The 144,179-nt window shown below is 38.3% G+C and overlaps 11 protein-coding genes, 2 long non-coding RNA genes and 2 pseudogenes across 20 annotated transcripts in view; 3 read left to right on the top strand and 12 right to left on the bottom strand.

Annotated features, from left to right (window-relative positions):
• The window catches only part of LOC121771235 (protein DOWNSTREAM OF FLC-like), a 1,930-nt gene extending 1,903 nt beyond the window's left edge, over window positions 1-27 (bottom strand). The window contains exon 1 of the mRNA XM_042168013.1: window positions 1-27. This exon is cut by the window's left edge and continues 206 nt beyond it. The gene's annotated coding sequence lies outside the window, so the exon portion shown is untranslated.
• A 2,206-nt stretch (window positions 28-2,233) lies between these two features.
• LOC121770336 lies at window positions 2,234-2,698 on the bottom strand. The gene has a single exon (XM_042167085.1). It carries the CDS (start codon window positions 2,696-2,698, stop codon window positions 2,234-2,236), a length of 465 nt encoding a protein of 154 aa, XP_042023019.1.
• An 8,511-nt stretch (window positions 2,699-11,209) lies between these two features.
• LOC121771233 (protein SOSEKI 2-like) lies at window positions 11,210-14,359 on the bottom strand. Its single transcript, XM_042168010.1, has 6 exons — window positions 14,013-14,359; window positions 13,874-13,943; window positions 13,691-13,803; window positions 13,197-13,600; window positions 12,794-12,990; window positions 11,210-11,320 (listed from the first exon to the last, which is right to left on the bottom strand). The coding sequence occupies exons 1-6, from the start codon at window positions 14,158-14,160 to the stop codon at window positions 11,215-11,217; spliced, it is 1,038 nt and encodes a 345-aa protein (XP_042023944.1). The 5' UTR covers window positions 14,161-14,359; the 3' UTR covers window positions 11,210-11,214.
• Window positions 14,360-31,413: 17,054 nt separating this feature from the next.
• On the bottom strand, window positions 31,414-32,516 carry LOC121770335 (glycine, alanine and asparagine-rich protein-like). The gene is made up of 2 exons (XM_042167084.1): window positions 32,306-32,516; window positions 31,414-31,997 (listed from the first exon to the last, which is right to left on the bottom strand). The coding sequence occupies exons 1-2, from the start codon at window positions 32,514-32,516 to the stop codon at window positions 31,414-31,416; spliced, it is 795 nt and encodes a 264-aa protein (XP_042023018.1).
• Window positions 32,517-38,738: 6,222 nt separating this feature from the next.
• LOC121771598 (bifunctional aspartate aminotransferase and glutamate/aspartate-prephenate aminotransferase-like) lies at window positions 38,739-42,550 on the bottom strand. Of its 3 annotated transcripts, none has more exons than XM_042168424.1 (11): window positions 41,956-42,550; window positions 41,715-41,878; window positions 40,818-41,058; window positions 40,631-40,724; window positions 40,445-40,548; window positions 40,077-40,325; window positions 39,857-39,970; window positions 39,680-39,763; window positions 39,421-39,591; window positions 39,168-39,281; window positions 38,739-39,055 (listed from the first exon to the last, which is right to left on the bottom strand). In XM_042168424.1, the coding sequence occupies exons 2-11, from the start codon at window positions 41,849-41,851 to the stop codon at window positions 38,915-38,917; spliced, it is 1,449 nt and encodes a 482-aa protein (XP_042024358.1). In that variant the 5' UTR covers window positions 41,852-41,878; window positions 41,956-42,550; the 3' UTR covers window positions 38,739-38,914. The 3 variants fall into 3 exon arrangements, with proteins under 3 accessions (XP_042024358.1, XP_042024359.1, XP_042024360.1); XM_042168425.1 differs by having other exon boundaries at window positions 41,715-41,775; XM_042168426.1 differs by lacking the exon at window positions 41,715-41,878.
• A 141-nt stretch (window positions 42,551-42,691) lies between these two features.
• On the bottom strand, window positions 42,692-45,135 carry LOC121771599 (trafficking protein particle complex subunit 12-like). 3 transcript variants are annotated; one of them, XM_042168428.1, is made up of 2 exons: window positions 43,923-45,134; window positions 42,692-42,922 (listed from the first exon to the last, which is right to left on the bottom strand). In XM_042168428.1, exon 1 carries the CDS (start codon window positions 45,070-45,072, stop codon window positions 43,924-43,926), a length of 1,149 nt encoding a protein of 382 aa, XP_042024362.1. In that variant the 5' UTR covers window positions 45,073-45,134; the 3' UTR covers window positions 42,692-42,922; window position 43,923. The 3 variants fall into 3 exon arrangements, with proteins under 3 accessions (XP_042024362.1, XP_042024363.1, XP_042024364.1); XM_042168429.1 differs by lacking the exon at window positions 42,692-42,922 and adding an exon at window positions 42,942-43,820 and having other exon boundaries at window positions 43,923-45,135; XM_042168430.1 differs by lacking the exon at window positions 42,692-42,922 and adding an exon at window positions 42,942-43,209 and having other exon boundaries at window positions 43,923-45,135.
• An 8,322-nt stretch (window positions 45,136-53,457) lies between these two features.
• Window positions 53,458-55,648, bottom strand: LOC121769732 (small nuclear ribonucleoprotein Sm D2-like). The gene is made up of 6 exons (XM_042166476.1): window positions 55,539-55,648; window positions 55,019-55,043; window positions 54,856-54,930; window positions 54,555-54,659; window positions 54,314-54,433; window positions 53,458-53,756 (listed from the first exon to the last, which is right to left on the bottom strand). The coding sequence occupies exons 1-5, from the start codon at window positions 55,541-55,543 to the stop codon at window positions 54,317-54,319; spliced, it is 327 nt and encodes a 108-aa protein (XP_042022410.1). The 5' UTR covers window positions 55,544-55,648; the 3' UTR covers window positions 53,458-53,756; window positions 54,314-54,316.
• A 13,392-nt stretch (window positions 55,649-69,040) lies between these two features.
• Window positions 69,041-71,116, bottom strand: LOC121770636 (heavy metal-associated isoprenylated plant protein 23-like). The gene is made up of 2 exons (XM_042167390.1): window positions 70,901-71,116; window positions 69,041-69,530 (listed from the first exon to the last, which is right to left on the bottom strand). Exons 1-2 carry the CDS (start codon window positions 71,064-71,066, stop codon window positions 69,241-69,243), a joined length of 456 nt encoding a protein of 151 aa, XP_042023324.1. The 5' UTR covers window positions 71,067-71,116; the 3' UTR covers window positions 69,041-69,240.
• Window positions 71,117-76,928: 5,812 nt separating this feature from the next.
• LOC121772752 (aspartic proteinase-like protein 1) lies at window positions 76,929-81,414 on the bottom strand. Of its 2 annotated transcripts, none has more exons than XM_042169962.1 (10): window positions 80,832-81,414; window positions 79,996-80,134; window positions 78,877-79,118; window positions 78,553-78,780; window positions 78,337-78,475; window positions 78,175-78,245; window positions 77,990-78,089; window positions 77,822-77,882; window positions 77,633-77,704; window positions 76,929-77,434 (listed from the first exon to the last, which is right to left on the bottom strand). In XM_042169962.1, exons 1-10 carry the CDS (start codon window positions 81,146-81,148, stop codon window positions 77,226-77,228), a joined length of 1,578 nt encoding a protein of 525 aa, XP_042025896.1. In that variant the 5' UTR covers window positions 81,149-81,414; the 3' UTR covers window positions 76,929-77,225. The 2 variants fall into 2 exon arrangements, with proteins under 2 accessions (XP_042025896.1, XP_042025897.1); XM_042169963.1 differs by having other exon boundaries at window positions 78,877-79,152; window positions 80,832-80,968.
• A 4,034-nt stretch (window positions 81,415-85,448) lies between these two features.
• On the bottom strand, window positions 85,449-96,391 carry LOC121771108 (annotated as a pseudogene).
• LOC121771109 lies at window positions 94,160-102,333 on the top strand. 2 transcript variants are annotated; one of them, XR_006043933.1, is made up of 2 exons: window positions 94,160-94,363; window positions 101,984-102,333. XR_006043933.1 is itself a non-coding variant. In XM_042167900.1 (2 exons), exons 1-2 carry the CDS (start codon window positions 94,336-94,338, stop codon window positions 97,365-97,367), a joined length of 945 nt encoding a protein of 314 aa, XP_042023834.1. In that variant the 5' UTR covers window positions 94,160-94,335; the 3' UTR covers window positions 97,368-97,556. The 2 variants fall into 2 exon arrangements, 1 of the variants encoding a protein (XP_042023834.1); XM_042167900.1 differs by lacking the exon at window positions 101,984-102,333 and adding an exon at window positions 96,451-97,556.
• Window positions 102,334-103,305: 972 nt separating this feature from the next.
• LOC121772528 lies at window positions 103,306-108,013 on the bottom strand (annotated as a pseudogene).
• Window positions 108,014-112,707: 4,694 nt separating this feature from the next.
• Window positions 112,708-115,156, top strand: LOC121770688. Its single transcript, XR_006043805.1, has 3 exons — window positions 112,708-112,900; window positions 114,797-114,865; window positions 114,953-115,156. It is a non-coding gene; the product is annotated as an uncharacterized LOC121770688 (long non-coding RNA).
• A 124-nt stretch (window positions 115,157-115,280) lies between these two features.
• On the bottom strand, window positions 115,281-117,185 carry LOC121770689. Of its 2 annotated transcripts, XR_006043806.1 has the most exons (5): window positions 116,574-117,185; window positions 116,248-116,496; window positions 115,978-116,094; window positions 115,721-115,847; window positions 115,281-115,644 (listed from the first exon to the last, which is right to left on the bottom strand). It is a non-coding gene; the product is annotated as an uncharacterized LOC121770689 (long non-coding RNA). The 2 variants fall into 2 exon arrangements; XR_006043807.1 differs by lacking the exon at window positions 115,978-116,094.
• Window positions 117,186-118,996: 1,811 nt separating this feature from the next.
• LOC121770334 (RING-H2 finger protein ATL72-like) lies at window positions 118,997-119,479 on the top strand. Its single transcript, XM_042167083.1, has one exon. The coding sequence runs from the start codon at window positions 118,997-118,999 to the stop codon at window positions 119,477-119,479; it is 483 nt and encodes a 160-aa protein (XP_042023017.1).
• The last annotated feature ends 24,700 nt before the right edge of the window (window positions 119,480-144,179 follow it).

Genomic DNA, 144,179 nt, shown 5'->3' with positions numbered 1-144,179 from the left:
AAGAGTGAGAGTGAGAGTGAGAGTGAGAGTGAGGATTGGATTGTGAATGTGTGTGTATTTATGTAATGTGGGGTTTCATGTGTCAGGTGGGGTTTCTAATTTTATGACTAACTAATATTTCCTCCTATCACAAAAAATAGTTTCATCTTGTGGATCGTACAAGATTTAATATGAAATTGATAAAGTTTGAGAGAAGTGCAAAAAGTAGGTAAAATGATAGGGAGAAAAAGTGGGCGAGTAAAACATGTGAGTGGAGAAAAAGTGGATAAAGTATGAAGAGAAATTTCCTATTTTTAGAAATAAAACTATTTTTTATGGACATGAAAGTTATAAAATAAGAATATTTTTTATGGACTGAGAGAGTATTACTAATAATTTTATTCCAATTGAGTAAGTTCGATTATATAATTGATGTGCATTGGTTATCGTATGTGAAGATATGTTAATTTGGTAACTCTACCATGAAGAGTAAAATGGAAGGATTAAAATTGAACAACAGTTTTAATATTCATAATGTCAAAAATCATTTTATAGTGTGTTAGTTCACATTGTGCTAGTGTGGTTAATACTCGATATACAAATTCTAGGGTTCGAACGCATAGTGATATAATCTTTAAATTTTTATTAATTTATCTATTGATAAAATATATTGAGACTCAACCTATGTAATTAAGCTCTTGTGCTTGAGAATGAGAGGCAACTCTTGAAGGAAGATTCTCTTAGTACAATATTATGAATTGTTTCTAGCTCTTGAATTGCATTATCATATACTCCATTTTCAGATATCTAAGACCTAACACATGTATAGTGAGATTAGTGCTACGTGGTTCACTCCGTCCGATTTTCTATTTCAGTCCATCTCGCTTTAGAACTTCTAGTTAGAATATTTCATAAATGGTAATAAGCTCCACATTCCACTCACATTTTATTACTCTATATATAAAAATGTGACCTACATTTCACTTTCTTTTTTTTACTAATCTTCTTTACTTTTCTTAAAATCTATGCCGGACTCAATTGTGACTCCTAAACTGGGGCGGGGGAATAACTTTTTGAAATTATTTTTACCATCACAGTCGTTATTTATAAATATAGATAACAATATTTTTAAATTAGATTTTTCAATGTTTTGTGAAATTCTAAATTTGATTCGGTATTTGGTTGCAACATTAAATTGAGATTGCATGTGATGGGAGGAAGCTAACTTAAAGGAAGAGCAAGTTTAAGAGAGTACCCATGTTAGATCTGGGTTGACTCGTTTACTGTGATTAATGATAGTAATCATTAATGAGTAATAATATTACAAGATTAGATCTTACATGGTTATCAGTGAAGTCATTAATTAGCGATTAATGACACTGTCTTTTGCTTTGGTCTTTTCTTTTTTTTATGAATAGATGAATAATGGAATATTAATTCTTCCGTCCCACAATAATTGTCATTCTTATTATGGGCACATGTTTTAAGAAAAACTAGTAGAAATTGGATAAAAATGACACTACTAGAAAATTGGCTTGTAATGGCACTTAAAATTGTCACTAGAAAATTATTGTGCTGACACTTCATCTATAATGGCACTTGATGAAGTGCAACACCGGGTACCTGTAGTAAGAGGTAGTGTGTAGATAGTACATCTATGATGGCACTTTTTATGTTGAAGTGCAGTAACAATATATTATAAAGTGCAGTAAAAAGCTAGTGTGTAGATAGTACATCTATGCTGGCACTTTTTATAAAGTGTGATAAAAAAAGTGTAGTGAGAAGCAATTTTTCTAGTAGTGTGACTTGTGGAAGGCAAGTAGTACTTTTATATAGGAGTATTAGTTTTATAGTGAAATGTAAGTAAAATAAATTGCCCGTAGGGGCGTAACGAAGTTGGCAACGGAGGGGCAGATCTTGCTGCAATGTAAGAAAAATAAAGTTTTTTTTTTAATCAAAGACGCCCTTGTGGGCGGGGGTTTAGGCAGACCCCAACCCGTAAATAAGATCAAAATATAATGTTCCAAAACATGATCATTAGCCCAAAAGTGACAAAGATCCAAAGCAAGAACATGAGAAAACAGACCGGGGTCCCACAAGCCGGGATCCTCAATGCTATCAAGGGAAAAAATAGGGCCAAATAAATAAAAGGAAGCAGTATAACTGAGATAAATCTAACTATCATGAGAACAAGATTAACCCACATCTCTACGTCGAAAACGGAAGTTAGGATATCCCAACTGGTCCATCCTAACTAGCGTCTTGAGATACCGAGGCGCAGAGATTGGGTCATAATAAGTAAGGGCAGGGGTCTGAGCCCCCTACCTGCCAGAAAGTCGGCAGCCCAGTTCCCTTCTCTGTAGATATGTGAGAACCGAACATGCCGCTGAGCAGTTATACTCCGGATCAAAGCCATGTGATGTCTAATATCCGCAGAGCCAAGTCGTCCAGATGACAACAAGGTAACCAGAGCTGCTGAGTCAAGCTCAATCCAAATGTGGGTCGAAAGCTTCATCGCCATCCCCAAACCCCGAATCAGAGCCAACAGCTCCGCCTCAAAGCTCGATGATGTGGTAATCGGAGAGCAGAAGGCCCGTAGAAGGCCTCCATCCGGGCCTCGAACCAATCCTCCCTCCCCCGCCTCCAGCGTCGATGCAGAGAAGGCACCATCAGTGTTCAGCTTCACCCACGGGGCATCAGGGGGATGCCATAAGACCATGAGTGACCGCAGAACCCTCTGTCTGGGGGAGTCAGGCATGAAATCAACCGACGGCGAGCATCCCCTCCAATGTGTCGGGGTGATCCTGCCGGCTAGAACAAGCACTTGCAGGTGATGAGTGACCTGCCAAATAACATGTGGGTGACTGAAGGGACGACCGCCATGTTTGCAGCCGTTCCTCTCCGTCCAAAGAAACCAAGTAATCAAACATGGAACAAGAAAACTAATATGCAAGGCGGGTGCCCTCTGGAAGGAGGACCTCCGCCAGTGACCTAGTCTAAGTGCAATATCAGTGCTCGTGTGAATCGGTGTGTGCGAGGAAGGAAACCAGGCATCGAAATACTCCCATGCAGAAATCACCGACTGACTCAAGAAAAAGACGTGACTGAGAGACTCGACATGAGGAGACCGACAACACTGACACCTAGATGCTAACTCAATCCCCCTCCTTTGTAACTTCTCATCCACTGGCAATCTACGAAACAATAACCTTCAAATGAACACCGAGATGGTAGGGGTCAGCCCTTGGTTCCAGATAAGGAATGTGGGGTCTATTATCAAAATTGGTTAAAAAGCAAATGAGACATTTGTTAGTGGATGGAAGAAAATAGCAAAATGGGACGATTATTGGTGGACGGAGGGAGGGAGTACATATAATGTCACAACTGCACTATATAAGGATAGAAAACCCAATTGATCGCGACCAATGACGGACCCAGAAAACCAAACTCGTGGTGTCAAAAAATAATTAATAATATAATATAATATTTAAATAATTATTATACGGGGTATATATTAATAAAATTAAAATATTGCATTATTTTTGTTAAGCACGGTAATTAAATAATGCTAGTATCCATATTTTTGCAAATATAAAAAAAACACATCATACAATAATTTAATTTTATTTGTAATTTGTACAAATATTATTGTTATTTAACTATAAATAAAAATAAAAGTCATATCAAATCAAATTAATGAATCATACTAAATGACAATTATTTTTAATATTTTACACATTTTCAATTTACTTGAACTATTAATAAAACATTAATTAAATCAAACAAACTGCAAACGCATGTTAAAAGTAATACGGAGTATTTAAGTTTACAATTAAAAGAAAGAAATAAAATAACACTGTATTAAAAAATTCCCTAGGTTTACTAAAACAAAATTACAGTGGTGCGCCGCTTTCTTCTTCGTCTTTTTTGAACTGCAATTTTTCTTCTTTATCAATTTTCTCATGAAGCTTTTTTCTTTTTGGTGAAACTATTTCACCTCTCCCCTAATCTTTTTTCTTCTAATTCTCTTCCTCATTTCTCTTCCATGGACACGAAGCAGCCAAAGCGTGAGGGCGGAGCTGATGCTGCGCTGGGTCGACGACTGATTTTGTGAGGTTCGCGGAGGTATTCACGGACCGGCGGTAGGGTCGGCTGTTTTGACAAAATAGAGCAATTGTGTAATCGACAAACGAAAGAACGTAAAGAGACACAAAATTTACATGGTTCGCCAATTGGCTACGTCCACGGGCAAGAACGGAGAACAAATTATATTATGACTGTTGTTACAGATTTAAGATGACGATCACAGAATTATGTGCTCTACTCACATATAAATAGGCACACATGAGATCATATCCTAATTAGGAAAATAAGTCTATCCCAATTAGGAAACATAATCATATCCCAATTAGGAGACAAATTCAAGGCATACTAACAAATCTCCAGACTTGAATCCTCCTTCCAAATACATCATCATAATACCAAACAAACAAACTTCTTCATCCTTGCCTCAAATTTGCCCTCCATGGGCAACTAACAGCTCATGACATTAAGCAAGTCCAAACAATGTTGAAACTTGCTCTGCGGGACCGGCTTGGTGAACATATCGGCAGGATTATCAGCAGTGTCAACTTTCTTCACCTCAATTCTTTTCTCATTCTTCAGAAAATGATACCTCACATCAATATGTTTATTCCTATCATGGTGGACTTGATCTTTGGCTAAACAAATATCACTCTGACTATCGCATAACACAACAGCTTGATCTTGATTTAAACCATGATCACCAACTAGCCCTTTCAACCATATCCCCTCTTTAGCAGCTTCTGTCAACGCCATATACTCTGCTTCAGTCGTAGACAAAGTAATAGCAGCCTGCAAAGTTGCTTTCCAACTAACAACAGAACCACCAAGAGTGAAAACATAACCGGTCATAGATCTTCTACTATCGACATCTCCAGCATAGTGATAATCAGAATAACCAATCACTGAACAATGAGTATCACCTCCATAAATGAGACCAACATCAGATGCACCTCTCAAGTAGCGAAAATCCTCTTCACGGCTTGCCAGTGCTCCTTTCCCGGATGTCCCATGAACCTGCTGACAAAACTAACAGCTTATGCTATGTCTGGTCTAGTACAGACCATAGCGTACATCAAACTCCATGCTGCATTAGAGTATGGAACTCGAGACATGTACTCCTCCTCAGCTTCAGATTTCGGTGCATGATCAGATGACAGATGAATGTTTATGGCACTTGGAGTATCAATAGCCTTTGACGTAGACATGCCAAATCTTGACAAAATCTTCTCAATATAGCTCTTCTGTGACAAAGAAAGCTTCTTCTTTTCTCTATCCCTAGAAATCTCCATACCCAAGATTTTCTTTGCAGCACCCAAATCCTTCATATCAAATTCAGTACTGAGATGAGCTTTTAACTTCTGAATTTCGGATTTTGACTTTGCAACTATAAGCATATCATCTACATACAAAATGAGATAGATCACAGAACCATCATGAGCTTTGTTATGATACACACAACAATCATACGGACTCCTGTTGTATCCTAGCTGGACAATGTAGCTGTCAAATCTCTTATACCATTGCCTCGGAGACTGCTTTAGTCCATACAAAGACTTCTTCAGCTTGCAAACATAATCCTCCTTGCCAAGAACCACGAATCCCTCTGGCTGAGTCATGTAGGTATCTTCTTCAAGCAATCCGTGTAGGAAAGTTGTCTTCACGTCTAGTTGCTCAAGCTCTAGATCATAATGTGCAACCATCGCTAGTAACACTCTGATGGAAGTATGTCTGGCCACTGGCGAGAAAATCTCATTATAGTCAACCCCCTCCCTCTGTGTGAACCCTCTTGCAACTAGCCGAGCTTTGTATCTAATACCCTCATCTACTGTGGTCCCTTCCTTCTTCTTGAAGATCCATTTGCAAGTAACAATCTTTCTCCCCTTAGGCCGTTTGACTAGCTCCCATGTCAGATTCTTCCATAGTGATTCCATCTCTTCTCCCATTGCAGCGAGCCATTTAACACGCTCACTGCTCAAAACAGCTTCCTTATAGGTGGATGGTTCTTCAGTAGATGGTTCATCTTCCACCTCACTGGCAACTTGTAGTGCATATGTCATCATGTCCTCAAAGCCATAATTCAACGGAGGCTTCACACCTGTCCTCCTAGCTCTGTCAATAGCAATGCTTCTCTGACGAGCTTCTGGATGAACATCAAAACTAGAAGTATCAGTAGTAGCTTCAGCAGTAGTGTGTTGATCTTCTCCACCTTGGATTTGTGATTCACTCTCATCGTGAGTGACTTGCAGCTCCACCTGTTTATCAACACCTTCCAAATCCTCTACAACACTAGACTTCACAGTAGAGTTAAGCATAGAATTTTCATCAAACACCACATTCCGATTGAGAATAATTCTATCCTCTGAAGGTGATCAGATTCTGTATCCCTTAACTCCATTCCCATAACCAACAAATATACCATTCTTAGCTCTCGGTTCTAGTTTACCCTCACTGACATGATAATAAACAGTACAACCAAAAACTCTAAGCGAAGAATAATCTGCAGGCATATCATTAGACCATACCTCGTAAGGTATCTTACAGTCAAAGCCAGTGTGAGGATCACGGTTGTCAGATAACACGTCGTGTTTACTGCCTCTGCCCAAAACTTCCTAGTCAAACCAACATGAAAGAGCATGCATCTTGCCCTCTCCAACAATGTCTGATTCATGCGTTCTGCCACACCATTCTGCTGTGGTGTATGTCTAACAGTGTGATATCGAACAATCCCTTCACTCCTGCAGAACTCGTTGAACTCAGACGAACAAAATTCCAGACCGTTATCTGTTCTCAATCGCTTGATTTTCTTCCCTGTCTGGTTTTCAATCAGAGTCTTCCACTCTTTGAACTTCTTGAATGCTTCACCTTTATGTTTCATCATAAACACCCAAGTCATCCTCGAGTAGTCATCAATCATCGACACAAAATACTTGTGTCCTCCAACAGATTCAACACGTGAGGGACCCCAACAATCCATATGAATGTAGTCAAGTGTCCCCTTCGTTCGATGAACACCCTTCTTTGGAAACTTGTTGCGATGAAGCTTCCTAAATACACAGTGTTCGCAGAAATCAAGTTTCTACACTTTATGGCCAGAAAGAAAATCATGATTTGACATGATTCTCATGCCACGTTCTCCCATATGACCGAGCCTCATATGCCACGGCATGGTCATATCCTTGGTTGCAACCTCGGATGATGCAATATCAGCAGAATTTGCCACGATGGAACCTCTCAGAACATACAAAGTACCTTGTTTCTGAGCTGTCAGAACCACCTTCGAACATTTCAGAATATGCATTACTCCACTTTCACCTTTGAAACTGAGACCCTTACTGTCAAGAGTACTCAGCGATATCAGATTCTTCGTCATTTGTGGAACATGCCTAACATCGTTCAAGGTGCAGAAGACCCCATCATGCGTCCTAATCTTGATTGAGTCGATGCCAACCACCTTGCAAACAACATTGTTGGCCATGGTAACATTGCCTCCATCTATCTGCTCATAAGTGGTGAAATACTCCCTGTGAGGACAGAGATGATACGATGCTCCAGAATCCAAAATCCACACATCATTACATTGTGGTTGTTCATCGGCAACCAAGGCCAGTTCTTCTTCCGAGTTTGCGTCATCAGCTTCTGCCACAGTCACAGAACCGTTAGCATCCTTTTTCTTGCCTAATTTCTTCTTTATCTGTGGACAATCAATCTTCCAATGCCCTGGTTCTGTACAATATATGCAAATGTCATCTGACTTAGGGCTTTAGGACCTTTTAAACTTTTGGAGTTCTGTTTCTTATGTCCGAATTTCTTCTGTCCCTTACCCGTAACAGATAATCCAGATGCCAGATTTTATGTGGCTGTACTCGTTGCCTGTTGACGATCCTCTCTGATGTGAAGAGCAGATCGAACATCCTCCAAAGAAAGAGTTTCTTTCCCAGTCATAAAAGACTCAACGAAATTCTCGTACGACTGGGGCAAAGAAACTAGCAGAATTAAAGCAGCATCCTCATCTTCTACTTTAACATCAACATTACGCAAATCCAGCAAAATTTTGTTCAAATTTTCCAGATGGTCCCGAAGGGGCATACCTTCCTGCATGCGTAGTCGAAACAAACATTGCTTCTGGAGCAACTTGTTGGTTAGAGACTTCGTCATGTATAGACTCTCCAACTTCGTCCAAAGGGCGGCAACAGTCTCCTGCTCAGCAACTTCGATGATAACATCGTCAGACAGGCACAACATGATGGTCGAGTGGGCCTTTTCGTCTAAGGTTGTCCACTCCTCATAATCCTCCATTGCCTTCTTTGTTTTGAGCGGCGCCCACAAACCCTGTTGTTTCAACATAGATCGCATGTTGATTTGCCATAAGCTAAAACTATTTCTATCGGTGAATTTGTCGACCTTCACGTTCAAAGCAGACATCTTGATCGATTAACACGGAAACCCTAACAGATGCGGAATTCAAAACCCTAGTCCGAAAACCAAGCTCTAGATACCAGTTTGTTGTGACAAAATAGAGTAATTGTGTAATCGACAAACGAAAGAACGTAAAGAGACACAGAATTTACGTGGTTCGCCAATTGGCTACGTCCACGGGCAAGAACGGAGAACAAATTATATTATGACTGCTGTTACAGATTTAAGATCACGATCACAGAATTATGTGCTCTACTCACATATAAATAGGCACACATGAGATCATATCCTAATTAGGAAAATAAGCCTATCCCAATTAGGAAACATAATCCTATCCCAATTGGGAGAAAAATTCAAGGCATACTAACATCGGCCGACCCCACTTAGGTCCGTCATTGATCGCGACGGATGAAAATGGCAAAATGAGACGATTATTGGTGGACGGAGGGAGTACATATAATATAATAACCGCACTTTCTAATGATAGAAAACTCGGTTGATCGCGATTAATTGGAGAAGCTAGGAAGAGAGGAAAAAATAATTATTTGGGCATGAAACAATGTGCTAAACCTGGATTTTAGGTGAAGCAAATCTGAATATCAATCTCAGTAGTTCAACAATCAGAAGAAGATAATATTCATTCACATAAAGGCATACAAGGAATAATGTCCTAGCGGAAGCATTCGAGAGTAGAATAATGTCATGTATGAAGACACGACATCTTCTGAGCATGAGCATTTGGGGATCTTCTTCACTTTTATGCTCAACACCCACTATGGTCGTCACTGCTCACAGGCAGATTACTTGATGCATTCAGTGGACTCATGCCGAAAGCACTTGCTCAGAAATATTTATCATGCCACCATTGAGTAACCTCGGGGTTTTAACTTTAGAAAAACTCGAGACACTAAAATCATTTCCATCGTTAAACTTGGTTGCGCAACCATCTATCATCATCATCAATCCATATATGAACTATACATGAAAGGGAATGTTGTGGTCACATTCCAAGTCACTAGAACAACCAACTGGAAAGATGGCTCACGATCTAATATCAGTGTACACTAGCCTGAGTAGGGCTCACCCTATACTCAGATTCGAATTCGATTAACTATATATGGCAAAAGCTACTTCAGATAGGTTCCATCAAAATCAAAACACGACATGATAAATACATACTCCATGTCACCTTTGACATAAAAAAATATGTACTTAAGACATAGTCCTTATTTAAAAAGAAAGCCAACCTTGATTGCTTACTTCATTAACTCTACTTTCCGTATTAAAATATAGTGCAAAAGAACATAACATGCTTAAAAGCACAATACTTTAGTAAAAATCTAATAAACAACACATGCATCCTATATGATATTCATTTTACCTTCCGATCTTTCCTAGGAAATTCAGAAAATTTCAGTGACTTTAAAATATCGTCTTCATCTCCCTTTCGATTTTCGCGGCCGCCCGTTCGCATCCCCAAAAGTCTATTAATAAACCACAACACGAGAAATAAATTGATTCAGCTGCAGCCCAACTATTTAAATTCCAGTCCAACCTCCTTTCCATTATTCGAATCCATCGGCCCAAACCATAAAATACATCACAAAACCATGTCTTCTCTACTTACTCTTCCAGCCCAAAGAATAAAAACAAAGACCCAACTTTAATAAACAAACAGCCCAATGATACTTTTACCTTCTTTTAACTAATCGGCCCAAACAATTAATTCCATGGTTCAACTCTTGCAAGTGAAAAGTGGGAGAATCTGAAGGGATAAAAAAGTAAAATGATCATGTGGTGGAAGAGAACATTCACGCTGGATTGAGGAAGGATTTATCTTATAGAGCTCACAAGAAATTAATTTGGGGAAAAAAAGGCTTCTCAAATCTCAACCAAATTGGGCTCAAATAAAGAAATTTAAAATTCTTTTGAATGGATAACTGATGAAGGATTTGTCTTATTGAGCTCACAAGAGAAATTAATTTGGTGAAAAAAGGCTTCTCAAATCTCAAACCAAATTGGGCTCAAATAAAGAAAATTAAATTTCTTTTGAATGGATAATTGATACGCCTAACATTGTACTACATTATATTTTTTGATCGACTGAAGAACACATAGTACTATTCATTTAATTGACGAAAAGAAACAAATGCAAGAAAAAAAATCGTCTTAAAAAAACGATGTCCTTTGAGTGACGATTAAAAAGGATAGAAAAAGTCGGGTGTTACATATAAAGTCACTAAATCGCACAAGTGTTACACTGTTAAAGTTGTATATTGAAAAGCATGTTTCGAGCAATTAGCACGAATAGAATTTTGCTTTGATAGAATAAACTCTAAAATCCACTTTTAACCCAAAGCAAAAAGAAGTGGAAGTTTTATTACATTGTGTTTCTTTATGCATTTATCAGATATTTCTCAAACATTTAAATGTATATAATAAATCTAATTCTTCTACTTAGTAGACTGGTTGTAAGCATCATTCACAGTAGGTAATATAGCCGGTTCTATGCAATAGTTTACGGAAGAGAGATCGAATTTCACAACCTATACACACTTTCGCTACCTATCGTACACTACTACACTAGTTACTTAAATAATCCAGGAAACTTTAAAATTTATGAGTTGGGTAAAAAAGCACATGACATAATCTGGGTAAATACTGACATAACTAATTGCAATAGAGTTGCAAACAACGAAATTACAAGTGAGTAATTTTGTGAGAATAAATGGTTCATTTCTTGGGCTGTCTATAGCACGACCTCTTCATTGGCATGCATCTCCCCTTCTTTTGCACTTGTTCCTCATCAGCTGCTTCTCCTAGCCCACTCATGCCACTCCTAATTATCAAATCATCCCACACAAAATTATTACTCCTACCATGATACAATTTTGATAATTTATGCATCTTCGTTTGAGATATTAAAAGCCCTATTCAACCTTAGCTGGGGCATTTTATTTGGTATAAAAATTAAGAAATGAGTTTTTAAAACTAAGTGACATGAGGACAAAAATAAGAAAGAAAAAATAAAATACTAACCAAGAGAGAGATATTCAAAATAAAATACTAACAAAGAGAGAGATATGTTTCAACTAAGATGAAACATAGAGGTGGTGTTTGGTTTTCAAGATAAAATAATACTCCTTCTGTTCCATAAAAATATGGGTTATGGATATAGTACGAGAATTAAAATAAAATTGGTAAAGTAAGGGAGATGAGGAGAATAGTAGTTAAAATAGAGTTAGATGATAGTGTGACCTACATTATTTAATTGATATAACTTTCTAAAAATGGAATGCACATATTTTTTGTGGGACGGATGAAAATGGAAAGTGTTCATATTTTTATGGGACGGATGGAGTACAAGATATAATCTATGATTGAATTGTGAGATTATTTTAGTCACAAGAGGTAAGCTATAATTAATTATCCTGTTATTATCCATCTAGGATTGAGTCGTGAGATTGAATCTATAATGAATCAAACACACTAGACATTTAATTTCGGATACAATCTTATAAACCGAACACCCCCAAAAAGTACTTTTAATACGATCTAATTCGTTTGGTTCGGGCTAGCTCTAGGGACTAGCGTTATTTTGAATTTAAGATCTGATGATTTTGCACATAACTCCTCTCTTTTTTTTGAAGCCACCTCCTACCTACGAGTAACAATTTGTGAAGAAACAAAAAACACAAATTTACCTAAAAGTAAAAAAGAATTCGTGGAAAAAGTAAACTTTTTGAAGAAAATCACATTCTCTATTTTGTCAAGAATCCAATGGGGCCTAAAAAATCAACTTCAACCTATAGCAAAAATCACAAGTTGCATGTCTTTTTCTCTTTTGATATATTTATCTTGGTATTACAAATTTGGTTTTTTCATTTGGCATTTTGCCTGCAGAAAGAGAGATTAGATAATGACCAACAACACTTAAAAGTTGACTTTAACACCTACTTAACTATACTCAAATAATTTGACACGTCGATTTCAATAATCTTTTGTTTTTAAACGTTTGTCTTGTCTTAACGATTTCAATAATCATTATGGTATCAAATTGCCTTTCTAGCACGTTTACTAAGACCCAAGTCAAACTCTAAATACCCCTCCCCTAATAATAACAAAAAAAAAACATCAAGTGTGTGTGAATTAGTCAATCAGTAAAGAGGTTAATCAGTTAATGTCTACCCAAGAGTATTATGTAGTTTTTTTTGGCTTAAATTTAAATTAATTTACCGATAAAAATATTTTTTTTAAATTAGAAAAGAAAAGCATCATAGCCATTAAAATAAGAAACATCAAACACACTCACTTTTCTTCATTATGAGATGATGATTTCTTCAATCCTTCAACTTTTTCGATGGGGATTGCCTCCACAATGCTACTGCTGAAATACTCCTTTTCCTCCGATTGCAAGTTCCCAAACCTCGGATTCTCCGACATCAAACCTATCATCTTTACATCCTCGTCCTCGTCCACGACAAGCTTAACCGCTGATTTGCATACAACCTAACCAGATAAAATCAAATTAACCATAAATGTCCCAATTTTAACGATACGAGTTTTAAGAAATTGTTGGACGGACGAAAAAGGAAAAAGTGAAATGAGACATTTATTGACGAACGAACGAAAAAGAAAAAATAGGACATTTAGTTGCGGGCGGAGGGAATAATTCTAAAAAAATAAAGCATAGGACATATCACAAGATTCACAACCCCTTTATGCAGGCCGCCGACGCCGCTCCTTCGGGCCGCTTCCGGCGGCGCAGCCTTCCTGAACGAGACAGAGCTGCCGCAAGCAATGAGGCTGAGCAGCATAGAGTTTCTGCTCAGCAATGGCTCGTGGCCAACATCTTCGAAATCCTTGCCTTTTTCGACACCTATCGCTTCATTGTTCGTCTTCTCAGAGACGGAGGATGACGTGGTCGATGGTGGCGACGAAAAGGAGTTGGTTTCCGACAATAATTCAGCCTTCGGAGCCTTGAATTCGTCGGTCGAGACCCCCCTCGAGCGTCTCGACCGCGGCGTAAAGGTGCTAGTGTATCCTTCTTCCTCCTCATCTCGATCGTATTGGTTATTGATTTGTGGAACTTTGCTAATTTGAAGATGTCGCAATTTCTCTATAGTCACAATAAACACCACAACTTAGACATCAATCGGTGCAATTTCATTAAAAAGAGAAAGAGATTAATTTAATTTAATTCAATTACCAGTGGCGCCCTCAATTAATTCAGATCCTTTTAGTACATATTCAGCTCCTTCACATGGATAAATAGCATCATTTTGTGCCAAATCATTCCACACATACCCATTCTTGTATATCCTACATACATGTAACTAGTATTACTATAAATTCCAATTTTAATATGTTCAAATTAAATTTGTGACACTACCTTTTGCAAGACCAAGAGTAGAGGGAAGGCATGGCCTTACCCCTTAGAACCGTGAGGCGATCTATAACATCTACAAACACATGAAAAAATGTGACATCAAAATCAAATTAAATAAGTAAATTTGAACCAAATAACAAACCTTTTAAACGAAGTTGTTGATGAAAAAGATGAGTGACTTCCATGTAATGAGGGTGGTCGAGATGGCCATTTCTTGAAAGATAGTAAAGAATTTGGACTTTCTTGAAAGATGGCTTCATCATTCTTGCTTCCACACACCTCACATCCATTCTCTCTTTTTTCTCTCTAGAAATGTTGAGAAGTTGTTAGAGAGAGTGTACGTGTGTTGATACCTCTTTTTACACGAGGGGGCAGAGGATAGAGTGAAAGAGACAAGGCAACAAAGAGAGAATGCCTCGATCACCGTATCTACAGCAATTTCTTTCAGAGAGGGAATGTATGTGTGAGGTAAGGTAAGGTGAGGTGAGATGAGGTGTAGTTCACTATACTATGTTGCAACCTTCACATATCATGTGAGCTAAATATACTCTATAAAATTGAGTTATAGTACTCCCTAATTCCACCGTGGTTGACAGACTTTGACTCGGCATGACTTTTAAAAAATATACTATAATGGAAATGGATTGAAAAGGTATAAATATGTGAATGTGAGTGAGTTAAGAGTGTCCACAATGGTGGCCCTTGAAGGCCACCAAAGTTGGCCCGGCCATCATTTGTGTCTCTCTTGTGGCCCTCCGCAATGGTAAATTAACAAAACTAAACAAAAACAAAGAGGGCCACGAAATGTGGCTTTCTAAAAAAAATAATTTGATTGCCTTTTTAAATGATATTTTTAATTTAAGTTCAACAAATTTTATTAGACTACAATTTATTATATTTATAATTTTAATTAAAATAAAATAATTTGGAATCAAAAAAAAATTCATAACCTAAAAAAAAATTTAACAAGAACTTCGTTGTATTATATTAAAATAGGAAAATTATACAACGAAAGTTTTCTAGTTTAAAAACAACAACCCGAAAACCCATATCACTCTGCGGCGCTCCTTCTACAGTTCCAGACCTCTTCAACCATATCAGCCTGCAGTGATGTATGCGATATTTGGCTCCGCATATCGGTGTACCGCTGGATCAAGTATTCATTCGTACGTGGTACACCCATCTGCAGGGGCTCCATGGCAGTACTCGAGCTCAACTAGCACCATCTTCCGGTGTCCATCGCTCTGCAGCAAATCCTTCGTCAGCTATTATCATATTGTGCAATATGATACGTGCAGTCATGATGTCTGATACATCATTTTCGTGCCATTGTCGAACCGGGCACCGTATGATGGCCCATCGCGCTTGGAGGACACCAAAAGCTCGCTCGCCGACGGAAAATTTCTGGCGGACAACGGGTGTTCTCGTTGAAGTAGTCTTCCATCAACCGGCGGTCAGCCCCGGCATGGTCACGGTCGATATACCGCCGATGATAGAACGGCCGAGGGACCGCCACCGCCGCCGCCGCCTCTGCCTCGTCAGCTTCACGTTGCACCGCTGCAACAAGGTTTTGGAACTCCAGATCTACCACTTCTTGGAACTGTTCATCGACGGAATCCATAATTCAAAAGTTGAATTAAAATAGATTGGAAAGAGTGGTGTTTGAATTGGGGATTGGAAGTGTAAAATGGAGTGGAAAAAAATGGAAATGGAAGTAATATTTATAAAATAATTTTCAAAAATTAAAAAAAAAATATTATATCGCGGCCCAGCCGCGAAACGTGGCCCGTTGCAGTGGAGGGCAGCGGCTCACACGGCTCAGCCGCGTGAAGGCCGCGGCCGCGGCTCTCTCTCGGCTCTCGGCCCTCAGTCGCGTCTCTCGGCTCTCTGCAGTTGGGGGCAGCGCACCGAGCCGCGGGCCGCGGCTCCCCCACTGTGGACACTCTAATAGGATGTGAGGTCCATTATCAAAAATAATAAAAGGTAAGTGTGACAAGTATTGACGGAGTGATAAAAAGGAAACTAGTAACAAATAATGGCGGACTAGAGGAGTATCTCAATTTCAGTAAAGAATAGGTAATACCTTTTTAAATTGAAAGAGTTATAATATCTTGTTAAATAGGAGTACTCCACAATTACAATTGGAGAAGGGATTTTTCCAGAAAGAAATGCTCTAATTTGATTAAGGTAATTACTCCCTTCGTTCCATAGCAGTGGAGTCATTTTGCTATTTTGATACGTTTTATAATAGTGGAATCATTTCCCTTTTTAATAAAAGTCAACACATTTCTTCTCACTTACTTTACTCTCTCTTCATCTCTTTACTTTCTTAATCTCAGTGCTAAAAAAATGTTCATATTATTATAGAATTGAAGGATGATGATTCCGCGAATTTTTGATGTTAGCAAAGGCTGGTAGAGAATGAAAATACAGACACAAAGAATTTACGTGGTTCGATTTACTGAAGTAAATCTACGTCCACGGGAAAAAGGGAGGGCAAGTTTGTATTGCTTGATCTGCCAAATACAGCTTACAACACAGACTTGCTATATGATTGTTTCTCTAGAGAGATTCTAACCTCTTCTATCAGATCTAAGTTCTATTTATATAATGAACTCAGATCATGGCTTGCATCACCACCCTAAGTCGTGGATGTCGTGTAGGTTATGGCCTAAGATCGTGGGCGAAGCGTAGGTCATGGCCTACGATCGTGGCCTGAACTGACATCACGTGGTAGTGGGTGTGTTGGACATCCTGTATGGGTCCACTAACTCCTTGTTCGGCCGAATACCGAGACCGAACTGCTTTGGTTGCCGATCTGAGAGTAGAGCTTGATGCCGACCTGAGAGCAGAGCTTGATTGGTTGGCTTTTACCGAGCTGTAGGCTGAGGCCGAACTCTTTGGTAATGCCGAACTGAACTCTTGGGCTTTGGGCTGGCCGAGCTGTCACTGCTATTGGGCTTGTTTAGTACGTACCCCATCACTACCCCCCCCGAAAAGCGAAGTGATTCACTTCGGCGAAGCGAGTCACTTCGGCATTCTGGAAAAGGGTACGGGGGAGGCTGAAGTCAGGGGACGTGCCCTGCGCGTGACTGCATTAAATGCGGCATTAAATGCGACAGTAAAATCCGGCCGTTGAATCCTGAAAAGGTGGGATATGAAACGGTGCGATGATTTGAAATCTTTTCCAAATCTGATAAATACCGTCTTTCTTCATCATTTGAACACCTTTGCTATTGGCTTCTTCTGCACTCTCTATCTTCTGCGTGAAAAATTTCCTTCCGCTTTCAAAAATTTCTTCAGACTACCTTCACCTTCAAAAAGTAAGAAAAATGTCTTCTTCTTCTTCTTCGGAGTCGGGTAGCGTTAGGAAAGGGGGTAAGGGGTCTTCTAGCCGGAAAGAATCCGGGGAGAAGACCGTAGAGTATTTTCACAGTATCTTGAGTAAGGATACTGTGATATCCCTTTACGAAAAATACTCTTTTCCTGGGGGGAAGGCGGTGGTACCTGACGGTGATCACAGGGCTGACTCCCCGCCGGAGGGTTACGTCACCGTGTATGAGGCCTGCTTAGAATGCGGGCTTCGTTTCCCCCTCCCTTCTGCCTTTATAGATTTACTAGATTTTTTTCAGCTTCCTTTAGGCCAGGTGACTCCGAACTCTTGGAGGCACTTGTCGGCCTTCGCTGCCGAACTCCGTAGGTTAGGAAGGGATTTGTCTTTGAAGGCGATCCTTAAATTCTTTCAATTTAAGAGGAAGGGGTCTTGGTTTTACTTGATCCCTTTACAGCCCTTTAGGGCCTTTTGTAAAACGAAGTGGCCGAAGTGGCAAAATCGCTTCTTCTACTATGATAGGACCGCGGCTCCTAGTTTTCCCTGGAGAGGGCCGGAGTCCGTTATCCGTCACCCTCGGCCTGAACCGTTGGACGAGCTCGATGGCGAGCTCAACAAGATTCCCATAGTTAGGAAACAATACACGGAGTCTGAGCTCGTCAAGGGCGACGTCGTGTTCGACATCTCGTCTTCGGACGAAGAGGCCGAGGGTGAGGATTTCTCTTTATCTTTATGCTCTACTGCTTTAACGAAGAAAATCTGACTTTGCTTTCTTGCTTTTTGGCAGTGTTCATGTTGAATAAGGCTATCAGAAAGTCCTCCGAGCTTGTGGAGCCGGAGAGAGAGAAGGCTACCAGCTCGGCGCCTGATGCCGAGAAGAATCCGAAGAGGCAAAAGACCTCTTCGGGTCCAAAGAAGCCGGAGTCGACTTCGGCAAGCAAGAAGGGGAATACCCAGAAGCCCCCAAGGGCGCCAGAGAAAGACGTGGTCTTGGCGCCTCCTTCGGAGCATATCTGTGAGCCATTTTTATGGCCCACGGACTTCGCCGAGGTGAATTGTCTTCTTGATTCCTTGGCTTGGCTTGTCTTGTATTTTTGGTGCCCTCTATTAACTTTTTTCCTTATCCATTTTCAGAGGAATGATATGCTCTCCAAGCTCGTCGCCGTCGAACTCTCCAAAGCGTCCAACGACTATGCCGAGATGCAGAGGAAATTGGCGGCTGCTTGTCACCGGGCCGAGCAGGCTGAGGCAAACTTTGAGAAAGCCAGGGCTGCTAGGATTTCGGCCCAGGATGAAGCTCAGTTTGCCAAAAACCAGCTCGTCATCCAGCGAGAGCAGACGAAACGGAGGGATGCTGCCGCCGTGGTTGCCCAAGGAGAGGGTCTCCGTGCCTACACGGAGAGACTCTTTTTGAGCAGCCAGTTCTCGGCCTTTGTCGGTAGTCTGGTAAGGCTAATTGCCGATAAGGGCGAGCAGGGGCCCGACGTCGTGCTGCCTCTGTACAGCCGAGAGATAGCTGCTCGGCTTCAGAATCTGCCGCTCCTTGAGGAGCTCGCTTCATCCTCGGTCCTGCTTTCTGCAGACCGAGTCCGGAGTTGTCGAGCTGATCGGGACGAGAACCTGGAGGCTATCTTTGCCTCCGTGGGACCCGTTTCACCCGCTTCGACTTACAACGGAGAGGGTGAGGCCGAGCCGCTGGAGCGGGAGGCCGAAGTCGATCAGGCCGGGCATCCGGAGAAGGAGGCCGATCAGGAGGCGGAGGCGAGGCCGGCAGGAGGTGAGGCCGAGGCTGAGGTAGCCCAGGAGAAGGAAGCTGTACCAGACCGAGGAGCCGGAGACGAAGCAGGCGGAGTATGATTTCGTCTCCCTTCTCTTAGTCTAGTTTCTTCCTTGTAAAATGGCCTTGAAGCCCTAGTGTAAAAAATTTTCCTTGTGAATGAAAAATTCTCTACATTTGTCTTCGTATAGCTTTTCGTACTCGCCTTTACTCCTGTTGTATTTTACTATCTGCTCGGTACAGCTGCCGAACTAATATAGCTGCTTTGTACTCAAGGAGATGGGGATACTTCACTGGAAACGGCTGTACTCTTCGGCTTTAGACGAAGCTGAGAGAAGAGCTATAGCCGATCAGACGAAGAATGACGAGCTTCTGGCTCGTTTAGTGAAGCTGGAGGCCGATAATAAGGACTTAGAGTCCGATAAGAAGGATCTGGAGGCCGAGCTGAATACGACCATTGCTGAGAGGACTGCGTACGAGGATTACATCCGTGTGCGCGGGGGATTGACCATCTCAGATGTTCAGAGTCGAGTTGACGAACTGTGGGAGGAATATCTTGTACTCCGGAGGAACAATGCGCTGGAGAGCTCGGCTTGCCAACAAGTTGTGAAATCATTACGGCGCTGGGCTTCTCGGTACGACATTGTTCTTTCTCGGCGCCCCTCCATAGAAAGATTCCTTCGGCATATCGTGCCAACAGATGCTCGCACTCCAGATCAAACCTCTGGTTCCCTTGTTCAAAATCCTACTCCCAGCCAACAACGAACTCCGGAACAGCCGGAAACGTCAAGACGAGAACGGGCTCAGGAGCAACCGGAATCGTCAAGACGGGGACGGACTGAAATTCGCCGAGGAGTTGTGACTATGAGCGAGCAAGATCAGCAGATGCTTATTGCCGAGACTCTTCATCGCCGAGGTGTTAGGACTTCTCGGGCTCGGGGAAGAGGCGTTGGGTCGAGGATAGCATCTCGTCGACCTGCTTATTCTTCATCTGCTCGGAACAACCGAACTCGGCTTCCAGAGGATTTTGCAGATAGGTGGCTTAACTTCAGCAACCCTGGACAGTAGAATAGTCCTTTGTAATAGCGTAACGCCATTTTGTAGGGTAGCGGAGTTGTATGCCGAACAAGATTTGATAAATGAAATTTTGTTTTCGCTTCTAACACTGTATTTACAGCTTAGCGAAAAAATTTCATCGTACTTGTCCTCGGTCTTATGAAGTAAACTTCTTTGACCGGACTTGGTCCTTGGTCTGATGAAATAAACATCTTTGACCGGACTCGTCTTTGGTCTGATGAAATAAACATCTTAGACCGGACTCGTCTTTGGTCTGATGAAATAAACATCTTTGACCGGACTCGTCTTTGGTCTGATGAAATAAACATCTTCGACCGGACTCGTCTTTGGTCTGATGAAATAAACATCTTTGACCGGACTTGGTTTGTGTTCTAATTTGGCGATTTTTGTCGCCGGGATCGAACTTTCCCTTGTCCTAATTCGGCGAGTTTTATCGCGTGGATCGGACTTTCCCAGTTAACCGAAGTGGTCTTATGCAGTAAACCTCTTTGACTAGACATGGTCGTCCCCGGTCTTATGAGGTAAACTTCTTTGACCGAACTTGGTCGTCCTAATTCGGCGAGGTTTATCGCGTGGATCGGACTTTCCCTTATTGCAGTTCGTTTCAGACGAAGTGCTTGTTAAGCTGAATTGCGGTCTTGTATCCTCCTTGGAAGCTTGGACTCACAATCGTTGGCTTATTGCAGTTCGTTTCAGACGGACTGCTTGTTAAGCTGAATTGTGGTCTTATATCCTCCTTGGAAGCTTGGACTCACAATAGTCTTTAATAATCGATCTAAAAAGGGGATCAGTCTTTAAAGAACGATATACCTTGGTACCATTTGTAAGAGACGACAAGCACATAGAGACAAAACACACAGGGAAAAAATGAAAAAGACGAAGAAAAAAAACTTTAAACCTTTTTTTTAAAACGACAAGTAAAAGGTACAAGTAAAAAACAAACAAATAAAAACACATACCCCTATGACCGAACTAGACACGAGACGGACTGACCGGACTTGTCTCTTACAAGTGGAACTTCTTGAGGTTGGAGACGTGCCATGTTCGGGGTACTTGTTCTCCTGACATGTGAGTCAATTTATAAGACCCTTTGCCGAGGACTTCTGACACCCGATATGGACCCTCCCATGTGGGTTCGAGTTTGCCCAGCTTTTCTGCTCGGCTTACTTCGTTGTTTCTCAAGACGAGATCTCCCACTTGAAATTGAAGCTTTTTCACCCTTTGGTTATAATACCGGGCTACTTGCTCCTTATACTTGGCTGCTTTTATGCACGCCAATTCTCTTCTTTCTTCGGCGAGATCTAGTTCTGCTCTCAGTCCGTCGTCATTCATTTCTGAGGAGAAATTTAGAGTTCGGGGACTGGGTACGCCGATCTCCACCGGAATTACGGCTTCAGTGCCGTACACCAGACTATACGGAGTTTCACCGTTGGAGGTTTTGGGTGTAGTTCGGTAGGACCATAGGACTTGAGGGAGATTTTCTACCCATTGTCCTTTGGCTTGTTCTAACCGAGCTTTCAACCCTTTCACCAGAATCCGGTTCGTTACTTCCGTTTGTCCGTTTGCTTGGGGATGGGAGACCGAAGTGAACCGCTGTTGAATGTTCAGCTCTTGGCACCAATTCTTGAATGTCTTGTCGGTGAACTGAGTCCCATTATCCGAAATGAGGATGTGGGGTATGCCAAATCGGCACACTATGTTCTTCCAGACGAAGTCCAATGCCTTTGAGCTCGTTATCGTAGCTAAAGGTTCAGCCTCCACCCACTTCGTGAAGTAGTCCACGGCAACGATAAGGAATTTCATTTGCCGAGGAGCTTGAGGAAGTGGTCCCACTATGTCTATGCCCCATTGCATGAAAGGCCAAGGGCTTTGCATAGTGTATAGATCGGTCTGCGGCATCCTTGGGACATTTGCATGAATTTGGCACTTCGTACACTTCTTGACGAGCTGCACTGCCTCTTGTACCATGGTTGGCCAATAATATCCCCATCTCAGAACTTTTTTAGCTAAAGCTCTGGCTCCGATGTGGCTACCGCACGATCCTTCATGAACTTCTCTGAGGATGTAGTCCGTCTCTTCTGGTCCTACGCACCGCAATAACGGCTGGAGGTAAGACTTTCTAAAGAGGACTCCTTCATGAAGTTCGTACCGAAGAGCTCGGCACGTGATCTTCCGAGCTTCTCTCTTATCCTCGGGCAATTGTCCTTGATCCAGATACTGCAAGATCGGCGTCATCCAGTTCGGCGAGCTGGATACAGAATGTACCTCGGCTTCATCAATGCTTCGATGCATTAATTCTTCCGCCTTTGAGCTCGGATCTGAGGCCAACTTACTTAAGGTATCTGCTCGGCTATTTTCCGCTCTGGGAATGCGGATTATCCGGAAATAGGAGAAACTTCGGCTGATGCTTTGCGCTTTGTCCAAATACTTCTTCATTCTCTCGTCACGGGCTTCACTTGTACCCAACATGTGATTTACTATGACTTGTGAATCACAATGGACTTTGAGAGATTTGACGAGTAGACTTTGCGCTAACTGGAGTCCGGCCAGGAGGGCTTCGTACTCGGCTTCATTATTAGTAGTGGGGAATAGGAAACGAAGTGAGTAGGTTACCTCGTGTCCGTCGGGAGCGACAAGTAAAATACCAGCTCCACTTCCCATCTTGTTTGAAGCTCCATCTACGAATCCGCTCCAGCAGTCCGGCGGCTCTACTTCGGATTCCAAGGGCTGTGCTAGTTCGGCATTGGCAGAATTCTTCTGTTCGGCAATAATAGGAATTGCTTGATCGAACTTCGCTTCTGCAAGAAAATCTGCCAAGGCTTGTCCCTTGATGGCTTTCCGAGGTAGATATTCAATTGTGTGCTCTCCCAACTCTATAGCCCACTTGGCGATTCTGCCTGATGCTTCTGGCTTGGTCAAAACTTGCCGAAGAGGTAGATCGGTTAAGACGCATACCTTGTGAGCATAGAAGTATGGCCGCAGTCTCCTTGCTGCATTTACTAACGCCAGAGCAATTTTTTCCAGAGGTTGATACCTTGTTTCTGGACCTCTTAATGCTCGGCTTGTAAAGTAGATGGGAAACTGCTTTAGGCCTTCTTCTCGTACAAGCACCGCGCTGATGGTTTGATCCGATGCCGCTAAGTATAAGAATAGTACTTCGGCTTCGGCTGGAGCAGAGAGAATAGGAAGCTCGGCTAGATAACTTTTGAGCTCGTCAAAGGCCTTTTTCTGCTCGGCTCCCCACTCGAACTTTGGTGCCTTTTTCAACACCTTGAAGAACGGCAGTTGCTTTTCGGCTGCTTGGGAAAGGAATCGACTCAGTGCGGCTAGACATCCGGTTAGCCTTTGCACGTCATGTATGGACTTCGGCATTGCCATGTTCTGAACGACTTGAACTTTTGAGGGGTTTGCCTTGAGTCCGTCTTTTGAAACCCAACAACCCAGAAACTTTCCCGAATCTACCAAAAAGGTACACTTTTGGGGATTAAGTTTGAGGTTGGCTTTCTTGAGCACGTTGAGAGTGGACTTGAGGTTGTGCTCGTACTCCGAGGTGCTTTTGCTCTTGACGACTATATCGTCAACATATACTTCGACTTCCTTTCCAATCAGGTGCCGAAAAAGCTTGTCTACCATCCTTTGATAAGTGGCTCCGGCATTCTTTAAACCGAATGGCATCTTTTTATAAGCGAAAATGCCGAAATCAGTAATGAAGGCCGTTTTTGAAGCGTCAATCTCATCCATTAAAACCTGATGGTATCCTTTGTATAGATCAAGAAAACAAAAAATTTCAAAGCCTATCAGAGCTTCTACTTTTTTATCTATGTTCGGAAGGGGATAGCAATCTTTGGGACAGTGCTTATTTAGATCGGTGAAATCTATGCACATCCGCCATCCTCCTTCCTTTTTCTTGATCATGACAGGATTGGCCACCCACGAAGGGTACTTCACTTCGAATAACACATCCGCCTTCAATAATTGACGGACTTCGTCATGGATGACTTGACTTCGTTCTGCCGCAAAGAGTCTTTGCTTCTGTTTTATCGGCCGGACCGAAGGATCAATATTTAAACGATGAGTGATTACCTCGGGGGGCACTCCGGTCATGTCCAACGGAGACCATGCAAAGACGTCTTTGTACTCCTTGAGGAGCTGGATGGTTTTTTCCCGAAGTAGAGGCGTTCCCGCGAAGCCGATCTTAACCGTTCTGGATGGGTCGTCTTCGTACAGCTGAACTGTCATCGAGTTCGGCTCATGTATGACTTCGGTCATCGCCTCTGACTCCGGCTGCTGTGATTGCTATGCTTGGTGGTGCCGATCTGACTGCTCGGCACTTCTAAGCGCAATTTGCAGACATTCCTTTGCTCTCTTTTGGTCACCTCGGATGACCGCTATCCCTCCTTTAGTAGGGATCTTGATGGTGAGGTGATAAGTGGAGCAAATGGCCCGAACTGTGTTGAGCCAGTCTCTTCCCAGGATGACGTTGTACGGGGACCGAGCTTTCACCACGAAAAACTCAATCATCGTACTGGAGCTAGTAGGCGCTTTCCCCACCGTGATCGGAAGGCTGATAATACCTTCAGGGCGGGTGTCCTCCTGGGCGAAGCTCTTCAGGGGAAGCGGAGCCGGGCTGAGCCGAGCTGGGTCCACTTCTAGTTTGTCGAAGCACTCTTTAAAAAGAATGCTGACTGACGCTCCTGTATCCACAAACACCCTGTGGATCAGTTTGTTTGCCACTCCGGCTTGGATGACAATGGCGTCTTGGTGAGGAGAGATGGCCGGGACGGGATCAGCATCCGAGAACGTAATCACTTCGTCCTGCTTCAGCCTTTTATGCGTTGGCTCCTCTCGATTGGAGCCCCTGCGCTCTGACTTCAGGGACGACTTGGTCTTCCCGGCAGGGAGAGCGTCAATAGTCAGGATTACTCCATCATATTGCGGCTCGTCATCGTCTTCGGGATCCGGCTGCCTTTTCGGATCCTGAGGAGCGCAGTTCGCCCCTCTCTGCTTCTTATTCTTCTTTGACTGCTTGCTTTGGTATTTTTTCAATGTCCCTGCCCTCACAAGAACATCGATACCTGCAGCCAAGTTTCTGCACTCCTCGGTATCGTGACCGTGGTCTTGATGGTAGGAGCAGTAGTTATCCTGGGGTCGGCGCGCGGCTGATTTCGTCATCCGCTTTGGCTTTTCGAACAGGTCAGAGTGCAGTTCGAAAATTTCCGCTCTCGGCTTGTTCAGCGGTACGAACTGAGCGGGCGGCTTCTCGGGATTGAGACGGGGTCCCAATCTGTCTTGCACCGGAGTCCTTTGAATCCTTTCAAAGGGAGTTCGGCGAGGATGTCCCTGATCGCCAAAAGGAGTCCGGCGAGGATGTCCCTGATCGCTATGATCGGGCTTCCTCCTGTCTCCTCGGGACGATGAGCTGTCTAACGACCGTTTGCGACGGTCTGCCTCATCGGCCCGGGAGTACTGGTCCGCAATGTCCCACATTTCCTGAGCTGTCTGCGGACCGCACTCAACGAGCTTCCTGTAGAGAGCTCCAGGCAGGATTCCATTTTGGAATGCCGAGATGACAAGCAGATCGTTGAGATCGTCTACTTGCAGGCATTCCTTGTGGAATCTTGTCATAAAGTCGCTGATTTTTTCGTCGCGACCTTGACGAATGGAAAGCAGCTGAGCCGAAGTGATTCGGGCTTCCGCTTTCTGAAAGAACCTCCTGTGGAAGGCATCCATTAGATCTCGGTAAGATCTGATGCTGCCCTGGGGGAGGCTATCGAACCACCTTCTCGCGTTCCCGATGAGCAGCTCGGGAAATAGCTTGCACATGTGGACCTCGTTGAGACCCTGGTTCGCCATGTTATATTGATAGCGCCCCAGGAAATCGTGAGGGTCCACGAGCCCGTCGTAAGTCATCGACGGAGTTCGGTAGTTCTGTGGTAGGGGAGTTCGGGTGATGTCGTCCGAGAACGGAGTCTTCAGTGCTCCGTACACGGCGAATCCGATATCTCGTCGGTATGGAGGAGATTGAGTTCTCCTGTGATTCCGGTACCGAGGAAGATCAGGAATATGTCGGGGTTGAGGATTCTTCTTCCTGGAAGACACGGCACTACTGCGGTAGTGACTTTCATGTCTGGATGAGGAAGGAGAATCCTCCGTTTTCGTCTTCGGCTCTTGGCTCTTTTGCAGGAAGGCTAAAAACTCATCCTGCTTCTCAGCCAAGAACAGCTTGACAGCCTCATTCAGATCAGGCTGCTGGGAAGACTCAGTGGGACGATTTTTGGAGCGGCCTGTTCCTTCGCCATGAGAACTGGAGGTGGATTTATCCCTAGGCTGTTTTCCAGACCTATGGGATGGATTGGCTTCCTCCGGGTTCTCACGGGCAGGAATGCGGGTATTCTGCGATCTGGTATGCATTTTTTGGGTGGAAAAAATGGATCAAAAATTCGCTTTATCACAAATTTTGTTCTTCGTTTCCCACAGACGGCGCCAGTGATGATTCCGCGAATTTTTGATGTTAGCAAAGGCTGGTAGAGAATGAAAATACAGACACAAAGAATTTACGTGGTTCGATTTACTGAAGTAAATCTACGTCCACGGGAAAAAGGGAGGGCAAGATTGTATTGCTTGATCTGCCAAATACAGCTTACAACACAGACTTGCTATATGATTGTTTCTCTAGAGAGATTCTAACCTCTTCTATCAGATCTAAGTTCTATTTATATAATGAACTCAGATCATGGCTTGCATCACCACCCTAAGTCGTGGATGTCGTGTAGGTTATGGCCTAAGATCGTGGGCGAAGCGTAGGTCATGGCCTACGATCGTGGCCTGAACTGACATCACGTGGTAGTGGGTGTGTTGGACATCCTGTATGGGTCCACTAACTCCTTGTTCGGCCGAATACCGAGACCGAACTGCTTTGGTTGCCGATCTGAGAGTAGAGCTTGATGCCGACCTGAGAGCAGAGCTTGATTGGTTGGCTTTTACCGAGCTGTAGGCTGAGGCCGAACTCTTTGGTAATGCCGAACTGAACTCTTGGGCTTTGGGCTGGCCGAGCTGTCACTGCTATTGGGCTTGTTTAGTACGTACCCCATCAAAGGAGTACATGTTAAATGCAATCAAATAACACTCTAATGGCATGATGTGTATTGATTATTAGATGTAAAAGTTGGGGTGGTTTGACTTTTGTGACCGATGTGAAAAGGCAAGAAATTGGTATTAGAAATTTATTACTACTATGAAACAGCTTTTGTACTTTGTACAGAATGTAAGACGTGAAAACTGAAAAGTGAGCGTATCATATATAACCACTGCTCCTCAAAACACAATTATAAATGCACTGAATTTTGCTTTTGCATATGTAGTCACTTCAATCATTTCGTCTATGTGTATACCCCCTGTCTCAATAAATAAATGTTCCAATTTGACCGGGTATAAATTTTAACCCATCCATCTCATTTGACTAGTTTCGATTTATCATTTCCTAGTGTCACATTTTAGGAGTTCCAGTTAAAATATTTCATAAATAGTTACTAATAGGCCTCATATTTCACTAATATTTTTCCACTCTCATTTTATGATAAGACTAACTTTTTTCACCAACTTTCTTTTGCATTACTTAAAATCCGTACATAACTCAAATGAGACTTCTGAAGTGGGACGGAAATAGTAGCAAGAAACATAAATGAAAATAAGTTGAAAAAAATAGTGGCACATAAGTCCTACTTTTATATACTCCCCCGTCTCATTCTTAGTGTAACAATTCTAATTTGGAATGATATTTTATGCGGTGTGGTTTTGTGGATAAAGTGGAGACAAAAAAATGGAAGAGAGAGGAAAAAAGTACATAGAGTAATGTTTCTATATTTGAGATGTGTCAATTAGAGTGATGCATTTCAAAAGGAAAATGTGTCACTTAGAGTGACACATGTTGTGTATTATTCCCTCCGTTCCAATTAAGTTGAGATAAAACTTTTGGGAACGGAGATTAAGAAATTTTGTTGAAAAATAGGAGAGAAGAATAAAGTAGGAAAGTAGATGGTAGAATAAAGTAAGAGTGATTGGATGTTTTCGAATTGTGTTGAAAAGTAGGAGAGAAGAATAAAGTAGACGGAGGGAGCATTGTATTAGTAGTATTAATAATCCTTTATCCCTCTTTATGTGTTCTCATTTCCCACTTCATTTTTACTACTTTTGGTATTTAACCTGACATTTTATTAACTCATTTCATTCACATACCATTAATTATTTGACTTTTTCAACCTACTTTTATTTTAAAATTCACTACATAAATAGTATCTGATATTTCACTTTTGCACAAAAATTGTATCTAGTCTTTGTTTTATATTCCCTTCGTCCCACTTTAGGAGTCCCGATTTACCATTTTTTAGTGTCCCACTTTAGGAGTCCCGGTTGGAATATTCCATAAATAGTTAAAGACCCTATATTCCACTAACCTTTTTCCACTCACATTTTATTATAAAACTAAGATATAAAAGTAAGACTCACATTCCACTATTTTTTTTACCAGCTTTTCTTTACATTACTTAAAAACCGTGGCGAACTCAAATGAGACTCCTAAAGTGGGACGGAGGGAGTATCGTTTTTGGTACCTAAAAAACCTATATTCAGTAGCTGATGCTAATTTTCACCCCAAAACAGCCCTTAAATATTACATTTTCACATTTTTACCATAGACAACATTTTTGGGCATACACGAAAAAAGGACTTCAAATGTTATACTCCCTCCGTTCCATGTTAATAGAGTCATTTTTCCATTTTGGGAAGTTTTAAGTTAATTAAGTCATTTCTATTTTTAGCAAAAAGTAATTCTCACTTTTACTTTATTATCTCGGCATCTCTTTTACTTTATTCTCTCTTACGTTTTCCACCATCCATTTAACAAACTATTCTTAAATTCCGTGCCGAAAAGAAATGTCTCTATTAACAAGGAACGGAGGGAGTATGTATCTCTATCTTTCCCTTCTATACTATTATTATTAATATTATTATTATGTTATAAATTAATATTTAATTTATTTTGTAATATAATTTAAATTATGATTAATTATTTAATTATAAGTATAATTTTAACTATATTTAATTGTTACTATATTTTTATAATACTAATAAATAATTGTAATATACTTATTTAAAATATAAATCATATAATACTAAATTATGTACGATAGTTATATTTGAACCATTGATCTAAGTAATTGAGTGTTTAACCTAATTTTTGTGCTTCTCTCACAATATACAACCTAATATTTGTGGAGTGGTGATTATTGCTTTGTTGTATTGTCCACAGTAGATTGGGAAAGCAATAGGTACGAGAAAGAAATTGTGGCGCTCTTCTAATGGTGATGGTATGTGTTTGGTGGGGTTTATGTTTTACTCTTTTTTTGTTTTTCTATTTTTGTTATTTTAATGTTAAGATTGTTTACAAATAGCAATTTTTTTCATAACTTACGAACAAATATTTTACTATTCCGATGTTAATTTTTAGTATTATTTATATATATATATGTGTTTTTTATTTTTTTTTAGTTCATCATTTTATCTTTTTATGCAATATCATTTTCCTTCTAATATTCTTTTTATGGCGATATCTTTTCCTCCTAATTTTTATCGATATCGTATTTTAATATTGAAGTGTGTATGTTGTTAAAGACGTTTTTTTCTTTGTTGTATTGACTTATGTAAGTGTTGTAATTAACAAATATTTCCATGTTGGTTTAATTGCAAATTTATAAAATTTTGTTTTTATAATTATTTAACATACCGTTAGTATTATTTATTTTATTGTCTTATTTAATGATATTGTTTCTTATTTTATTTAGTTTATTCACAATGTCAAATTAATAGAATGAAAATATTTTAAGTCGCGCATAGAGTATGGGTTAACACTAGTTATGCATTAAAACTCGTGTCAAACCAACAGTGCATACTCTTGTGAGATGGATAGAGTATTTTAAAATGAGACGGCACGAGCCCAATGGCGAGCTCGTCGCATGACGTGCTGACGGCACGAGCCCAGCTCTTAGCTAAGGCAGCATTGTGCATGCTCTTATCAGAAATGAGTTACTCCCTCTGTCCTCCGCTATGTGTCCCAGTTTTTCATTTTGGTTCCTCCCATATTAATTGTCTCATTTCATTTATACTCCCTCCGTCCCATAAAAATAATGATTGTTTCATTTTTCGTCCAATCGCATAAAAAATCTCATTTCAATTTATGAAAAGTTCTATTAAACTCATTACCCGTATATTGTCCTTATTTTACGTCCACTAGCCACCGTCTCGCGCCTCAGACGGCCTCGCTGCCGATTTAGCGAGGTCCAGCCGTGAAGCATGTACGACCGCTCGGGGTCTAGTTATGTAATATCTCAAAAATGGCCCTAGAGGGAATTTGCAATTCTAATTAGGAAATTGGAGAATTAGGGATTTTTGTGAATAATTTTATATCGAAAAATAGCAATAATTACTAAATATAGTTGATAGTTTTTATAAGTCTAAACATATGACGAGATGTTAGAATTTCTAAGACATTGATAAGACGTTTTCTGCGATTAATTCAATATTGCAGTGGAATTAAATCAAATAGTATTTATCTATATGAATATACAATGGTATGAGAATTAAGTGTGTGAAATTTAATGTAAGCTTGAAACTGAAGAAATTAGAAGAATTTTTTATTAAGGTGTATAAAGTTTTCATTTTAATTAAAGAGGGTTGAAATATCAGTATAATTAAGTATTACAAGCATAATGTGGGTAGAAGAAGTAAGAAGAAATTAAGGATTAGATTAGTGTTAATATAAAATTTAATGTTGACGGGAAAATGGTAAAATCAAATAAAATAAACCAATTTATCTACCTAAATTGTGAAGGGCCGAGACATTCAGCTTAAAGAGAGGGTCATTTAGCTTCTTTTTAAGTCTAGAGAATAGTAGAGGATTCTAGATTATTTTTAAACGATTAATTTTTTGCCAAATGGCACAATAATGTGGAAACAAATAAAATAATCATAAGACACCATATAAAAATAGCTAAGAGTGTCCACTATAAGGCGGACGTCCTCAATAGCCCCGTCCCCTTTTTTGTCCATAGCCCCAATTTTTTTGTCCGTGCCCAAAACAAAGGTTTCCGCCACTATAGGCGGACACTTCCAATAGACACGAAATTTTATAACCAATTTTCATTTTAATTTTTTCCTTTAGTTTCAATCAATTATAGTTAAAATCGTCGGAATTTAAATATTTAGAAAACGAGGTAATTGGGACCGAATATTCATTGTATTGGAAACGGTAAAAGTATACAACGAACATTTAAAACAAAATACAAATAAAAACGCAGCCACCGTCTAATCGGTGGCGAAGCCGGAATCCTCCTCTTCTTCTCCGTCTCCCTCACTGCCACCGGCCGCCCCTGCCCCAGGAGCCTCATCAGCCAAGCCTAGACGGTGCTGGATCCGACTTATGAGTTTCAAGTATATATCCTTGATGAACGGGTCGGTTGCGGCCTCGTATTTGCTGCAGACGTCCTGCGGTTGTTGCATCAACTGCACATCTAGGTTCTCCCTTAAGACCTCGCGGGAACCAGGGACCCTGTGCGGCGGTGCTGGGGCGGGCTGCGGGGTGGGCGATCCAAATGCGGCCGACGATCGGCGGGAAGAAATTCCAGTCTCTCTAGCGCGTCGGATAGAGGCATGTTGTCCCGGAAGGCGTGCGCGCCTAGAGTGTGTAACAGAGGGCTCTTCCGCTTGCTCGTCGTTCAGGTCGAATGATTGCGAGCCGCTGCCGCTGCTGCTGTTGTAGTCCCTGGCTATGTTGTGTCTAGTACGCTTCGGCCCAGGAGCTCCAGCCTGCTCTTGCGCACAGATAGCCTTGAATTTTGGAAGTGCTCGAGAACTTGATACTCCTCCCACATTGTGAACTTCGGCCAGCCCTTCATGTTGTATTGGCCCATAGACAGTGCCTTCACGTCGGCTTCGCCCCAGCCACTCTCAGCATTGAGCAGTTTGTTCTGGTATATGCCCACGAACCGCTTGGTGGCCGGCAAAATCGTAGACCACTTTTTGCGGAGCTATTCTCTGTCACGCGGTCTGGCGTCTTGAGGTTTGAACTCGTTGTATGCCAACAGGACGCGCTTCCAAAAGCTCCCCTCGGTCTGATCGGTGCCCACTATGGGGTCCGATGTGACGGCATCCCACGCCCTCGCCACAGCAATGGACTCCGCTTTGGTGTAGTGCGTGCCCCGTTTGTGTCCGGCTTCTGGCGCCGCTGCATCGCTGCTACCGCCGCTGCCGAAGCCGCTGCCCGAGCCGCCACTGCCTCTTCCGACGCTGCTGCCCGATCCACCACTGCGGCCGCCGCCGTCACCACCACTGCTTCCACCTACCCCTTCGGTCCCGACGAGTCTCGTCGGAACGGGCGTATCCGGTATGCCAAAACTGAGCAGACCCATCATCGTATCCAGGGCGTCTTGATCTGCATCGGTGAAAGGAGATTGGCTGGATTGGAAAGGGGTCTCCGGACGGGGATGGTTAAGCGCGTCGAGGTTGGGTCTGTAATCTTCAAACGCCGAGCGACTCAGATTCCGCTGAAAAGGTTGGGGCGTGGGAGAAGACCTCCACGGCTGAGATGGAGGAGGAGTTGGACTCGATCCCCACGGAGGGGGAGATTGACTCCAACTCAACGGCTGGGACGGAGAGCCGCCATATCCCGACGGCTGAGAAGGATATCCGCCATGTCCCGATGGCTGGGAAGGATTGCCTCCATATCCCAACGGCTGAGAAGGATAGCCGCCATATCCCGACGGCTGGGAAGGATTGCCGCCATATCTCGATTCGTCCGAGCTAAGTGAGTCGTCGTGTCCACCGTGCATTTTTAGAAAGTGTAAGTGTAGATAGTGAATGAATGGAGAGTGTGTGAAAAGGGTGTAAAATGGGGGGTGGAGGAGTGGTATTTATAGGTATAATTTTCGGGAAAAAAATTTGGAAGGGGGCGGCCGACGCGCCGATCGCCTGTGCACTATAGGCCGGCATGCCGATTGGCGCGGCAAAAGGGCACCGGCGCGTCCTCGCACAAAAAATGCCAGAGGACCTTCCGCCCCAGAAATTTCGTCCGCCTCGGGGTGGACATCCTCCACACTATAGCAAGGCGCGGCGGCGGCCGGCGCGCCGCCCCTATAGTGGACACTCTAAGAACACATTTTTTCCCCACTTTCTAGGAGACAAATCAGCAGCCACCCCTTGAACTCCTTAGGCTTTTTCTTCATTTTTCTCACTAGTTTTGTATCATTTCGTAGAAGAAATCGTTCTATCGGAGGGTTAATCAAGGTAATTCTATCTATCTAACCTATTTTTTAGGCCTGGGAAACGGTTCTCGGTTAACCGAGAACCGTTCACCGAGAACTGAACCTTATTTTTTCTGTTCTCGGTTAACCGAGAACCAAACAAATAAGGTTAAGGCTGAGAACCGAAAGGTTATAACCGAATAACCACTATTTTTATATATTTATTTTATTTTATTATTTTGGTTTTAAAAAAGTAAAAATTAGAATTGTAAAAAGGTTAAAAACCTAATTAATAGCAGCTCACAATATTCTATCACACCACGCTGTTGCTGCTCACGTTCTCTGCAACTGCTGCACCTCCACGCCGTTGTTGCTCTTCTCTCCTCTCCACGTTGTTGCTCGGATTGAAGGTATGCTCTTCTTTTCTCTTCATGCATGCTGCTCTCCGAATTTTACTACATGTCTAATAATACTTCGCAATATGCAGACATGCAACAATTTAGCAGATTAGCAATTATCTAATGTATACGTTATATTTAAACTATTTAACTTATGTTGCACATGTTAGGAATTATTGTTGGTGAGATAGATTAGTGAAGGAGGTAATTAGTGTGAGGGATTTATACGTGTGTTTTTTTATTTTTACTGAATGTATTTGTATTGCACTTGAGTTCGGTTCCTTCAGTGGAACCAAAGACCGAACCGATCGGTTCCTCGAGGAACCGAACCGGCAAAGGGTGTGGTTCCGGTTCTAGATTTTGGAGAAATGGGATTCGGTTAACCGACTAATCGGTTCGGTCGGAACCGAACCGACCGAATCCCCACCCTGGTATTTTTATATCAAAGTGATTTATGGATTCATGAGTCTTCTATTTTAGGATTTTCGAAAATATTAAGAATGATTAAGCATGTGATTTGTCTCTTGATATGAATTATATGTGATTTTAGGATATTAAAAGTATGCTTTGTGGCTGTTTTGGGAACTGAAAATGTTTTAATTAATTATATTACATGATGACCGAAAATTAATCTGTATAAAGAACTATATATTATGAATTTCATTTGATGAATTTGAATACATATACGGGATTTAGGGGAGATATAATGCTAAATGAAATTTTATTTTAGTTATTCGTAATGATTTAGTATAATTTGGAAAACTAATAAAGAATTATACCATATGTTTATGTATCGGACGGATTGAATTGTGAAAACTGACTATAAAAATTAATTCTAGACTTTCAATAATGTTTGTCATGATTTTTGTAAGGATTGATTGGATGAAAATAAGTTAAACTAGGAATTTAATTAAAATATTATTGGAAAGCACAAGTTAAATTCAGATAATAAATGAATTATTTAGATGATATGATGAAGAAAACATAATTTAGAATGAATATGAATGTCAATATAAATTGTTGAGAATTTAATTTACGAATGAACTGGAAATGAGATGGATTGACGGGTAAGCATGAGAACTTACATGATGCTCCGTGCTTACATGATTACATTATCTGTAATCACTCGTCTTCTGAATAATCGAAGCAATGATCGTTTAATATCTGATATGTTTGATTATCTGTCTGCACCCTAAATGGGTGGTCTGATTATCTATTTGTATCCTAAATGGATGGTCTGTGCAGAGTACTCTCGAGGACAAAAATCTGATTCTGTTTCTGATCTGATCCGCGTAGTCGAGTCTGTCACTAAGCATTTAATGAGGGCTATATCTGTTTTGATACGTGAGAATGTTGGTGGTCGGTATATGCGCCTTGAAATGTGATGATGTCTGATATTGTTGTGTTGTTAGGTGGAAATAAATGTGATAAAAGTTTTAAATGATTGAATGCATGACCTTGGATATGGAAATAGGACGTAAGACAGACTGTGTGAAGTATTATACTTGTTAGATAAAAATTTGTGCGAATAAATAATGATTGGTAATTGAATAAATTAGGTGACTATATGGAAATACCTATCTTGAAATTAAGTAATTAAAAAGAGTGATGACGTTTTGTGGTGCAACAGATTATTAACATGACAGGATATTGTGTAATGATAATGTGATACACATGAATAATTGTGAGGATACTATTAACTGTTGATATATATTATTCAAGATCTGCTATTGATATTTTAGCATAGTGTTGGTCTAAATGACATAAGAAATTTTTTTAAACTGGTTGCCCGTTAACATATTTGGATTATATTTTTTTTTTGGTTGGATGATCAGGGTGTTACAAGTATGGCATGTACGCCGCTCGGGATCTAGTTGCCATCTCTGCCGCCATCTGATGCCGTCGCTGGTGAGCACGTGCGAGACCCGCGTGTTTTGTTCTTGAAAATTGAGCATCAAGAATGTATTAAGGCCTAATGTAACGAAGAATTAGATTACCAGTCGTTTGATCGCCTTTGTACTTGAATTGTCGTCCTTTCTTCACCATTTTCTTGAATTCCATTCTTCTATAAGATGGTACAAGCATAGTGTAAGGGAATCTTGTAAATGATGTAGAAGACTAGCAATATTACACAAATAATATAACTAAATGATAGTTACAAAATATGACCAACAACCATAAAATGGCATACACATCATTGCAGACATTCACAATCAGCAATAATCATGGATAGTATATACGGAAATCAAGAATAGAAATACTCAAAGAAACGAAACATAACCTATTGTACTGGCATACGAAAAGAAGCTTATATAAATGTTAGAATATGAACTAAAGACAACTTTAAAACAAGACATGAGTCAAAGAAGCAAAACGTAACCCAAAACATTGTATCAATTCTATTCTAAATTCAATGTATCAAAAACTTAATGTACATCAGCAGAGGCAAAAATGAGAGAATGAATGACGTCATGTGTTAAGACACAACGCACCTAACACCAAATCTAAGGACTTCTTGAATTGACCTCAACACCTACCATAGATTTATCAAAACGTACTTGATAAACTTAGTTCACTTGGCCATGCAAAACATACATATACTTATTCGTACTTCAAAACTTAGATCTACGAACACACTTTTCGCAATCTAGCATAAACGTTCGCATTCATATACATAACACACACATGTATACACGTACGTGTACATACACACGCACACATACACACACATATTCATGCAATCAAAACGAACGTCATTCACTCGATCTATATGCAAGTGAGTCTCATATACATTATTCTCTTTCTTACTTTACTTTCCCTGTACTTTAACTATTTATTGTGATTTTCCCAAAACATGTGCAAAAAATAAATGTGTCACATGAAATGGGATAAAAGGAGTATAATTTTCTCAAAACACATGCCGAAAGTCAGTCAATCACTTGAGCTGGGACGGAGAGAGTAATGTAGACTGGAACTATGCATAATAGCTTGGTCCAATAAGAGTTTGATTTCTAATAGATTTATTAGCTCTCGTCAATTGTTTGATTTGTACACCAAGATTAGGGTCAAAATGGCTTTTGATAGAGTAGTTGTTACGTACCTTAGTCCAAATTAATTACAATACAGGAGAGTATTAAGAAACACATCACGGTACGTTGTAAAATAAAGAAACCAAATAACATCACAACTAATGATTGGTTATAAAAATAAATAATAGTAGTATTAAATAATTTATCAAATTAATTATTTAATTTCTCTCTCTTTCCATATACCCATAAATACTAGCCAGTTGTAATATTTGGTAGTTAGCCCAATCAGAAAAAAACAAAAAGATGTGTTTTAATTTACCATACACACTGAAGAAAGGGAAGTTGATAATAATTAGGAAATGTAAGAAAGAGGAGAAAGAAGATATAGGCTTACTGGTGAAGGAGATTGAGAAATGGAACAAGATCAATGCAGATTCCAAGCCTAGTGTAGTGATGATGCTACTGCATTCTCCAAATAAGTACTATTTCTTCTCATGTTTTGTCGACTTTGTTATAATTATGTGTTATAAGCATCTACTACATATTTTGATAAATATGATTGAGATATATGCACACATGTAATGCTTGATTCAACATACTAATGTGTTATGCTGTCTGATAAAATATCATATTTGATTTTATCAAACAAGTGTTAAAACTCTTAAATCTTGTCTAACATCGACTTGGTGATGATCCTAGCTCATCTATATAAGTATGGATAATCATCCCCCTTATATGGGTCTTTTAAAGGGTGATACACTCATTTCTACTATGGTGGTATCAGAGTGGACCCAAATCAATTATGGATTTATCTCTTTATCTCTTCTCTTGCTTACCCACGGGATAGATGTCTGATGTGTCATTCCGGCCCACACGTGAGGGGCCCATTTCTAATATATTTTATGTGAGCCATATTATAGCGATGAACCTTCTCGAGCATATTATTTTCTCGTAAAGTATTTGATCAGAAACTAAAACCCGTCAAGGATTTTAAACCATAACAAAACACCACTTACACAAAATTACCACAAGTTCAAAAAGATAAAGATTTGAATACGAACCTTTTTTTATAGTTGTTAACATGTCATTAAGAGAGAATGAGGTATTACACCCACTCCATGTAAAATTACACTACTATATGAAAAGAGATGAAACAAGGATTTATTCATTGCACGTATCTAATGTGTTTGAGATTGTAGAGATAATACTTTTCAGGGACGAAGAGAGTAGTGAATAAAATAAGGGCAAATTGCTTGTAAGTCATGTACTATCAAAATAGTTTGGTTTTTCCCGTGAACTTTAAATGTTACATGAAAAGTCATGAACTTTAACGGTCTGTGTAAATTTCCCATCCAACCCGACCCGATAAATTTCTAACACAATTACTTATCCTACTTGGCGTGTCGGATGAGTGACTTGGCAAAACTCTACTAATTCTGATTGTTTTCTCTTCTATCTATGCAATATCTAACCCTGGACTTAACATACAAGTAGCACAAATGAAAATATGCAAATCGAATTCAGCATACAAACCGACATAAACATACAAATTGAATTCCACAAATTGAATTCAGCATAAAAGTAGAATTAATTCCATAATTCGAATTGAACTTTAAATTTGTCATTTGTCAAGTCACACCTCCGGCACGCCACGCAAAATAAGTTTGTGTCGGAAATCTATCGAATAGGGTCGGATGGAAAATTTACACAGTCCGGTAAAGTTCATAACTTTTCGTGCAGCATTTAAAGTTCACAGAAAAGTCAAACTATTCTGAAAGTTCATGACAATTTGCCCATAAAATAACTCCACAAACCTTTTCAAATACTTTGTCTAGCATAAGGTTTAGACCTTTGATGTAGTGCAGAAGTCGCCGGAGGCGATTTTCTACTCCTATCTTCCGGTTTCCCCAAAATATACGTTTTAATTTAACCATATTCGGAATAAAATAGGAGATATTTGAGAGTTACCAATAAGGTTTTGCTTCTTTGTATTTATTTTTTAAAAACAAATCCAGTATCGAAAAACAATCACTAATCTAATGCACGTACAAAGTAATTTCTTGAAACAGAAAATTCAACAGCTAAAATTACAACACACACGTTAAAAACATCATCTCCTTCAACAAATCCTGCATCCACACTAGACGGCGACGGCCGGCTTGAGTGCAATGAGCGCGCCCTTGATCCTCTCCACGGCCGCCTGCAGAGTTGTCAGAGACTCGGCATAGGAGATGCGGATGCATGTGTCGTCTCCAAAAGCATCCCCCGGAACAAGGGCAACCTACGAGCACAACAAAACGACCGACCAAGAGTCCTCATGAGAACGAAACATTCCGGTGCATCGACCCTAATTTAACTATAATTGTGGTAAACAAACCCTAATTTAGCCTTACTTGAGCCTTGTCGAGCAAATACCGGCAGAGGGCCTCCGAGCCGTTGATGACACCGAAGCCATCGACCTCTAAGCCATAGTACAAGCTGAAATCGAGGAAAAGATAGAAAGCCCCCTGCAAAAGGATCAAACTTAGGCCTTTGATGAGAAGGGCACGATTACGAATAAAAATAACTAGCTGTCCGTCTCTTCTCCACGCCACACGTCTAGCAAGAGCTTCCACGAACACCATGAAAAATAAGTTAGGCTGTTACCTGAGGCTCTGAAATCTTGACTCTGTCTAATTCCCCGAAGCTCTTGACCAGAACATCTCTCCTCTCGCGGAATGCTTTAACCATATCTGCGACTGCTTCCCCGCCTGCATAACCCAACCCGAGAGCAGCAACAGCAGCCTTTTGAGATATGCTGCTGGCACCTGAAGTAGACTGTGATACAGAAATTTCACATTTTTACGAAATTTCATCAAATATGATAGTCGAACTAACTAAGTGATGAAGATGGATAGTGTCGAACCTGACTTTGGATCTTCCCACAAGCAGAAACAAAGTGCTTTGGACCAGCAAGATACCCGAGCCTCCAACCGGTCATGGCGAAGGCCTGAGAAGACAACGTTAGAGCCACCATGTTAGAGCCTCGTCGCCTTTTGAGATGGAAAAAAGATCTAATCTTTAAGGTATTCGAGGGATTTACCTTTGAGAAGCCGTTGACAGTCAAGGTTCGATCCCACATGCCTGGCAAGGATGCAAAGCTCGTATGTGTTGCCGGGGCATAAATGATATGTTCGTAGATTTCATCGGACATAACCTGCAGTGGTAAATCTCTAGAAAGTGAGACTGTTACGACCATACGATCAACTTTTAGTCGTCTTGGCTGCAGCCCGACTAGATGTTGAGAGGGATAGAAAGCATACAAGAAGCCTGGGATGCTTTGCTACGATCTCAGCAATCTGTTCGAGCAATTTGCGGGGGTAAACAGACCCGGTCGGGTTGGAGGGTGAGCAAAGAATCAACAGCCTCGATTTCTCAGTCAGTGAAGACTCGAGAACCTTTGGATCTATAAGAAAGTTTTCTGATATGGTAGTGGGAAGAATTACGGGATTGGCGTCGGCCAACCTTGCCATCTCCGGGTAGCTCACCCAAAACGGAGCTGGAATAATCACCTGCAGCCGGTTATGAAATCTTAGAATTGATTTATGTTTTAAGGCAAGAAACGATTCATCACTAATGCAAGTTGTTAGAGTTAAAATACGGAAAAATCTAATCTCGTGTAAGGTTTTACCTCGTCTCCAGGGGAACACACTGCGAGAACTGCTTGAAGAATACTTTGTTTCGCACCATTGCTCACCAAAATCTGATCGGGCGTGTACGATATTCCATTTTCCTCTGTTATCAAAATTCAAATAAATCATGATCTTATGCTACGAACAATAATGCTACACGAGAAAAGTGTCGTGGATATGAATACCTTTGAGCTTGTGACAAATAGCTGCCCGGAGCTCCAACGTGCCCGCATTGGGAGTATACCTAGTGAACCCTTCACGAATCGCCTTAATCCCAGCCTAAATTCGTCAAAATGGACGACAACGCAATCAAGATTATTTCATTTCCCAGTTGACATGAATTGGATTGTTGAGCAGTTTGGATGATACTACCTCAGCAATTGGTGTTGGAGTGTCGAAATCCGGCTCCCCTGCTGCTAGTCGGATAACAGGCACCCCGGCTTGTACAAGGGCAGTTGCCTGGTCAGTGATAGCCACGGTCTTCGAAGGCTTCACGGAGTTAACCCTAGGGCTCAACGATACATCGACCTGCACCGCATCCGAGCTCATCTCTGCCCTCACCAATGCACTAGCCCCTTGAAGATGCAGTTGCCTCGTTGCACCACACAACGATCTACACGAAAGAAACCGAAGGAAATCAGAATCAGAGCTACACTGAACCACAATAACCAGACTGGTAACGTATGAAAGAGTTCAGCAAAACTAGGATTGAGTCGATACGGTATACCGTGAAATAAGAAAATTCATATCGTTACCGTATCAACAACTTACGATATGGTATTGTACCGTACCGAAAAATTACGATATACCAAAAATTCGATAATTTTTCGATATTTTTCTACCGTTTTTTCCGTATTTTTACCCACCCCTGAGCAAAACGACAGATTATATTTCAATATTGTCGCAACAGAGCTCATAACACAGAAAAATTTCAGATGAAAACTTTTCCCCCAATCCAAATGTATGAAAGAATTGAACTCCCAATTAGCTTAGACATCAATATAGAATTAATTTTGTATAATTGCGGCATCCAACCATGAAATTAAAGACAATCTTAAGCATTGGAAAGTCGAAAATCACTATGAAACCTAATTCCAACAACAAATTGAATAATCAATTATCCATCAGAATCCAGAACAAGATACAGTTCACAAATCCAACAAGAAAAAGACTCAATTTTTAATTGACGAAACTGAGAGCAATAAAATTCGAACCGGTAAAGGGGAAAACAGAGGAGCCCATGAGCAAAAACAAAGAAAAGATGCGTACTTGAGGGAGAATGTCTGGAATTGGGATGTGAAAGAGAGTGATCTGGAATTCAATGAAACATCTGCAAGAGATTTGGGGTGAGGCTGGTTACCGATTCTTGAAGTGGGCTGAATAGAATAAGAGGCAGCTGCCGCCATAGTTTAGATAAGTTTGGTGGGCTTGAGCTAAACAATGATTTGGACAAACGGAATCACGAATCTTGATGATGGAGAATACTCAGGTAAAATACAAACACTATTACCTGGGTTGGTGAGAGCAAAGAGTGGCTGTGTGTGTGAGAGTGTCTGCGTTTGTGGGGTGGGATTTGGTGGGAAGGGGTTGGTGGATCTCTGCTTCTCTAACAATATTCAATTCAAATTAGAGGCAGGTCTCACTTCTTTTCTTGAAACTTAACAACACAAGTGAGAAAATGGTTGTTTGGAGTTCAAATTATATTCATTTTGAAAAAATTATAATAAATAGTTAAAGTGCGAAAAAAGTAAAGTAAAAAAAATAATATAATTAAGAGTCTTCTCTATATTAATCTTTCTTTTATTTTACATTTCTATATTTTAATTATTTATTATCATTTTTCCAAAACGGGTGCTGAAAATAAAACGCATTTACTACAGAGGAACGGAAAGAGTAGAAATTTTTGAAACGGGGTGAATTTTAATTTATAGTAATTGGTAAAGTAAGAGTATAAGGGGATAAAAAAAAGGATCGAAGTATTGTTAGTGAGGGAAAAAAATCACTATATTAGAAAATAGACAGTATAGAAAATTTAATGGCCGAAGAAAAATAATAATAGTTTCTATTTTTGAAAGATATGAAGCGTATGATTTTGGAGATTAAGTTTTTAATATAACAAACTAACAAACTTGTTTTATTCGGATTGAGCATTTTGTAATTAAAGAAATATTTGTTGAAAATTTTGCAGCGTAAAGTTGCAACTTTGTGCGTGTAAAATGTTTAAGAAAGTAAAATGGTCACAGGAATTTCTCACTTTAAACTTGTTTACTCATCTAAAATGATAGATTGTTGCCTTCAAGAATTCATTGAGTTATGTCATGGAAAAAAAAAAGAAAACTTATTAAATCAAGTAATAGACTATGTTTGGGATGAAGTGAAGATGTGTTTGGATATTTTCTCTCTCTCTCTCTCTCTCTCTCTCCAAATCAGCCTCCCTGACACTAGGACAAGGTCACCAAGCACCTTTGCAACATTGCCTGAAAAATAAGTTAACACTAAGCAAAAAATATACTCACATTTCACATTTCACATTTCACAATTAAAGTCTCATATCCTCATCCAAACAATCCCTCGGAAAATATATTACAGTTATAGGCATGTCAAGCTAAAACAAGCAAGACAAAGAAACAGCCAAAATGGAATCCTTTTAAGCAAAAGCTTACTCCGTTGCTCCATTTTAGGTGGATAATGTCAGAGAATAGAGAGAACTCGCGCCTCAAGCTGGGCACGACGGATGTATAGTATGCAATGCTAGCAACTGCGTCTACAATATACGTTGATGGACACTAGTGAATCGTGAAGGTAAAAGTACTCTTGCTACAGTATGTGATTCTACGACAAGAACAGGTAGGCACGAAAATGAATGTAGTAGCAATTACCAAATCATGCTTGTGACTGAAACAAATTGCATTGGCATATGAATACAACCGTCACACGAAATTTGTGTTCCGGAAGAATTTCCAGATTATGCATAATCCTCCACTTACATATACAGAATCATGTACAGTCACAAGCATCACAGTTCCTCCACAATCATAGACAAGAAAAACAATCGTCATCATCATGAATAAAGACTAGTGATTCGAGCAAAAAATCCATGCCACACAGAACAAAGAACAGCTACACATATCAAATGCAGAGAAAGCCAGTGCATTTCAAATTTTTCGGCACCTCAAATCTCAATTGCAACGCAGAATTTGATCATTTTCAAGCAAACAATGTTTGTGAGTTGTGACTGAAGTAACTCGCATTAGCATCTGAATACGACAATCACTTGAAATTTGTGTTCCCCAAGAATTTCCAGATTAATTATAATCATACAACTAAGCATTTTGAATTAATCTTACAACTAAGCAGACCTGTGACGAAAACCTGCTGCAGAACAATCATAAGCATCATAATCATATTCATCACAACAAAAAGAACAGCTACAGATATCGAATGCAGAAATCAATCACATTTCAAAACATTTGGTACCTCAAATCCTGGTACACGAGGTATCAAAGTCGTCAGGAGCCACTCTCGCAATCCAAGTACTAAGTGTCTTCTTTATATCAGCATGATTCACATAAGCCAGCTCATACATACTACACAGATTCACAACAAGTGTCTCATTCAACGCCACAGTCGGAACCCTCTCCAGCGCGCTCTCCAGCACCTTAATCGAGTCCGACAAATCCCTCAAATACATCAAACAAAGAGCTTTGTTGTTGATCGCCACAAAATCGGATGCATCCCTCTCCATACACGCCTCATACTCCCTCACAGCTGATACATAATCCTTCCCAACCAAATATGTCAATGCCTTATTCCTACCTACCAAATTCTTCAAATTCGAATTCGAATTCGAATTCGCATCCCCACCCTCACTCTTCTCCACCATTTTCTCAACCAATTCAAAGCTCCGTTTAGCCCCTTCCAAATCGCCGTATTGCATCTGAACGTAACCTAATTTCGACACCATGAACGGATCCTCAAGTTTACTAGTCTCCGATTTCAACAAATAGAGACACACCTTAAATTCCTTCAGAGTCAAATGGTGACTCACAATAGAATTGATCACAAACGTTTCACGCTTCCTCCACAGATCGATCGAGATTTCAGTAACCGAATCGCGATTGCGCGACAATTTCGTGTCGCGAATGAAATGCAGGAGAACGTAAAGGCGATCGAGAGATAATTGGCGATCACCTAGCGTAAACGGCAAGTGCGCGTGCAGCCAACGGAGCGCGAACGGAACCATAGATCCGGACTTGTTGTTCGGGTACTGATCCGGAAACGACTCGAACTGGTATTGCTTCGATCCGAGATCGTCATCTAGGGTTTCGAACTCCTGCTGCGCGTCGGCGAAGCGGCGGAGCTTGACCAGGGCGAGGACGTTGAAAGTGAGGTAAATTAGATGCTCGTGCGGCCGAGAAAGGAGGGAAAGCGAGCGCGAGCGCGCTACCTTGTCCAGGATCGTCCGCCACGCGCCGCGGCAGGCGAGGTCCTGCAGCGTGGAGAGGTCGTGGCAGTGAGAGTTCAGAGAGGCGTACGGACTCGAGAGAGGATCTTCGACCGCGGAGGCGGAGGCGGAGTTGATCGGAGAAGAGCTCGCCGGTAGTGATTCAGATTCAGAAGGATCCATGGCGGAGGAAAGCTATCGTGCGCCGTCGGTGACATGTGCATCAATTTGTTGTCTTGTTTTGTTGAGGAATATAATTGGGCCTTTTGAAAGGCCCAAAATCATTGGGTTTCAAAATTGAATAAACCAATAAGTCGACATACCTTTAATTTAAAGGCTTTGATTAAAAATTCTACTGGTCCAATAAATGAAACTAATAGGGCATCTGCAATGCAGCCCAAAACGGACTCAGACTCGTCCCGTCAGCTGCGGGTCTCACGATCCACTAACACTATGAGTATCATTATTCTCATTTATCTTACTTTACCAATGTTATCTTAATTATCATGACATATCATATGGTTATAATTTTATGGGACGGATGGAGTATTATTTTAATAAAATAAAAATAGTGTTTAAAGTTATCATATTTGAAAGTAAAAGATATTTCTATTGAGATCAAAAGTGTTTTTTTAGCAAATACTCCCTCCGTCCCAAAAGAAAATGCACTTTGGGTTCGGCACAGGTTTTAATGCAAAATTGGTGAAGTAAGAGAGAGATAGAGAGAAAAGGTAAATATAGTATTATTAGTGGAGAATGAGTCTCACCTCATTAGAAAGAAGAGGGTTTCCAAAATTAGAAAGTGCATATTCTTGTGGGACAGACTAAATAGGAAAGAGTGCATATTCTTGTGGGACGAAGAGAGTACTAAATAAATGACTATTGTTCATGTCAGAAAATTATTTTTTTTAAATAAATGAATTTAAATAAAACGTATCGTTCATCCAAATAAAAAAGTTATTATTCTAATTTGCAAAAGTTAATTATTAACGAAAAATGAGTGTTCTAATAAATTAAAAGTTGATGTTGTAAATATAAACATTATTTTAATAGATAAAATTTTATTACTCCTTAATTTGATTAAAAGATACTCCCTCCGTTCCATAATAGAGGTCTCATTTTTCTTTTTAGTTTGTCCCATAAAAGATGTCACATTTCCTTTTTTGAAAAAATTTCTCTCACATTAATATAAATATACTATTTTTCTATCCACCTAACACAAAACAATATTTCCTAAAATATCGTGTCATTCTCCAACTATGTCATCTATTATGGAATGAGGTAGTAGTATTCTAATAAATGAAAATTAGTACTACATTTGTCCCGCATTAACTATCAAATTTATTTTTTTTGCACTCATTTTATAAAAATGATAATAAATAGTTAAATTAGAAAAATAGTAAAATAAGAGAGAGAATAATGTAAAGAAGACTCTTCTCTACCTTATTCTTTCTTCTCTACCTTATTCTCTCTCTTATTTTACTATTTCTTTGACTTTAACTATTTATTATTTTTTTTATAAAAATAAGTGGAGAAAAGTAAATGTGACCGTTAATGCGAGACGGAGGTAGTACTATTATAAGTAGATTATCGTTCTTACAAATTAATTTTGGTGAAATTAAATCTATTCTAGAACACAACTTGACGTACATGGATCTCATACTCCTATAGACCAAAATATGCGTTATTGCATATCATCTTTTTTGTAGACAACACCTTGCAACTCCTATCACACACTACACATCACCCTTATTCAATGTTTGAATATCGCGTAGGCAATATTTTATCAAACTTTAAATCTGAGAGAAGTATCATAATATGAGAGATGAGGAGTTTTAAAAAAAATCCTAAATGAGGAATTCAATATTAAATCATCTTCTTAAAAGTTGATCAACGTTAGATTTTATGATTTTTAAGTTGTGAAAAACTCGCAACTAACAAATTAAAGTAGCTTATGATCAATATTGAACGTCCGATATTACTTGTATAGATTTAGAAATAAACAACCATCAAGATATCATACTTGGTTTAACCAAACATGAAGAACTTATCACAACGTCATTCATCTATTGGTTTTCTGGATTACAAGAAGATAAACAGTAATTGGGCGTAATACAATCCAAGAAAAAGGAACAAAGAAAAAATAAAATGAAATGAAATTACAATGAAGAAATCGAAACAATAAACTGTAAAATAGTTGAAAAAAGCCGAGTCGAGGAGGCCTCTTTCCGCAAGACGAGATACGCCCCGGTAGTGCTCTCGGATTGACATCTCGTCCCCATAGATAAAACGGCTACGTCTTTGATGAAGCAGCACCGCTATCAGCAGAGCTCCAGCGAACTAGATGGAGGAGAGGGCAAAGCTTCGACAGAAAAGACAATGCAGAGAAGAAGAGAGCTTATGTTGTGTATGCTTGTGAAATGGTGTAGAGAATGCAAGAGTGTGCTTGACTATTTATAGGTCATGTGGAGGATAAGAGTCAACTCTGCCATTAAGGCTAATTTGTAACGGTCGGCGGTTACAAACGTTATAGACGTTACAAACGTCAATCATGGAGCATGAATCTGGACGGATGTACCTAGACACCTCTCACGTAGTTGTTAGTTCCAGAAATGTATCTGGTCGTCCCGATCAATGTGCATGCATTCTACGAAGTTTCTCCGTATGCTCATTTGCCACATTGTTTTACCTACGTGTCCAAAATAAGATTAATTAATTAATTAATTACATATCTCCATATATCGTGACATACTTCAATATATTATTTCTTACTCACCGCGAATCGGTTTAGAGAAAGTGAATATACCACAATCATCCACTCGGAGCGTAGATCGATTATAAATTATTTAATTATTTCAAAATTAAATAATCCGTCACTTGTACAACCCGGTCCAATTGCGTTGACCGGACCACGATTCCAACATCATCCAGTGCTATACCGCACATCACTGGCATCAATCATCCAATATAGAAAGTGACTTTGGACCGACAATTGCAACCGTTCGTGATAGGTTGTCGATATATATATCTAGGTTGAAAATATCGTTAACTTACTTTTACAATGTAACGCCTAAATGATCTTTTGTATAAATGAGTCTATCAATAGTATATTTTTGTCATTTACTGCTCCCTCTGTTCCGGTCTACGTAAGACTTATCTATACTGGCTCAAGAATTTTGGAGAGACAATAAAGTGGAGTACGAAAGAGATAATAAAATAAAAGTAAGAATAAAGTGAGAAAGGGAAATAGATAATACAGTAAAAGAGATAATAAAGTACTTATTACTAAAAAAGGAAATGACTATATTATGAATACCCAAAATAAAAAAAATGACTCAACTACTACGGAACGGAGGGAGTACTCCCTTCGTCCCACTATAAGTGAGACGTATTATCTTTGGGTTGTCCCATTAAGTGACACTTTATTTTATGGCAAAAAAACAACACTCTATCTCTCTCTTACTTTATCATCTCTCCTATTTTTTCTCTCAACTTTTTTCTCACTCCTACTCTATTCTCTTTTTATTTAATTACTAAATACCACTCCCTAAAAATTTATGCCCAAAAGAAATGTGTCATATATGATTGGACAGAAGAGTACTAATTTTTTACTTTTTTTTGCATTTTTTGTTCTTTTTAGTTTTAAATGATATTTTAATGATAATATATCTTTCTTATCTCTACTATATCTTTTCCCATTTTCTTCTCTTTTTTACTCCATTATTTATTTAATTTCTCTTTCATTCTCCATTCTCCATTTAGTCTCAATTTATTTAGCTTAACAAAAAAATATTCAATGAACATCAAATCAAATACAATGTTAATTTGATATATATTATTTTATGAAAAAAATTAACAAAAAATAATAATTTAATATTGCTAAATACATATGTTAATATTCATTCAAACAAAAAGGGGCAAAAAAGGGTAAACATATCAGAAAATAGTGCAAAACTACATCAAATAAAATCAAATGAGAAATTACACCAGACATACAAAATGTCATTAATATATCAAATTGATACCAAAATTTTAAGTTTACGTAAATAATACAAAATGTTTAATTAGTTTTTTAAATTAATACATTTTGTTAAATTTCTATGAACATCGTTTAAAACATTGCTAATTAGGATTAGTTTTTTATATAAAAACTAAGTTTGATGCCAGTTTCTTTTTTATCGTTTAAAAGCATTGCTATTAGGGTTAGTTTTTTCATTTAAAAACTAAGTTTGATGCCCTTTCTTTAAAATCAATCAATTATACTTTTGTCATATCGAAATATACAAGATTTCCAAACAATATTGTTTGTATCTACACTAATATTTTGCAGTATACAAATATATTTATACTGTACAAAAATAATAACATAACTACTATATTTGCCTTGTTTGCTTTTTCATACTTAGTGTGACTTTTATTTGCACTAAAATAAGTCTCTAATCACAAGAGAAGAAATAATGAGAAGAAATCTCATCCCAATATCTGTAGAATTTAGTTTGGTGCTAATCCTCATTATAATTTGGCATAAGCTACAAACCATTTTCTTTTCTCAATAAATCTTCCAACAATTCATTCACAATATGACGTGTGCATATGACACGTGTCACTGTAAAATCATGGTTATTTTCTTTTAATAGAGGTACAGAATCAGTAGCATCGGATTTTCCCAATTACCTAATTATTGCAAGAGATTAGTCAAAATCCTGTTTGGCGCAAATATTTTTAACAAAAAAATAGATTTTGAAATTAAATGATTCACTACGCAACAAGATATTTTTATTGTATTTTCTGTGTTGCAATTCATATTTTACTAAACACTGTTGTTACTTTTGAAATGTTAAATTTAGAATAAAAAAAAAAGTCATCGTCGCCAAATAAGATACTGCCAAACACGACTTATTGGAAACTAGTAATTTTCAACAAGCTAATAATAAATGTAGGAGTTAGTTCACCTCTTGTTAGTTCACCTCATATTCACATTTTTTTTAATTCATATTAGTACAAAGTTTCTTAGGCCTATAAATATAGTGCTTGTGGACACAACATTTTGCCAACTTACATAGCAACACTAAACAAGATGGGTCGAAAAATTGACATGAAAAAAATAAAAGACGTAACAAAATGTCAAGTGACGTTTTCAAAGCGTCGCAGCAGCCTCATGAAGAAGGCGAATGAAATCGCGATTTGCTGCGACGTTGATGTCGCATTTGTTGCCTTTTCGCCATCTGGCCGGATTAGCAAGTTCTGCAATAAAAAACGGTGGGTGTGAAATGTAACTCAATAAAAAAAATTCTTTCTATGCCAAAATTGAAGAGAATAGAAAAAATTTATTAAACTCAATAATTTTTTTTATGCTTTTATGTTTCACCCTCGCAGAATCGAAGATGTGCTCCATCGTTATGTTGATCTACCAGCAGAGAGTAGATTGAGGTAGTCAAAATTCTCGATTATTAACTTTTATTTAAGTAATTACTACTTATTTTGTTTTGCTAATGATAATTGTGATATGCTGCTGTCTGTGGTTGGCGAAATGCAGGGAATTAGATGATGTTCAGGTATTTTTTTTAAATAAATAAATTTATTATGGTTATGTACATTTTATTTTGATTTTTTTCCAAAAGAAATATTTTTATATTTTCTATTCAATTATTTACATGAAGAGGAAACTGGAGAAGTTGAAGAATCTGGATCATATTAAAAGTGACAATAGCAAGTTGCAATATTTGGATAAACAGTAATTAACTCTCTCTCCCTCACACACACAAAATTTATACCTTCAATTTTAGTTTGTGCAATTTTAAATGTTAATTTAATTCCGTACTTTCAACAAAAATTAAGTTAATTACTATCTTTTAATCTAATTCCCTAGCTGACAATAAAATATTATATATTTGGTGCATATATATGGAATTTGATGGGTTCTTTTTTGGGGCTAACTAATTCAAGAATTGAGGTATGATTGATTTCTCACACTATCTACCTTCTAAATACATATGTATCTAAATTGTGAATTATAGTACTTATATAATTGGTCCTTATCAGAATCTTGAATTGCAAATTAAAAAGAGTGGCCTAGAGCTGCAAATATTAGAAACAAATCTCAGGTAATTATTTTAGTGTTTTAACCTAATCTAATTTCATTTCATTTCTTAATCCTTATTATGCCATGTTGATTAAATAATTATTTTAATTTTCTTAGAGATTATGAATTGGATCCGGAGCAGGAGCCTTCCTTACACCTATTGTCTTGGTGTGAGAGAAACATTAATCATTCTCTCGAAGGAGTCCAAGCTAAAAAAGTTAGTTTCTAAATTTCATCTTACTATTATTTTCTAAAATATTTTTGAGAGGATAAAGGATCCATTTTGTCTTATCATTTGAATCGTTTACTCAAAATATCACATAGTTTAGGCAATTACCAATTAGTACTCATGTTTCATTTTCAAAAATAAAATCTTCTGCGAATAAATTCAGGCGATCAATGTATTAGATATCGAGGTATAATTTTGGATTATCGATGTCTACTTTGGATAATCGATGTTTAATTTTGGTTATCATACAATAGATATTTTGATCGCCGAAGATTTTAAGCATGACATTTATTCTCAAAAACGAAACGATAGAGATATGATCAAATGGTAATTGCCTAAATGGTGGGACATATTCGAGTAAATGCCCAAACAACTAGGACAAAATGGACCATTTACAAATTTTTACATAATAAATCATAAATATATTAATTTACGTGCTAAGAGATATATTTAATTTGTAGGGCGCGTTGTTTAATCATCTGCAAACATCAAATGTCCAACCGAATTTTCAAGTATGTAAAAAATATATATATAATTTGTTAAACATGTTCATAATACTAAATATTAGTATGATTAGATGGATTCAAGGGTGTTGCAAAACCAAGATCATGAGATTTCATTTTCTTCAAATTTAATGGATAACGAGCTCAATTCAGCGATAAGTCCATTATTGAGGTAAATTTGTATACTGATAATTTTATTTACTTATGTTTTTTGTTGACCAAATGGAAAAATATACTATTGTTTTTAATTTTTTACAGTGCGAAAGTCCAAGTTCAAGGCATAGTAAATTCGGATCTAGATACACCCAACACATCGAACCTTCGTATCTCGTTTCAAAATTCTCAACAGGTAATATTTGTTTATATATAGCAAATACTCACTGCGTCCCAACTTAAGAGTCTTAATTAGTAAGGGCACAGGTTTTAAGAAATGTAAAGAAAAGTGGATAGAATAAGTTAGTGGAATACTTTTATAATAAAATGTGAGTAGAATAAGTTGGTGGAATGTGGGGCCTACTTACCATTTATGGTTAAAGTGAAATAGGACTGTTAAGTTGGGATGGACGGAAATGACAAAATAGGACTCTTAAGTTGGGACGGAGGGAGTATGTCTTTTGCAATTGATCAATAATTCTACAATATGTAAATTATTTTTAGGCAAAATTTTCAAATGCACTCTACAATTCCATCCCGAACTTGAGCAACATGCCACCTCCAAGGTAAATACTTTTTTTTAAAAGTTGAATTTATCCATTTTCATAGTGAATTTGTAATGTCACACTGAAATGTACCCTTTTAATATTTTTCACAGATCTACTCCAAGCACAATATTTACAGGTTATGGTAGCACACAATATGCAACTTGCAACTTCACTAATAAGGATGATACGATACAAACTAGCTCGCAATATGCAGCTTGCAACTTCACTGATAAGGCTGAAGAGACCAGCCAATCAAACATGTTGAATGCTTCAAAGCAAGAGGTGGATATTTACGTGTTCACATTTTTCTTTTCCTTTTATTTCTTTTTCAAAAGACACCAAGTTCTTGAAATTTCATTTTTTAATAATTATTCCTTTTTTTGCGTTGAGTATGTTGTTGTGATTTTAGGGTACTTCGGGAGACAACACTTGTTGGACATCGAAGATTCAGAAGAGCAGCTTATGGGAGTGGGAAGACTTGCTTCTCGATGACAATTTTAACGTCGGAATTTCAAAATAATTCATCTGCTTAAATATTATAGTCGAACCTTCTTTGGTGTTGTTGGAGAAAAATGAAAAAAATAAAAGGAGTACTTATAATTATATTACACAAAAAAGCAGGAAGAGGGATTTATTTAGTAAAGAATGAAGGAGAAGAGAACAGATAAACAATATAGCATTCTATTTCATATCTGTAACATTTATGTTGTCATCTACTGCAATTTTGCATCCCTATATATCAGTGGAATGATGGAGTTGAGTTTGACATATATATATATCAACTTATTTTCTTGAAATTCATGAAACAAATAAAAAGAAGATACAATAAATCAACACTAGACCCTACAAATGTTATGTTTATTAGTTGATTTTGATTCAGAAAGAGTTCGATGAGGACGTAGAGACGGAAGAAATTGAGCCATAAAGACAGGCGCGGTGCACCTCTCAAAGATATTCCGACCATATAATCTAAAAATAGAGTTTAGACCCAACTTCTCCAAGGAAAACATGTAAATGGGTACATGCACATGCAACGAGAGTGAGCATCGGAGATTATCAGGAGTGTTTGATGTTTATCATATGATATATAGAGAGGTGGTCAGTCTACAGATTGCAATGCATAAGAAAATAACTGGACAGCTCATAAATTTTTACCAAGAATCCACCACAGAGAAAGTATACACCATACTCTCGATACTAAAATTATCAAGGGTTGAGAAGACCTAATGAAGGAAAGATGAGTTCCAAAAGATTACACCTAAGAAAGATAAACCTTGTCATCATCGATAAGCTCCAGTCTGGCAACATTCACAGTACAAAATAAAGTCACATTACAGCCAAAGTAATGCAATCTGCAAGAATGTAGAGAAAATAATTAGCATGCAAAGAAGCAAATTTACTAAGATGGGCACAAAAAATAAACAGATAACTGAGAGATCATGATGCTTTGTTTGGATGTCAACTTCAGTTCCAGATCAATGGTAACGAGGAGAATATGATAATAAAATACACATTTCACAAAAGAGGTGGGTTTGATATAAGAGCAGCAACTGCAATTAAACAGCATATAATTTTCATACTTCATATATGATGTACAAAATCATCATATATAAATGCTTATCAGAAAAAAACCTCAACAAGAGGATCGCTAAACATCAAATACTCAACTCCATATAGAATTCAGGGTTGAACAAAGAAAGTGGCATGAGTAAGCCAACATATTTCATAAAGACAATAAAAATCATTGAAACAACCATGCCTTAACCAAACTTTAAATCCATATGGAACCAAAGCAGATCCATAAGAGTTATTAATTGTCAAAATTCGATAAATAAAGGCTGTCGCTGTCCCGGGACACAAAGTATAAACAGAAATATATTGCTCAGTAAACACAAGTATTGAGACATACCCATCACTTAGGATTTCTGAGGACAATGATCACGGAATCTCCTCGGAGGAACATCTTGCTAATAAAACGATCCTTGTTAACTGGAAGCGCTTTCTTTTTTCCTTTACCAGTCTTAGGTATCTATATAATGGACAGAATTTGATGAATGTTTAGAAACATATTCCAACAGCATAAACAATTTGTTAACAATTTGAAATTGGATGTATAAGCATGCCATGAACAGTAAAAAACATAAACAAACCTCAGTCCACATCTCCCGGACATTTTCAAGCACCATGTTGCAGTGGCGATCAAAAGCCCTCACATGGCCCAGAAGCTTTTTGTTGTTACGGCAATTGATGAGCACCTACCAAGCAACCGTGTCAAAAAATCAGAGATAATACACAGTTTAACTGCTTTAGGTTGATAAATACAAGACTTGTTCCTGCTGAACATTCCATAATGAAAGAGCAATGATAATACGCGAATTTGAAACTAAAATTCACATAATCATACAAACTGGCGACATATATCAGCCATTATTATCTTGAACTAATCAATACCTGTGTGTTATTCTTAACACTTAACATCAAGACCGAAAGTGGACCGGTGTTGAACTCCTCCTCCTCATTCTTCACCTGTAAAAATTGTCCAAATTAACCCAAAAAAGTCACAAAAGGTTCAAAAAAAACAACTAAAACCATGTCATAAAGGATTGCAACTTACGGGAGCATCTTCTTCCATTGGCCGACTGTAAAAGAAAAAAAAACAGCAATAATTAAAATAATTGCAACAGAAAATTTGATTGACCAGAAAGTCTCTCAAACACACATTATTGATAAAATATTGAAATGAAACATCCAGATAAAATTGGATATTTTCAACTACCACTAAGAATTGTCAAATGCGGGGCAAATCCAGAGAGAAAAGCAAAATCGAGCTAGAAACAGTAATTTACCATCACTGGAAACGAAAAGGTTCAATTTAAACCGACACAACCCATTTCGCCTCTTTGCGTTCATAAATCGAACAATATTAAATCCAATTTTCTCGCCATCAAACACGCACATAGATAGATATATAAACAAGAGCTAAAATCCAACCAAGCAGGCCCTCAAAAACTCGACCAATATCACCAAAAAAAAGAGTAATTGCAGAGTAAACAGAAAATGTACAGAATTCGACTATCAGCATCACGACGATGAGAATGAGAAATAGTAAACGTTTGACAAGGAATAATTCATACCTCATACTGGAATCTGATTCGCAGAGATAGCAAGGGAGTAGAAACCCTAGAAAACGGAGAAATGGAGAGAGAAAGATCTAAGCAGCTGCTCAGTTTTCAAAGCCTCCTTCTAAAACCCTGAAATGAAATAAAGGGGCCGGCCCACTTAGACTTTTCGTATGAAATAAATTGGGCCTTAGTTGGGCCTTTTTTATTGCTTTTGATTGTTTAAATTTTTAAATCATGCAGACGATTTAAATAATACTCTTTTTGTCCGCCATTAGAAATAGCATTTCTTGGCGACAAGGGTTTTAAGAAATGTTAAGGAAACTAGGTGAAAAAAAAGTTAGTGGAATATGAGTCCATTTGTATATATTAATTTAAATAAAATATGGTGAAAAAAGTTAGTGGAAAGTGAGACCCTATTACCATTTATAATAAAATAAATCGGGACTCTTATTTACGGACGAACTAAAATGGAAAAACGGGACTCCTATTTGCAGACGGAGGGAGGGAGTAGTATTTATAGCATAGATGGCTATTTTCATCTAAAATATATAGTAGTAATAATAAGAGATTGCATGTGTGGGTGTGATCAATAAGTATTACTAATAATTAAGTGGTCCGGATATATTGTCACGTGGTGCGTATTACTCCCTCTGTCCCACTTAAGATATCAACATTTACTTTTTTTTTTATTTTTCTTATTTAAAATATTCACTTTCTATATTTGAAGATAAATCTCACCCTCCTTTCTCCCTATTAAAATATTCAATTATTTTTTTTCTCTTTATTTACTCCACTAAACAATTTCTCTTAAAATTTTGGGTCAGTAAAAAATATGAACATCTTGAGTGGGATGGAGAAAGTAATTAATAAGAGTAATAATTATAGATAGAGAAAGAAAAAAAATGAGAATTGGCTTAGATATGTAACTGTAATTATTGGACACACAAATATGTCATGAATATCGGTTTTTTATTTGTGATGGAGTGGTTAATTGTCAAATTTTGAGTCAAACTCGGTTTCTACTATATTTCTATTGGAATCTTGTTTTAAGATGTACGGTCAATGAAGTTTGACCAATAATAAATGTGACGAGACATTTAATTTTGGAGAATTAAATGATATAGCGTCGATCTACGTTCCGCGTAGATGACCATAGTATATTCACTTTCTTAAATCCGATTCCCGGTGAGTAAGAAATAGTGGATTAAAGTTGGTCACATTGTAGCTTTTGATAAAGCTAGGAGTTGAAAGTGTAGGGAGTAATTAACTAGTGTTAATTATCCCACATAGAAGATGAGAAGAGATGGAGTTCTCAAAGAGACCAAGTATGGCAAGGTACTTGACTAAGAATCACCTATGTAAGTGCGAAGTGTGGTCGCTTCATAAAACGCACTTATGAATCCAAAGTGGTGTCCAAGACCGCAAAGGACACAAAACGTGAGAACGGATGAGGTTGAGGTGTTTAAGCGTTAACACCATTGTCTCGGTGCACGCCGTGGGGGATTAGTTCAAAGCATCGCGCTACTAAGCCGCCTGTGTATCCGATGGTGTCGACTATGAAGGGTTCAAAGCCAACAAACTACCTATCCTTATGCTTATATACCTCGTGAGGGTTGAGCTTGTGTCTGCATGCATATGCATTTGGCTATTTCCACTCATGTGGGGATTGTTGAAATCTTGTTTTAAGATGTCCGGTCAATGAAGTTAGACCAATAATAAATGTGACGAGACATTTAATTTTGGAGAATTAAATGATATAGCGTCGATCTACGTTCCACGTAGATGACCGTAGTATATTCACTTTCTTAAATCCGATTCCCGGTGAGTAAGAAATAGTTGATTAAAGTTGGTCACATTGTAGCTTTTGATAAAGCTAGGAGTTGAAAGTGTAGGGAGTAATTAACTAGTGTTAATTATCCCACATATGAGATGATACACATCTTTAACTGTGTATTTATTAAGTGACTTATTACACTTAGTAATTATCGTGGACTAAGATGGGTGAAAGAGCCCACACGCGCGCCGAGCCGAGCCGCGCCTATGACCGTACCCGAGCCCTTGCCCTTGCCCTTGCCCTTGCCCTTGGGTGGTTCTTGGGCTTGGTTCTTAGGCTTGTCCCTGGATCCAGACTTAATGTTTTGGACCACCTAAGTTTTGGGCAGCAGCCTGATCAACTTGACATGCTGCGCCTTGATCAGCAGTTTGATCAACTCGGCCTGCTGCACCTTGAGCGATGGCTTCAGTAGCCTGATCAACTCGACCCGCTGCGCCTTGAGCGATGGCTTGATCAGCGTCTTGATCAAGTCGAAGTCCACATGTGACGGTTGAACTAGGGCGTGTACATCGTCTAGATTCAAAGTCGACCACTCCAGCTTTCAAACTCATAACGGTCGGCGGTTACAGCCCCGCCATAATGAACTATGATGACAGCCATCAAGGCTGAGTTAATCCATGCAGTGGACCAAGCCTATAAATAGGCTAGTCATTCCTTGCATTAGATATAGAGCACAATCAGAACAAGCATCATCTCTCTGCATAGTCTTTCTTTCTGAAGCTCTGCCCTCTCCTCCATCCAGTTCGCCGGAGCTCTGTTGATTGCGGTGCTGCTTCACCAGAGACGTAGCCGTTTTATCTTTGGGGACGACACGCCAAACTGAGAGCACTACCGGGGCGTATCTCGTCTTGCGAAAAGAGGACTCCTCGACTCGGCTAAGTTTATTTCCAGTTTTACAGTTTCGATTTCATTGTAATTTTCAGTTTTAGTTCTTCCTTCCTTCTTGGGTTGTATTACGCCCGGTATTGTTTATCTCTTGTAATTCCAGCATTATCCCCAACAATCGCAAGTCGAGGTATACTTGCCGTTGAAGGATTCCGACGCTAACTAAACTTAAAACTTTTGAAACTTTAAATACCTTTGCTTAGAGATGTCGACCAACGCCAACACCGTCGCTGCCACCACCGCCGCCCCATCTTCATCCACCATGTCGACCACTGCACCGGTCAACACATCGTCAATTCCGACAGTGATGCCCACTCCTGGGCGCTATCCATCTTCATCAATAACCCCTTGGGAGTTTGTTAACCCCCTTGGGCCCACTGGTGGATCCAGCTCGAGTGGATCGGTTGGTTCCACTTTTAGTGGTTCCTTCGGATCCTTTAATGGGTCAAGTGTTGGGGCCTTCGGGTCTCACACGAGTGCTGGGGCCTTCGGGTCTCACACGAATGCTGGGACCTTCGGGTCTCAAGAGGGTGCTAGTTCCTTCGGGGCTGGTACGACCATGGCGGGCTCCATGCCCAACATGAATGGTGGGGGCTCTATGCCCAACCACGTTGTTGGCTCTTTCGGGGGCAACGGAATTGGTTCCTTCCATGGACCAAGTACGGTACCTTTGGCACCAAGAGTGATGCCACCTGCCGAGAAGCCACCAAAGTTTGGAGGATCCGACTTCAAAAGGTGGTACCAAAAGATGTTGTTCTACTTGACAACATTGGGCGTCGCCAACTTCCTCACGGAAAACGAGCCGCCCGCGCCAAGCGATCAAGAGACTAGGCTTGAGGTCATGGCAGACTATGAAGCTTGGAGAAAAGGAGATTGTAAAAATTTCATTCTAAGTGCTTTAGATGATAGTTTGTACAATGTATACTCCGTTGTAACCACATCAAAAGAGATGTGGGAAAGCCTAGAAAGAAAGTACAGCATAGATAATGCTACAGGCACTGAACAAGTTGTAGCATCCAAATTTTTAGACTACAAGATGGTCGACTCTCGACCCATCATGGAGCAAGTTCAAGAGCTCCAAATGATCATCCACGCACTGGTGACTGAAGGGATGACCTTGCCCGACAAATTCTTAAGGTGCACGATCATTGACAAGCTTCCTCCTAGTTGGAAGGACTTCAAGAGCTATCTCAAGCACAAGCAAAAGTAGATGACTTTTGAAGACTTGATCGTGAAATTGCGCATTAAGGCCGAGGTGCGCAAAAATGACCAAAAGGCTAAGGGCTTTGGCCCACTTGAAGCCAAAGCCAATCTGTTGGAGCGGGGCGGTCCCTCCAACAAACGCCCTCGCCCAAGTCAAAAGGATAAAAGGAAAAGGGAAGCAGCCTGCAAAGAAATTTGAAGGCGAATGCTTCAAATGTGGCAAACTGGCCACTTTGCCAAAGACTGCCGCAGCAAGAAGAAGAAGCCGGCAGCCCACATCATTGAGAAGGAGTTCAAAGACTGGGATGAAAATGACCTCATTGCTGTGGTCACTGAAGAAGCCAACTTGATTGAAAACAAGGGAGGCTGGTACATCGACACTGGAGCAACTGCTCATGTTTGTGCCGATAGGAGTAAGTTTTTAACTTACAGTCCTGTTGATGGAAGGAAGATCAACATGGGGAATCAAGCATCCTCCGAAGTCCTTGGCATCGGAAATGTGATCCTCATGTTGACGTATGGCGTCACAATAACGCTGAAGGATGTGCTGCATGTCCCGGACATCCGCAAGAACCTAGTGTCAGGATCAATACTAGTTAATAAGGGGTTTAAACTTGTATTTGAGTCTAATAGGTTTGTATTGTATAAGTTTGGAAAATCCCTCGGAAAATGTTATGTAACCGACGGGCTTTTCAAACTTAGTGTGACAACTCGCAGTGTTGCAAAGCCATTGACTAATAATAAATCATTTACTTCCTCTTACTTGACTGAATGTTCAAATTTGTGGCATTGTAGATTGGGACATGTAAATTCGAAAGCCATTAAAAGATTAGTGAATTTAGATTTACTAAAGGCTAATGAAGTGGATACCCAAGATAAATGTGAAATTTGTCTTGAAGCAAAAATGACTAAGTTGTCATTTCACTCGGTGGAACAAAGCACAAAACCCCTTGAATTAATGCACACGGACGTATGTGATTTAAAGATGGTGCAAACTAGAGGTGGTAAAAAGTACTTTATCACTTTCATAGATGATTGCACAAGGTATTGCTACATTTATCTTTTAAGAAGTAAAGATGAAGCAATAGAAGCGTTCAAAAATTATAAGAACGAAGTTGAGAATCAATTTGGTTGTAAAATCAAAACGATTCGAAGCAATAGAGAAGGCGAATATGTAGCCCTGTTTGAGGAATTATGCAACGCAAGTGGTATAATCCATCAAACGACTGCACCATATTCACCACAATCTAATGGTGTTGCAGAACGCAAGAATCAAACTCTAAAAGAGATGATGAATGCACTGCTTCTGACTTCAGGATTACCACATAACATGTGGGGGGAAGTTGTTTTGACAGCTAACTATATCTTGAATAAAATCCCTCTCAAAGGAAAAGATGTTACTCCTTATGAGTTGTGGAAGGGAAGGAAGTCATCCTACAAATACCTCAAAGTGTGGGGGTGTTTGGCAAAGGTGATGGTTCCTCCGCCCAAAGAAGTTACAATCGGACCTAAAACGGTTGATTGCATCTTCATTGGATATGCACTTAATAGTAGTCCATATCGATTTGTTGTTCACAAGTCTGAAATATCGACTATTACAGTAGGAACAACAATTAAGTCAAGGAATGATGTATTTCTCGAAAATACATTTCCTTGCAAACACAAGGAAAATGTCTTAACCAATTCTGAGACAGGAATTGAAGTAGAAGCCACTAGTTCTAAATCAGCGGACGAGGAACCTGAATCGTGCAAGCGTGCAAGACTCGATCCAAAGGATACATTACTAAGATGTGGTAGTAGGATCAGAACACCAGAAACATTTGGTCCTTACTACATTGCTTTTATGTTAGATGAAGAACCGACATCTATAAAAGTAGCCTTCGATGGCCCAGACGGGTTACATTGGAGAGAAGTTGTTCAAAGCGAAATTGATTCAATTTTGCTAAACCACACTTGGGTGTTGGTAGATCTACCTGAAGGTGCGAAACCTCTAGGTTGCAAATGGGTACTTAAAAGGAAATTTAAGGTCGATGGAACAGTGGATAAGTATAAAGCCCGACTAGTAGTAAATGATTTTAAACAAAAGGAAGGACATGACTTCTTCGATACCTATTCACATGTAACAAGGATTACATCTATCCGAGTGCTTCTCGCTATTGCTGCATTGCACAATCTTGAGATTCATCAAATGGATGTAAAGACCGCGTTTCTAAATGGTGAACTAGAAGATGAAATTTATATGGAACAACCTGAAGGGTTTGTAGTACCTGGACAAGAGAAAAAGGTATGCAAACTGGTTAAATCCCTCGATGGATTGAAACAAGCGCCATTGCAATGGCACTTGAAGTTCGATAATGTGATGTTATCAAATGGGTTTAAAATCAACGAGTGCGACAAATGTATCTACATCAAGAGCACTAATAACGGTCATGTTATAGTGTGTCTCTACATTGATGATATGTTAATCTTGGGTAGCAACACTCAAGTAATTAACGATACAAAGGCCATGTTAAAGAGAAACTTTGACATGAAAGACATGGGTCTAGCCGATGTAATTCTTGGAATGAAGATTCTAAGAACGTCTGATGGAATCATCTTAACACAATCTCATTATGTTGAGAAGATATTGAATAAATTCAAAACCTATGATGGCGCGCCAGTTAAGACTCCAATTTAACTCGACGTTCACTTGAGCAAGAACAAAGGCGAGCCCGTTGCACAAGAAGAGTATGCACGGCTCATCGGGTGCATTATGTACTTGACTAATTGCACTCGACCTGACATTGCTTGTGCCGTGAACAAGTTGAGTCGTTACACGAGCAATCCAAGCAAAGAGCATTGGAGAGCTCTTGTGAGGGTTTTGAGATATTTAAACATACTCAAGATCATGGGATACGCTTCTCGAGATACCCCCGGTACTTGAAGGGTACTGTGATGCAAATTGGATATCCGACAATAGAGACTCACTTTCAACAAGTGGATACGTCTTTACTATTGGGGGTGATGTTGTATCGTGGAAATCCACAAAACAGACATGTATAGCCCGATCAACCATGGAATCGGAGTTCATTGCCTTAGATAAGGCTGGCAAGGAAGCCGAGTGGCTTAAGAACTTCCTTGAAGATATTCCATGTTGGTCTAAGTCAGTGCCACCAGTGTTGATCCACTGCGATAGCCAAACGGCTATTGGAAGGGCAAACAATGGCTTCTATAACGGTAAGTCTCGACATATACGTCGACGACACAATACCGTGAGGCATTTGATCACAACTGGCATGATTGCAATTGACTATGTGAAGTCAATAGATAATCTAGCGGATCCGCTAACCAAAGGGTTAAACCATGATCAAATGAATAAGTTGCTAGAGGGAATGAGTTTGAAATCCACAAACTAAGGAATTATCATAGTGGTAACCCAACCATGATGACTGGAGATCCCAAGAACTTGGTTCAAAGGGACAACTAAGCTATGAGAGTTCATGAGTCATGAGAAACACTCAACTATATCTATTCCCTAGAGAGCAATAGAGTGTTGGAGAACTTGCCTAGTGGTAAAGGATAAGTCTATGACTTTTAATGGTTCTTAAGGATCTCAAAGAGATGGAGTTCTCAAAGAGACCAAGTATGACAAGGTACTTGACTAAGAATCACATATGTAAGTGCGAAGTGTGGTCGCTTCATAAAACGCACTTATGAATCCAAAGTGGTGTCCAAGACCGCAAAGGACACAAAACGTGAGAACGGATGAGGTTGAGGTGTTTAAGCGTTAACACCATTGTCTCGGTGCACGCCGTGGGGGATTAGTTCAAAGCATCGCGCTACTAAGCCGCCTGTGTATCCGATGGTGTCGACTATGAAGGGTTCAAAGCCAACAAACTACCTATCCTTATGCTTATATACCTCGTGAGGGTTGAGCTTGTGTCTGCATGCATATGCATTTGGCTATTTCCACTCATGTGGGGGATTGTTGGAATCTTGTTTTAAGATGTCCGGTCAATAAAGTTTGACAAATAATAAATGTGACGAGACATTTAATTTTGGAGAATTAAATGATATAGCGTCGATCTACGTTCCGCGTAGATGACCGTAGTATATTCACTTTCTTAAATCCGATTCCCGGTGAGTAAGAAATAGTGGATTAAAGTTGGTCACATTGTAGCTTTTGATAAAGCTTGGAGTTGAAAGTGTAGGGAGTAATTGACTAGTGTTAATTATCCCACATAGGAGATGAGACACATCTTTAAATGTGTACTTATTAAGTGACTTATTACACTTAGTAATTATCGTGGACTAAGATGGGTGAAAGAGCCCACACGCGCGCTCAGCCGAGATGCGCCCGTGACCGTACCCGATCCCGTGCCCTTGCCCTTGCCCTTGCCCTTGGACTTAGATCTTGGCAATTGGTCTTTGGGTGGTTCTTGGGCTTGGTTTTTGGGCTTGTCCCTGGATCCAGACTTAATGTTTTGGATCACCTAAGTTTTGGGCAGCAGCCTGATCAACTTGACATGCTGCGCCTTGATCAGCAGTTTGATGAACTCGGTCTGTTGCGCCTTGAGCGATGGCTTCAGTAGCCTGATCAACTAGACCTGCTGCGCCTTGAGCGATGGCTTGATCAACGTCTTGATCAAGTCGAAGTCCACATGCGACGGTTGAACTAGGGCGTGTACATCGTCTAGATTCAAAGCCGACCACTCCAGCTTTCAAACTCGTAACGGCCGGCGGTTACAGCCCCGCTATAATTAGCCATGATGACAGCCATCAAGGCTGAGTTGATCCCTGCAGTGGACCAAGCCTATAAATAGGCTAGTCATTCCTTGCATTAGATATATAGCACAATCAGAACAAGCATCATACTCTCTGCATAGTCTTTCTTTCCGAAGCTATGCCCTCTCCCCCATCCAGTTCGTCGGAGCTCTGTTGATTGTGGTGCTGCTTCACCAGAGATGTAGCTGTTTTATCTTTGGGGACGACACGCCAAACTGAGAGCACTACCGGGGCGTATCTCGTCTTGCGGAAAGAGGACTCCTCGACTCGGCTAAGTTTATTTCCAGTTTTACAGTTTCGATTTCATTGTAATTTTCAGTTTTAGTTCTTCCTTCCTTCTTGGGTTATATTACGCCCAGTATTGTTTATCTTTTGTAATTCTAGCATTATCCCCAACAATTTCTAAGTACTCAAACTAAAGCAATGACAAGAAGATTTGTTAGTTTCCACATAATTTGAAACATACTTAGCTTTGCTTATAGCATCTCCAACTATTTACACAAAAGTTAAATTCATTTTAATGTAAATCTTCCTTTAAATATGATTTTATTCTAATCATTTATACTAAATTCAAACTTAAAAAAATATTCTTTATATTATGCTTTTTTTACTCACAAAATTTGAAAAACTTTTGGATTGGGTTTAATGTAAACCTAAAAATAGATATTTTTTTTTCCAAAAACTAAAAAATAGGATTGGTTTTGGAGTACTATTAAAGTTAATACTTATCTCATTTTAGATTTTAGTATACCATTGGAGATGGTATGAATCCTAAATCACATGCAAATTTTATGGTGCTATATAGACTATTCAATTCTAGAAAGTGAGTTTGATCTAAGGTTTTTTTTAAAATTGTCATGATATTGGATACTACTGCTATTTTGTGTTGAAATTGAAAATAAAATGTAATTAGTTAGGTTGATTAGTTGGTTTTTTGTTATTTTATCAAGCCTATATATAACTCTTCTTATTGTAATTTGTAGTTAACTTCTTTCAAAATGTAGTCCATAATGAATTTTTCTTTTCTCTTCTCCACTCTCTCTATCGAAGGTTTTCTCCAATTTTAGCAGTTACTTCATCCTCCTTCAATGAAGGTTTCTCAATCCAAATGAATTCACCATTTTCAACATTTTGTCAATGCCGACAAAGTAACTGATCTATGAAAAAATAGGTAGGGGTTGTGATCAAATTGAGATTTTTTTAGCCTAATTGAGAATTGAGATGCATTATCAGCCACTCATTTTTATTAAATAAGTGGTCCAAAATTTGCCACATGAAAAATATTTTTAGATTAATTAATTATGAAAGGGTAGAATGGTAATTTAAATTTTTTTTACTTTTTTTAATTTTTTATTTTAAAATTTTTTTAATTTTAATATGTACAATCTATGTCAATTACATATATACAATGTCAATTATATGTAAAATGTTGTTATTTACATAATTTATACGTAAAATGTTGCTGTTGACATTAATTATATGTAAAACGTTGTTGTTGACATTAATTATATAGGTCGTTTGTTGACATAAATAACGTTTGTTATTGGCATCGTAGTTGACATAATGTCTTCGTAGTTGACATCGTGCAAAAATGACAATTATGCCCCCTAGTTGACATAATGTATCAGTAGTTGACATCGCATGAAAATTATGAATGAGTGGCTGAAAATGCATTTTAGTTCTCAATTTGGCCCAAAAATCTCAACCTAACAACCTCCAAAATTGGTAGCGTATATTTTCATCTAAAAAGTTATATTATTCCGTGATTGGTCAAGGAAATAACACTGGAGGAAGCGAAATTAATAGGTTCTTCTTTTTATATTAATGATAATAATGAGTGAAATTGTAATTTAACTGAATCTCAAAATGCATTATTTGACGTTTTCTTCTTCGAAAATAAATTTTGCATATTGGATTGACGTCTATGGTTTCTACCAACCCTTAGAGCACCCACAACCGTGCTCTTGCCAGCAGCACAGTTGTGGGCCCGGGCGGTACTATTCATGCCTGCTCTCTGGCAAGAGCACAACACCCACAACTGTGCTCTTCCGCAAGGACGAGCACAATTAATATAAAATTCAATTACACAAAAACATTTTCATAATACTAAAATTCATTAAAAAACCACAATAAAAATTACAAATTACAAATAAAATAAAAAGACATAATTAAAATCCTAAAAATTAAAAATTACATAATTAAAATACTAAAAATTAAAAATTACATAATTAAACTCCTAAAAATTAAAAATTACATAATTAAACGCCCGAATCTTGGGTTTGAGGAGGGGCCGAATATTCCGTATCCGGACTAGGAAACGGTTGCGAACCGAACCATTCGGGGTTCCAACCGTGGGAGCCCCTTGGGTTGTCGTCGTGACCGGACATAGTGGTGTTGTAGGGTGTGAGAGGAAGATGAAAATGGATATGAGAGATTGAAGATGAGAATGGAGATGAGAGAATGATGATGAGAATTGTGTAGTGAAAGTGTGAATTTTTTGGAGTGAAATTGGGGGTATTTATAGATGAAAGTGTGTATTTTTGGGGTAAAAAAAATTAAAAAGGTGTAAAAAACGGTTATAAACGGATATATTTTTTTGGGGAAGTGAAATTTTTTTTTTATTTTTTATCGGTTTTTTAATTAAAAAACCGATTTTTTAAAAAAAATTAAAAAAAAATTAAACTCAACGGCTATGCCGTTGACGAATGGGAGGGCGACACGTGTGCGTCCGCTGGCACGGACGTGCTCGATACATCGAGCAGCGCCGTGCCAGCGGCGCTGCTGCAGCGGCGGGGGTCCTTCGCCTTGCCAACGGCGCGGACGGCGGTGGCGACTTTCGCCACCGCTGCGGATGCTCTTAGTCATCCTTGTGATTTAGAGCGGCAATATTGTTAACTAATAAATTGAATTCAACAATAAATTTTATATTAATAACTATTTATATATTAATTAAACATAAATAGTACTCTAGTATTAATTCTAAGATAAAATGTCAAAAATATTTTTTGTTATGTAAAAGAAGTGAAAATATTTTTAAAATATGAAGACCAAAAAAGTGAAATAGAGTTGCCTCTTATATTTATTAAAAACTTTGTTGTATATAAAAAGTTTTAAGCTTTAATCACCGAATAATATGAAAATTATTTATGATGAAGAGTGTTTTAATAGTACTTCAAATTTCATATCGTACTTCGGATGACTATATTATTGGTCATTATAATCTGCATTTTTAAATAAAAATACGAAATAATGCTACATTAGAAGATGAAGAAGAAGGTGGGCTCAATTACACTTCTTTTTATTGCTACTTTAATTCTTCTTCTTTTTGCAAATATTCCTCCAATAAAGAAAGTGAAATGCTTTATAAATGCTTTTGTTTTTGCAACAACACTTTTTGGAGCCTCAAGGATTCAACTACAACGTTGTTTTTGAATTAGAATATTCCCATGCAAATTCTGTTACATATATTCAGTTTGAGTTATATATATTCAACAAAAAGTATAGTAATAAAATAAATTCAGCGAGATCGATTCAAAAGGCAGACTTTTACAAGAATTCAAAAATATATTGTCGGTGGTCAAGATCAAGATCAAGATCAAGATTCTTTTAATGTAAATAATTTTACTTTAGATCCCTTTCACTTGATATTACCAATGTATGAAAACCACAATTCAGAATATCATATATAAATTAGCTCACAATAATTGAAGTATATATATACATATAGGTCCATGATCAATTGAGATTTTTTAGGCTAATTGAGAAATGAGATGCAACATCAGCCACTCATTTTTATTAAATGAGTGGTCCAAATTTTGCCACAAAAAAATATTTTTAGATTAATTTATTATGACAGGGTATAATGGTAAATTTAGTTGAAAACAAATGAAAACTAACTTCTCCCCTCCCATTCTTCTTCCCTTACGCCTCCACCTTCTGCTCATCTCCTCCTCCACTCTTTTCCGACCCTTCTCGCTGATGCTCCTCCTCAAATCACGGCAGCACTCCTCCTCACCCCGTCACCAGCTCCTTCCTCGCCGGAGACGCCGCCGGAGGTGGAATCCCTAGCTCGTCGTCCGACGCCTCGAGTAGATAGCCTAGATCCGGCCTCAATTCGCCGGAATCCGACACCAATTCGACGATTCCTTCCTCAACCTCTCCGGATTCGCCGCAATCCGACGCCGATTCGACGATTCTTTCCTCAGCCGCTCCGGATCCGTGACTGGAAGTGGGAGATGTAGTGATTTCCTCCTCGAAACTCTTCATGAACGAGTCGAGGTCGTGGATGGAAGTGCAGAGATCGGAATCCTCGTCGATTCCGTCCAACAGATCCTCCGTCAACTACACATACAAGTCATGTCAACTGTGTTACAAGCCATGTCAATTACACGTACAACCATGTCAACTGCACATAGAAACCATATCAACAACAATTATAAGTCATGTCAACTAGACATACAAGCCATGTCAACAATCCGACACATTAAAACACGAAATGACACTTATACCCCCGTGTTGACATAATGTGATAGCTGTTGACATTTAGTTAATCTTGTGGATTAGTGGCTGATATTGCATCTCATTTCTCAATTTAGCTAAATAATCTCAACCTAACAGGACCCCATACGTGTGTGTGTGTATATATATATATATATATATATATATATATATATATATATATATATATATATATATATATATATAATATATATAATATATCAAAATGTGAAGTGCAATTAATGGTAGCCACGGATCACAATCAACATTATTTGTACAACTACTAATTATCCATATAAAAAATGGTTTGACGGAAACACGCATTATTATATACCATAAATTAAAAACTTCATTAAATGATGACAAACATTCCTCTTCTTGATAAAAATAAGTACAAGTCCAAAAATCATCAAAATCACCATAAACCCTACACAATTTAATTAGAACAAAAATCACATATATCGATCAAATTATTTAGTACTACTACCACCAAAAACATTTAAAAAAAAAATTAATATGAGAATTTCATAACTACATTAGAGAGCAAGCATTTGGATTGTCATCACTAAACATGGCCATGTAGGGATCATCATACTTGACGGAGGCGACCGGGTTTTCAACTTTCCTAACGAAGCCCGGTGGGGCCTTCTTGTCGTAGGCCTGCGGCGCGTAGGGCTGAGAGACGAGATTGTATGGAATATAGGGCCAAATCTCGGCCTTCTTCCCCGTGGACTTGGCCTTCTTGAGCACCTTCGCTTGCTCCACATACCCTGTCACCGTCACCTTCTGCTGCTTCCTGTTTATCTCCACAGACTTCACTCCTGAATTTCGATACATACCATTTTCTTAATTAAATATATGTAACCAGGGGCGGACACAGAAATAAACATGAGTAGGGGCTAAATTTTCAAAAATTTATACAAAAATAAATTTTCATGTAATTTAAAATAGAGGGAACATCATTTTTGGTCCACGAACTTTACCAAAGTATCATTTTAGGTCTGTGAACTTTGAGTTAGTATCATTTGAGGTACTTCTTACTATTTCCAAGTTTTTTGGACGAAAATACCCTCAATACTTTAAATTGTATATATTTTTAATAAATTTATCATATACTCATATTTTTTTTATAAATATCTTTACAATATATTTTTGACAAATTTTCTAAATATAATTTGACCTTAAATATTATCACTTAATTTTGTGACATGCAAGTAAAATTGCTTCTTCAATTTCTTATATTAACTTTTTTTTAAATTGAATAAAGTACTTTTCTTTAATAATAAAAAATTGAATAAAGATCTTTTCTTGCATGTCACAAAATTAAATGATAATATTGAAGGTCAAATTATATTTAGAAAATTTGTCAAAAATATATTGTAAAGATATTTATAAAAAGATCTTTATTCAATTTTTTATTATTAAAGAAAAGTTCTTTATTCAATTTTTTAAAAAAATAATATAAAAAATTGAAGAAGCAATTTTACTTGCATGTCACAAAATTAAGTGATAAAATTTAAGGTAAAATTATATTTAGAAAATTTGTCAAAAGTATATTGTAAAGATATTTATAAAAAATATGAGTATATGATAAATTTATTAAAAATATATACACTTTAAGGTATTGAGGGTATTTTCGTCCAAAAAAACTTGGAAATAGTAAAAAGTACCTCAAATGATACTAACTCAAAGTTCAGGGACCTAAAATAATATTTTCAAAGTTCACAGACCTAAAATGATACTTTAGCAAAGTTCGTGGACTAAAAATGATGTTCTCTCTTTAAAATATTATTAGGGGCTTTTATATACCAATATGTTCAAAATATGAACAAAATTTAAAATTTTAAAATAGGAAAAAAAATTAAAAATTGGATTCATTAGGGGCTAAAGCCCTCCCCTCTTTACATGTGGGTCCGCCATTGTATGTAACATCAGTCTACCAAAATTAGACCAATTTTGAATATAAAATGTTTTAAACAAATACTAATGCTACACATCATTTTAAATGTGGACCTCACAGTCCATTAATTATAGTACTTTCATCACATTCCCCTCCTCTCTGTATTACTTTACCAACTGTGATTTAAAACTCGTGTAATTTACATTTTTACCTGTTTTTTGAAGATCGAGATAGTATACAATTTGAAGAATGAAGAAGGTGGAGTGAGTTGAGAGAGATGTATAATAGTACCAGAGAGAGAAGATAAGGCGTTCTTGACTTTGAGTTCACAGCCATCGCAGTCCATTCTGACCTTGAGGTTTACAGTTTGGAATTGCTTCTTCTTCTTCTTCTTTTTGTGTTTGTGGCTGCTGCTCATCATCTCTGATATGTATTCTAATGTTCCTGATACACCCATTTTCTTTTAGAAATAAAAAAATAAACTCAAAATTAGAACTCTATTTGAGTTTTGTTTCACATAGCTCACTTGTTTATATAGACATTTGGTTGTGCAAACAGCTGCATATGAATGGGGGTGTGGCCCCACCATTTTTCTACATGGGAATGTTGTTCAAAGTAATATTTTATTTTTTATTTGAATTTAATTAGTTTAATAGATGTGGGAGAAAGTGACTGAAAGTGAGGACATTTAAATAGTAGATAGTAGCTAGGAGTAGTTTAAAGTGTCAAAACATCGAGAATTATTTAGGCCAAATTTACTCTAGAAAGAGACATGTTTTTCCCTCTGTAATTAAAAGGATGCGAGTAATTTAGAGTGGTGAAAAATGGACAATTTTGAAATATTAATTCCATAATTTTTAATTCAAACTATATCATGTTTGCAAATTTACATTGGAAATCAAGTGCATTGCATTATCCCAAATAGTGAAAACAACACTTTTTTAACATTTTATATCTATGAAATGCAGCAATAATGATACATACTCCCCGTCCCATAAAAACGAGTGCATTTTTCATTTTCATTTGTCCCATAAAAATATGAGCATTTAATTTATGAAAATGTATCCCAATTTATCATACGCATATACATTTAGTTATTTATAACTAATATCACCAATTAAACACTCATAATAATATGGATCTCTATCCATTAATACTTTAACTATCTTTTCTCTTATTTATCTTATTTTATCAATTTTATTTTAATTTTTGTGTTATATCATATGCCTATATTTTTATGGTATGGATGGAGTATAATGTTGTTAGGAAGAGAATTAGCATTGATTTGAGAGGTTGAAGTTTTTTGGATTTTATTAGAGAAAAGAAAGATGTTTTCATAAAACAATAATGGTGCATTGTATAAAATATTATAATAGTGGTTCATCATTAATAATGTTGAAACAACCAATAATGGAGGGGAAATAGGTCACATCCGGAGATGGGACACGTGGCTCGATCGAATCGACGGGTTCCAATCCAACGGATTACACTTAACTTTGGGTTTATGAATTAATTACGCTTAGGGAGTCGCCTTTTCTCTTTAATTATTACTACTATAAAATTAGTATGGAGGAGTAAGAAGACCCATTTTTGACATCAAATATTACTCCCTCCGTTCCCGATTAAGAGTCACTCTTTTTCATTTCGATTCATCCTCAATTAAGAGTCACTCTTTCTGCTTATTATATTTTAACATAAAAAATACCCTAAAAGTCAAAGAGGTCCCACATTCCACTACCTAACTCCATTTATTACACCACGCATTCAAACACTTCTTTAAAACTGTCTGGTCAAAGAGTGACTCCTAATTGGGGACGAAGGGAGTAGATTTTTGATATCCACATGTCAGTTTGACACATTGACAAAAAGTTTATAATTCTCCTTTTCACCTTCATTAAAATGATACTACACCTTAGGGTCTCAAATTATCCTAACGCCGTCATTTTTTATACTCCTATTTGTTTTGAAACTTGATTTGTAAATTTTATATTTATCTCTTAATAAAATAAAATAAAATAAAAAGCATCATCCATACCTCATTCATTCACTTCTATATATATATATTAATTTTGATCCCAAATATGATTACCGTTCTAGATTTGCCACTTCAGTCAGAAATATTATTACGATTTACGTAGAACTTTTTTTACTTAATAAATACTATTATAAGAAATAAAAATATTAGTATAATACTAATATCATTATAATATCCTTTTCGAAGCGAATATCATAAAAAGTTAAATAGAATTAGCCCGATCATTCCCCCTCAATATCAACCATAAATATTGATTTTAAATAAGAGTCGGGATGTAATCAAATGCAAACTCAAAATTATGATTTGTACCGTTAGAAAATATCAATAAATGACAAAATAATAGCAACACATGCTGTGTTGACATTGTGCTGAAATGTGTTGTCATTTTTTATTACTGTTCTAATTGTTCAAATCATAATTTAGAGTTTGCATTTTATCACTAAACCTTAATATATGTATTTACTTATTGGTAGCTATTATTTCCCCCCTAAAATTCAAAAAATGCCAATATTTAAAGTCAACATTACAAGATATCTTAGAACACATAATTGAAATTTTTGTACTAGTGATCCAAATTGAAATTATTTATATGTGGATGAGAGTAGTGTTGCCCACGGTTCCAAAACCGGCGGTTTCGGTTCGGAACCGCCGGTTCCGGTTTATAGGAATTCGGAACCGGAACCGGACCGTGACGCTATTTCACGGTTCCGGTTCCTGTTCGAAAACCGGCGGTTTCACGGTTCGATTTTTTTTCTATGTAATTTGAAATTTGGACTTATACAATAAATTGAAACAAGACAACAAATAATTTAAACTGAAATAAGATGAATAAGGTGAAAATGATATCAATTTTATTGAATTTGAGTTGTAACGGACAACGATACATTACAATGTACAATACATATACAAGTATATAATGTAATATAATTTACAAGTGTCGTCGGAACGTAAATAAAAAAAATGAAATGGGGGGATAATGGATGAATTTGAATTCAAAATCAAAATTAAAAAAAAAAATTGAATTTCGGAAAACCGGCGGTTTTGGCGGAAAACCGTCGGAACCGCCGGTTTCACTGCCAAAACCGCCGATTCGGTCAACAAACCGTCTGCCTCGTGTTCCGCACTGGAACCGAAAACTGCCGGTTTCCGGTCCAAAAACCGTTGGTTTTGGCCGACAAAACCGGCTGAAAAAGCTGCCCCCGTTGCCACCTCGGTTTTCTCACAGGAACCGTGCAACCGGCGGTTCGGTGACGGTTCGAAAAATCTTGAACCGGAACTGGACCGCGATTCCAAATGCGACGGTTCCGGTTCGAAAAAATTGACACGGTTCCGGTTCGGAACCGGTGGGCATCTCTAGATGAGAGGCACAGCTGGAAGAAAAAAGGTAACCATGATTTAGGGCTCAAATCTCAAAGATTCCACGTTTTCAAGGTACACTAATTGTTCTTCATTCTTGTATATCTACCCATGTCAACAATATTATTACTACAATTTTATTTAATAAATATGTGTTATATCTTTACATTATGTGTTGTCACATTGTTTCCCACCAAATAAAGATTCTCGTCTTGGGGAAATGTCATAGAACTCCAAGAATAAAATAAAAATTTTGAATTCGAATAAATAACAATAACATGACCCTCTAACTTTTTGAGTTATGTTTCTGTAGGGAGATATACTTGCAATTTAAATTTGAAATTGTTGGATTTTAATGCAAATTGAACTTAAGTTTTAAGGCATTTTTTGATTTGTTTATTTCATCAATTTTTTTGCTATCATGATGTTATTAACTTCGTTGTCAAGCATCTAACACCTGGATAATTAAATAAAAAGTTGACACCGCAAGATTGAGTTTTTTTTTATGATTTGAGTTGCAATTTTGATATTACTTTACATAACACTTCTTGTTCTTGATGAATAATAATATCTGAGAAAAAGATAATAATCTAAGATCTATATGTATTAAATATGTCTAAAATAGAGTGAGTAGTACGTGTATTTCACTCGACATTTAACTTTTTTTTTCTATCATTTAAATAGTTTCTTTTTTCTAACGAGCGTCTCATATTTTCATGGAGCAAGTAACCGAAGTAGGTCAAAATTTAATAATTATCATGTTTCTAAGTTTGTCAAAATAAAACATAGGAGTATATGTAATGTTCATTCTATTCATGAACAAATATGGGCGCCTCAATTTAGGTAGTCAATATTTTTAAAATATACCAAAAGGATTTTTTAAATGGGACTTCCCCTAATTATCATTTTAGACAGAAACTATCTAAATTATTCCTTTCCAATCAACTGCACACGTTGTCTTCTCTCTTGAATGCAATGTTCTTTCCAAGCAACTTCAAGCATCAATTCTTGATATGGAGTAATAAATTTTCCAATACAATGGAGTATAACTAATGAAATAAGATATCTTAATAGTATTGTTTTCCAATAGGTTCATGACACTTTTGCTTTTGCACTACATTTTTATAATATACATATACTACCATTTATGTTGATGAACTAATCAATTTTAAAATGTTTATTAAGTCTTATTTGCACATACATTCACACACACACACACAAGCATGAAATTAGAATAAAATGTACATGAAAAACATAGTTCCTAAAGGGCCAAAAGCTTAAAAGTGGAGCTAGGATGAGTTCCTCTTTATGCAAAACAACAAAAGGAAATAATAGCTTTTGGGATTGGAGATGGAAGAGGAGGTGCAAATTCCAATTCTCAAAAGCCACACTCATCCAATCTTGATAAATTATTCATTATTTTTCCCTCACTGTCTTCTCTTGCTAGCATCAACTACAAGCATAGTCCAAAACCCTCCAACTCCCCCTCAACACACACCATACAAATCATGTCTTGATCTAACTAGTATCCCTAGATTTCACCACTCACACAAATTCATAAATAAGCACATTTGCTAAAAGCATTATCAATCTTAGAAAAGCAGGGTGTTTACAACCAAGCATTATCAATCTTAGAAAAGCAGGGTGTTTACAACCAGATTTCATACTCCCTCCTCCGTTCCATAATAGTGGAGATATTTCTTTTTGGCACGCGATTTAAGAAAAATTGTGTTAAATGTGTTAAGTAAAGAAAGAATAAAGTAGGAAATGAAAAACGCATAGAGATGAAGAGAGAATAAAGTAAAAGAGAGTAAAGTAAGTGAGAATAAATATGTTGACTTTTACTAAAAAAAGAAATAACTCCACTACTATGGAACTGCCAACATGACAAAATGACTCCCCTACTTATGGAACAGAGGGAGCATATGTTTGCATTAATCCAAACCTCACTCTCAAGTCTAAGGAATAAAAAGAGTAAATTCCTCGACTTCTTAATACTCCTTCCGTCTCCTAAAAATAGGAACTTTTGAAACGGTAAGAGTTTTAATGCAAAATTGGTAAAGTAAGAAAGAGAAGAAAGAAAAGTGCGTTAGTGGAAATAGGACCCACCTCATTAGAGAGAGAAATTTCCTGAAAACGAAGGTTTCTATTCTTAAGGGACGGACAAAAAGGAAAGAATTTCTATTTTTACGGGATGAAGGGAGTACGTTTTTACTTTAATATCAACAAATGAATTTCTGAGGAGTGGGTGGTCTATTCCATTAGTGACAATTGATCAAGCTGGCAATTCAAAAGTTTAAACTACTTATACCTAGAAGGCAGGGGGGAGGGGGCTCATGATTATTCAACAGGAGCCATCCTACTTGGTGCAAAAAAACAAGAATCATAACAAAATGCTTCAATTATGCAAGCTGTCAATTTGGACTAATGTGGTCTATACAAGCATTATAAATTAATAGCTTGGAACATAATTCACAAATAAAAACAGACATTATATGCTTCCTTAGATTGAGAAACACACCTGCACCAAGCTTGTTAGGTAAACAAGAATCTTTCTCAATTGCTTGAAATTTGCTGCACAAAATGAATGAAAAAAATATCTGCAATCAACGTAAAAATTATTCTTCAGTACTTGTTAAACAGATAAGGTTTCTCTGGCTCCAGCTAAGTTAAATCAGTATGATTTGAGAGAAGCCCTACCTCAAAGGCTACCTATTGAAATGAGAGTCCAAGCCTACATAAATTCCAAGTTAAAGTTAGCATCCTATTGTATAGGAGTAAGCTTTTCCCAGAAATAGTAGACATAAAAATGCGATCTTTTACAGTTCAAGTAGAAAAACGTGCAATAATAGACCTTACAGAATGGATTCCATTGGGCAACTATGGAAATATCGCAAGACTGTAAAACTGAATTTACACAAAAGAGAGTGAATCAAACAAAGACAACTGTAAAAAAAAAGTAATATTGGTTGACAAAATATGCAACCAAAATTGGGAATTATGCATATCTCTATGTGAAGGAAGTGTATACTATTACATACAACAGTACATAAGAAGAAGTGCTAGGAACAACTCTATGTATGAGCACCCTAATTCAAAGCCTATATAAGATTATATAAAGAAGAAGGGATGTTGGGATGGTGAATAATAATGATGCAATGGGAAAGAATGAAGCTAAGAATCAGAATTTACATGGAACTAACAAAGATTTATATTTTATGTACTCTATGAGAGGTGAGCTATGAGCATCAATGAGAATAGCTTTGCCAAACATGACAGGCATTTGGCAGAGGATTCGGAAGGTGTCTTTCCGGCAACTGCAGGAGAAACTGCACGGCTGTTTGGTGCGCTCTGCTGTTGTGCTGTCGGCAGTGAGTTGGAAGAGCTGTTATTGCCCGTTGGATTCAGAGGCGCTCTGTCACTGAGATCCTTACCTGGAAAGATTAACATATACGGGTTGATGGCGTGAGCTGGATAGAGAAATGAGGTTCTAGGTTGAGAATACTTTGTTGAAATGGGTACATTTATAAGCAGATGCAGAAGATGCGAAAAACGGCCATGCAATTGAATTGTGTGGTATTATGTGCTTAAAATAGATAAATTTAAGCATACACTAAGTTATGTACACTCACAATTTGATTCAGACCAACCCAGCTTGAAGTTTTCCCTGTCGAATACAATCTGATATCCAGTCATGAAGTTCTCTGCAAGGCATAGCCAATCACAAAAGGGCACTCACATGATGCCAACCAAATGGAAAAGACGCACAACTCATTGCTTCCCATGGTAAGAGTCAGAAGCTTTTATTAAGATTAACTTACGTCCGATTGTCCCAATATCTCCATCCGCGGCCTGTACTGCTAAACAGAATCCAACAGCACCCTGTACCAAAAACAGACCATTCAGAGATTTCACATGTTTCGCATCTTAAGTTTCGTCATTCATGAACTAACAATTGAAACCATCTATAACTCCAGAAACCAAATAACCTGAGTTCCATATATCACAAAAACTGGATTCTTGACCACAAAACTTTTGGATGTTGCAAACTTTAGAGTGAAAGAAGGAAGCTTAGGCACCCCATCGGGACTGTTTTCCATAAAATAATCAGCTGTGTCGATAAATAAATCAATGGGTAGTTTTAACACATGGTTATCAGTCAAAACAAACACACCTGGATTTGTAGCAGTACTTCCATGGGTATCCTTCAAAGCTTGATTTTGGAGCATTTACTTGTCTGTCAAACTACAACCAAAACAGTATGTCAAACAAACTTGCTCATTTTACAACAGATACCAGGATGAATAAAACTAAAAGAGAAGGGAAAAATAATTACCTCATTAGCCACCTTTTCAAAAATTTGTGCTGGAAGAAATGAGAATGAAGACCCACTGTCGACCAGCATCTGGAACTCCGGATTTTCAAGACATGAGCTCTCAATGCAGCACGCATCCACTCCGACAATATAAGTTAAACTGTATCATGAACTGGATCAAAATTGGACTACAATGTGCAAACAAAAGAAAAAAGAGTAGCAGCTATTGTTACTTACTTTTTCCCATGCAAAGGCAAAAAAGGAGTAGTTTGTTGGCCAGCAATTCCCTGGTCCCCAAAAAGTAACCTTCCAGAATCATCTTCGTTAAAACATAGAGAAAATGAATTTCTAATGTATCCAGCTTTTGCAAGAAAACTCCCAACAGAAATTTCTCCAAGTCCGAGACCCAAGAGACCATCAGGAGCAACTCCACTGAGGTACCCACCAGTTTGTTTATTACCACACCTAAAATAGAAGAACGTATAAGAATCGAGAAAAGGAGAAAATGTTTCTTTATGGTAGTTATCGGGTGCATTCAGGTATGAGCAAAGCAAAACGCACCCAATAACCACTGGAGCCTTGACAGATTTGTTAGATACGTCAGAATTGCCTGGCAGGAGATGAAGAACATCTTCAACCAGAAATCCAGAAGTTGAAGTATCATCTGAATAGTAGTTGATGGTATAAGGACATTGTTGCTTAGGATTTGGACAGTCAGGACCCAGTGCACATAACTGGTGGCTGCAAGAAATGATTTTGCTAGTACTAGAACCAGAAGGATTGTACTCACTAAGATCTCTATCCTGCATAATAAATGCCCGAAAAACAAGAGGGCACCTGCCAATCAATCATTCGGAATAAGCGATACTAAGCAGTACAAACAGCTCATTGCTTCTGATACGAGTTTATTGGGCTGCAGTTTTTTTGCTTTCTGTCATATAAAAAATTATCACTAAGAAAGTCAACTGAAACCAACTTAGGAGATCAGAGACCACCGAAAGCAGTGGCGGATCCAGAAATATTATATTGGGGGTACGATAAATAGTTACACGAAAGATTTAACAACTAATCAATTTTTTTATTCTATTATCCCAATCATTTTTTTTTTCAATGAATCACTTCATTATATATAAAAATAAAATTATTTTTTATTCTTATTATTTGAAAAATATTACTACTATTTAAAATGCAGGTTCTTATATATTTATTTAACACAAACGTTATTTTGGTTTAATTTTTTTTAATATTTTAACCAAAACAAAATACATAATATTTTCTGTATAATCCCCAAATATGAGCATAATTAAAAGTCATAAATTATAAAAATTATATCCAATTATATATACTTTAGTTATTGGGTATGAAACAAATGAGAGAACAAATTATTTGGAGTATTATATTCAATCATATCCATACGTAACAGCTGTAAATTGATAACAAATTAAAATAGAAATATAGATATCAAATGCAAAATAGCAGAAAAATGCACAAATGAAAACAGAAATATAGATATCAAAAGCAAAATAGCAGAAAAATGCACTTGGGAGGACTCGAAACCTGGGTCTGCGCTATAACATATCAGCATTATACCACTAGGCTATTTGCTATTTTGGGGGTACACTCGTACCCCCTTGTTCTTAACTAGATCCGCCATTGACCGAAAGAGAATGTAAGACATACCAGGCTGCTATAGTAACTGGACGATAGAGGTGCACATTGAACACAATCACAAGGAACCCAAAATAGGTCGCTTCCAGCATCCAATGCCACAAGAAAAGATACTTTAGGCGTGCCTATGTCAATCCACATATAGTGCAACCTGTTTGAGATCATGCAAGTTAAAATAAGTGTGAATATCCTTAAACAGTTAACAGCAAAACCAAAGCGAGATATGAAATGTACGGATAAGAAAGCAGGTTTATATCTCGTACGCAAAGCGAGAATGGCATAGTCTAACTCTAACTTATATGGCTAGTCATACAAAGCAACTCTGAGACAAGAAAACATTTTTTTTGCAATTCTCCCCACCTTCCAGAAATCGTAGCTCCTTTTGTACTCCTAATCCTAAATTTAAGTATCGGACTACTTTTTATTCACCATTGTATAAGAGAAAAGCGATAGTAGTATCAATTGCATAGCATGAGCTCTCAGATAAACAGATGCAATCCCCAATTATTAGCAACGATTAGTATTGCAGCCTACATATACATAACAAGATTTCTGGCAATCTCATACTATTTGTTTAACTTCAATAAAAACTACAGAAGTCTCTCTCTCTCTCCTATTCTAGATTTGGCAACATAAAAACAAAAACAGTCAGCTAAAACGAAATATTTCCACATAAATCCTTGTTGCCATAAAAAATTCAATCAATTTTAAATTGAATAATACTATTTCGGTATTAACGAGTCATTCCCCCAATTTTCGGAATTTTACTAATAAATCACTTTAATTGAATCCCCTTGGCCTGTTCCAGATCACATCAAATTAGAGAGAGAGAGAGAGAGAGTTGTGACCATCCGAAGTCATTTCCAAGAGGCAATGTGGCGCTGCCCGCAGCGGGGTAGAGAAATTGGAACTGAGGATTGAGCTTCAGCGTCTGTCTCTGGACGTCGCTGCTGAGCAGGCGGCGGTAATACTCCAAGCTCCGCCGCTGCGGCCAGAAACCGCCGTTCAATCCAGCTCCATTCCGCAAAACCCTGGCATCGCGGTGAGCCCTGGCTTCATCCGAAAATCGATGCACCAGCCTGGCGGAATAGACGATTGGCGCCCCTAATTTAGCCTCGACGCAGAATAGAAGTAGAAAAGCAAGCAGAGGTAACCGGATCTCCATGAATCGAAGGAGATCGGGAAAAGTGAGAATCCACACGGCAGGGGAAGATATATATATGTGTGTGTGTGTGTTTTACGGAAAGAAATGTTTAGTGTAGTTGGCGTTGTGGTTGGTAGAAGGAGAGAGAGAGAGAGGGGGGTAATGAGAGTGAGGAAGAAGATGCACAGCACAGCAGAGATCAGGGGATTGAGCGTAGTGCGCACCGTGGCGCATTTTAGTACGCACCCAAAAAGGGTTGTCGGAAAATTACGTTTCATTTTTGTCTGTTTCTCTGTCTTTTATACTACGCCCTTTCAGTGTTAATCTCGTCTCTCACTAATAATTTTTCTTCATTTTGATCCAATACGAATTTTAAAAATATAATGGTCAAAGTACGAATTTTAAAAAATATAATAAAAAATAGAGTGAAAAACTTAATAGCAGGTGTATCATACTTTTATATATTCATTTTATACTTTATTCTTCTTACCATAAAAGTCATATTTTGTCATTTCAGTCTCACAATAAGAGTCATATTTCACTTTTTAGTATAAATAATAAATGAATTTTACATTTCACTAACTCACTTCTCTCAGATTTTATAAAAAATTGAGCCTCATATTCCGTTAACTTTTATAAAATCACTTTTCTTTACTTTTCTTAAAACCTATGCCCACAATAACTCTTATTGTGAGACGAATGAAGTAATAAAATGTGAGCGAATATGAATTAGTGGAATATGGAATCCACTACTAAAAATAGTAAAAATTAAACATAACAAATTTTTAGGGACGACAAAAATAGAAATAAGCGATAAAGTTTGAGGACAAATAAAGTACTAATAATAGTATAGTAGAATATGAAATATTTTTTTATCACGGAAATTAAAAAACAAATGTGAAATTGAGAGAATAAAATAAAAATGTAAACAAGGTAAGAGAGCAATATTCAAAGTTAGCAATCCACATCCCAAAACTAGAAATAAATAAATAAATAATTTTTAAATTATGAATAGTCCAAAATAATAAAATAGCTCGTTAAATAATAAACAGATAAAACAAATCGGTATATAATAGAGCAACTCTAGTAAAACAATGTGTTTTCCATTTGAAAATGATAGTGTCACCAGTCATCATGGACTCATTGAGTAGTTCATTTCAAAACAATAAATATAAGAGTAAAGACCAAAATTGGTCTTGAACATATGCCCATTTTATCATTTTGGTCATAAACATTATCTTTTGAATTTTTTGGTCCTGGACATTTCAAATCGGATCACAATTGGTCCTCCGTTAACAATTCCGTTAATATTTAACGGTCAACGATTTTAATCACAATTTTAACCAACTTAAACAATTTTTAATTATTTAATCATCAAAAATATTTTTCTAAATAAAATCATAAATAATTTGATTATTTAAAAATTGTTTAAGTTGTAATAAATAATTTATGATTTTTTGATAATAAACACAATTTTGACCAACTTAAACAAATTTTAAGTATTTAATCATCAAAATTATTATTTTTAAATAAATTCATAAATAATTTAATTATTTAAAAATTGTTTAAGTTGTAATAAATAATTTATGATTTTTTTATGATAAACACAATTTTGACCAACTTAAATAATTTTTAATTATTTAATCATCAAAATTATTTTTTTAAATAAAATCATAAATAATTTTGTTATTTAAAAATTGTTTAAGTTGGAATAAATAATTTAATTATTTAAAAATTATTTAATTATTTCTAATAAATAATTTATGATTTTATTTAAAAAAATAATTTTGATGATTAAATAATCAAAATTTGTTTAAGTTGGTCAAACTTGTGATTAAAATCGTTGACCGTTAAATATTAACGGAATTGTTGACGGAGGACAAATTGTGATCCGATTTGAAATGTCCATGACCAAAAAATTCAAAAGATAAAGTTTAGGACCAAAATGATAAAATGAGCATATGTTCAAGACCAATTTTGGCCAATACTCTAAATATAATGAATATAATCATTTTACTAACATACAAGAAAAAAATAATCGATTATCGGAGAAGTGGCTCTCAAGAGATTTCGACTCATCAAGTTCTCTAACTTCGTCCTTATTTATCTTAAGACAACCTCTTAAATCTTAAATCTTGTCACATATCGACTATTAAATCTTGTCACATATAAAGATTTAAGAGATTTCGACTCTTAAATCTTGTTACATATCGATTTGATGATGATCCTAGCTTGTCTATATAAGTATGGATAACCCTCCCCCTTATAAGGCCTTTTAAGAGGTGAGTGACTCATTTCTAATACTCCGTCTAGGAATATTTTTTTATGGTCTAATATTACTTCTTCTAAGAGCATCCGCAATAGGGACGGATGTCCCGGCGGACATCCCAAAAACACCTCCCGCCACTTCATAAGGACATCTCACAACACTGTCACGTCATAAGGACATCCCACTGCACAATAGTGGACATCCCCAAGGACGTCTTGGCAGACAAGAACAATAATTCGAAAAAAAAATTCGGAAACTGGGACGTCCATCGTGTCACCACAATAGCGGACGTCACGACGGATGTCCCGACGGACATCCGCGCTCACCCGCGGACGACCTCTCGTCCGCCGCCGACATCCGTGTCCGCCCCAAACGCTGCAATAGCGGACGCCCGCTATTGCGGATACTCTAATAGCACATTTTTTATTATAATACTATATCTCTTTTAATATAAAAAAGAAATTATTACTTCTTCTAAGAGCATCCACAGTAGGAAGGACTTCCCTACGAACTAGCACTAGGACTTCCCAAAAACACCTTCTGTCACGTCACTAGGACTTCCCACCCCACTGCCACATCATTAGGACATCCAACTTAGGGGTGTACATTCGGGTTTCGGTTCGGTTTTTTGTCAAAACCGAACCAAAACCGAAAAACCGAATTTAGTTCAAAATCCAAACCGAACCGAACCCGAAAAACCGAAACTGAAAAACCAAAAACCGAACTTAAAAAATCGAAAAACCCGAACAAAACCGAAAAACCTGAAAAAAAAACCGAAAAACCTGAAAAAAATAAATATAATATAAATATATATTTATATATGTGTATTTTATTTTATTTTATATATACTAATAGAATATTTATATATAATATAAAATTAATTATACATATAATATATTATATACTCCCTCCGTCCCGGACTACTTGCACTTATTTCCTTTCTGGGCGTCCCAAGTTATTTGCACTCTTTCCATTTTTAGTAAAAATTATCACCTACAGCCGTAATATTTGACTTTGTCTATCACTCATTCCTTAATCTCCGTACCGAAAAGGTAACGTTCGAGTAGTCCGGGACGGAGGGAGTATAATATAATATATTAAATTAATAGAATATATATATATAATTCGGTTTTTCGATTTTTCGATTTTTTTCTTCGCCCGAACCGAACCGAACCGAAAAACCGAAAAAACCGAACCGAATTTCAAAATATCAGTTTGGTTCGGTTCGGATATTCAGTTTCCGGTTTTTTTGCTCACCCCTAATCCAACTACACAATAGTGGACATGCACTAGGACATCCCAGCGGACAAGTACAATAATAAAAATTCACAAATTCGCAAATAAACAATTACAGAATTAAAATTTTGACACAAATACGGGCGGAGAAAGTGCAATAATAATTTTATTAAATAAAAAAATTAAAATAATACTATGCAACAAAAAAAACAACAATTTAAACAAAGTTTAGTATGTCATGAATCTTTATAGTTTGCCGCTACCCGATGGTATGATATGTTTATGTTTTAGGCCTTCATTTTCGACGATCGTTGTGCATGATATGAAATGCAAATGAAATGTAGTGCAACGAGCCGGATATATAGAGTTGAAATTAAAAAAAGTAAGAAAAAATCGAAGAATGCTCTCGTCCGTCTGTTGCCCGCAATAGCGGACGAGACGACGGACGAGCGGCAAACCCGACGGACGAGGGGTCGTCCGCAACGCGCTCGCCGGTCGCAATAGTGGACGAGCGCGACGGACGAGCGGCTCGCCGATCGCTCGTCCATCGGCTCGTCCACTATTGTGGATGCTCTAAGAGCACATTTCTTATTCGCACTCATTTGAAAAAATGATAGCGATAATAATATAGTGAAGTCTTTGCTTTTTAATCCGTCTACGAGAATATGCACTTTTTAAATTTGAAAACTTTTTTTTTCTATTGGGATGGACTTTAATTACTTTTTCTTTCTATCTCACTTATTTTATCCATAGCAAGACCACAATTACATTATCATGCCCCAAATTCCAAAAAAAACGTTTCAAAAATTTATAACAATAACAATAACAACAATAATAATAATAATAATAATAATTTCTCACTTATACATTAAAAATGACTCAAATTACAAACAAACAGCTCTTGGCGAATGAGGAATTGCTACAAAAGATTGCCAAAAATCTATATACATTTACGCCATAAATTATCACAAACGAAAAAATAATTAAAGACCAAAATCTGTATCTTTTTGTGAATTAGTTTTTCATTTGAAGTAAATTTGCTAGTTTACCTCAGCTTGGCCATCTTGGTCTTGGGGCTTGTTAGACCACTGGAATTCTATTTCCAGATTCCTCGACGGCCCGCTTTTGCTCTCCGGAAGCAGCGTGTACTCACCGGCGACTGCGCCTAGCATCACCACGCGATCGATCTGGATGGTTACCTTCCCGAACGAGCTCTGCAGTTAAAGAAACAGACCTGATTAGAGTAGGTATTGAAATACAGTGCCGAGAGTTTAAATCTTGTCACTAGAATTCATTAACCTTTCCCATCTTGCTCTTGTTTTTGCATGAAATGTGAAGCTTCTGGCCTTTGGGAGGACTCTCGAAGGACCAATCGAAGCTCTCGTCCCACTCAGGATTAGGACCGGTTGATACAACCTAGAGCAAAGCACAGTTGGAGTAAAACAGAGGAGAAACGGGGGGCGAGTGAAACAAACATGTTTGGTGATGAGAGTGGATCCATACCTTGGTTTGCCGAGGGGGTGTGTTTCCGAGGGTTAGCTTGCAGTATACGCTAGCATTCCCGACGGATTGCCTCATGTTGCTTCCTCGCTTGATTATCACCACTAGTGTGCCTGGCAAACACTGCAGTAGAAACTCAGCTTTCTCCTGGAACCGGGGTGGCCCTGATTGAATCAAGTACTGTAGAAGGGGTATTGCGTCTGCAGCAGCTATGGATTGCGCTCGAGAAACTTCAGCTGGACATGCTGACCACGCTTGCCTGAGAAGAAATAGCGCATCCAAGGCGGCTTCTTGAGTTGCCTCTGAGGCAGTCTTGAGCGAGGCGACCAGATGAGGAATGCTTAGTGTTGCTGGCTCCGTTGCTCTAAGGCGGGGGAAGTTGCCAAAAAGCGCATTCAGAGCCTTCAGATACTCTTCATTTACCGTGCCGGTAGCCCATAAATCTTTCTCAATTGCAGCTGGAGAAACAGCAAAAAAGTTTCATCAACTAGATGTTATACTCCAGCTAGCTCCGATCAAGGGAGGTGAGATTTTACCTGTTATAGCTCTCACAGTTTCGCTTGAAGCATATTCTTGAATGGTGTTGTTAGAGAAAAGAAGTTTGACAAACATAGCTGCCTGGATTGATGTTTCAGGGTCGCTAGAGCTTATCAGATCGAGCACGACCTGAACGCCGCCAGCTTCTGCAACGGCCCTCTTATTTGACCGGCTGTACATAACCAGGTTCTGCAAAGCACATATAGCTACTACTTTCATTTCCTCTGTAGGTTGATCTTCGAGAAGATTCACCAATGCACGACAGCCTGAAACAGCATCTGCGGTTCGGGCAAGAGCCTCATTCTGGAATAGGTCACCCAGAGCAAGGGTGGCAAGTAACCTCGCCTGCTGACCTTGTGTTTGAGGATCCAAAAGGTATTGGGACAATGGCAATATTGCAGCTTTGGTAACTTTAGATTCCCTGATCTTCACGTTGTTCAGTAACACCTCGAGTAGTCTGGCAGATGTTTCCTCGCACTGATGGCTTCTGAGAAGGTCCAGAAGTGCCTCGATTGCCCCACTTTCAGCCATTGCTTCAGCACTTGTAGAGTCATCGCTCTCCAACACGAGCAGAGCACTCAGAGCACCAACAACAGTGCTCTCTGTTCCTGAACGCAGCAACCTGACCAGCACTGCAACGGGTACTTCCAAATAGAACTCGGAACTATATTGCAGGATGCTAGATAACACTGAAGCAGCACACTCCCACAAAGCATGAGGGAGAAGAGGATCTGACTGAAGTATGACACTCGATAGCTGGCCTACACCACCCTCTTTTGCAATTTCATTTGGCCATATAGTTGAGACATTGACAAGAGCGCGAACAGCTCTCTGTTGCAAAATAGGAATGCCGGAACCAAGAATTCGTACCAGTGGAGGGATCACCTGCTGTGTCAGAGGATCTTTCTGAAGATGCTCCTCCAATAGTAAGTGGGAAAGAAGCTCTGCTGCTAACTGCCGTACTGCTGAAGCTGGAGAGTCAAGCAAAGGTAGGAGGGGTTCTATAGCTTGTTGTGATGTAAGAGTATAATCCACACGGCACTGTGGATGCTCAAGAATATTGACAAGAACCTGCAACGCGCTGTGTTGTCCATCAGGTCCAAACTCTGATCTTGTCAGCAACTGGAAGAGAGGCTCGACCACTTTTGCTGCCGAATGACCTTTTGCAATGCTTGCATTGTTTGTTAGTATTCTAAGCAATTCAGAAAATGCAGCAGAGAGAAAATCAGGAGCTTCATGAAGTATATCAAGCACACACTCTATTACTCCAGCTTTCACCATTTCCATCTTACAGGCTGGCCTATCTTTACCTAACTTAACTAGAGCTCTTGATATAGCTTCATGAAGCAAATAGTTTCGACCGTATAGAAGGCCCACAAGCGGGATGACAGCACCATGGGCAGCCACAAGTTCTGCCAGCTGGTCATCATCAAGGAGCTTATCTAATGCACGGACAACAGAATGGTGAGATGGACTATACTCAGAAACAAGCAGAGAAACCAATGGCTCAACACAGCGCGCTGCTGCTAAAGCGGATCGTATTCTTGTGTTGCCAAAAAGAACACTGCACAATTCAGCAGCATCTCCCTTCAGCTCCATAGAGTAATTCGACGAAAGGATTCTGCAAAGCACATCAACTGCATTCATCTCAACATCAGCAACTGCAAGGGCCTTCGATGGGTTTTCATTCAGCAGTCTGATTAAGGCAGCAATAGCAGCATGTTGTTCTTTCTCCAAACCTGTACTCAGAATTTCCACCAGAGGCTGAACAGCTTGCCTGGCAGACTCGGCATTCCTTACATGATCAGCAGAAAATAAGTTTTCCAATGCTTTAGCAGCACTATATCTTGCAGCTCTTCCACCCAGGCGCAAAACTGCTACAAGCTGACTGACTGCACCGAATGCAGATTCGTGTCTCCTTATCTCAGCTGTGCTGAACATAATGCCCAGTAAATCAGTAGCAGCTTCCTCATATGTATCTTGGGGGCCAAGGGACAGATACTTCGTCAAGCCTTCCAAGGCCCCTGACTCTACCATAGCAATTTGATTAGTAGGGCAATCAGTAGCAAGCTGGATCAGAAGTCCCAGAGCAAGAAAAGGTGCTCCAGGACGTTCTGGAATAGGTTTAAGCAAATCCACTAGTGCTGGTATAGCTTTCCTAGAAGTAGCACCAAGCCTGATGTCATCAACCCTGAACAATCTCTCAAGGGCGACTTGATCAGGATAACGAACCAAAGCAAAGTCATCCGCCAATTCCAAAAGGTCATGTATATCAGCATCAGCACAACCAAGCAAAGAAATGAGTCCAGCTGGTGCCCCTGAATTTGCAACAGAGAGAAGAGTCCCCCTGCTACCATTACAGACGAGACTGGCTACAGCTTGTGCAGCAAAATATCTATTCACCCCCTCTTCCGTCCTAAACAAACTAGCCAGTACCGGAATCACTTTCATAGTTGCATTGGCACGTATGATATCTCTATCTTGGAACAATATAGCTAACAATAATGCACAGATCCATATGCTGCCATCCTCCTTATAATCATTTTAAAGAAAAAAAATGAAAAAATCAGAGCAAGTATTTTCAAGACTATGCCAGTTGCCAGCAAGGCTATGCATTAGAATATGAGCCATGTACTGCACTTAAATCAATAATATAAACACATACCAGCATGTTATGTGAATAGGATTCAGAAATTTTATCAGTGAGAACTTCAATTGCACCAGCCTCCATGATCTCAACTTTACTTTTGTCATCCCGACTAGCAAGAATAGAAAGAAGCCATGTAACAATATTCACACCACTGATGACAGACGTACTTTTCTCAAAGTCATCTTCACTTTCTTTTTCAGTTATCCTGGAGATACTTATAATATCCTTTCTACCCCGATCAGCACCAGGGGAAGACTCTGAAGAAGCTAACATTCCAACAAGAGAATGAATGAGTGGTGTACTCATATTAGATCCATGTAAATCTTCAACTACTTGTTGATATTTGACTTTTGCAGTGCAGATGAGCAGTGCAGCTCCTCCAATTTTGATCCTTGCATCTGAGGAACTTATCACCCTTCTTGTAATAGATGAAATGCATCCATTCGCACATGCAATAGTATTTCCAAGAATTAGGGGCCGAGCCTGGGCGAGCCGAGATAATATTTCTATAGCCTTATCCTGCAACAACGGTGTGGCATCAGCAATACATGAAACTATTTGGGTAATGCCACTCGGATATTCAGCAAGAACAGCCCAAGCAGGCTTAACTTGCTCACCATATCCTGTGGATCTGGAGAGAAAAGCAAGTGCATCTAATGCCTCTGATGTAGCAACTGATCCACTGTCCGCAGTTTCCAGGAAAGAAACTATAGCAAGTACTGTTCCATTGCGATTCACACATTCAGTTAGAGAAGAATCAATCTGTCGAGAACGAAGAAGACGGGCAATTGCTGCTGTTGCATGGATCTTGCTAGTATTTGAGCCTTCACGCAACACTGCAGTGGCAGGTAAAACAATCTCTTCTGAGATAGCTTTTTCTGAAGTGTCATAGTCTAAAAGGAGATTGGCCAATGCACAAACTGCTTGCTCTGCGACCTGCAGTACTGAAGAGTTAGCAAGCACCACTAATGTAGGCAAAGCATCTCTAGCAAGAGCAGCCACATCACGGTTTTCTTTAACTGAGAGAAATATAGCAGCAAGGCACTGAGATACTTCTGCTAAGATGGTTTCAGATTCAGAGCTCAAAAGTTTCATGACCGATCCAAGAGTCTTAACAGCAATGTTAGTTTCACGCAAGTCTTTTCTGACATCAAAGATTCCAGCAAGAGCCAGTGCAGACCTTGCCTGAGTCTCTTCCTTGACAGAGCTCAATATTTTTATCATTGTCTCAATCGCATCATTTGCTGCACTTCCTTCACGTACCATGTCACTGAGAGGGGCCACACAGAGCAAGCTTTTTAATGCATCTAATACATAAATTTTGGACTCAGGCAAGTCGCTCAGTAGTAATGCAGTGAGTTGGCTGATTGTTGCTGTATCTGACTTATGAATCAAATGATTTAGGGTCTTAGCAGCAATCTCCTTTCCATTAGGTCTTCCATTCTTTAACAGCCAGAGAAGAGCAGGAACAGCATCAGCACTTTCAACGCAAGCACGTATATCCTCACTATGATTACAGAGGTTGCCAAGGATTGTTGCAGAATCTTCTTTAGCTTTAGCGGACCCAGTTTCCAGAATTTGAACAAGTGGAGGAATACCACCAGCAGCAGTAATAGCCCATTTGCTATCATCGTTTTCATTGGACAGAAGACAGAGCAATGCAACAGCACACTCTTGTTGTTGTTCCGATGATAGACCAAGAAGAGATATTAACAGTTGAATCCCTTCACGACCTTGAAGGGCCTGCCACAATGTACCCTCATTGTTGCAAAAAATAAGTAAAAATCTTATCAACTCTTCCTGAACTTCGTCTGTCGCCGTTGTAATCAAACCTACAAGCAGCCTCTTTGCATCAGAATTCGCAAGTTTGCTTGCTAGTATTCCATTACCATACAAACTGGCAAGGGCTTCTATTGTCGCTCCTGGATTAAAAAGGGCAACTGAGGTTTGAGCTGCTGTAACAATGTCTTCTCGACCTCTTCCGGATCTGATGCTCTAGCATATTCAGCTTTGCTATCATATATCATCAGAGCAGAAGCTAATGCACCTAATGTATCAGCTACTTGTGCAGGAGATGAACATGATTCTAGGCTTTGACCAAGACTTGAGATGACGTACGACAAGCCACCAGATATATTTGCAAGGGCACACATTGCATTGTCTTGCAAAGCTAGAGCAAACTCGCCCTGCATAAATTCTTTAGACGGAGCTATTGTAGCATTTATTAGAACGGGAATACCATTAGCATTGGCAATCTCCCGCCTGGCTTCTTTGGATTGTGCAGAAAGAGATTTAAGAGCAGATGCAGCTTCCGCTCTAAGTGGAGCTTCATTATCCGGCCCAAGTAGCTTGAGGAGCAGCTTAGTAGCTTCTGCAGCCAAGATTTTGGAACAAATAGATGCATCTTCCATCATCATGGATGCAAGCAGAAAGCACACATTTGCTTGAGTACTTGATTGGCCTGTTGTAAGCAATTTGACCAGTACATCAACCCCTCCAGCTTGAATTGTTGCTGGCCAAAACCCCTCGGTGCTGCTACAAAGATTCCGCAAAGCTCCTGTTAGTAAGTGATCGACCTCATTTCCTGCCTTAAGTCCCTTATCTAATTGTTGCCACAAGGCAGGAACAACTCCTTCTGTTGAAAATATTTTTGATCCGACGTGATCCTTCGCGCCACCTTGAGACACAGAATATATGGTCTTTGCTGCTGCAATTTGGCCTTCTCTCGAGTTGGACTTGAGAAGACCAAGCAATGGGGGAATGCATCCTCCAAGTAATACTTTGACCCGTAGTTCATTCTCTTGGCACAGAGAACCCAACACTACAGCACTCTGTATCTTTATCCCCAGTGATCCAGACCGAAGAAGAGAAACGAGAACTGGAACCGCTTGAGAATGTGATCCAACTGCACCGAAAGCATTTTCCCTTGTGTTGATTAACTCAAGTAACTGCCTCAGGCATTTCTCTTTTTCCTGTGATGATGAGGAACTCTGCCGCAATTGCTCAATACATTGTGCAACACTTGCTAATGTTCCATCTGGGTCCTCCATGTTACCTCTATCTCTGCATGTGAATAAATCTCATGATCATCACAAAAATTTACCTAAATATTAACTGAAATGAAATCGAGCAGCAAATTCAAAGTAGATTTCAAACTTTTTTGTCACTAAAGTAGCTATGCAATGTAATGATCTCCTAAACACTATAATTATAAAGCTACTGTTGTAACCGATAAGACATTTAAATTGGTGTAACCCTGAAAATTTGTTAGTGCCAAAGGTAAAACAAAACTTCAACTATGAAATGCTACACCATATCTAGCATTTACAAAAGGCTAACAACTGCAGATAACTTAGGGGCCTATTAGAGGTTAGATTAATTATGCAATATTGTATTGGCAAAACATGGAGGTCAAAAACTTATGTCTAGGTAGTAGGAACAAGTGACATCGCTAAGCAACAGCTTTCAGTTCAAAACACATAAACTGATCAGCCTTGAACAAAATAAAGGAACTGCTAACCTTGAACCCATTTTCATGAGTGAGTGGGGGGTTGGAGGTTCTGAATCATGAGGTCTACTTTCCCCATTTCTCTCCTACAACAGAAATATAAAAAGCTCAAACTAACTATAATAAATAACTCTGAAATGGACACTTCAGGAAATGGAACAGGAGTACACAACCAAGCAAATCCATGCCATGATAGCATATGCGCACCCTAACAAACAATATAATGCACGTCCCTTAGAAGAAAGAAAGCAACATCAGGAATGGCAAATATACAAAGGAAAGGAATGCATATTTAAATTAAGTGGAGTGAGAACAAAGTAGAAGGAAGAAAAAGTATGAGAGAATAAAGTAAGAGAGATAAGTGTGTTGTGTTTTTCCAAAAAAGGAAATGACCAACTCTAATGGAACAGGAACACTCAAAAAGAAATATGATGCAACACTAATGGAACAGAGATTATATTTTAAAAGCCAGTCATGATCTTCATCCTATCTCTTTCAGGGAACTAGAGTGGTTAACTCAGAGTAAACAATACACATCACGCAACAAAGTAATACTAATACTAGAAATCAGGATTTTCAGGAACTTTCTTTCAAAACTGAAAACTAAGAAACTAATAATCTCCCCCAATAAATTAACAATATAAAAACAAATGAACAATGTAACTACTTAAGGGTGATTTATCGATCCCTTTATAATTTTTCCAATCTGAATTATTACTATTCGAATGGGAAAAACTCACTATGAGCAATGCATGTGATCTATGTACACTATAAACAGAATCAGAAAACATTCATTCTGGATCCAGATAGTTCAGCAGATTTCAAGATTAACTGCAGCGATAGTCTTAGACAAACAGAAAATTAGTTAAATTAAGCAAGCTTACCATGCCATTAGAGGGATTGCTACCATTAGGCGCAGCCACCCTCCATGCTATTGTAGCCGCCAGCTTCGCTGCTATTCTGATGTCTTCCCTTCAGATCCAAATTTTCCCCCTCACACAGGAAAAAGCTAGCAGCGCGTACTGTTGAATCGCAAGTCAGCCTCAGCACATCAAAAGGTTGACTAGACTAAAACACCTAATTAAAATCTAATGAATGAACTTGGTTTTATAGCACAATTAAATCAAAGCTACAGAGAAATGTAGTAATCTGAAACGTGAAATCCAGCTGAAACGCCTCCCCTCACGTTTAGAAAGAGTGGTTTAAACGTTACTTTCACCATAAAGTTGCAACCAATTGAAATTGATTGACTAAAAACAGTATCATCATCACTTCCAATCACATTAAAATAGGAAATAAGCAAATCCTATTGAATTTCCACTAAAACGGCTCAAAAAATTCTCAGATCATATGCATCCGCATAGAGAAGCTGACAACAACAGTACAGTATAGCCAGATCAAATACCGCGTGGCGACCGGAAAATTCTCCACGGATCAAAAATTAAATGTGAGGAAAGATAAGATCTAGCAGAAATGTAGAAACCTTTTGCTAGATTCAGCGGAAGCGCATGGAGATTTCCTTCTCCAACAATGTAGGTGAGCTTCTATAATTGAATCCCCTCTTTTAGCAACTCTCTTCCTCGCTTACTCTCTGTGTGTAAAATGAAATCAAATCGAGAATTCCAGAGAAGCGAGGAAGATAGATTGCCTAGAGAAAGAAAGAGAGAGCGTATGTAAGTATGTGTGTGTATGTCAGAGAAGAAGAGTGAGAGTGTGTGAGGAAGAGAGAGACATAGAGCTTTGCTGGCTAAATTCCACGAATGTACGTCATGGGAGATGATATCCGTCATTTGTACCCGGAAAAAAAACATTTTCCAGTGATGGGAAAGATGCGTGAGGCTCTCGCGTCTTTGATAAACCAAACACGCGAGAGTCTCTTGCGTGTATACAAAACACGCATCAAGCTCATGCGTGTTTGAAAACACCCGATCGGGTGAATTTCCAGTTTCAAAACACCCGGTCGGGTGTTTTGAAACAGGAGAAGTCCAGAGAGAACACCCGGTCGGGTGATTTTAACTTTCTAATCACTCGGCCGGGTGAAATTCGTCTAAAGGCCGCAGCAGCTATTGAATCAACTATTCTTATTCAAGCTTTCTTGACGTCTTTCTACCTTACATAGAGCTTTCTATTCGCCGGTTGTTTCCAGATCTTGCAAGCCGCTGGCTGATCAAGAGAACCAATATCTGAGGCGAGGCCTTATATGATATGTTGGGAGATAGTCCGCTTTGCCTTGTTGATAGGATAAAGGATAGTAGCTCAGCTTCGGATTAGACTATGTGAAGGGATAATCAAAGCTCAGCTTCTTCACCGCTCGAGAACTCACGAACTGAAGAGCTCACGTCACAAACTAATTTTTCACCCGACCGGGTGATTTAAAAGTTAAAATCATCCGACCGGGTGTTCTCTCTGGACTCCTCATGTCTTAAATATTTCACCCAGCCGGGTGAAATTCACCTGATCAGGTGTTTTCAAACACGCATGAGCTTGATGCGTGTTTTGTATACACGCAAGAGACTCTTGCGTGTTTGGTTTATCAAAGACGCGAGAGCCTCACACTTCTTTCCCATCACTGGAAATGTTTTTTTTCCGGGTACAAATGACGGATATCATCTCCCATGACGTACATTCGTGGAATTTAGCCGAGCTTTGCTGGTGTGCGGTGGCGGACCACCGACAGCTCACGGCTGCGGTTTCGGCTCGGCTCTGCCGTTTACCTGAGTAAATTATTTTAAAATTGTGTAGCAGATTATAGAAATATCATTATTTTTACTAGGAGATAGAGTATATAGTTTTAACTAATAATATGAACTCATATTATTTCTCTTTTACCTTTTTTCCCCATTTCTTACTAATAATATGGACCACATATTCCATTAGCACTACTTATAGACAGCACATTCCAGTAAACTCTCTCTTACTTTTTTTTCTTTTTCTCTTACTCTACTAATTCTACATTAAAACCCGTGTCATTCATAAAGTGCCCTATTTTCATTGACGGAGAGTATTTTTTTCAAAACCAATCCAAAATAATAAAATTAGTCTATTTTTTATGGATGGAGATAGTATTAGCTAAAATGTCAGTAACTACGATTATTTTTGCTAATTTTTATAGCTATATTAATACGAGTTTAGAAAAGTTACGTCCAAATATCAAACAGATAGTCCATTTCATTCAAATTATGGTGTTGAGTAAATATGGTCTCATGTTAGTATGTAAGTGAAGAATCTTAATTAGAGCACCCGCATCGATGCGGGCTCGGTCACGCCTCGGCGAGACGAGTCAGCATCGAGACAGCGATACAGGTCCCCCGTCGCGATGAAGCTGACGAGCTCTGGCGCGCGGCGTGACGCCCACTTGCCGGCCCGTGAGTGGGCGTCGTCATGCTGACGCAATAAATAATTTTTTTTTAAAAAAATTGATTTTCTGAAAAAAAAATTAAAATTTTAAAACAATAATATTACCGTTTGAATTTAAATTATATATATATATATATGTATATATATATTATTCTATAAATACTCTCATTACCTCTTTCATTTTACATACAAACACACTATCACTCATTTTTTTTCTTCTCATCACTATAATATCATCTCTCTTTCCTCTCCAATTTATGCAAAAGTTTCCGGTGACGGAAAATCCGGCGGCGAGGGCGGCTACGACTTGAACGCGTTTGTCGACTGGGGGGGCATGTACAATGTTTTGGGTGCTTCCGGTTCCAGTTCGTCGCCGGGCACCCAAGGCTCGTCGACGCTGGCGTACCAAACACCATCTTTTACAATTGATGCATACTATCGTCCCTCCGCCCCGAGGTATGGGCAAACGCAGGGATTATCCGAAATTATGGAGAATATTCCGGAGGAACACACTCCGGAAAACCTTCCGACGGGAGCTAGAAGAGGAGGAGGCGGAGGAAGACGAGGAGGTGGAGGACGTAGGTCGTCATCCATACAGCTCCGCAGAGATAATGGCTCTGTTCAACACTTGGATCAGCACATCGTACGATCCTATCGTCGGGAATCAACAATCCCGCAAGTGTTTTGGGATAAGGTCACCGCCGTATACAACGAGCAAAAGCCAATGAGGACCTTCAAGCGCAACATGAAGATGCTTCGCAGTCATTTTGAGCAAGCCGACCAAGATATCAAAATATTTTGTGGGATCTACAAGCATGAAGCGGAGAATTACCAAAGCGGAGCCAGTGGAGCCGCCGACATTCTGAGAGCGGCTTTGCGAGTCTTTAAAGCCGATACCGGCAAAGATTTCAAATATGCCGATGTTTGGCAATCGGTCAAAGAGGTTGATAGGTGGGTTGGCGGTGTCCAGTCCAGCACGGGCTCGAGCTCGAAACGCACGAAGCACACGACAGGTGGCCAATACTCGTCTAGTGAGGGCGGGGAAGGCAACGCCTCACAAGAGGTTGAGTTCCCGATATCCGATGCAGGGGGCTCCTCCGGTACACGACGTCTGCCGCAAGGGAACAAGGCGGCGAAGGCGGCTAGAGCTCGCGCAGGGAGGGGCCGAGACGAATCAAGCTAGGTGGGCTCCCAAGGCACGCCGCCACCCTCCCTAATGTCCATGTACTTCATCGCCACGATGACTGACACTTCCCGCATGACGCCTGACCAATATCAAGCCCATATTGCCGGGATTGCGTATCTGGCAAGACAACTTGGTATTCCGCCTCAAACGGGTGCATCGCCACCGCCTTCGGGGGATGATTCGCCGTCGGAGTAGTTTTTGTAATTTAAGTGTGTAATTTTTAATTTCTTGTATTTTAAATTATGTCTTTTTTTATTTTTGTTAAGATTTTAATTATGTGTTTTTTATTTTTTTAGGATTTTAAATTGTAATTTTCTTTTATTTAATGAAGTGTGTTTTTATTAATTGAATTTGTTGGAAATAAAAATAAAAATGAAATTGAGATGGTATTGAGACAGAGATGTGGATGGCCTTAGAGCATGTATAACGGTGAATCAAAAATAGTTCACACTCAGCTCGTTGTAAGGGTCTCTTCCCAAGTCCCGACAAGCTGCTCGTGTTGAGGTGGTAGGGGTGAGCCATCTCTCCACAAGCCCGGTGAGCCGTGAGCTGATTCGTTGAGGGCTCGACCTCTGGTCAAGGGGTCGAGAGCCAGTTCAAGATGTCGTTTGACTGATGAAGGGGACAGAGGCTTGAGGCGGGTGGATCAAGCTAAGAGCCCCACCTCGCTCTTCAACCGTAGCCCATGGGAGAGCTGCATAGCCGGCTCGGCCGGGGCCCTTGGGTGCGAGGCGCGGCCCCCTATTGCGGTGGCCGAGAGCCGCGGCTCATGGCCAATTTCAATTTTTTTCTTTTTTTTTTTATAAATACACCATTTTTTCTCCATTTTCTACCCCATTCCAAACTCCACTCTTTTCAATTTATCTCAATTCAACTTTCAAAATATGGATTCTGACGATGAACAGTATCAACAAGCGATTGATCGGGAGTTCGATGAACTGGTTGCAGCGGTGCAACGTGAAGTTGACGAGACGGAGGCGGCGGCGGCAGTCCCTTGACCGATCCATCATCGGCGAACAATCGGCCGTGACCATGTCGGGGCCGACCAGCGATTGATGGAAGACTACTTCGGCGATAACCCCTGTTATCCGCCAGAGATTTTTCGTCGGCGATTCAGAATATCGCAACAACTCTTCATCTATATAGCAACGTGTTTGGCGCAGCGGTTCAGGTGCCTCACCTTGCGACGTGATGCCAGCAGCCGAGTCAGTTTGTCGACATATCAGAAGTGCACCGTGGCAATTAGGCAGCTTGCCTATGCCGGACCCGCTAACATGTTCGACGAATATCTACAGATGGGTGAAACGACTGCCCTAGAGACGCTGAGATAATTTTGTAGGGGCGTCAAGGATATCTTCGGTTCGGAGTATCTACAGAAGCCAACGGCCGTAGAATGCCAGAGATTGATACATATGCACGGGAATGTGCACCATTTTCCAGGGATGTTGGGCAGCATCGATTGCATGCACTGGGAGTGGAGGAACTGTCCGGTGGCTTGGAAGGGGTAGTTCACTTCTGGGTTCAAAGGGCGACACCCCACGATAATCCTGGAAGCCGTTGCTGACTATCGTTTGCAAATCTGGCATGCGTATTTTGGTGTCGCTGGGTCGAACAATGACATCAACGTTCTACAATCGTCGCATCTCTTCAATGACGAGTGTCGGGGTGAGGGTCCGCAAGTCAGATTCGTGGCCAACGGCACGCAGTACAACATGGCATACTATTTGGCCGATGAGATATACCCTCGCTGGCCCGTGTTTGTCAAAACGATCCGGCAACCGGTTGGGCCGAGGCAATCCTATTTCGCGCGAAAACAAGAGGGTGCTAGGAATGATGTTGAGCGAGCTTTTGGTGTCCTCCAATCGCGATGGGCCATTCTATGGTGCCCAGTACGACAGTGACACTAAAATGATGTCGCCGACATCATGATTGCATGTATCATATTGCACAATATGATAATAGATGATGAAGGATTTGTTGCAGAGCACTGGGCACCGGAAGAGGGTGCTAGTACAAGTCACGGTATTGCCACCGCCCCCTGCAGATGGGTGTACCACGTAGTAATGCATACTTGATTCAGCAGTTTACCGATATGCGGAGGGAAACATCACATACGACACTGCAGGCTGATTTGGTTGAAGTGGTCTGGAACCGTAGAGGAGGGGGCGCAGCGTTATATGCGTTCGCGGTGTTGTTTTTGTGATGTCGATAATTTTCGTTGTGTAATTTTTCCCTTTATATAATTCAACGAAGATTTTGTTATAATTTTTTTTATTAAATTATGCAATTTTTAAAAATTATTATAGTCTAAATTTTTTATTCCAGTTAAATTAAAATATACGAAAAAATGAAAAAAAATTATTTATTTGTGGCTTGGGCTTGTCCACTATTGTGGTGGCCAAGTTTTTTATAGAATGGCCAAGTTTCTTGGCCTTGACTAAGTATTGGTGGCTTGGGCTTGCCCTTGGCTCCACTATTGTGGATACTCTAAGGTCATCCACAACGCTGTCACTATACCGTCCCTTAAAACACTATCTGTGGGCCCCACTGTACTTTTTTACTCCATCCCTTAACTAAGGGACGAAACCTGCAACCCTCCGTCCCTTAAATTACTATTCATTCAATTTCATTTTTTTATTTTTTTTCCATCAAATTCAATTAATAAAAAACATACTTCATTAAAAATAAAATAACATTACAACATAAAATAAAAATACAACTTAAAATTTAAAAAAATAAAAAAAGACATAATTAAAATCCTAAAAAAAATAAAAATGACATAATTTAAAATACAATTTTATAGAAAATAAAAAAACTACTCCGCCGGCGAATCATCCCCCGAAGACGGTGGAGGTTCCCTGAGGCCACTTGGAGGCGGGATACCAAGTTGTGCCGCCATAAACAGGACTCCGTTAAGTCAGGCTTCGTATTAGGTGGGCGTAAAGCGGGAAGTGTCCTCCATTGTGGCGGTCATGTACATGGACATAAGGGAGTTCGAGGGTCCCCCCGAGCTCGAGCCCTCCTGGCTAGATTCGGCTCGGACCCTCCTCCCTCTAGCCGCCTTCGCCGCATTTCTCCCTTGCGGCCAACTGCGCCCACGGGAGGACCCCCCGACATCGTCTGCCGGGGTCTCCTCCTCCTGCGAGGCAAACTCTTGTGGCTCGATGCCCTAATCGCCCTCACCAGACGAGTATTGTCCACTCGCCGTGTGCTTCGTGCGCTTCGAGGTCGAGCCCGAGCTGGACCGCTCACTGCCGGCCCACCTTTCCTCGTCCCTGACGATCTCCCAAACATCGACATATTTGAATTATTTGCCGGTGTTTTCGTAGTAGACCCGCAAAGCCGACCTCAGAATGTCGGCTCCCGTGGCTCCGCTTTGGTACTGAGCCGCTTCATTCTTGTAGATGCCGCAGAATCGTTTGACCTCTCTGTCGACTCGGTCAAAGTGAGCGCGGAGCATCTTATATGTGCGGCGGGGGGTCTTTTTCGGCTTAATCTCGTGGTAGGCCTCAGTGACCTTTTCCCAGAAGCACTTCCGGGGTTGTTGATTCCCGACGATGGTATCATACGAGACGCTGATCCAGGCATTGTACACCGCCAGCGTTTCTTTGGGGCCGTACGGATGCCGGCCTAGATCCTCCCCCTCCTCCGACTTCTCCTCCGCCCTGGAACCTCTCCCGCCTCGGCCTTCTTCCGGAATGAGTTGAACCGGATAATCCTCCCGAATCTGAGATAATCCCTGCGAATACCGCGAGGCGGAGGGACGGGCGTATGCATCAACATCAAAATTGGGTGGTTGGTACCCCCCGGCGTGCCCGAACTTTGGGTGCCCGGCGTCGACGAACCGGAACCACCCAATGTGTTGTACATGCTCCCCCAGTCGCCGAACGCGTTGAGATTTCACGCGCCGGAGCCTCCACCGCCGGAGTTTCCGTCGCCGGACATTTTATGATTAGATGTTAGATGAAAATTGAAGAGGAAATGAAGATGAATTTGGAAGAATAGATGTGTAGTTGTGTGTAAAATGAGAATGAATTAGGAGTATTTATAGAGTAAAAAACTGTAAAAAAATGAAAACAACTCTTTTAAACGGTAACATTACCGTTTCACTTTTTAAATATTTTTTTATTTAATTCGATTTTTTTTAAAATTAATTATTGCGTAAGCATGACGACGCCCACTCGCATGGCCTGGGATCGCGCCACGTCGCCGCGACGCGTGGCGAGCTGTCCCGCGTTACGTCCCGGCGGAATGAGTTTCGTGACGAGATGGTGACGGGCTGGGGGCGAGACAGGGCGCCGCAATGCGTCGAGCTACCGTCCCGTCCCTGTGTGACGAGTTCCGAGCCACCCGCGTGACGCGTTGCGGGTGGCCTAAGCCAATGAAAAACAAGTACTCCTATACTGTATTATACTATATCTCATACCTACAAACACATGCACTTAGTTAGAAGAAGGATGGTGGACAGACAATATTGATTCTTGAATCTCACATGCAATTCACAAGTCGATATCCAAACCAATGTTTTTAACATTGTTCCCCTATATTAATAGTACTTCTTAAACCGACATTTTGCCTAATTAAGAAGAAGTAATTATTTCCGAATTGTGCAGATCCGACGATTCGTTGGCAACTTGGCAACCAACATGGTCCAATTTGTTTTGCCTGTCAAATTTGTTTGGCTCTTAAACTAATTTTTGCCTAAATTTTTTGTCACCGTTGCTATTCATTATTCACCAATCATCAGAGTACAACATAAATATTACCACTACTATCATTCATTCTCTTGCTCTACTAGAATTTCAGTTAAACGTAATTTTGATTTTTAAAAAAAAACATAAAGTATTCAACAGATGACGGGGCCATTTTTGCACATTTCTACATAATTTAGAAAATGTATGACATCCAATCCACACGAAAGTCTACAATAATGAATAATATAGCAAGTTGGTCAATTGATCATCGGTTTGGGATAATTTTTCAAAATATTATTAAAAATAACGAATAAACTTACAGTTTTGCATATTATCATTAAAATATAAAAAATTGTTTGACTTTCTAAAAGAAATTAGTAGAAAAAGTTAATAAAGATGAATCCTACTTTTTATATATTAATTTTATAATAAAGAGTGACCTACAAAAATGATATCTAAACAATATAGGAGGCATGTTAGAGGTACTTCGAGAAAAAGAAATTACATTTGATGTACCTGAACAATAATTTAATTCATTTGAGGCAGCTTTTCATTATTTTTGAACATTTTTGCCCATTCTTTACTTTTTTGCATGGAAGGTCATTTTAGTATATCTGAAGTTTTTGTTTCTCTTTTTTCTATTTTCTTGTTTCTTATTTATTTCATTTATCTCTCTTAAAAATATAGTTATACTTCACAATTAATTAACATTTAAAAATAATATACAACGAAAAACAAATATAAAATTTATAGTATTATATTTTAGTTTAATTCAAAATAATTTTTTGAATAAATAATAATAATAATAATAATAATTATAGTTAATGAGTAAAAGAAAATGTAAAAAAGAAAAGAAAAAAAATTAAGTTTTTCAAATATAATTTTAAAAATATCTAATTAATAATAATGTATTAACTATAAGAATATAAATCATAAATAAATTGGAAGAGTGAGGAGAGATGAGAGATAGAAATAATAAACAAATAAGAAAGAGATAAAGTGATATAAAGAAAATGTCAATTGTGCCCTTAAGCTTAAAAGGGCAAAATGGGATAGAAAATGTGAAAAAGTACCTCAAATTAATTAAAATATTGTTTACATACCTCAAATGTAATTTATTTTCACGAAATTCCTCAAATATGCATCCTATATTATTTAGGTACCATTTTTGTAATTCACTCTATAATAAAATGTGAGTGAAGTGAGTGAAGTGGAATGTGGAGTCCGCTTACCAAAAATGGTAAAAAGTAAAATCAGACATTTATTTGCGTACAAACAAAAATGGAAAAATGAGATTATCCAAGCCTTCTATCACCAAACAGAAGATTCAATGTCCCCGACACGACCAATTTGCTCAAACTAGAAGGCGTTGGCCGAGGCAGCAAATGTACCTCGTTATTGTAGGCAGAACCGGGACCGAATAAACACGACAAAAGATACACATAACGAAGTCACCTTTTGCAAAAATATTCTACATCAGAAGTCACAGGTAAGCTCCAGTTCACACATACTGTAGTCTCTGGAAACATATTTAGGACTTTATTTTTCATGGAGCCGTACAACAGTATAAAGAAGGGAAAGAAACCTCTGCATTTGGTTTTGAGTTACTTTATAGGCTGGAGACGAACCTTTGTGGCTTCAGAAAATCAAAAATTGACATGTTGTATAGTGGGTTCAGGTTAGGCTGATGGAAGTGGTGTAGGACTGCAAGACCGTCAAAGCTTGCTCTGTGATGGCTCTGTCCCTAGCTCGCCAGACCCAATCGGTAACGACTTCTGCTGCCTGGCTGCCTCTAACCCCGTTCTCAAGAGTATCTGCAGCTTCGCATAGTTTGCCTTGAGCTAACAAAATCTCGACTCTGTTTATGACAGATTCAACTCCTTCGCCCAACAGATCAGCCTCCTTAACCTGAACTCGGAATGAAATATTCATAGTTGTGAGGTTGTATTTTGTAATCCGAGTAAGGGCGCTTAACTGCAAGGCTAAAAAGGCACCTTTAACCACGAAGCAACTTGAGCCAATGAGTGCGACAATATCCCTCCGCCACCAGGTGGGATTAAACTGAAGTGCCTCAGTGTCCCCTTCATGGCATCAAACTGCAAAAATATGAGATATATACTGTAAATTTCTTTGGACCGATGCGCGCACGCACACACGCGCTGAGTGCATTTACAATAAAAGCAGCTGACATTGAATAGACAAACACACCTTGTGATTCAATTGGGACAGGGTATCTGTTCCGTATTTTTGAGTGTCTTCGGGAAGTGACGATAGAACTAGAGGTATAAGTGCGTCTTTGTCAATGCCTTCAAGATGATCGCGGACGGTCTCTATTTCCTTTTTAATTGGTAACCCTTTGGATAGTGCATCCTCCAGTGCCAGTGCACCCTGAGACATGCGTGATTAAAGGAAATCAGTTGGACTAGTTACATATCAGTGGTCAGTCCAAAAACATGTTGTACCTTCTAAGGAATTGGAAAACATTGGAAGCATAATTACACACTGCACTTGATTTTTAAGTGCTATTTTACTCACTTCTTCCCTAGCTCTTTTCATGACTTATGATATACCAGCTCATACACTTGCTCTAATAAAAAAAACTGTTTACTTTATCTTGATTGAACAACAAAGAGGTGAAACACAAGTTCGATTCATGCTCAGCTATGAAAATAAAAGCCAATAAGCTAAGAGTAAAGTATCAGGGTCAAATCCATAAGCATGTAACAGCTAATATGAAAGTGTGCACCTTACCAGAGCAAGCTTGTGCACAGAGTGACTCTGGCGAGCTTCTTCAGAGCGCGCATAAAATGCCATGCACAAAGCATTTATCTGCATAGAATGGGAAGGGTCACTAACTTATGATTGGAGTTTTTGGTAGAGGTTTAATGACTCCACAATGAAATCAACATTAGCAAGCATCATACATGAAGATTGGCTTCAGCCATTTTCTCAATCTGAGAAGCCTTCTCACTTGAAATTGCCGCAGCCAGTTCAGCTTTAGCTATATCTTGCATTTCCTTCAGTCTTTGTTCCACTTCCATTTCCTGCACAAGGAATTCCAGAAATTGAATCGGTAGATCAACATCGTTGAAAAAGTTACATTTCATAGAGTACTTTATATAACATTATGTTGATACCTTCTGCTCAAGTTCAGTTTTGAGTTGCTCTTCTAATGTTTCTTGAAGAGATTTGAGTGCGGCAGCTGCTTTAACCCGTTCTTTTGTCAATTCCTGTGAATATTTCAATAACGAACAATTTCAGGGGCAAGATAACGATTTTTGCTCCAAACAGAACCAAGAATGCTATTATCTTTCTGGTCCCCCTATTATGTTTCTGGTCTGGAATGAAGATACTCCACTTCCAGAAGAAATTTCCTTCCAAGGTATTCCTCAGCTAACTAAGGATGTGAATTACTTTTGATTTTCAAGCACAACAAGTGCATAAAATCAAGATACACAGAACTCACTTTTTAAGCACCCAGAGGCTGGTGCCAATTGTGGACAGAGTAGATGGGTGAAAAGGAAATTGGAAAACCTGGGAATAATGTTATGCATGCATTCATACACAATGAATCAGGAGATCTGAATAACATTAGCTTACTACTTTGAGAAAAATGAATGAGAAAAGGGAGGGGAAAATGCTAGTATAATTATTCCACCAGATTGATTGTGACAAATGATGCAATGAAGATATAAGCAAAGACATAAGGCAAACTGAATTACATTCAACTGGGAGCACAAAGGAAGAAGTTTGAACCTTATCCAAAATGGCTTCCCTCTCAGCATACATGAGTTCCCTGACTCGTGCGTCCTTAAGTTCCTTTTCATATTTCTCCTGAAGAGTAGATGAACTTGTTATGTGAAACTTAAAGTATGATATACAAGTATAAATGCAACTCAAGGCATGACATTTAGAAAGAAGTCCTCCCAATGAGACATTATCACAATGCAACTGAAAAGTAAAACTTCAATAAGCTACATGAGTGTGTGTGTGTGTGTGTGTGTCCTGACCTTCATTGCTCTCTTTTCTTCTGCAAAAGAACGAGCGTCCATCTCTGCTTGCCTTTGTTCAGCAGCATGTATTGCTTGCAAGAAGTCAATAATCAGGTTCACATCATTTGTTATGTAACCACCATGGGCATCTTCTACTGTGGAACTAGTATCCTTCAATAGTTCAATATCAGATGTAAAAAGTATATCCGAGAAAAGATCAATCTTCTGTAATAGCAATGAGGTTATTGATTAATGAACAATTACAGCACTAAATTCTTCTTCATAACAGTATTTAGGAAATATTAACCTCGTGATTTTTTGATGAAGGTGAAGCATATCCTTCAGAATTGTCTTTTAATAGATAATCGTTGAGGAGCGAATCAGATTTTTGTGCTATACCATCCTGGAAAACCTAGCAGAATTTGCACCACAAGAAATCTTGAATAATCCACCAGAAAACAATAACTGAAAACAATGCAAGAGAAATTGAACATTGCCTAAGAAAACTAAAATTTTACCTCTTGTATGTCATCAGTTGTGGTTGGCTCGCTTTGTACAGATGTTACTACAGAGTCAGCAGAAGTATTATCAGCTGAAGTAAAAGTGGTTGTGGTCTCTATTTCCTTGTGCTCTGGCTCATCAGCTCCCAACCCCAGGCCCTTCAGATCAACACTTTCTTCAGCCGGTTTACTAGTTCCATCACCTGACAATGAGCTGCTTTGAGGAACATTAGGAATATCGCTATACTTTCAACATGATCGGCATTCAATAGTGTCTCAACTTTAGCAAGTTTTTCTTGAAAACTTTTCTCTTCTTCAGTTCTCATCGAGTCTCCTGGAACATGTGGCTCTGCATGTGTTTCAGCATCTTGTTTGCCATGGTCCACAATGGGACTTGATTCACCTGATTGCCTTGAGGTGTTATCAGGAATTACAGTAATCATTCCACTAGCTGGATTGTATGTGTCTTTTTGTCCTGGAAATGCCTCTGTAGCCTTATCACCAATCCCGGTGTTGGTGTATTCTCTGATGCTTTCTTTTTGCTTCCCAATGTACTCATCAAGAGCACCATAATAGTACGCAGCCAGGAGGACAGAACCCAACGCAAGACCTCCAGTGAGAATCTTTGGTACACGGCTCTGAGGTTCAGGGGTGCTTCCTGGATCTAGCTTCTTTGGTCCATTCTTCGGGGAAACAGAAAATTCCCTTCTGGAAGAAAGGTATGAAGGTATCTGCATATTACCCAAATTTTTAGAAGATAACAGCTTAAACAATCAGACTAGTAAATTGCCGACATACACCCCCTCCCCTACTTACATCTAGGGAGCTACAGGAAAGAAGCAAGCCAAAGAAACCCGGCATCTACACCTTTTGTGCTAATTCATGTTTTTCTTTCTAATCTTCACCAAAAACAAAACCATTCATTTACCTCATTACATTTTCTTACTAATGCATCACTCATACATAGCATCAAAGCTATTCCACCAATATACTATCAATCAGAAACTGAAAAAACATTACCTGAACATAAAGATTTGCTGTGTCTTTCCAAATTAAAATTAAAAATAATACTAATAGATACGTTTAATAAAATATCATCATTTCTCTATCCTAGACAATAGATGCAGCAGAAACAAATGTCAGCAAAAATCATACTCCTCATTAATTATTCACGCACAAACACACACACAGGCACACTAATACAACAAAAATGAATGAACACCTGAGTTGTAGCTTGCAACGGAAGCCTACTGAATGAATTGCTGGATGCGAGCTGTGTAAGTGACCTACAAAATCGTTGCCCAACAAAAATTAACAACGAGAAATGAAAAACAAAAACCCTTGATTCAATCAAATTAATCAGAACCAAAATAAAAAACAATCATTCGTTTCATATATGGAGTGAATCACGTTGATACCTGCGTAACATTGCGAAATTAGCTTCTGAAATTCAGCGGTGCGATGAAGAGGATTTATATTGTATTTGTACGGGTATGGATCTTCTGCATTGGCTGGGAACTTGGCAGAGGGTGCTGTGCTCCAACGGTGTCGTTCCATCTCTATTTGAACAAAAATTCAAATAATATCCTTTATTAATCAAAGAGTCAAGACCAAAATTGGTCATGAACATATGTTCCTTTTACGATTTTTGTCCTAAACTTTATCTTTTGAATTTTTGCATCCTGAATATTTCAAATCGGATCACAATTGGTCCTGGACTAACTGTTCCGTTAGTTTTTTAACGGTCAACGGGTTTAATCCAGATTTTGACCAAATTAGACTGTTAATTATGATTTTAAATGGATATTTATTAAATGGATATTCTCCTCTTTTCCCTACGCCTCATCTCGCAGCCATAGCCACCCGACCCAACCCCTCTGCCAGCAACCAGGCCGGCCGGCGGCGGCTTCTTCGGCGGCCCGGGTAACGGCTTCGGCATACCCAGCTATGGCAACTACGGTGGCGACCCCAGCGGAGGGGGTTCCACGCATGGCTAGATTGTACACTTGTATCCTAAAAATAACGTCATAATATTCAATTATGTACGTAGAATTTATGTACATTTATCACTACTCATAAAATTTATTAAATTAAATTCTCTCATGACACCTATTGTTATTCTTGAGCAGACCAACGGTTAAAATCTTAAGTGTGCAATTAAATATCAAGGAAAATATATGATAAGTCGTATTCTAGGCCTTGGTTACTGGTCAGTATAATGTGCATAATTGGAATATATCTGCAAAACAGTTCCTAAAGTGTGCAGGGAAGTGTTCTAGCCAGTATGGAATGTTAGGAGAATTCAGGTGAGAAGGGCGTCAGGATGTTGCTATCCTGACCAGTATGCATGCCAAAAAGGCTCGAGATGGAGAAGAAGGATAGCTGGGAAGATCAGCCGCAAGCAAGGGGGCAAAAGAGTCATTTCATTTTTGAAGTCTACCCTAAAAATCAAGGGAGGCCTCCCTATAAAAGGAAGCCACTTGGAGAGAGAATCATCATCAATTAGTTCATCCACTCCTACACTTAGTTAGCAATCTCTCTTCGGTAGATCAATCCTTCAGCATTATCCTTCATATTCTCGTTCCTCGCCGACAGCCATGGTCACCTGAAGCTCATCAGTTCGCCGGAGTCCCACATCCTTTCGTTCCAGTCAGCGTGTTTCGTAGTGTTAACAGTTTCATCGCCCAGAGTGGCAAACAATCTTTATTTGCTTTCTTAGTTAATCGCACTTTGTTTTCCTACGTTGGATTTGTTGCACTTTCAATATTTGCTTACTTTGCAGTCTTAGTTGTGATCCAAACGTTTCTATAATATGAAGTTGTTTTTGTGCATCGGTTCTTGTTTGATCTCGTTCTTTTCTGCCTAGATAGCTTAAATCCTGTAGTTACGGTAATTTCTAGTTGTTGCGAGCATGTTTCCATTTCCGAATTGATAGATCTGAGTTCTCGAGTTCAGTTTGCTGGTAGATTTTAGATTTGAAATGGATAAATGTGAAAGCCCAGTTTACGAAGTTTCTGCCACCTTGCATGTCACCTAGTAAGTTTAGTTGCAGTTTCGGTATTTGATCTTTTGATTTGAGGTTTTAATTGTAGATCTGTGTTCATGAAGTTGTTAATCTGTGTTTCTATGGTGATAATTCTGGATTTGCTGATCTGATTTGATTCATGTTGAAGAAGATAACATCTCCATCCAACTTTTGGACCACTTTTGCTTTTTAACCACTTTTTACTTTTATCCTTTACTTTTCAGCAGTCACTTTTCATATTTGTAGGCCTAGTCACCTAACTACCTTTTTTCCTCTGGTATTCCGTTTAGCCTTTTATAGTAAACTCGTACTTTCCATATATTTCCTGAAACCTATACTCCCCACTTTCCACGTACACAGCCACATGTCAACCATCTTTCTCTCCGCCTCCTAGTCAGTAGAGTAACATCTTAAATTCCAGCCTAGATAAAGTCTCAACCCAAAGCGTGGTAGCTAACCAAACCTTTCCAGAATTTCACCACAATTCCCAAAGCGCATTAATCTCTGTGGGATTCGACCCTTACGTCCACTATACTAGTCAGTTGAAGTGGGTTGAGGAATTATTGATACCAGGTTCAGGCATAGCTGGGATTCCATCCTGATCAGTAGGATACATCCTGTGCTCGACACGACACCTGACACAAACCTGCTCTTTCAATATACAAAGGAAAATCCAAATTTATTTCACACAATCATGATAAATGGTGTGTGTCAGTTGACCAAATGATAGAATGGTAATGCCTAAAGCCAAAGTTTTTGGGTTCGACCAACGTGGCGCGACATTTGAATATATATGCATGTGCCCATAAAAGAAGATAAATTTTGTCATAAATTATTTTGGTCAATTAATTTTAAAATATTCAATTATATCATAACTTTGACATTTTTCTGACCATTCTATCCAAACATAATAGAAGCACAGACACAATGATGTTTGCCTTCATTTGTGTTTTTTCGGTGTTTTTTTCCAAAATATCTGATCTTATTAAATTCAGTTACCAATTAATTTTATATAGTTATGATTGTATTTTTATTAATGCAACAATTAAGATTGCTCAGTCTTTTATTAGACTTTGTGTAATTATACAGATATTGTTGGCATTACAAAAATGCTTAGTTTAAATGCAGGATCTTTAAGAAATTCAAGTTCACATTAATAAATAGTACATAAAATTCAAAATGCAAAGATTATGCCATTTTATATAATAACTAGTATTAACCTCCGTGCTATGCACGAGACATAAGAGTTTTAAATAATGAATACAAAATATAATAAAAATATAGAAAGGAAGAACTCAAAGCAATGTGAAGATTTAAAAAAAATGTACTACTCCTTAATGAATGTATTATTTATATACAATTTTAATTTATGATTCAAGTGGAGTAAAAACAATAAAAGTAATAACAAAAAGAATATGTGTAACTAAGGATCAAAGAATATAAGTTAATTAGAATAAATATACAAATAAAGAAAATATGTGTGAGTAAATATCAAAGAGTAGAAATTGGAATAAGAAACATACAATAGCAGTATACTCATATTAGATAATTCAAAAAATATTTTAATTAATTAACTATAAATTTTAAAATAAATATTAACTAATTTAAAATATATAATACATATAGAGCAATCACACTTCAATGACATACTACACCTTCGTATGAAAATAGTAGTATTATTTTAATATTCAGTTAAACTCAAGAATAATTAAAACTTTCGGTCATTCAATTGAATCGAATATAAAAAATGTCTTTATTTTTATGAGGATGAAATATTAAATATTTTAATTAAATAAAAGTCAACCCATTCTTTTCATTACTCACCTCGGCCCACTTATCAATTTAAAAAAAAAATTTGCAGCCGACTTTACTTTAGCCTAATAGATAGCCCAAATCAAAATAAAATGAGGCTGCCCCCAAATTATACTCCATTCACCCATCGTATCTCTCCCTCGTTCACATTCTTTATTTTAATTCTTCCCCAAATTCACATTCCAATTGAAATCCCTAAAAAAGGAATAGAGAAGCGGCGGCGCCTCTCTTCCTCACGCCTCTCTCTCCTCCGGCGTCGGCACCTCTCTATAAGCCCAAACAATAGCCCAAATAGCATACATAACCTAAATTAATCGTTCCTCCTATATCCCTTCCCCACACTCGTCGTTCCTCCTACCCGCTAGCTGCCATGGCCGGCGATTCCCTCATTTCCTCCCTCTAATCTGAGGAACGGCTAAACACCAGCTTCCCTCTAAACATCAGTCTCACCGCCGCAGCAAGGCACAATACCGTAGTCGTGCCTCTCGGCCTCCATATAAACCAAATCCATCTATCTCTCTCGCTCGCTCGCTGGCTCTCTCTCCCTCGCTGCCCCGTCTTCCTCACCCCTCGCATTGCCCCGCCTGCACAGTCGCGTCGCTGGCGAGCGACGCCGACTCTTCTCTCTATCTCTTTCCTCTCTCATCGCTCTCTCTTTTCTTACGCCACAACCGCTGCTGCTTCCGCTTCCACGCCGGCGATGATACAATCACTCTCCGGCTGTTAAAGATTGGATCTTTGGATGAATCTGGAGATGGGCGAAGCAGCGGCTAGAAATGCCATGATAGGGAGATGGATGTGGTGGGTCTGCACAGATGCAGTCGTCACCGTCGGGCTTCTCTCTTCTTCATTCCTATTATTTTTCTTCTTCTCACCTGTCTCCTTTGACACCGTTGGGCTTCTCTCTTCTTCATTCCTATTATTTTTCTTCTTCTCACCTATCTCCTTTGACAGCAAGCACATGTGATAGTGTTTTATTATCTGAAATTTCCTTGAGAAGCTTTCTCTCTATTGGACCAATATTTGTCCAATAAATTTTGCCGTTTCTGTCCAATGTTGCCATATTGAGAAATGACAAAAAGGGTAACCACAATAGCTGCACACTTTCCCGCCAAAAAGGGTAATATTGACTTTTCAGCAAACGATCACTTTAGATTAGTATAGATACAATGTGAAAAAAAAGAAATACATAGAAAATAGACACCAAATCTCTTCATTTTCGAATTATGTCATGACACCATCCTCACCTAATTTAAAAACCAAGTATAAAAATAAAATAAGAAAAATAAATAAATAAAAATAATGTAATTTCAACTTCCTGCTTTGGTTTTCCGAAGTGAGGAAAAGAAAAACAAAAGGGTGAAAATTTCCATATCCTCCCAACATCATTCTCGGCTTCGGAAGGCGTCTTTGACCACTCTACGCCGCTGCAGACACCTCCACTCCCTCCATTACTTTTTTCCTTAAAGATTTCTCCATAATTATTCAAAATGATTTCTTAATAAAGGTAAGAATTAGTTTTTACTTTGCCTTTTAAGTATGAATTGATGAGTTAGGTTGAATGATTGAAGGTGCCCAGAATTTTGGGGATATGTTGAAACTTGTTTATCCTAATTGATTCTTGTACTTTAGATCCATGCATGTGTAGGGAAGATTGTTATGCTTATTGGATGTTTGTATTCCCACGTTGCATATTCAATCTAAACTTTTCTTTAGGTTAATTTGGTTCTACTTCTTGTTAAAACGAAGATGTTAAAGGAAAATCAAGAAGTAAAGCATAAAAACAAATGCAAAATTTGGAAGGGATAGATTTGGAGAAGGTATTTGGTTTGGCCTATTAAAACTTAAAATTAAAAATACACATCCCGCCTCCTTCTTCTTATTGAATCATCTCTCTCTTCCCTGCAATGTCGATGAGCAAATGAAGTTTAAGCCGGTTAACCAAAACCACAGATTTAGTGATCCTTCGAATCTCAGTACAACAACCAAAAATCACATTGTCCATTTAATTCATAAGAATGAGGCTAACCCAACCCCACTGCAAGTAAGAGGTGAAATTTTTTAGTAAAATTCAAGATATGTGAACTGTTATAAACTGAACTATGCACTTGTATCTTCATATCTTCTCTCTCAGATTTATAAACTCACTATGCACTTATATTGACACAACATCCAGTTTCTTACTTCTTCACTATCTTCTTTCTTCTTATGCTCTTCTATTCCCCCTGAAATGTTACAAAATTATCAGAAATTTCAAAATTAACAGTAAGATGGTAGAAAGAGATGAAGATGATTGAATTGGTATCACTGCAACCGGTATTTATATATCAATTTGCATCACTAATTCCCCCTAAAATCTTCCGGCTATTGAGATTGATTTTTGTCTCTATTTGCAAACTGATTTGATTAATGTGATTGATTGATAATTTAATCAGCTTTAGTACCAAAAGATACACCTATTAACTCTTGCTTTAAACATATAAAGGCAGTTAATTTGAAGGTAATTGTTTTACCTCTTGGTCACAAAGGTAGCTGCACTCTTTAAAGACTCTTTTGAGAGTTGGCATAAGCTTCTTGTTATAGATACATAATCTGACGGATGTATGTTTCAAGATGGTTCTAATATTTTAACATATGATTGGAAGAAATTTCATTAAAGTGGGCAATGAGAACCAAAAACTGTGGCTTTATATATGTATATATTTATACTGATCTCCAATAACTGCCCGCTGTTGAGGAAATCGGAGATTGAGTACTATGCCATGCTTGCCAAAATTGGCGTTCACCACTACAACGGAACTGAGTTTACTAGTTTTTCCTATTTTTTGGTTTTTTCAGTATTGTTTTTGTTGTGGTAGTTTTGTTTCAGAAATGGAGAGCATTGATATTGCATTGTTACATTATACCTATCTATTTTTTCTGCTGAATTTGATAGTTCTTTGTTGTTTTTCTGCAACATATAGATGAATTTTATTTGTGTTTCCTAATATTCTAGCACACTGGTTATGCTCCTAATTTCCTATAGTTTCATTCTAGCACACAAGATTGCACTAGACATTTATGAATTCAAGCCTTTGTTTATTTTCTAATTTTGTCTATCCTTCTTTTGTGTTGCATTGTTGTATGTACATTGCTGATCAACTCTGTAGTGTGATTCCTTTATCTCATCACCCATAGATATATGCCAATAACGTTTAGCTTATCAAGTTTCTCCAACTATCTTTAGTTCAACTTTTTTGCAATTTCTCCTTGATCATTGCTAAAACACTATCTTTATAACCTTATATGCACATACTTTAGCTCTATTTTCATGTAAGTTGAGTTTTGTTTTATTTAAGTCACTTTAAGAAACTAAAGTTTGAGTTTGTGTACATCTTTTACTGACTCACTTATGCCACACCAGACAATGTAGATTTGGGCACAGCTTGTGGGAAATACTTCCGTGTTTCATGCCTCAGCATAGTCGATCCAGGTATTTTAAGATCTCATATTGCTCGGTATCTTTGTAGCATGCATTTTTAGCACACCTAATGTTGTGAACTGCTTCCCGTCAACATAGGTGACTTGGACATCATCAAGTGTTTGCCTGGTGAACATTGAAAAGAGATAGTCTTTTGTAAGGCCTTTTCTGTTCTGGATATGATTCTTATTTCAAGTTGTTGAATCTCAGAATTTATATCAAGTTCTTTTACCGTGATATTTGTTTGGTATTTTTGACAGCACATTTTTTAGACAATTAAGAAATGGATTATTGAAATATTTATATTGTGCACACACTAAATTAAGTGAAATTGTTATTATAACACGATTTGCTAATTCCTAAACTTCATGGTAATAGTATAATAAAAGCATGTTTGGTAGGTAGATAACTCATCTAGGGATGGAATTCTATGAACAAAAATGTCTACCAAACATGTGCTATAAATTTTAGTTATCTAGGCATCTAAGAGTAGCTAAAAATTTGTGAAAATAAACTGCCTTAATGCGAGTGTGTGTTAAATATTAGTCTTGATCTTGTTGAGATGGAGCTTCGAGTCTAATATAATCGTACATGGCACCAACAAAAGGATTATTCCCCGTTGCTTGCTTAAGATAGATGGTGTTTTCCCCTTCCACAAGCTGAGATCCTGCTATATCCACTCCGTACAACCAATACCTCCCATGAATCCCGTGTCTTGCTATTGCATTGTCTCGCCCTAATTTCTCCGTTGAGAAATGGGGCGTGCTGGTCTTCAGCTCGTTGATCCATACCTGAGATTAATACGATCAAGCATGCAGGTCAATAACTTGTGCCACGAAAATAAGTATCTATGCATTCATTTTATACTTGTATATTTGCCAAGTTGGCACATGCTAGGGCAATCCTGAGTGTATAGACTCCAAGGTTGTCGATATTAGTTAAGTTAAATAGAATCTTCCATGTCGTAGGTTTGTATTTATTGTAGCTCGATTTCCTGCAAAATGGTCATCACACAATATATCAGTTAACAATTTTGTACCCTGAAATGGAAAAGTTGAGATGTTTTATAGGAGTATTTCTAAATGGAACAATTGCTGAGGATTATAGAGCCTGTATTATTATACCTAGTAACATGGGCAAAGAACCAGTCTTTTCTATAATCACTATCGTTGATGTTATAAATCAGATCGTTGTTAGGATAAAGATCTGTATATCTATCCCATAAGCCATACTGCCTATACCTGCATTTGTGAGAGAAAACTAACAAGCTTTAGGGTTCGAGAAGCCTATTTTCATTTAGTTTGGTTTGGTGATGGCTATGTTCATACATCAATTCTTGATGATTTTATATAAATATAAAAGAAATTGACTGGTGGGCTGAAACTTGAACTTACTTTTCGACGTGATTGATGTATAGCTTGTTAGTAAGCCCAGGTTGCGGATCCACTCGAAAGCAGGAACACCGATTTCCCAAAGAGTTGGCCCGCTTCTTGGAGGATTGTACACAATGTCACCTGTCAATCTTACTAATACTACCTAAACATAGAGGTGCAAGTTCGTTTTATGCATAACAACAAAATAATCTTAATTCTAAAAATCGGTGCACCTGGATTTATGACAATATTATCTTCATGTTGATAGCTCTAACAAAATAGAAATAAAAAAAAATAAGAAAAAGGAGTAGTCCATATTGATACGAAAAATGAGATTGATATACTACCTTAGAATCATGTTGAAAAGATCCTTGATCTCCAATCCTGCATAAGCTGATCTTGCTTTGATTAGGTGAGTGCTAATATAGTGGTCGTATACTAGCAAGCGACCATGGATTTGTCCTCGTCACTAGGGTAGTCTGCCGAAGATATACGGCCATTTCTTTGTTTCTCTCAACATCTCAGTATGACCAGTATAAATAGGGAAGAATGTAATCATTTTAATCATCTTGAATGAATATATTATTTTGGCCAAGTCCCTTGCATAATACGTTGAATCCTTAATCCCTACGCCACCTGCTACCCGACGGAATCTCACCGCGCACAGCCGGGATTTATATCTGATCTGCAGTCGCTGCCCAACGGGTTGGAACCCGCGCACAGCCACCCAGATTCGTCCTCCACCGACCCTCACGGGCGTCGGATTTATCTCTTCATAGTTGTTCTCCATTCTACTGAACGTTAGGGATTCAGGTCCTTAACAACTGGTGCTTTCATTGTTATGCTCATCCTCCATCTGCGTTCATCCATACACTTGAATCATCAATACATAATAAGATGGATTGATCTTACATGTTCTGATCAAGCTTGAATGCGATTCTTGATTCCTCTATGTCAAGGTCCGGCCAACTTTCCAAATGTTCGTTTATGGCGTACGAATAAAACCCTGCAAATGAAAAATAAATCTTAATAACATGTTCGTATATCTTCACCTGCAAATTAAAAATAAATCTTAATAACATTTCTATATAACCACCAATCACTATTTCAACTATCATAGTATAATATTTTAGGCTTACAGCGCGAGGTGATACATGAAGCTTGAGTGGAAGTGGAGTGGATTTGCTGCTGAATGAACTATTCAAGCCATCATAAGATTTAACAAATTGGGTTAACAAACATATTTGTATGAACAAATTGATGTATACCAATTTCATTTCAAAACTGAAAATTGGGGGATTGCTTCAACTCCTTCAAACATTTATCTTCTACTAAAACACCATGCGTTACATGGATTTAATTTATAGTTACACAAAATAAATAATCATAATTAACGCAAGGGTAGGGTTCATTTATTATTCCAACGTCTTTATATTGAATTCATTTCCAAAATATATAAATTATTTAAACTAGTTTTAGTTTATGGATCTTAATTCTTAAATTGCTAATTTTGACACATAATAATAGTTGTTGTCGCATTCCTGATTATAAGGTTGGACCATGTTTCAAGGTCCCATGGCCTCTGGACCTCAAACTAAAAATAAATAGTAACTTTAATACAAATTTGAGAACATTGAAACCACACAATTAAGTACCTTTGAAGTGAATGTTTATGTCACTGAAGTGACATTTTCCCATTCAACATTTAGGTAAACCGTAACCTAAACTTTTTACTCTTTCGGCCCGTCATCTAATTTACCTACCCCAAAATATGGTTACAACTTACATCTATTTACTTATATAACTCCCTTCATAAAAAAAGGTGGATAGTTGATTGACACAAATTTTAATACTATAAAATGAAAGAAATAAGAGAGACAATAACAAAATAATAATTAAAATATTCTTAGTAAAAAAAGACGTTCTCGTTAATTAAAAAAAAACTTACCTAAATAGACAAAGACTAATTTTAGTGGATATCACAAATTGAAAAGAACAAGATTATTTTTCAAAGACGGTAGTAGTATACTCCATCCGTCCTAAAAAATAGACAAATTTTACTAGTTTTGGTCGTCCCCCAAAATTAGACCAAGTCTAAATATGAAAAATTGACATATAATAATCTTAGACATCATTTATAATAAGGACTCTACAATCCACTAATACTTGTTACACTCCATCCACTACCTTTTTCCTCTCTCCCTCTCACTCTTGCTTTACCAATTACTCATTAAATTCATGCCAAATACAAGTTTGTCTATTTTTTTATGACCGATAGAGTGATTTTTTCCTATAGTATTTCACAATCGTTATTCTCAATGCGCATTTGGTAAATTGAAAAATATCATATATAACCGATTCATATATATAGTAGCATCAAGGAAATTCAAATATGGTACTCAAAAACGATAATTAATCATGTTTAAAGTGGTACATTTTCTTCTATATGATGTACCACTAAAAGTGGCATCCCTCAAAAGATAGAAATATTATTCTCTATATTATTCTCTCTTTATTTAACGCACAGAACAATACTGCTACCGTTTCATACCGAAAAAGAAATGTTCTATATTGATGAAATTGAAATTTGATCTAATGAATAGTCACCCCACTTGTATAATAATCGTTTTAATCACTCTAAACCTTACAATAGACAATTTTCATGATTGAAAAGTCATGATTTGGAATCCCTTGGTCTCAAACATTCCCTATATAAATGTGCAAAAACTAAAAACCCTCATCACTTGAAACAAACAAAAACACCATCACCATGGCATCCCTCTCCCAAATCCTAGGGCAAATCTACACCATGGCCATGCTCTTCTTCTCCGTCCTCCTCCTCGAGCTCGCCATCCTCATCCATGGGGCCGCCCACGCCACTGCCCACCGCTCCATCACCACCGACCAATTCCTCAAAATCGTCGACAAAAAGGCCCCATCAGGGCGCTACTCAGCGGCCGGGAATTCACTAGGCTTCCCCGCCGCCGAGTGCAGCGTTTGCCTCTCCCCTTTTGAGGAAGGGGACGAGGTGAGGAAGCTCAAATGCAAACACACTTTCCACAAAGGATGCGTCGACACGTGGCTGCAGCAGGACGCCGCCACGTGTCCCCTCTGCCGCCGCCCGGTCCTCCCAGTCGACGTGGTGGTGAAGCACCGGAACCACCGGCTGAGGGAGCACTATGACGGCGGCGAAGAAGAGATCATGATCATGCTCTATGCTTTACATGGTAATTTCTTGAGGAGATTTTCTTGATTTTTTTTAAGAAACTTGATTTAGAAGATTTTATTTTAATTACTTGGTAAGTACTATAGTGTATGCACTAGCTAGAAACGATTGTAAATTTTTTTTTTCTTTTTATTACATCGTTTGTATTATGGAGATGGAATTATTGAAAGTTACTAGTTTAAATTATGTCATATCCATGAGCAAACATTAAATTTAGTACTATAATTTGCATGGCTTCGATATCTAATTAATTTAAAATAAAACGTTTGAGAGTTAACTATTTTATTTTAATAAATGGAGTATGCGTTTTATCTACAAGCAAACATTTAATTTAAGGTGAGTAGGTTCCACAGGAATTAATTAAAATAATCTATGGCGATTTAGGACGGCTTACCTACCACTATAATGTAGGCATGTTTTTACCTTTATTAATGTTGACAAGAATTAGCTTGTCTATATTCACAAGGCAAAGTAATTTGTAGTTAACCAATTTTGAACAATTAAGGATATTATTTAATTAATTTGAATTACAATATAATTAATAAGTTCTCAAATTTGATATTATAACTTTATCTTATAGAATATTCTACAACGATCGTAAGCATATTTATATGTTGAAATACTATAAAATTGAGTAATTGGCTTCGTAACTAACGAGTTTTGCTTATTTGTCAAAGTTTGTTTGGTTTTTTTCCCTAGCAAAACAAACACTAATTAGGCATTAGATAATAGCAATCTTTGGATTCTTCGTCAATGTAATATTTATGTATAGTTGGAAAATTAGTTGATGTTAGTGATTCTAGATAATCTGATTTTTTCAGCTTTCGAAATAAAAATATATGTCGGCGGCATAGTTCTAACAGCCTCTCCTATGATTTATTCTATTATATTTTCATGAGATTTAATAATAAATTTAGTACTATCATATGTCCCAATGTTTGACAAATGATCTATCATATGTGGGGACATGGTATATATATCATTAATTTGAGTTGGGTGAATAATAATTCGTTGTACACTTGTACCAAAGTTGGATGTATGAGTGATTATATGTCACACATCGTTTCTACTATACCCTCAAAATTTATGGTCATTATCATCGAATTTAAATAGATTAATAATAAAAATTGATTTTATGTTACATATAAATTAAGAATTTGGTGTTCTAGACTTCTAGTTCATAAATTTTTAGGTAAAATTAGAAGAAACAAAACAAGAAATTAATTGGGAATAAAAAATGTTGAGGTATGTTAAATATACATTTCTTCTCTTTTGGTTGATGCACGGTTCTATTCATACTCCTATGTTATAAATATATATTTTAACTAAGGGTAGTAATTTCTTTATTATTTTTGTCGATTTCGATACTCAAACGTCATAATTTATTGTTTGTGTCAATTTCGGCCCCATTCATTAAAAGGTTGTTTAACGGTAGAGACCAGTCTACCACAAACATGAAATTGAAATTTTTTTCTTCAAGCCTAGATCCCCTAATTTGAGTTTGAGCACTAAATTAATGTTAGTTATTTAATTAAGAAGATCGTCTTAAATATTTGTAACATTAAGTGCACACATCTAGACCACATAAATTCTTCATTATATTCCAACCATTCGTGCTATATATCAGTAAATTATTATCTAATTAAATACGATATGAAATACATTTCGACGCATTAACAGCGAAGCCAAATGTTGAATATATATAAATCTAAAACAATAGCTAGTATTGAAAGATAGAATAAAATTGATTAAAAGTTTTTTTAGTGAATTGGCTTTGCCGGTTTACAATAATTTAGACATTTTTCTTTTATTAAATGATTAATTGAGTTGGCCATCGCTCGACTAGCGTTGTACCAGTCAAGTTTAGTTATTTTAATTCCAGTGGCATAGATCCGCTCCGATTATGGATCGGAGTAGGCATGCACACGGTTCAAAAACCGTCGGTTCCGGTTTGGAACCGGCGGTTCACGGTTCAATATTTTCATGAACCGGAACCGGCCCCCCAAGGGTTTTGGCGGTTCCGGTTCCGGTTCATGGGGCGGTTCAAAACCGCCGGTTCCGGGCCGGTTCGGCGGTTCGTAATTTTTTTTTCATTTTCTTATTTATTTATTTATGAAATGTGCGTAAATAAAATTCAAAAAATCACGATGAAAATTGTAATTTTATTGAGATTACAAGTTACAACAATTACAAATCACAAAAAAAACTTGAAGTCTTAAACAAAAAATTTAAATACAACGACACTACTAGTCTACAACGAAGCTAATTACAAATTACAAAAAAGACTTGAAGTTCTGAACAATAAATTTAAAAGTATATACACTCTTAGTCGGCGAAGGAGATGTTTCTACAAAACTAAATTGAGGACACATTTAGCAATTCAACCTTAAATGTTGAGTTTAGTCTAACAATCAACAATTATAGTAGAATTGTCAAAAGTTTCCCGGATTTAGCCTTATAGAGAAATCTACTTAACCGATTAGAGTATATACAAATACAATTATTTAATTGTATTTGCATATTTTTAAAGTAGAAACAAATGGAAAAAAAATAAAGGAAAAAAGACTTAAGCTCAACTTAAATTTAAAATTTAAGTTGAGGTGCCTATGTATCCCTAATGCTCATTTGCATTAGGGAATCAAAGGCCACGTAGTTCTCTTACATTACTTACCTATTTGGCTTGCTTGGCCGGCGGTTGACGGTTGGCCTAGGATTCATCCCCGGTGAATTCTTTTTTGTGATTCCTCCAGACGATCATCCCAATCATTTTCTTGTTCTCTGACGTCAGCTTTGGCCCAATCATCAAGTAACATCACGGCTTCCATATTTTTCGCGGAGAGCTTACTTCTTGATTCATCCAACACACGTGATCCAACACTGAAAGCGGACTCGACGGCGACAGTGGAAGCCGGAACCGAAAAAATCTCCTTGGTCATTGACGCAAGTATGGGAAAATCTTTCTCGTGTGTTCCCCACCAATCGAGGACGTCGATTTGGGCGGGAGGAGTAGGACCTTCATCACCAAAGGAAAAGAGTGAATCGAAATATAAATCTAACTCACTTACCATACCTAAGGTCGACCTTCCGCCGGTGTTGTAGCTGTATAGGTCAGCTAATTGGGATTGCGCGTCGGGGTCATCATAATCAGTTTGAAATGCGAAGCCAAAATTATGTTGATGAGGAGGGATAGGTCTTCTGACTTGGTGGGTACTGTTATACTTGGTTTCACATTCGGTGTTGAGAGCACGCAAGTTAAACTCGAAGGTTTGTTGGACAATTGACCGGTCCGGGAGGTTTATTTGAAATGTTTCGGTTAGTTTACTCCATATTGGTCATTGGTATCCGCTTGCAATGTTTGAAGTGCACCAAGATCAATAGAACTCAAACTGTTATAATAAAAATCTAAAATACTGGAGGTACCAGCTAATTTCCATTTTGGATCCAAGACCTTTGCAATTAAAAACACCGTTGGAATCTCACTAAAATACTTAAGTCATTTTTCAATCATATAATATAAAACACACATCAATTCAGGAGAAGATGAAGCATTTTTCATCGCAGTTTTAAAACCAAGTGATATATACATGCAATGCTCTAAAACACGAACATCAGTGCAATAATAAACACCCGATAATTCAACAGTCACATTTTTAAAATATTTGAACAATTTAAATAAACTCACGCTATGATCCCAACAACTATGCGACAGATATAAATCTGAAGTGGGATAGGTTCTAAAAAATCCACACAAAGAATCTTTATGCGTCCAAGTAGAATTCAGAAAATCATATGTCGAATTCCATCTATGAGACAAATCCATGGTAAAATTCGTATATCTTACCTTCTTTTGATGGCAATACTTCTTCCAAGCTTTGCCAATAGGATGCTTTTGATGGATTAATCTAACTGCAGTTCTAATAGGACTAACATGCTTTTGCCATAATTCAAGCGCATCTTGTACACATAAATTCAAAATAAGACATATGCATCTTTGATGAAAATACTTACCACCAATAACCGGAGCACAAGCCACAATCAAGTCATTAATACTTGCAGTGTTTGCAGTTGCATTATCAAAACCAACAGAAAATATCTTATTGCATAATTGAAATTCATTCAAAACTTGAATAATTAAAAAAGCAATTTCGGGTGCAGTGAATAATTAAAGAAGCAATATCAGGTGCAGTGTGTGGTGTCTCAAATTCTCTAAAACCAATCAAACGCTTGTTCAAAGTCAAACTATTGTCCACAAAGTGAACCGTAATGTCCATGTATGAATGTCTATTAAAACAATCAGTCTATACATCTAAGCAAATGTTCACTTTGTGTCCCAAGTTGAGTAAATAACGTGATAATCCAACTTTTTTCTCCAAACATTGTCGAACAGTAGATTGTTGAACGTCAGCAAAATTTTTAGGATCATATTTAAAAAGAGGCGTACTTGACGAACCTGAGCCACCGGGTTGGAAGTTTAGTTGGGTTTGGGTAGAGGCAGTGTCATATTCTACCGGATGCTTTGTCACCAAATGACGACGGAGGGTGCCATATCCCCCACCACTCGTAAATTTGTAGACTTTATCACAATAGTTACAATATGCATGAAACGTCGATGTCTCTTCTTGAGAGAGTGGATCATTAGGACTTGGAATTACCACCGGGACCTCTTGTAGTATTTAACAAAAATATCAGATTTCAATGCTTTTTTAGTGGGTGGAGGGGGAGGCATATCCTTATTTTCGCCGGTGGTAGACGGAATACGAGAATGAGATCAATCATTATTGTTGTCCGAGTCTGACGATATAGACACGTCGTACTCGTCATCTTGTTGTTGGGAACTACCACCGCCCCTCCCCCCCACCTTGATGCATTTCAGCGAGTAGCATGGTCATCCTATGATCTTCTTCTATCTATAAATATTATATAAGTTGAAGTTTTAAATAGGAACACAAAAAAAATTTAAAAAACTCAATCTTATGAAATTATGAATTGTAAAAATAATTTTATTTTTTAGAACTTACTTGCATGCGTTCAGCGCCACTCGGGAAACCTCTTCCATAAATTCTCGACAACTAGGTCGCTTTGATCTTTGGGGACAACTACTTTGATCTTGGGCAATTCCTTTGCCCCGATCACCACGTCCCGGTTCACCACGAGAATAAGACATAATGCAAAATGAAAGTAGTATGGAATATGGAGTATTGAATAAATGATAAATTACGAACACAACAACAAATATAGTAGTAAACAACTTGAGCAATTAGAGAGAATGTGGATAGAGAATAGAGAAATTGAGATTGAGAAAGAAATCCTTGTTAACACAAGAATTGGGTGAGTAAAAATGATGGAGGAAGTGGGGTATTTATAGGAGTAAAATTGGAAGAAATAAAAAAAATAAAAAAAATTCAATGTTCAAATTTCGGGCGGTTTACCGCCTGAACCGGCGGTTTCTGACCGGTTTTCAAGCCTATACACTGCCACCTATACGCTACCACCTGAAAAAGGTACTGAATCGTCGGAAACCGGCGGTTTACGTCAGAAACCGCCGGTTTCTGATGTAAACCGCCGGTTTTTCTGCACACCTAGCCTGAAAACCTACGTCCTAGCCGGAATCCTACCGTTGGAACTGCTGAACCGCCGGCGCCGAACTAGCCCGCTTGAACCGCCGAACCGCCGGCGCCGGTTCTGGTTCCGGTTTGTGAACCAGCGGTTCTGAACTGCCGGTTAACCAACGGTCCGATTCGGTTTGTGCATGTCTAGATCGGAGGTATGTTTTTTACCTTATAATATAGCCATGTTTTTAACTTTATTATTGTGAAACTCTATTTTTAGTCCGTACGTGAATAAGAAAAAATAATAGGAAACATACAAATTCTATAATCCATACACAATCCAGAAACAACCATATTCCTGTATTCAGGCCACCATAGTTTGAGATATTCTTAAACTCTGTGTCGGGTCAACTTGTGTCAAGTATTGGCGGACGGAGGGAGTAATACTTTGGAATTATTACTTCCTCCGTCCGTCAATACTTGACACAAGTTGATCCAACATGAATTTGAGAAACGTAATAAAAAGTTAATTGAAAAAATTAATGAAATATGGGTCCTAGTTACATTGGTTTTATAATAAAATGTGAGTGATAATAAGTTAATGAAATGTGAGGCTTATTACTCATTATCAAAAATAGTAAAAAGTAAGTGTGACAAGTATTGACGGAGACTAAAAAGAAAATTAGTGACAAGTAGTGGCGGACGGAAGGAAAGGGGTACATTTAAGTCACCAAATTATCATATTTAGGCAAGAAATCTAAAGTATTAAATTTACTTAATTGCTTCTTTACTCATTTGTAAAAAAAAATTAGAAAGAGTGATCTAGAATTGGAAGTAGGACAAAACAATAATGAAAACTAATTTAGAAATAATTTGTGCGCTAAAATGGAAAGATGGAGAGAGGGAAGAAGAAAGATAATGAAACAATATGAGAAATCCAAATGAAAGAGAGGAAGAACCATTTCCATTATCTTTAATGGAGAGAGAAATTAGTGGGCATTTATTAGAAGAACATATACAAGAAAAAGAGGACAACTGAAAAAATAACAAAAATATTGTAAAAATGACTTGCAAAGAGAGTTCTTTCTTTTTTTTTTTATAGCTCACTAATGGAATTCCATTTTAATGAAGGAGATTAGATTTATTTCAAAGGGAGGAGTGACGCATAAGAGTTATGCGTCGTTATTAATGAAACGCACAACCCTTATGCGTCTTTCGTTAATGACGCACAAGGGTTATGCGTCGTTCAAAGACGCATAAGGCTTATGCGTCATTAACGAAAGACGCATAATGGTTGTGTGTCTTTCAGTCAGCTTTTCACGCACAGAAGGCAGAAGCAGCGCACAGAATACAATTTCATTTCCTCTCTCGGGTTTCCGGCGATTTCCAACGTTATCTCCATAAGATCCGGTAATTTGCTCATCAATTTAGTTACATTCATCATTATTCATGTTTATTTTTCTTTCATTTGTTAGTTTTACCAAATTTATAAAATTAGGCCTTGTAGGAAAAATGTTCATAATTGTTGTTGTTTTAAATGTTTTTTATGCAGAAATCATGCAAGTATTTGTGAGTGTGTATTGAGGTGGTAGAGTAGTTCAACTACCACATATGGTATTGGTTATGAACCACCTCGTGCGAGGAGCTCCATCATATTAAATTCATGTGTTTCCTATTCTGAATTGGTAGCAATGATATGTGATGTGATGAGAATAGATATGAACCAATACACTATTGAATTATTATGGAGACAATGTATAGTCTTTGCTTCCGGTATGAGTTATACATGTTCTGTGATTTGCAATGATGAAAGTATGATGTATATGTTCAACAATGCTCAAAATTCAAGTTGGTGTATTGAATTATTTGTTGAGTATTCACCTGTGAGGAGTTCAAAATTCCCACCAGATGTTGATTATGGTATTGGATCATCTGCGAGGGTTGAACAAATGAGCTTTGATTGTGGTATTGGATCATCTGCGAGGGTGGAGCATATGAGCTTTGATCGTAGTATGAATGAGCAGAGAGATGTTGTAGATGTTGCTGATATTGGTGTTGGATTGAACGATGAGGTAGATGTTGCAGATGATCTTGGTGAGCCAAGGCCACTATCTGAGACAGAGCCAGACCCCGATCTCAGTGATGGTGATGGTGCTGATGATGTTGATGGTATTTCTGATGATGAGATAGTACCATGTAAACCTATTATGCAAGGTGAACAACCACTTCCGGAGTACAATCCTAGGGGGTTTAGATTCTTTCGTGAATTACCAAGTCGTCCGTCTAGAGTATCTGATGATGTTGGTTGTAATGAATACAACCTTTTGTATTGGGATGAGAATGCGCCGCATCGGATTGTGTTGGGAACAAAATTTGATTCCAAGCTAAACAACGACGCATAATGGTTATGCGTCACTAAACAACGACGCAAGATGGTTATGTGTCACTAAACAACGACGCAAGATGGTTATGTGTCACTAAACAACGACGCATGATGGTTATGCGTCTCTCCCAGAATGACGCATAACGGTTGTGCGTCACTCCCTGAGTCGGAATACAACTAAAGCTCTTCATTAAAATGGAATTCCATTAACATGCATTACCAAATTGTTAAATTCTCTAAATTCTGTCCCACATCGACTTGGTGAATATCTCATCTAATCTATATAAGTGTGGATAACCCTCCCCCTTATGAGGCCTTTTAAGGGGTGAGTGGCCCATTTCTATGGTATCAGAGCGGGCCCAAGTCGATGATGGTTTTCTCTTTATCTCTTATCTACCTCACGAGTGGAAGACCGATGTCCTTTCCGGCCACATCGATGATGGTTTCTCTTGCATTGCCTACCCACGTGATGGAAGACCGATGTCCTTTCCGGCCCACACGTGAGGGGGCGTGTTAAATTCTCTAAATTCTGTTCCACATCGACTTGGTGAAGATCTCATCTAATCTATATAAGTGTGGATAACCCTCCCCCTTATGAGGCCTTTTAAGGGGTGAGTGACTCATTTCTAATAAAAAAAAGAATTTTTCTCTTGGAAAGATGGAAAAGAGAGAGAAACAGATTTGTGATGTTCGAAGAAAAGAGATGGAAAAGAATTTGTAACAAAAATATTGTAAAACTCGTTCAATTGTAATTTATTTCAACATAATGAATAATGTTTTCAACTAGACTTATCTTTGATAAAAGATACAGGGTATTAATTAATTAAATACAACATCATATGAAATCAATTTATGGATAATATATACTACCTACATTATTTAAAAATATGAACTATATTCATTGTAATCTATCTCTTAAATTATGCATTTTATATGTTAGGCAACTTTTTTCTCTCTAATAAAATAAGCATTAATAATAATTCAATATATATTTTTTTTATAGATTCTCTTTTATTTTATTAATTGTCCATTAAAACTCGTTTCATTCTAAAATTTATATTTTTAAAGAGCAAAAGGAATGCGCTAAACACAAGAAAATATTTAATTAAAAGAATTCTCAAATTATTTGTAATTTGGCTTTAGGCAGGAAGGTCAATCTGTAATTGGGTACTAATAATATTCAATTGAGCTATAGTTATTTGAGACTCGATTAAATAAAGCAAGCTCAACGGGTAAGTATGATTTCAAACTTTTTTTCATCCCCAACTTAGCACCTTAATCATCACATTAAGGAAAAAGATATTGAAATTATTTTATAATGCAGGGAGAGTAATTAAATTCCTTTAAAAGAAAACATAGCTTTTATAAATTCACACTTTTTTTTCCCTTTTCTCCCATGTTTCCCTACCTCAAATTGACTATTAGTCAGATCATTAGTAAAAAGGACCCCAGAACCAGCCACAAAATCAGCCATAATCTATCATTTTCACTTTCAATCACAATACCTATGGTAAAGCAACTCCAATTTCAGCATAAAAAATCAATCACAACTTATTTAATCAATTTTCATATTTTCATATTTTAATCTTTTAATTTTTTATTTAGAAAACAAATAATATAGATTAAAATACCAATACAGTTTTTTTTTTTAAAATATAATATTTTTATTTAATTAAAATTCTTACATTAAACTTCAACTATTACGCACCCGATAAAGAAGAATGAATGTATTTAGAGATAGAATAATGTATTATATAAGAATTGATGTCGACCAAATTTTGTGGCTGAAAATAACTTGCAATAAGGCCGGAAAAACAGGCGCAACTAGGGATGTGCATTCGGATTTCGGTTCGGTTTTTCGCCCTAGCCGAACCGAACCCGAAAAACCGAATTTCGCCTAAAACTAAAACCGAACCGAAACCGAAAACTGAAAAACCGAAAACCGAACTTAAAAACCCTAACTAAACCGAAAAACCGAAAAATCGAAAAACCTTATACCGAAAACTGGCGACGGCTGGAGGGGCGACCGGCGACGGAGGACGATGGAGTTGGTGGAGGGATTTAGGGTTAGAGGGAGAGGAGAGCCGAGAGCGGCAGATCTGATTCAGAATTCAGAAACGTGAGTTTCCAATTAGGGCTTTTACTTTTAGTTATAATTAAATAATAGTAACATATATATAATAAAATAAATAATTAAATAAATTCGGTTATTCGAATTTTTTCTTCGCTCGAACCGAACAAAACCGAAAAACCAAAATTTTTGTATTTTCAAAACCGAACCGAACCGAAAACCCGAAATAACCGAACCGAATTTCAAAATTTCGGTTAGGTTCGGTTCGGATATTCGGTTTCCGGTTTTTTTGCTCACCCCTAGGCGCAACGTTGGCCAACAAACGTAGGAGCGGCGGCTGCAAAATTTGAAGCTTGTAATAAGACCCCAAATCTGCCGCATCCGATAGCATTTAGACTTCAACATATTCAAACAAGGGTAGTGATAAATGTAAATAATTGTACGTACATAATCGAACTTTTTTAAAATTTACATTGAAAATCAATTTATAAGCATTAATTAATTTAAAATAAATTTCATACTAATCATTTTGTAATACTTAAAAAAAGTTGAAATTTTAACTTAAATATTTGTATATTTAAAAAATATATAGATTTTACTAAATATTGTACTATAATTTATTCGAATCTAGCTCGAAATCATATTACGATTTGACATAAAATTTCTATATCACTTCTTTCTTATTACTACATATACAATAAATAATAAAAATAATTTTTAATTAAATTATAAATAATAAATATAATTTTTAATTAAATTTAAGAATATTATGTATATGTACAATTTATGTACATTTATCTTTTCTCTTCAAATAATTCCATCTTGTCATGAATGTTAATTCTTCCTGTTTGACTTCAATGCAAATAAATTCTAATCCCTAATTACATTAAAATTCTAACTTTATCTATGTTCTCAACTTTGATTAGAAACCGATTACAGGATTATGAAACCCTTAATTTATTGTCGTATTATAAAATTGATGTTGTCCTCCTACTTAATTTCAACCATTATTTAATTACTTTTAGTATAACATTTATAGTCCAAGTGGTTGAGCAATATTCCATATAAGTACACTATAATTTTGCATTCATAACATTATTATATTCTGCATTCAAAATAATTTTTTGTATTCGAAACATCATTATAATTTCTTTATTTATAATCTTTTTAAAAATTACAACACTAAATTTGGAACGTAATTTTCCTCAAAAATATCTGCGCTGCTTGGCCTACCCATGTCCTTTTATATTGCTGGGTCCATAAATTCTTTATTTCGTTATTTCTTTTTCACCAATCCAAATTCACCAGTACTATTCAAAAATCAAAAGGTTGAGCTTCCTTTTATTTTATTCCAATTAAAATATCCCTTTTCACTAAAAATAAAATTAATCTCTTCTTTCTTCCATAAAAATATTCAACTATTCTTATTTAGATGAACGCTTCATAGAAAATGTTACCAATTCTATAAAATTGCATTGTTCTCTATGGATTTATGTCCCTCAAATTATAACTCAAATTGCTTACTCCACTATTCAATTTTTTTAACATTTCATATACATTCGATGACTGGAAAATTATAAAACCAGCTAAAAGCTGTCATTTTTCATGTCTTAAGTAACTACTATTCCATGTGTATCTGAATAGACTAATTTTATCATTTTAAATTATATCTCAAAATCAGATAGTTAAATTTAAATATAAAAAAATTTTCAACAAATAATAATTCTACAAATTATTTATAAAATGACCTCCACATTCCACTCATTAGGTTAACTATCTTTATCCTTTCTCTCCTATTTTTCTTCACATTTCTCTTACTTTACCAATTGCATATTAAAACAAGCATCATTTACGAGTTTATCAATATTTTGGGGATGAATGAAGCAATAATAAGTAAATAAAACAACTCCTCCAACAATAAACAATCAGTAAAATGTAATCTCAAACTCAAATAGTCATTTAATTTACACAGAAAAAGCATAATATATCTATACACATAAATACATAGAAGAAATTAAGCAGAAAAGAAGCCATTAGTTGCTTCAGCAGTCATATTGGATCTTGCCTCAAAATTCTTGAGAAAAACATGTTTGATCCAAGAAGAAGAAGAGCCTTTGAGTCTCTGCCCCAAAAATCCCACACAAGAAAACAATTGAATCTCCTCACCATTAATCTTTCTTGAATTCTTCACTCTCCTCTCGTACTCCTCTGCAACCAAGATTGCAATATCTGCCATTTTTCAACACTAATTAATCTCTCTCTAGAATATTTCTTTGTTTGTTTCAACTATGATGGATAATTGGTGGGGTTTTAAAGGAGTGGGAGAGATATTGGATAAGGTTGCCAGGTGATGAATGAATCGTACAAGGTTTTTGCATTATTTTATGCCACCATTGAAGAGGAGACTCCTTCATACTATTTATTTATTTATTTATTTATTTATTTATTTATTTATTTATTTTTCTAATATTATTACAGCCGATTTCTGTGGTCATAGTGGATGAATAACAGTACTGCTTTGCCGACCAAAATAGTACTAGTTTTCTTGAGATTGACTAAAGTAATAGTTAAAGTGGTTCACTTTTCGGATAGATCTGAAGAATTAGTAACTAAATTATTTATTGAATACTTATAAATAATTTTTTTTAAATGTTAGATTTTTTAAATGTTATTTTATCTGTCCGTTCTAATTAAGATGAGTCGTATTCTTGTTAAGGGTGTCCCAGCTAACTAAATTATGCATCGTCCGCAGACGATGGCGTTGGAATACGCATCGTCCGCGGTATCGTCCGCCCCATTGCGGGTGACGCGGAAGATGCAACGCGTTTTCTTTTTTCTTATTTTTTTTATAATTTCTTATCTATATATACCTCATTTCTTATTCTATTTTTTCACACCAATCTCTATTTCCCATCTCTCAATTCTCTTTCATCACACACCAATCTTTTTCTCACTCTAAAAATGAGACCCGGCGACTACTGGACTACCTCGAAGGGCATTACTCGAGCCTTATTCGATTACATTCATGAGGCAGCAATGCTTGGCCGAAATGGAGCGCGAGCGTGAAGCGGCGGAGCAGCAGGTCCAAGAGGAGCAGATCCAAAGGCCAATTCGACGTCAGACCTTTGTCAGCAGCGAGCACGACTTGGCTCACCAACGTCTGTTCGCAGACTATTTTGCCAAGGAACCATGGTGGGGCCCGACAGTTTTTCACCGTCGGTTTAGAATGCGGCGAGATCTTTTTCGCAGCATTGTCCCAACGTTGGAGGCACGTGATCCTTACTTCCAGTATTGGGAAGATGGCATCGGTATACCCGGACTTATGCCGTTGCAGAAGTGCACGGTTGTGCTCCGGCAGTTGGCCTACGGCACCACGCCGGACATGTTCGACGAGTACCTTCACGCCGGGGAGACAACTGGCCGTGAGTGCCTGAAGAAATTTTGTAGGGGAGTTGTGGAGGCTTACAGCAACACATATTTGCGAAGGCCGACTACTGATGATTGCCAGACTCTGATGAAGATGCACGAAATGATACATGGCTTTTCTGGAACACTAGGGAACATAGATTGTATGCACTGGGAGTGGAAGAATTACCCGACGGCGTGGAGAGACCAATTTACTAGTGGATACAAGGGCAGCCACCCGACGATGATCCTCGAAGCCATCGCTGACCATCGGCTCTGAATTTGGCATGCTTACTTCGGTGTGGCGGGGTCGAACAACGACATCAACGTCCTGAACTCACCATATCTCTTCACCGAGCAATGCAATGGCAATGGCCCGGCCATCGAGTTCACTGCAAACGGACGCCGACATCATATGGGGTACTATTTGGCCAATGGCATATACCTGAGGTGTCCTGTTATTTTGAAGATGATCAGTTGCCCAATGGGTGAGAAGAGAGTTTTATTTGCGCAAAAGCAGGAGGCTGTGCGGAAGGATGTGGAGCAGACATTTGGTGTGCTCCAAGCGCGGTGGGCAATAGTGAAAGTTCCAGCCCGTTTCTGGTACAAGGATGTCATCGCCGATGTCATGTATGCATGCATAAACTTGCATAACATGATAGTCGAACACGAAGGTAGAAGCGTCTACGATTGGGGCGATGATGAAGCTGGATCTAGCTCCAGCACGACGACCCCGCCCCACGTTCGAGGATTACCGATGGGCTACAATGAGGTTCTAGCTAGACAGGCCTCAATGCGCAACCAACAAGACCATGCTCGGCTCATGTCCGACATGGTTGAAGAAATTTGGGAGCGTAACCGCCCTTGAATTTGTAGTTTTTTTTTTATTTCGTAATGTACTCTTTCTTTGAACTTTCATTAAAATGAAGTTTTTTTTATATTTTGTAGTGTTTATATATTCAAATAAATAAAATGATATAGGGCATCCCACTGCAGCTGAATGGGTAGGAGGATAAAATGCTGATGTGACGGAGGATATGGCGCCCCATTGTGGATACTCTAAGTCTTTTAGTTTTTTTGATAAAAAAAATCACTGATACTTTACTTTCTCTGTCTTTCCTATTTTATTCATCTCTCCTACTTTGCAAAACAATTTCTTAATCCCCGTAGAATTTTGACTCAAATTAGTTGGGACGGAGGAAATACTAATAGATTACAACCTAAATATAATACTCCTTTCATTCTATAATACTAAAGTCATTTTTCTATTTTGAACATTTCATAGTAGCATAGTCATTTTCTTTTTAAGTAAAGACTAACGCATTTTCTCACTCTTACTTTCTCTCTCTCATACTTTATTCTTTCAACTTTTTCCTCTCTTCTACTTTATTACTCTCTCCGTACCTTATATTTTGTCACGTTTTTCCCTTTTCATCTGTCCGACAAAATTTGTCATATTTCACTCTTTACCATTTTTTGTATTGAACTTTATATTCCATTGACTCATTCCAGCTCACATTTTATTATAAAACTAATATACGAACCACCCTCTACTAACTTTTTCAACCTACATTCCATTATATTTTAAAAAATTCATGCCCAATTAAAATATGACCAATTTAAAAAAACAAAAAGAATATCTATTTATTTAATATTGTTGGGTGCAAACTCATCCAACATCGGATAAGTGATGGAAGTTGGAAGATGTATATAATTCTTGTCCAACCCTAATTAGTTTGAGGCCCTTTAGGAGTAACTCAAAAACAAATCCGTGCGGGCTTGACCCAAAGCGGACAATATCAAACTAATGTTGCAGTCGACGATCTTAACAAATACTCCTTCCGTCCCTCTGTAGCTGAGTCGTATTCATTTTTGGATTGTCCCACTGTAGCTGAGTCGTTTCCTTTTTTGGCAAAAATCAACAATTTTTCTTCTATCTTACTTTACTCTCTCTTACTTTATTTTCTATTCGTTTCTCTACCTTTTTCCTTTTCTACTTTATTATACATTTAGTTAACTCACTTAACACAACTTTTCTTAAATCTCGTACCGAAAAAAAATGCTTCTACTATAAAGAGACGGGACCGAGGGAATACATTATACACTTTTTTTTCTTTATCTCCACAAAAAAAATCATTACTATGAAAGGGTGTATGAAGTGTGAAAGTTTCACTAATGATGACTTCTGAACCGGCAATTAGTTGGATATCCTTTTCATACCCTGCATTTTCATTTATTTCTCATTTAGTAGAGTATTTTTTAAAATCCTAACTTTTTTCTAATGAGATACGAGATCTTTTTTTTGGAAGGTTTGTTATTTTTTATAATGGAGATCTTTTGGTGGGATGAATAAATTATGTAGAGTTGCTTTAAGCCTAAACTAAACACTAGCTTCGGCTAAACGTAAGCCAATTAAACTTAGAATAGTGCATGAATTATTTTTATACTATCTTTGCCCATATTAAATATCATATTTAGTGTGGCGGATTTTAAAAAATATAAAGAAAAATAGATTGAATAAGTTAGTGGATTAGAGCATCCGCAGTGGCGAAAGTCGCCACCGCCATCCGCGCCGTTGGCAAGGCGAAGGACCGCCGCCGCTGCAGCCGCGCCGCTGGCACGGCGCTGCTCGATGTATCGAGCACGTCCGTGCCAGCGGACACACACGTGTCGCCCTCCCATTCGTCAACGGCATAGCCGTTGAGTTTAAAAAAATTTTATTTTTTTTAAAAAATCGGTTTTTTAATTAAAAACCCGATAAAAAATGAAAAAAAATTTCACTTCCCCAAAAAAATATATCCGTTTATAACCGTTTTTTACACCTTTTTCATTTTTTTTCATTTTTTTTACCCCAAAAATACACACTTTCATCTATAAATACCCCCAATTTCACTCCCAAAAATTCACACTTTCACTACACAATTCTCATCATCATTCTCTCATCTCCATTCTCATCTTCAATCTCTCATATCCATTTTCATCTTCCTCTCACACCCTACAACACCACTATGTCCGGTCACGACGACAACCCAAGCGGCTCCCACGGTTGGAACCCCGAATGGTTCGGTTCGCAACCGTTTCCTAGTCCGGATACGGAATATTCGGCCCCTCCTCAAACCAAAGATTCGGGCGTTCCGGGTGGCTACCGGCCATACCCGGTCGACGACCAAGGTGGCTCCGATGGGCGATACGGGTGGACTCCGGAGCCTAGGCCTCCCTTCCCTTCCCAAACGCAGACTCCTCCATCTCGCGCCGGTGTCCGCACACCGTACTCACCGGCGGAGATGGATAGATTGTTCAAGTCGTACTTGGAAATCTCCGAAGATGCGGTGGTTGGCACGAACCAATCCGGCGATCACTTTTGGTGGCACGTCTCTCGGCGGTACAATGCAAACCGGCCGCCGGGAACGATCGAGCGCAACGAGAGTATGGTGCGCAACTGCATCGGCCGAGCCAACGACGAAATTGGCAAGTTCAACGGCTATTTCCTTCAGGAGTCGCGGAATGCTGGGAGCGGGCGGAGCGAGGTCGACATCATCACTGCCGCGCTAAGCACCTACCAATCCATGAACGGTAAGTAGTTCAAGTACCTTAATGTTTGGCAGGAAACGAGGACGCACCCGAAGTATCTAGGAGGCGTAACATCCTCCTCTAGCGGCTCCTCCAAACGCTCACGGTCGGCATCCCTATCCGACGCCGGCGAAGAAGTGGCTAGCCAACTCGCCGAAGCTAACTTGGGTAGCCCCGACGCCGGACCAAGCGGTTCCCGACGCCGACCGCAAGGAAGGAAGAAGGCGGCGGCCGAACGCCGTCGCGCCGCGACTCCATCTGCCCCCGCTCCCGAACCCGCACCCTATGTTCCACCTCCACCCCCGAACAACTCGTTGTGGACCCTTTTGGCCCAACTCAATATGGCCGATAGGTCAACTATGACCCCCACGCAACTTCAAACGCACGAGTCCATGATATTGGGTCTCCAAAAACAATTGGGGTTGGTGCCGCCGGATGCGTAGTCTTCCTCGGGTAATATTAGCCAATAATTATGTAATTTTTAATTTTTAGGAGTTTAATTATGTAATTTTTAATTTTTAGTATTTTAATTATGTAATTTTTAATTTTTAGGATTTTAATTATGTCTTTTTATTTTATTTGTAATTTGTAATTTTTATTGTGGTTTTTTTAATGAATTTTAGTATTATGAAAATGTTTTTGTGTAATTGAATTTTATATTAATTGTGCTCGTCCTTGCGGAAGAGCACAGTTGTGGGTGTTGTGCTCTTGCCAGAGAGCAGGCATGAATAGTACCGCCCGGGCCCACAACCGTGCCGCTGGCAAGAGCACGGTTGTGGGTGCTCTTATGAGTCTCACATATATATATTAGTTTTATAATAAAATGTGAGTAAAATTGGTTGGTGGGATGTGTGGTCTACTTAATATTTATGGTAAAAGTGAAATATCCTTTATTGGGGAATGAGTTGAAATGGTAAAATGTGACACTTAATATGAGACGGAGGTAGTAATTATTATATGGTGTAATTCAAGTGCTTTCTCCATCTGTAAATAAAAAAACAGCTTGTAATTTGACGAGTTTTATAAAATTATTTATTTTTATAAAAATATAGTACAACCAAAATTTTTTAAAATCTTTGCAAATTACAGTACTCCCTCCATCCCATATCACTTGATTCGTTTCATTTTGTCACGAGATTTAAGAAAGTTGTATTTAGTGAATTAAATAGAGTAGACGAGAAAATAAAGTAAAAGAAATAAAAGAGAATAAAGTAAAAGAAAGAATAAAGTATATGAGATTAGATGTTTTGTTTTTAGTTAAAAAAAAGAATGACTAAAATAAACTTGGGATAACTCAAAAAAGAATACGACTCAAGTAACTTGAGGACGGAGCAATGAATATCTTGAAATGAAAAAAGAAGAAAAAGAGACACGTGTCAGGCAAATGGGTGAGAACCCACATTGAAATGGGTGAGGAACGGCGGTGGATCAGAGCCACGTGCGCCGAAATGGTACAACTACTTTCAACGGCTCCGCCTCTCAATTGGCAGCTTTGCCGACTATTGATTTTTTTTGGTCCGACCTTTCTATTCTTTTCCACCGATTTATTGATTAGCAATTATTAGTGAAGCTTTGAACCATTTTGGATCGGGTAAACCGGTTTTTCTAATATCTACAATTTTTTTGAAAAAACTGCGCCTAAAAGGAGGCAATCCCTAGACCTCTAAGGTTAAATGACAAAAATATTTGTCACCCCACCACAAGGTCTTGAATCTTGATAAACAACGAGCATCCGCAGCGGTGCTCGTTGGAACGAGCATCCGCCGTGCCGTCGGCGCGGCGAGTACCCTGCTCGTCGCTATGCTCTTGCCGACGGCACGGACGTGCTCTTTGTTAGAGTTTTGTATACTAGAAATCACCTTTCGAGTGATTGGATACTGTAAAACTCTAATGGTTATTTTCCAATAAATGCAACAGATTATTTTTGTCATAATGTTGTTATATTTTACATTTAATGGTTGTTTATTACATATTTAAATGTATGAGCAAACGTAACAAAGTCTAAGTCTTTGTTTTAGTAGACCGGTTGTGGGCGTCGTCCAATTTAAGGTAACACGGTCAGTTCTAAACAAAGAAAAATAAGAATTTCACAACCTAGATAGGCCTAGACTACCTATCGCGAAAGGTTGCAATGTCAGTCCGATTATTTCTAAACCTTATTGAAATAAGATGACGTTGGTGTGGTATAGCACTGAATGAATCTAATAGCAAGACGAGTCTTTATGCCATCTACTGAAAGACGAGGTCTTGAAAATTAATTTCTTAATCAATGTACGTTAGCATTGAGCATACGATATTGAGGATCCACTACTTTGACTTACCAAAGGTGCGGGTTTTTCGTAACCCAACGATCCAGGTATATTGGGTATTGGTGATCATTATCTAGAGGTGCTAGGATTGCTATTATGTTGAAACGTGCGCGAGGAGAGTCTCGTTTGATAACATCCACAAGAGGAGCTCGAAACGAGGTTTTATTATTCGGAACCTAGCTAGTTGGAGTTTGATTACTCTATGAATAATAAATAAGAGTTTCTTGCTAAATCCACTCTTGGAATTCAAAATATGTTAATTAATTAAGTCTATAACAGACATTAATTAATTAATGGATGTTTCCATCTTAAGCGCGGGAAATGAATCAAATGCAATTAAATGAAACACGGAATACTTGTAATTTCGGATTTGGAAGGCAGTGCAATATTACTTCTGTAGTGGCTGCTCGTAATATTCCAATATAAGCTTATATTAAATTGTGGGTTCAATTTAATTATTAAAAAGCTAATTGGGTGAAGCCTGTTCCAAATTCTTCCTTAGATCCCTGACTGGACTCAATATGTGACTTATATAAATAGGAGAATAAAAGAGAAAGAAAACATAACAATTTATTATCAAAATTTTCGCCCCCCTCTAAAGAGAGAGCTCGAAATTTGTGCCTCCTCCGTGAGCTGAGTTCTGTCTTCCATTATTCGAGTCTTAGTACGTTGGTGATATTTGCCCACACAAATATCAGCGTATAGTCCGGGACACCAGTCAGAAGATCCGAGGTCTTGTATTGAAGATCTTCACGTGGAGACGGAGCAAGCCATCATCGATTCTTGATTGAATCAACAAGGTAAATTGGCTAATTCCGTAGTAAGCATGTTTTAGGGATTTTATGTGCTAAAGCATGTTTTAATTCAAGTTATGATCATGATACATGTGATAATTACGCAAATAGATTTTGTCTAAATAATCTGCTAAATAGATCAAATTCATGTGATCCGTTTTGAATGCACGCTTCCGCTGCCAGCCCCTTCAGTTGGTATCAGAGCCAGTCTTTGGCTATGATTATTTGGATTTAAATTTCGCGAAATTCATGTATGCATGTGTTATTTGATTGCAAAGCATGTTCTTGGTGTTTTTGTTTAATTTTATGCATGATGAACTCAAGAACTATCGAATCAAAAAACGTGAATTGCTCGAACGCACCACGTGCGATCGAGGTAGGGATGTCGAGACAGTGGGAGCCGGGAGCCGTGATCACGGGGTGACACGCAAATGAATAGGGCTCGTGCGTGCCGCCGGCCGAGACCACACGCACCAGACAGAACCCGGGTCGACGCCGACGCGGCTGATGGAGTGGCACGGCAGTTCAACCGAGAACGTGCCGAGGTGCCGAGACGCCAGGCCGAACCCTAAGCGGAAGGTTGGAGCTGGCCGAGAGCGGGCGCGCCACCGTGCGCGTCGCTGGCCGAGAGCTCGCGCCACCCGACGGCTCGGATGTCCGAGACGGGCACCGAGAAGCTGGCCGAGAAGGGCACGCCGCCGCGTGCGCGCCTGGCCGAGAAGCGTCGGCACCCGACAAGCCGAGAAGCCGTGACGGGTGCTCGCCGCTGGCCGAGAGGAGCCGCGCCTCCGCGCACGCTCCTGGCCGAGACGCTGGCGACATCCGACGAGCCGCTGGCCGAGACGCTTCGTGCGTCGTGGTCCGACGAAGAACTCGTCGGATTTTCGTCGTTCATCGTTCGTGCGAACCGCGTACGATGAGATAACGATGAAAGATTAATTTAATGATTATTTAATTATTTTATTAAAAGATATCATTAAAATATTATTATTTAATGGAAATAAAATCTTTTTGGAAAATTTACCTAGATTTTAGGAATATTTTTATTATTATCTATATCTATGGAAATAAATAATATTATTTTATTCCTAGATGATATAGATGAGAATAATTTAATAGTTTCCTAATATTTATCTAGATTTAAGGAATATTTTTATTATTTTCTATATCTATGGAAATAAATAATAATATTTTGATTCCTAGATGATATGGATAAGAATAATTTAATAGTTTCCTTATATTTATATATCTAAGATCTTAAAAAGGATAGATATGTATGAATACATTAAATAATGAAATATCTCTTCCTAATCTTGAACATGGAATTAATTTGAATTTAATTTTTCATGTCTTATTAAGAATTAAATAATTCATTTATTTTAGTCAAATCTTATAGTAGACATGAATAAGAATTATATTCTAGAATAATTATTCCCTAAAGGAAGATACCAATTAATAAAAGATTTAATTATCCAGTAGATCAAATACCAACAGAATTTAACCAAGTCTTTCTCTGCCCTAAGACTAAGGATAATTAAAGAAAAACCATAACTGAAATATCTAAGCTATAATTACGAACTCAACGTTTGTATATGGTCTCCATCAATTGGTCTGCAATTTATGAAGCCTTTTTCTAATATTATCGTCACCTGCTCTGTGGGGACAATAATCCTAAGAAAATAGCAAGTTCATGAGGGCGGACTTCTCAAATATAAATAGTATGAACTAGAATGTGGTTTCCAATATTATCGCCACATGCTCTGTGGGAACAATAATCCTAAGAAACTACGAGATTCAGAAGTTCACACAGAATTTATGAGATAGCTTGATCTTGTTAGCATCACATAAGCATTGTTATGGGAGTGTGTTGTAGAAACAAGACTCTGTAATGCTAAAGAGATGGTCTTGCTTAGGCAACATTTGGCGGCCATGCCACTCTGTGGTCCCTGGACTATTCGTCGGTGTTGTGACCAGTAAAACTGTAAGATTTTAATGCGTATTGACTTCCTCTGGATGGTACAAAATTTTAATTTTATAGTTGTAAGATTTTGAAAAGTTTTATGGTTAATCTAATCAAACTTCTTACATAAGTTTATGACAATAGTAAAATACTCTGTTTTGCAGTGCAATTCAAATCGTCAATATGTCGTTCAATCCTCTTTCTGCAATTCTCAAAGAAAATAAACTCGAGGGCCAAAATTAAATAGAATGGAAACAAAATTTGGACATCGTTCTCACAGCAGATGAGTACATCTTTGTGCTCACCACCCCGAGACCTCCAGTACCGGCGGCTAACGCTGCGGCAGGAGTCAGAGATGCACATAGACGGTGGCATAAGGCGAATGAGATGGCTAAGTGCTACATGTTGGCATCTATGTCATCAGTACTCAAGCATCAGCATTCTTCTATGGAAACTGCCGCCGAGATTATGCAGAATCTCAAGAATCTTTTTGGTACTCAGAATCGAACGGCTAAGTCTCAAGTCTTTCGGAGTATCATGTCGAAGACAATGAAGGAAGGCTCGTCTGTGAGGGACCACGTCCTCGAGATGATGGGCCACCCAACCAAATTGAGGTCTTGGGAGGGACGATCGATCCCGAGTCCCAGGTGACTATCATCCTTCAAAGTCTTCCCCCTAGCTTCCAACAGTTCAAGCTCAACTTCGAGATGAACAAAAGGAATTACACCTTGGCAGAGCTGTTGACTGAACTTCAGTCGGCAGAGGACCTTATGGTCCAGGCTAAGGAGGCCATGATGATTTCGGCGCCTCGTTCCTCTGGCTTAAAGCCTAGTAAAGGAAAAAGGCAGGCACTGAAATCAGGACCGGCCAAGATAGCTAAGGGAAAGAAGAAGAAGAGGGCTAACAAGAAGCCCACGGGGAAGTGTTTCAAGTGTGGAGAGAAGGGGCATTGGAAGCCAGACTGTCCTAAACGGGGCAAGGCTATAGGTATGCACCAGGCTCTAGTTGTCGAGTCTTGTTTGACTTCGACATCAATTTGCACTTGGGTTATTGACACAGGAGCCACTGATCATATTTGTTTTGATCCTGACTTAATGCAGGTGACAAGACGGCTACATGATCGTGAGATCGAAGTCCAGCTGGGCGACGCTACCAAAGTGGCAGCCGTTGCAGTGGGAGAGATTTATTTGCATTTTAGTAGTGATAGATTTTTTATTTTGAAGAATGTTTTGTTGATACCTTCTTTTAGAAGAAATTTAATTTCAGTTTCTAAATTTGTTTATGATGGATATTCGATTTCTTTTAATGACAACTGCGTTATTAAGAAAGATGATTCTTATATCTGTCGTGGTATCATGGAAAACAATCTGTACATAATCACTTCTACACAGTTTAAAAATCGCAAATCAGAACTCAATACAACATCGAAAATTTCAAAGAAACGAAAGGAACCTTCAAGTTCAATGAACGAAACGTACTTGTGGCACCTTAGACTTGGTCATGCCAATGAAAGGAGGATCCATTCTCTTGTTCAACAAGATCTTATCAAAGGTCTAGAGGAGGAACCTTTTCATAAGTGTGAGTCATGCTTAGAAGGCAAGATGACCAAGAGGCCTTTTAAGGCTAAGGGCAATAGGGCCAAGGAAGTATTTGAGCTCGTTCATTCTGATGTATGTGGACCAATGTCAACTGAGGCAAGAGGTGGTTTTCGATACTTCATCACATTTATTGATGACTTCTCGAAAATTGGATATGTCTACTTGATGCGTCACAAGTCAGAGTCTTTTGACAAGTTTAAAGACTTTAAGACTCTTGTGGAGAAGTATCATGGGAAGAATATCAAATGCCTACGATCTGATCGTGGAGGCGAATACCTCAGTGCCGAATTTTTGGACTACTTATCGGAAGTGGGAATTCAATCCCAACTGACTGCGCCGGGCACGCCCCAGCAGAACGGCGTGGCTGAAAGAAGGAACGAGACCTTATTAAACATGGTTCGATCGATGATGAGTTATGCACGTCTGCCTATTTCATTTTGGGGACATGCCTTGCTTTCCGCAAGTAACATTTTAGACAATTTACCATCAAAATCCGTACCTAAAACTCCATATGAGTTGTGGACTGGGCGTAAGCCCAATCTAGCACATCTCAAGGTTTGGGGTTGCCCGGCTCATGTATTGGAAAAGGATCCAACTAAGCTAGGATCTAGGACGGAGGTATGTTTGTTTATAGGATACCCCAAAGGAACGAAATGTTATGAATTCTTTAGTCTCCGAGATAAGAAAGTCATTGTGAGCACTCACGCGACATTCTTAGAGGAAGACTATGTAATGAATCATAAACCCAGCAGTGAAGTGGCTCTTGATGAGCTAACTTCTGTCACAAGTTCCATTAACCAAGAACAAGTACCAAGTGTACAAACAATTCCTGAAACTTCAACTTCTACTCAAAATATTGTAGTGCCGCGCCGCAGTGGGAGGGTCTCACATGAGCCCGACAGATACATTGGTTTGGGAGAATCTATGGATCACTCCTCGGACAGCAATGTATTAGATCCTTGGAACTTTGCGGAGGCGCAGGCAGATGTCGATCATTGCGAATGGGTAAAAGCAATGGATTCGGAACTACAATCTATGATAGACAAAGACGTCTACGATTTTTCCGTCCTACCCAAAGGTTGTACTGC

The sequence above is a fragment of the Salvia splendens genome, chromosome 16, assembly GCF_004379255.2.
Source record: "Salvia splendens isolate huo1 chromosome 16, SspV2, whole genome shotgun sequence".
In the NCBI taxonomy this organism is placed as follows: domain Eukaryota; kingdom Viridiplantae; phylum Streptophyta; class Magnoliopsida; order Lamiales; family Lamiaceae; genus Salvia; species Salvia splendens.
Note: the sequence above shows the minus strand (reverse complement) of the source record. Positions and strands in the feature narration are given on the sequence as shown.

Bases quoted from the DNA above. Each gene is read 5' to 3' on its own strand.
- LOC121770336 (XM_042167085.1), bottom strand. From the start codon at position 2,698: ATGGTCTTATGGCATCCCCCTGATGCCCCGTGGGTGAAGCTGAACACT.
- LOC121771233 (XM_042168010.1), bottom strand. From the start codon at position 14,160: ATGGATGTGAGGTGTGTGGAAGCAAGAATGATGAAGCCATCTTTCAAG. The intron at 13,944-14,012 runs GTTTGTTATTTG...ATGTGTTTGTAG, and splicing joins TCAACAACTTCGTTTAAAAG to ATGTTATAGATCGCCTCACG. The intron at 13,601-13,690 runs GTAATTGAATTA...TTGTGACTATAG, and splicing joins ATTAATTGAGGGCGCCACTG to AGAAATTGCGACATCTTCAA.
- LOC121770335 (XM_042167084.1), bottom strand. From the start codon at position 32,516: ATGGGTCTGCTCAGTTTTGGCATACCGGATACGCCCGTTCCGACGAGA. The intron at 31,998-32,305 runs GCACGCACTACA...TACAACATGAAG, and splicing joins AGAAGCCGGACACAAACGGG to GGCTGGCCGAAGTTCACAAT.
- LOC121771598 (XM_042168424.1), bottom strand. From the start codon at position 41,851: ATGGCGGCAGCTGCCTCTTATTCTATTCAGCCCACTTCAAGAATCGGT. The intron at 39,764-39,856 runs GTAAATCCCTCG...TTGTCTTCTCAG, and splicing joins CTGTCAACGGCTTCTCAAAG to GCCTTCGCCATGACCGGTTG. The intron at 39,592-39,679 runs GTTCGACACTAT...TCTGTATCACAG, and splicing joins GTGGGAAGATCCAAAGTCAG to TCTACTTCAGGTGCCAGCAG.
- LOC121771599 (XM_042168429.1), bottom strand. From the start codon at position 45,072: ATGGATCCTTCTGAATCTGAATCACTACCGGCGAGCTCTTCTCCGATC.
- LOC121769732 (XM_042166476.1), bottom strand. The intron at 54,931-55,018 runs GTAAGTTGCAAT...CAATTTTTACAG, and splicing joins CAATGGAAGAAGATGCTCCC to GTGAAGAATGAGGAGGAGGA. The intron at 54,434-54,554 runs GTTTGTTTATGT...TCCATTATATAG, and splicing joins TCCGGGAGATGTGGACTGAG to ATACCTAAGACTGGTAAAGG.
- LOC121770636 (XM_042167390.1), bottom strand. From the start codon at position 71,066: ATGGGTGTATCAGGAACATTAGAATACATATCAGAGATGATGAGCAGC. The intron at 69,531-70,900 runs GTACTATTATAC...ATCGAAATTCAG, and splicing joins CGCCTTATCTTCTCTCTCTG to GAGTGAAGTCTGTGGAGATA.
- LOC121772752 (XM_042169962.1), bottom strand. From the start codon at position 81,148: ATGGAGATCCGGTTACCTCTGCTTGCTTTTCTACTTCTATTCTGCGTC. The intron at 78,246-78,336 runs GTAATTATTTTT...TTTTGGTTGTAG, and splicing joins TTGAAAAGGTGGCTAATGAG to TTTGACAGACAAGTAAATGC. The intron at 77,883-77,989 runs GTTATTTGGTTT...TTTTTGGTACAG, and splicing joins TTGTGATATATGGAACTCAG to GGTGCTGTTGGATTCTGTTT.
- LOC121771109 (XM_042167900.1), top strand. From the start codon at position 94,336: ATGGAGATTTCCTTCTCCAACAATGTAG. The intron at 94,364-96,450 runs GTGAGCTTCTAT...TTTATGCAAAAG, and splicing joins TTCCTTCTCCAACAATGTAG to TTTCCGGTGACGGAAAATCC.
- LOC121770334 (XM_042167083.1), top strand. From the start codon at position 118,997: ATGGCATCCCTCTCCCAAATCCTAGGGCAAATCTACACCATGGCCATG.